A 142,041-nucleotide genomic window follows, 5' to 3' on the forward strand; every position below is an offset into this window, starting at 1 on the left:
AAAAAAGGGATTTGTCTTTTCTAACAAACAGTTTGCATGACATTCTGTATAACATTTTATAAATAATCCAGATCAATTGATGAAAATACAACAAGGGCAAAAATTAGATATTGATCAGAACAGATGTGATAAATAAGCCAAGCTACAATGTTTGTGCATTTTAGTTGGTGTTGTGATCAAAACAAAAATATGTGATCAATGCATCGTGTAGATGATAAACCGAGGAGATATTGCACTGCTGGAGCTGGCACTAAAGTCACAACCAATTTTCCCATGATTTAGATCAAAACAGCAAACCTGCATCATTTGTTTGCTATTGAATGACCGGGCTAACTTGTATTAGCAATGCAAACAAAGAACAATGTATTTCTATGCATTATAAGTATTCCAATACCATAGCAACACTTCCACTAACAAGTTATACAGTACTATATGTGTGACTGATTAATTGAGTTACAAACTATAAGACAATTTACTTTGGCAGCAATCCCACATTTAGCAGCAATTCTGAATTTGAGCCAGGCTCTGAGCCGGTTTTCAGGTCTAGATGATGAAGGAGATCATATACAGTTAGTTGCAGTAAAAGCTCAACCAACAGCTACGTCTAGGATAGAAAAAGTATTAAACACTGACAGACAGGGCCAACTATATCATTTATAACATGAAGTTGTTGACAGCAGCAGCTCAGCCGATGCCGTATGATGGAGCTTGATTATTAAGGGCTTTATATGTGGGAAGGATCGTTTTAAATTCTATTCTGGATTTAATCATGGAGCCAATGAAGGGAAGCTAAAATCGGGGAAATATATTCTCTCTTTTTAATTTTCATCAGAACTCTTTAAATTGTATTTTGTGGACTTTCTGATAGTAAAGAATTATAATGGTCCAGCCTTGAAGAAAGAAATGCATGGACTGGTTTTTCAGCATCACTCCTGGACAGAATATTTCAAATCTTTGCCAATATACCTCTATTCATTCAGCCATCCATCTGCTGTGTATCCCTCTGTCCGTCCGTCCGTCCGTCCGTTCGTCCATCCATCCATCTGTTGTGTATCCATCTGTCCATCCGTTCATCCATCCATCCGGCCATCCATCCATCTGTTGTGTATCCCTCTGTCTGCCCGTCCGTCCGTCCGTCCATCCATCCATCCATCCATCCATCTGTTGTTTATCCATCTGTCCATCCGTTCATCCATCCATCCGTCCATCCATCCATCTGTTGTGTATCCATCTGTCCATCCGTTCATCCATCCATCCGTCCGTCCATCCATCCATCCATCCATCCGTCCGTTCGTCCATCCATCCATCCGTCCGTTCGTCCATCCGTCTATCATTCCATCCATCCATCTGCTGTGTATACATCTGCTGTGTATCCCTCTGTCTGTCCGTCCATCCATCCATCCATCCATCCATCCATCCATCCATCCATCCATCCATCCTTCCATCTGTTGTGTATCCATCTGTCCATTCTTTCATCCATCCATCCGTCCATCCATCCATCTGTTGTGTATCCATCTGTCCATCCGTTCATCCATCCATCCGTCCGTCCATCCATCCATCCATCCATCCGTCCGTTCGTCCATCCATCCATCCGTCCGTTCGTCCATCCGTCTATCATTCCATCCATCCATCCATTCATCCTTCCATCTGTTGTGTATCCATCTGTCCATTCTTTCATCCATCCATCCGTCCATCCATCCATCTGTTCTGTATCCATCTGTCCATCCGTTCATCCATCCATCCGTCCATCCATCCATCCATCCATCCATCCATCCATCCATCCATCCGTCCGTTCGTCCATCCATCCATCCGTCCGTTCGTCCATCCGTCCATCATTCCATCCATCCATCCATCCATCCGTCCATCCATCCATCCAGGGAGTTGGGTTTACAAACTCTGTCCTTGTGTCTGAGACAAGAAACAGGACAGCAAAAAGGGGTAATATTTACTGCTCAGGCCTGGAACATCTACAGTGTCCACGGAAAAATCTGATGAGGTTGTTTGTATCAACCCTAAAACCTATACTATTAAGCAATTTTTAAATTTACCGTGTAAAATTGAAAAGTTGCCAAGAACACATATTTCCATTTTCCATTTAGTGAAACAAAACAAAGCAGGCAATGCAGCTGTTGTGACGGTATTCAACAAATGGTAATTAGGTAGATAATAGTTGAAATCACCACAATGATGCTGCTAATGATCATAATAGAGCTAACAGGAGGTAAAGTCCACACCTGCACGCGAACATATAGGGTTGAGGAAATGTGTATCAGTGTATTTGTCTACACAAACACCTGGATGTCTTGGCAACCCTCCGAGGAAGAGTCTCGGTCATCGGACATCCCTGCTGTGTGGCCAACTCCCTGTAGCACACCCGCTAATCAGTGGGAACAAAGGAGCAAGGGTGTGTAACAGCTCCAAAATAGCAGGAGGAGGAGGAGGAGGAGGAGGAGGAGGATGAGGAGGAGGAGGAGGAGGAGGAGGATGTAAAGCTTCTGATGCAATACTTCTTTTTGCATGTTTAGGACACAGTTCACTCAAGAAAAAAAGGATTTATTAATATATGTTAGGCAAAGGTTTCATTTTCAGGAAGCCACCAGTCTAAATAAGTTTAGTGAGTGAAAAAAAAAACAAGAGAGCGCAAAGTTTCATACATTTTTTACAGTGTGCATTCAGTTTTGCAAATCTGGTTTTGTGGATTTGTATGCGAAACATGGTCAAAGCAAAGCCACGGTGTGGAAATAATGTCTAAAATACTTGGATTGGAGTCTGTGTAAGACCTAGGGTCAGTACGAAATTGTGCGATGTTCTAAACATAGACTTAAACAAATCTAAGAGCAATCTCCTCTGAAGGGATGGGGAAAAAGCTCCCTGTGTGGACAAGACTGTGTTTTTGTGTGTGTTTGTGTACTTCCTCAGCTGTTAGTTATAAAGTGACAGCCTGACAAACTGTGGCTCTCGTGGTAGAATTGACTTCCTGACCTCACAAGCCACAATGTTTTCCCTGATTGACTTTACCTTGACACCATACAAGACGGGAGAAGTATGTACACGCAACATGAATGAAATATGTTGTCTGTGTTCAGTTTTATAGATCCATGAATATAAACAAATGCATTTTAAAACGCCTGTCCTTCCAACATCTATCATTCTTGATTATATGAGAGGCAGCTTGCCATTCGCTTTAAGCAGAATGCATTTTCATGATAAGTACTTGTCTTTAGAGAAAAGTCCATCTAAAGCAGGAGGTGATAAAGTGGACAATAAGCGGGGGCCAACAGGTCCCTCTCCTCTGGGGGCCACAGATTACGCCTCATGCACTTCCTTTGGAAAACAGGCACCAGACCCAGAGGAAGCTCCTGTCATCTGTGCTCCCTCACCTCTCTGGTCTCTTTTGGTCCGACTGCTGGCTCTCCTGCTCCACCACTGTCTATCTGCTCTCTGTCTCGCTCTTTCTCCTATTCCTTCTGTCTCAGAGATGAAATACAGGCCTCCCCGTGCACAACTTGCCACCTCACTCCACCCAGATACCAGAAGCCAACCCTCATCACGCTACTGTAGGAGATCACACATATATTTATTTTTCTCTGAGACCAAATCTCTAATCGGATTCTTGATGATGGTGACTGTGGGTCCATTGAACTCACTGTCATGTTCTCAAAGCAATTTTAAGGTGAGGTAAGCCATGTGACATGGTACACTATTTTTCTTAGTGTAGCCATTATACATGGCTAGTACCAAAACACAGGTGGACAGTAGCAATTCTCCAGTCCTCAATTGGTATTAAGGGGCCAAATCTGTGCCAAAAAGAGACCCCCCCCCCCCCCCCCAACATCAGGACACCATCGGCACAAGACTGAACCTCTGGTGCAAGATGGGAATATTGTAAAACATTTACCTAATTTGTTTCAAGACAATATTCAAAACTTTGAAAGGACTGTTGCAAGTAAGTAAACTAGCATTAATTATAACCACTGATAATTGTAGAACATTCATCAAAGATTATTTTTTGAGTGTTGCTCGTAATATTTCAAAAGGCTATTTTTTAAAATAAAGCTATTCTTTTTTTATTTGGTTGTCATTAGACGTGATCATCAAATCATTGTTACCTGAAATGTGAGAAAAAAATATTGAGATTTTATTTGTTTATTTTGTCAATATCAAATAGCCCTAAATTTGACAAGTGGTAAGAATCCCGTTCTGAAACAAGTCTGCCTACGCTTCTCTGACCTCTGAAATCAATAATGTGTTTTACTTTACACTTGCATAAATATTTTCTCTTTTTCAAAGTATTCTCTGTAAACATTGGGCAGATATTGCATTTTCTATTTAAAAACTATTATCATGTTTCTGTAAAATTAGTCATAATCTACTAGTGAGACTTGCTTCATCTTTGACCCACTTAAACGTGTGTGGCATAACCACAGGTGTTTATCTTTTGCAATGGCAATACTGTAGTGTGGTCTTGGCATTGCCATCTTACAGTGAGGAGAATTTCCAGTATAAATCTTAGATGTGAAGACCTTTCAGTGCAAGTTTTTTGAGATACACAAGTTTTTCTGTAATAGTCCTGCATTGGTCTCATAACTTTTCAGGGGTGTGCTTGACCTCTCACTAGATGACAGCTGCTGGAATAGGCTCCACTCTGCCACGAGTAGATTGGAGCCTGGATAAAGCACACACTTTTTTTTGTCTTCCAGTCTTAAAGATCACAAAAAAAATTTAATGGACTACAATTTCCCAGTTCCCTGCAGCATGTTTCCTGACGTTTCCTGCTGAATATTTGCATCCACATAATCTCTTCAAGAAGAACAATTTAATCATTAGCCAACAGAACAGAATGCTTGGGCTGAATAAAGAAAGCTAATTTTCTTTTTCTATTATTACGTAAGATTGTCACAAATGTTATTGTTGTTTAAGTGACTGTGCATTCATCTCTGCATATGAATTATTATTGAATTGTTAAGTTTCACACCTTTGCCAGATCTAATGTCCTAGTCACAGATCCTAAAGACCATCATATTGGGTACTTATTATTGTGTCCTAAGGCTGCATTCTGGTCTTTAAAAAAAAACAGCAGACATTTCAAACACCCAGCAGGACTCTGGACTCTATTTCCAGCAGAACAGTCACAGGCAATTGGGATCTCCTGCTGCTAAAGTCGTGTGCCCAGTGTGGGCAAACGTGAAATGCTCAAGCAGGTAACTCTGTCAGGCCTCACTGCAGAATCAGTGACCATTGGAGGTTGGCAATCAGTACTTTCTTAGCCACAAACATTGCCACAGGTAATGTTTTCCTGAATCTATGCCAGGGTTTTAAGAATTTCCATGCATTGAGGTAAAAAAAAAAAACACCTAGGCTTTACTCATGAAATACAAGCAGCCTTTTCAGCCTCGACCAGCGCTAATGTAGTCTGGCTTCACAGGCAGCCAGACTACAGCTCTCTTGTCCTGGAACTAAAGAAGTGAAAGGATTAGGGTTTGCCACGACATTTAATGAAACAGAACCTTGTTTCACTCAATCAAGGATGGTAAAAAGCAGGCACAGAAAACTCAGACTTAAACCTCCTGTTTCTGACCCGGCCACACGTTGCATGTCTGTGGTTAAACGTATGGGTCCCTGCAAGCGCATGCGTGTGCTTTCATGCATACACGCCTGTAGAGTGAAAGAAATATGGCATCTTGCTGAACCATTTGACGCAACCGATTGGTCCTAAAGCTTTTTCCTTGGAAATGTTTTCCCTGACAAATGTGACAAATTTGCAAGGAGAACGTGACATTTTTAGTAATGCACTTCCCATGAGATTGAAGGTGAGAAAGTCTGGTGCATTTAGAGGGGGAAAAAGCCATGTTTTTCAAAACATTACACCGTACCAGAAACTCTTAATTAGGTCCCAAAGGATTTAAATTCATACCAATTTATATATATATATATATATATATATATATATATATATATATATATATATATATATATATATATATATATATATATATATTGTCTTTGTATCCATCACTTGTTAGTCAAAAGCCAGACCTCAGCAACTGTAGACATCAGTGCACCTTGTTACCCTGGAGACTGGTTCAGTGATTTGACAGGGTCTGGGACTCAATCTGGTCAGGCCAGAATATAGTGACCCAAAGAGGAACAACTGCGATAAATGGGTCTTATCTGGAGGTGGTGGCGTTGGGAAGCTGACTCTGTTTCCCTCCGATTACATTAGCAGCCAGGAAAATGGGACTCAACGGGAATGGCTGAAATTCCATAGAACGACAAGCAGATATTTTTGTTCACTTATTGTCGCTTGATAAAGACACAAGAAGACAAAGAAAGGGAGTAGACTGGGTATGATTACACATTCACCAAACCTCAATATATACTGGTAAATTTATAGGAGTCAAATTAAATTACTTCCAACAGAGTTATTTTTTTATTTTTAAAGAACGATAGGGACTGTGCTGTATCTACTGCTATCTCCTGACCTTCTGCTGTGGACAAACACCAACAAGTCAATATTCTGGTGGGTTCATACTGAGTGATTTATTGCAAGGGACACCGCTCGACTGTACTTGACCAGATTGTGTTCCTCTGATGGACTTCCACATTGGTGAATGATTTGATTTAGAATGGGATTCACAAAGTGATGTAAGAACAACATGCTACGAGGATACGGAAAGTGCAAATATATATACTATTTGAGGATGCCCTTAAAGTAACAAGTTGTTTTGGTTGCAGCAATATCATGCAGTACAAACATATTTTCTTATCATATATATATATATATATATATATATATATATATATATATATATATATATATATATGAGAGAGAGGGGGAGATTTGCTTGCAGAATGTACACATTAAAAAGTACCCACTGTTCACTTTAGAGATGCATATTCCACAACAATTCCAAAATAATCATTATATCCTACGTTTCTGTAACAAGAGAACAGCTCTTGTTGTGAAATGTAACTACCATGTGGAAAAAAGAAACAAGAGTTCATACCACGGCTACAACCAATAGCTAAAGCACAAACTAAACAGGCTTAGCCCCAAGGTTACCTCAGGTTTTGTTTGTGAGCGTGGAATTTATCAGGTAGGAAAATAATTTTTTTCCAGTAGTTTTTGTGTGTTTTCTGTCAATATAAAATGTCTTATTTCTACCTATTGAGAGCTGATTATGTGGAGAAAAGTGAGACTTGCACAACCACTGTGTGGCTCTCTAGTACATGAAAGGTTATTCTGGTGGAAAATGTTTAGAAGTGTACTATCTAAATCTATAATACACTTTTGATGACAGTGTCCATCTCAAGTGTACATTTGCCACTGTACCAAATTACAGGTGGACTGTGGATAGAGCTTTTAAATCACTCCTTAGGTTTGATAGCTATCCAAGCTGATCACCCTATATAACATTTCTCCGTACCTCTTCTCCAATATTTCCCCCAACTTTCTCCTCCTCACTGGATAAATCACTAGATAAATGTTTACTTAATGAAATAATTTGAGCAACAGTTTTCACTTTAACTAATATTCTGTCTTGGGTGTGAATTGCGTTATGCATTGATGGTTATCCAAACAAAAGATCGTCACTCTTCTGCAAACTTCATTGGTATTCTTGGCTAACTTTTCTTTCTTTTCAGGGGTTTTCATATTCATTGATGACAAATGGAGGTCAAAAGCTCCAAAGGATAAAACAGAACAACTTTGCCGTACTCCATTTCACCTTCCTGTCAGTGACTGAAACGCTTGCTCTCCTTTCATCTGCTTCAATGAACAATCAATATGTCCCTGTAGAAAAGAAAGTTTCCTTTTAATGTTAATGTCTTTGTTTTTGGAGAGCAAATACAGAGAATAATTTTTGTTTTGCCGCTGAAAGAATATAACACGTACAAATTTTAAACTTTTTTTTTTTTATCGGAAGCAGCAATGTTTGAAGAATTTTGTTTTCAGGAAATATTGACATTTGATATGATGTTAATGGAGAAAAAGGAACAGAAACAGTTGTAATAAGAAGTAGGCTGCAGTCCAGACAAACATGGCGTGGCCCTTCCTTACTGACATCCTGAGCAGGAAACTCCACAGCTTTGGCCCCTGTGTCACAAATCCTTAGAGACGAGCTCCTCAGGCAACACTTATTAACACTTTACCGTCTGCTTTCTCTTCCTAAATGTTTACCCCATTCATTCAAATTTCCTCTGCTGTCTACATCTTCCTGGCTCCCCCTTTTTTTTTTTTTTTTTGCTTCTACTATTGTCTCTTTTTCCATAATTCCAACTTCCCATCATTGCCTTTCTTTCCATGCACTCCATCACTTATTTCCCACACCTGCCTGTCATGGTTCCAAATGTAAATCATACACCAAATACTTGCAGGTATCCACCAGACATGCAGGAGAGCAGGCAGGGGGGAAAACCCCACCCCTGCCTCCATAAATCACAATTCACTAGACTGCTGCTCAAATAGCTCTTAGCAAATGTTCTAATTGAATAGGGTTGCTGGTGCATTTAAGGAGCAGTAAGATGAAAGTGTGGAATAGACATTTTAGGGAGAGAATGTGCGTGCTGGTACCAGACACAGTGGTGAGCAGCTCAGTTTAGCATTACAGTGGTGGCTCCCTGAGGGCTTTCCCCTCGCTCTTGCAGCAACCTGAGGAATTGCAGGCACTCGAAGAAATCACTGGAAAAAGATGAGTGAGACCAGAAAAGAACCAGGCCGTGACACTAAAATATGCACATTGCCAACAGCGAAGAGTAATTTACATGCAAATTTTGGGATTTTTTTTCCTGTAAAAGTATACATTTTCTATGGGTCATGCTTTTATAGTGATATATAAATCTTTATATATTCTATTGTATTACTGGTTTTACATCCATGTTGTAAAAAGTTGTTTGGCCATCAAAAATTGTGAGAAAACAGGCATAAATTGTTATTCTGTGGGTTTTTTGTGTATGTGTGTTTTTTTGCTTTTTCTCACATCTATTCCTCCTCTGCCCTCGTTATCTCCCCTCTGCATGCCTGTTTAGCACAGCAGGACTCCTCTGGGAGAACAAACCCTCACCGGAGGGTATGGAGCAGTCCCCTCCTCTTCCCCCACTTTGTCTGCCCACTCCTGTCCCAGAGCATTCCTGCCTCTGTGTGCCCCATCAGTCTGCCATATGACCTGGTGGCTGATAAGACCAGAGGCCCCCGCAGTGCCCACTGCCTGGTGCCAGCACTTCCCATGCATACAAAGTCAGTTATGTTGTGTTTCACAGATGGGAAAGGTGATCAAAAACAGCTGCCTTGCTTAAAAACAAAAAGTAAAAACAGAGACAATGGGTTTTCCCGGCAGCATTGCCCCTTGTGACTTTCTTATGGTGAGATTTCTTTTTGATATGCAGACTTAAGCCAAATTAATGCAAAACTTGACATTAAAATTAAAATGCCTCTACGGTTTAAAAATGTTACTTCACAATAACGTAACATTTACATTATGATTTCAACATGATTTTGTTGCAACATTGAGAATTGGTCAAATAAGTAGCATCAGATAAATGTTCACAAATCAAATAACCAGAAGTTTATTGTATTATTATTATTATTATTATTATTGTTATTATTATTATTATTATTATTATTATTATCATTATTATTATTATTTTTTTTTTAAGGCCTGAGAATGAGATTATCTAAATCTGAAAATGTAACTTTCCAAACTTGGTAATACAAAAAAAGGATATATAAAGAAAAACTCTAAACTTTATATGGAAAAGGCTAGGTTCATACCAAAACTGTTAAGACTTAAAGTTGTTTGTAAGCCTGTGTTAGTTAGTTAGTTAGTTAGTTAGTTAGTTAGTTAGTTAGTTAGTTAGTTTCTGCATTGTTGTCATGCAACCATGGACTTTTTTTCATATTCTGCCTAACACTTGTGAAAAACAAAAGGAAACCCCTTTAATGGTGTTATAGCATTCAAACTCTTCTTTTAATTGTGAATTAGCTTCTTTGTATGTTTTCATTGTATTTTTACAGTTTATCCTGGGTGTTGAGCTCCAAGGTTTTGGGGTTGTAAATGCCTCTTTTCCATCCTCCTAATACTTAGTTTACTGAGATTCAAGTTGGGACTCTGGTTGGCACACTCTAAACCTTTAATATTTCTGCCGGTCAGAAAAAGGTTTTTGGTAAAATTAAAAGATTTCTTTAAACCTTAACCTGCCAGAAGTAAGAATAATTTTGGCTCGATTTTATTTCTACATCTCAATATTTAAACACATATTATCCTTGAAAGCATAAGTTCATGAATAGACAAAGAATAGACTATATTGCATTCTGTCAGCCACAATGTAAAATTGTGACTGGAAGATATGTGTTTTGATTGTGTTTGAAATGTTTTTTAGTGTAAACTGACTTAAACCTGGCTTTCATTCTTTCTGTTAAGGCTAAATTTTAGTTTAAAAGTCCTGTTTATGCATTCAAGGGCTAGACACAGATAATTCAACCTGGAGAAACGTACACAGACAAAGGAGGCAATTAGAAAGATTTATTGACATAAATCAGAAAATTTGGCGATGGACCCCGACTGAAGACATGAAAGCTGTGAATGTCTATGAGCATGGATGTTCATTTTAGGATTAGGATTAGTGAAATCTTCGCCCTGGGGTCCGGACACTGGTGGTGGAGGCCAGCGGAGGTAAGGAAGCCAGGTAGAGTCTGCGAGTGCAAAGGAGGAGTTGGGTTGGAGGTGGGTCGAAGCCCAGCTGAAGATCAGGAGAATCCATGGATGTAGAGCTTCATAAGCAAAGTCTTGCAGGATGATTGGCTGAAGAAGGATGAAGACTTGATGCAGATTGGCTGGAGCACGGGCACATAACGAGACAATCAAGGGTTTATGGAGCACCTGGGGTGAGTCTTCCAGTTTGAATTTACATCTAAACTTCATGACCAGCGGTACATCGCTGTGAAAAAACAACAATAAATCCAGAGTTAGAAAGCATTTAATCATAAATTTCTACCAGCAATGACTAGCTATATATGGGCAAATTTATACCTAACCTCAACTGCAGGAGGGGATTTGTACTGATTCCAACATGCTGTTTTTAACAGACATGTTGTTTTTAATATAACACCTATTGGTAATTTAACAGCTGCAGCAGCTGTGTAAAAATATCAGTAATTTATTAATTTATTTTCTTACTACATTTTGGTGTAGGATTTAACAACTGGTTGTTTGTACATTTAAATAAAACATATTCTCCTCAATTTTCCATCTTATACACATTTGCATGCAACTTATTTTATGCACCTAATGATTAACTCAAACATCACCCCTGTCATTGGAGTCCATGTGCTGTCTGGCACAGCTGAGAATATTCCTTGTTACCATTTGTCTGGACACATATAACAAGGTTCATCAATCTTCTTTAGGGACTGCTCAGTGTTCGTATTAAAACCAGCTGGGCTTTGCCAGGCTGACTCACAGGGTGGAAACACACTTTTGTGCTGTCAGAAAAGTTACATGTGGTCAGTCCAACCCAACCTCGCAGAGACAGAAGAGACACAGTCAGGTTCATCCAGAGGGGCTCTGATAAGCTGTCTGAAATACTTAGAATAAGAGACCACTGCTGCAACGTCAAGAAGGAGCAATCAAGTCTGGCACAAAAGTCCATTCCTAACAACCCATGAAAACATTTTTTTCAGAATTCATTAGATATTTCAAGCTTTATTTGTGTGCCAGCAGCAAATATGTACAGTGTAGACGATAAGCTCGTGACTCACTACACAATCCATCTCTTAGAGGGCAAATACTGAAGAAGAATATTAAAAAGTTTCAGCACCAAGAAGCACTGGTCTACCCTCCTTTTATTCTTGACTCTGGAAAATGATTAGGTCAGCTACTATAACAAGAAAAGGTGAGACCTTAGTTGGACTTAAAAGTGCACCCATGTTGAAATGTTGGTTTAATCCTCAAGGGGAAGGAAGAACACGCATTATATGACGGTGTTTTATAAACACATTCCAGGGCAAAGCCAGAGAAGCGAGGCAAGTTAATTTTTCCGTGAAACATTTTCAGGCAGTCCCGCCAAAGGAAAGGTGATGGACAGTGTGTGCATCTGAGTGTAACGGAGAATCATAAGTCTGTGCACACGAAATTACTTGTGTTTGTGTGTGGTTGAGAGAGGTGCTATGACCCCGGTCAAGTCACTTGACATCTCGGCATCTCTGCCTCCCCCAGCTGTATCAACACATTCCCCCTCTCTAGCTGCACAGGCGGGCGGTGGGCCGGCAGCGTGTCAGGAGCCTGGCTTCAGGCCATCGCACAGAAACTGACTGGGTGTTTGTGTGAGTTGTAGGTGGAGGCAATAGTAGGGTGGCTGCACCCTTCACCACATCTCCACTCTGCGGAATTCAGATTATTCCTCTCCACCCTCCTGCCCCCCACTGGCAACAGTGCCCTGGGTAAACAAACAGCCGGGGTCAGGGCCAAAGCAATCAGCACCATTGGGTTGCTCCTAATGGATAGCTCTGTTTGCTGACAGGTGGTTTATTTGCACCTAGAAGTTGATGTGGAATCGGTGGAAATACTTTTTATGAATTGCAGCCTTGCATTTCTTCTACCCATGATTTCCTTTGATGTAACATGTTATGTGGTTTACGAAAAGTGTCACATAAGCAAGAAGAGCAATTATTATGTTCGACTTTTATACATAGTTCTCTGGATCAACTAGTTGGTGAAGACAGGAACACAGAAGCTAAACAAGTTTTTTTGTTTTTTTTGTTTTTTGTTTTCAATTTGACCATTCGAGATCCAAACGTTTCAGGCACAACTTCACCAACTTCCAAGGTGCATGAATAAGGTAGGAGATCAGGTGAGGTGAAAACTTCAGCAAAGCTTCAATTACTGAGGCTAAGCTTTCCCTAGCCTCGTGAGACCATCCTGATCTCGCGAGCTTTCAAGGTTTCACTCGCAGATCAGTCTGGCTACTCTCCGTTGAAGAAAATTTGGAGCCGTTCACCAAACGAACGTCCAATCAGCGTTGGCTTTGAGGCGGGTTGAGGTGTGACGCAACGAGAAGCGCGACAGTTCAGTCTAAAGAACATGGCGGCTTCAGCCGATGAAACTAGCGTTAGCGTGGCTATCGAGCAAGTTTTATCGGAATTACAGAGTATTTCTTTGCTGAGCTAACGAGCCTTTACCTGCAGCAGCAAGAGTAGCTTGGCTTGTGGTTGTGTTTTCGTCGTCGCTCGTAACAGAGCAACGACGAAGCATGTTGACGAGTACGTCATATGCTTCGTTGATCTGATTGGTTTATTTGGCTTGTCTATCACCAACATAGGCCAATCAGCTAACCAGTGTTTTCGCCCCTTCCCAAAATTACTTCAACGGAAGGTTTCCAGATGGATATGCGAAGCAAATCTATCTGGCGGCGTCAGGTTAAGCTTTCCCCTCACATTACTGGAAAAACCTGAATCAAGCGTGTCTTAAAGTTTGGGTCGGCACTTTTTCCGGAAGTTTCCCAAAGCTCCTTTTTGAATAACCTTTTGAATAATGGGTGGAGATGGACAGCATGGAAAAAGTACAATCTGAGAGATAGTGGTAGTCTAAAAAAATTTAATAATAATAATAATAATAATACATGTTATGTGTAATGCATTTGATAACCTCAAAGTTCTGCAGTGGGAGACAGAGTAAAACAACAAAAATCAATAAAACCGTTGTTAAAAACATAAAAGAATAAAAATGTACATAGAGTTTAAACATAGTGCAGAGAGGGACATATCAGTTTTTGATTACAATATGAAAACACATTGAATATAATACATTAAAAGATTAAACATAAAAATGCAAGAATGTTGCATTTTATTTTTATATTTTTTTATAATTTCTTGCTGTATTTAACTCTTCTAAGTGTAATAGATATGAGGAGCACTTTAAAACCTTCATGTTTGACAAATGTTTACACATGGCTCTTTTTAAGTAATTGTTAAGCACGCTGCAAGCCTCATTTCTTTCCACTGGGTGGTATTTTGAGTGGACTTAAAGATGCAGGATGCCCTTCAATGTGATATTCAAAAGAAAAAGCTATTTTGCTAATCCTCGCTGGATTGGTAATATCATTACAGCAGTAAATACATCTTGGAAAGGGAAGAATGAATGGCCCCCTTTGTTTTATTGTTATTGTTTCTGGTGCAGGGAAGCACACATCTGTGCTGCACTGACCGAAGGTCTATACCCAGATGGCAATAGTGCTGCAACATATTGTACAACAAACAGTTTTCATGCTTACTATCCAGCAGCAGCCTCAATGTGGCTTGGGATTTGGGCCAAACAATGCATTACCTCTCATTGAATAACTTCTACTGCTTCCATCCCTTCTTATTTAGCCCTAATCTGAACTGGGGCGTCCCATTGCTTCGGCCGATTTACTGTTTGGAGGACACTTTAAGCTTACTGTCAGAGAGTACACGAAAGTGACACTAGGTTGCAGCACAGACCGATGTTCGTTATCATAACAAGGTGTATGTCAAAGAAAAGCTAAAATAAAAAGCTTATCATACATTATGTGCTTGCAATTGAAAGATACATTTCTAAAGGTGAAAGCCTGGGGGCCCCCGATTGGCATTTCATGCTGTACAGTTTGTCTTCTGACAGCTGGCAGAAGGAAAAAAAATAACCTGGCAGAGGTCTGCTCTCCGCAGACAAAAAAGCAGTCAATAACAGGAACTCAATCAAACTGCACTGGTTTCCGGTAAGCTATGCACTCTGGACTGACTGGTCTGACAGATTCTGGCTCGCTGAAATACTTTTGGCAGCAGCTCGCACCCCCACCACAGCATGGAGAACTTTCAATTGACTCTGTCATGCCACACTCATTTGTACCTCATCTGACTGTGGTTTACGTGTTATATCCAGAAAGGTTAAACAACGTACCTACTGCGACGATTTCTGCTGAGGCCGACACTTAAGACAGGTAAAAGGAGCCTTACCATTTTAAAATGCATATATCATCATTTACACAACATTTACACTGTTTGGGCAAAATGGTTATATTCATTTTCATGTTCAAAATAAGTGAAAACTCCTGAACGAAGTACAAGGCACCCCAGAATGCAGCCAAGGGTTGCCAAAGAGTAATGATGTTAAGTGTGGAAAGCCGAAATCGGGCATTAATACAAAACACAATGTATATCGAAGATAAATGTGATAGTAAAGTCTCCAGATGGAATTTAGCCTTAGAGTTAAGACTTGTTGTGCAGCAATAGGTTTGTTTTGGCTATGAATAACTATTAATAAGTGTCTAGGGCAATAATTAATAAAGTTAGGAATTCTAATCAAAATGACCAAGTCTGGTTACCACCTGATTATCACGAAATAACAGCCAAACAGCTTTCAGTCTCCAGTAATTACTGTTAAATGAATACAGGAAGGAGAGAATTTGTCCTCTGGCATTCCAAATCAATAAGATCCACACAAATATAAAGAATAAATAGAACCGATTTCTCTCCAAAATACAATAATTTATCAAAATACTTCAACTTCCAGATAAAATACTTTAGTCAAGAAACTCTAACTAGGCTAGCAACATTAAAAAAATACTAAGTCAAATTGAAAAGAATAAAGAAAATAAATAAACTTCGTAGAGAAAATAGCATAGAATTTTTTTTTTTTAAATAAAGCCAAAAAGGGCTGTACAGTGGCGCAGTGGGTAGTGCTGTTGCCTTGCAGCAAGAAGGTCCTGGGTTCAAGTCAGCCCTGGGTCTTTCTGCATGGAGTTAGCAAGGTCTCCCTGTGCATGCGTGGGTTCTCTCTGGGCACTCTGGCTTCCTCCCACAGTCTAAAAACATGACAGTTAGATTAATTAGCTTCTCTAAATTGTCTGTGTGTGTGAATGGTTGTTTGTCCTGTTTGTCTCTGTGTTGCCCTGCAACAGACTGGCAACCTCTCCAGGGTGTACCCCGCCTCTAGTGAACACTGGAGATAGGCACCCGTGACCCCATGAGGGATTAAGTGGATCAGAAAATGGATGGATAAAACCAATAAGACAATGTGTTGATATCACAGAACCAATGTTATAATTTTTTTGTTTAAAATTGGGAATTAAGTCTAAATTAACTTTAAAAGCTAATAGAGAATCATGGCTACTATATTTTTCAAACAACCATCTCACAATGCAAACCACAAGGGAAAACAAAATTATTTTCAATAAAATATTGGCTGACAAACTGGTGGATTGCTGGTTCGAACCCCCAAACCATCTCAGTCCTTCTCTCCTTGGGCAAGACACTTCACCTGCTTTGCCTGCTGCTGGTGATCAGAGGCCCGGTGGCACTGATTGTCTTGTAGCCCTTCTGTTAGTCTGCCCCTGGCCAGCTGTGGCTACAATGTAGCTCACCACCACCAGAGTGTGAATGTGTGAGTGACTGGGGGAATAACTGATATGGGTTCCTCAGGACTTGATATGGTGCTATACAAGTACAGGCCGTTTAAGGTAATGTTTGAAAACCCATCTGCCGAATTAGAAAGCAACAGTTCGGACTACTGATTCCTAATCTTTGTGTTGACTAGCCATCACAGTGCTGGTGGAATGGTGTGATGGACTACAAAGACGGCAGAGAAAAATATTTATGGACTCACAATGTGCGACTTGACAGACGGCGGCATGCATGATGATGTTACATTAGGGACTAGCGACTAAGCTAACAGCAAAGAAAATAGTGGCTGCATGCTAATTAGCAACCCCTCTAAGTCCTTTAGGCATCGTTAAGTACCAATATTACAATATTAATCTGTGCTTGCGCTTTTGGACATGCTAAGGCGGATCACTGCGCCAACAGCACAAGCTATGTTGTAAACACTTTTTTTCTACATCATTACAAAATCATTCTCCATTATGCCGATTCTCAGGTGCAGAACTAATGACGGCAATTTGTAGTTTTAGCTGTTCTTAGTGTCTGGGGCGATCTTGTACTCGGACCAGTGCCGGAACACGTCGATGAAGTTTTAATGTTGTCTTCTTTAGGGTAGTGGAAAGGAAACCCCTTCATCCAATAATGAATAATAATAATATTAATAATATAATAATAATAATAATAAAGAACACTGTCACTTCTTGTGGAATCTATGATCAGATTATTTCTGCTGGAGCTCAGATAGCTATATTTTAGGCAGATATTTTTATTTTTTTTAATTATTATTTAACCTTTATTTATACAGGCAGTCTCATGGAGACCTGCTGTTCAGCCAGGGTACGTTCACCAGATACACAAACACCAGACCATACTTTTCTTTGGATCCGAGTAAAAGACTGCCTCTTCGAAGAAGCAGTCTTTTACTCGGCCAACAAGATCAAGACGTTCATGCCCTTATTCTCGCCAATCCTGTGGAGAGCTGCTTCTTATAGTTCTATACCTTTATAAAATCACAGGGATTTCAGATGTGGGAGAAATCCATCTTCCTGGAAGCTGTCAGGAAAATGGGATAATGCTGTGAGTTCTCAGATACAGAGTTTTTACCAGTCTCGTTTTTACTCCATGTGTCCATCCATCTATGACTGGACCCGTCTCTGTGAAAAGTAGCGAGGATAAAACTTTGTCTGAGGGCAGTAGCTTGAAGAGATAACTAACCAGCACCATACCCAGAAATTTAAATGTGACCTTTTGTACATGTTAGCTAACTAATTCACCACAGTGGTGAATAAACCCTCATGACAAAAGCTATAAGTTTAAACACAATAATTGTTGCAGCTTTCAAATATGCAGAATTTCATTTAGAAATGGTCAACCAATGATCCTTTCCATTATAAGTCTAGCTACACTTTCCTGCAATGCTACTAGTGTGTAAAAAAATACAGAGATGCATGAATCCAAATATGCATCATTCTGCCACAGTAGTTCATCACTTTATAGTAAACTGAATCATAAAAAAGATTTCCTGAACAGAACTAGATTTTATTTGCATACATTTTAAAGAATATCTGATGCTATTCTGCCTAAAGTTACTCTAATATCATTCATCTTACAACTATGAGTTACAACTCAAACATTTTTGCTGCACAGTGGAGAGTCTTCAAGGTCTAAAAAAGCAACATGAATGCTGTATTTAGCAGTGGCATGGAATGAAATGCTTTTTTATCTGTCTGGTGGCAAATTATCAAAATTTTACAAAGTGAAACCTCATCCAGTTACATTAATGTTGGTTGTCAGAGAAGGGCTTTAGTTGCATTTTCAGTTGCCCATGGCAACTAATGCCACAGTCTGTAAACCTCCAGAGTGGCGAGCAATGTTGGTTTTCCATGCTTGGATTCCAAAGAGCTTGTCATCATCTCCACCTTGTTTAGTCTATGTGTCACTGTCTATCAGTTCACTGTAACACCTAAATATCCCGTTTTTTCCACACATGCCCTTCAAAAACTGTGTTGTAAAATCAGATGGAGCTTGTATGAGTGTTTCTAGGTGATACAGAGATGCAGTAAGGCAACTTAAAATTATTTTGTTTCGTGTTTGGCATCTGTCAGGTGCCATCTGGTGGTCATAACCTAATTCAACTATTTATTTTCCTTTTTTAAACATACTATATTTACAAAAAAATACAATTTATTTTTGTTTACCTTCTTAAGTTTAAATCTAAACTGCCTTCATTGACAGTAAAGTGGAGCCGAAGTCAAATTCCTTGTTAATGTACACAAATGAAGCTCGTTCTGATTCTCGTGTTAGATGTAGTTGACATTTTAGTAAATGCAACACAAATTATAGGTAGGATTGAAAATGTGTTTTATGTTAATATTTCTTAAGGCTCTGCCTTTATTTGGCATTTTACTGAGAAGGAATAACATGTCATTAAACAGATGTAGTCAAGTTCTTTCTGTGTTTTGGATGTAGCGCAGCTTTCCCTGTGTCTGTTTTGGAGAACTCACCTCAGGACTCCCTCTGTAGATCTCCTCACCGCTCCTCTGGCTTTTATCCTGGAACCAACTAACTGGATATCCCATCACTCACTCACCTGCCTGACAGCCCTCCAACATTCACCAATCTACAACTCCGACCTGGAAATGGGACAAGGAGAAAATCACCAACAAACCCACTAACCAATCCCCTGCCAATCTCAGTTTTTGTGGATATACTCACCTCCTCCTGGTACACAACCTCCTCATCTGCCAGCAAGACACTTTCTTTCCTACTTCATTACAAAATCATTCCCCATCTCAGTTATCAGACTTACAATCTGTCTCACAACCTCTCCTTTTTTTGACCTGGACCACTGGCGGGTGTCCAGACAAAGATAAACAGAAGCTCGGATCAGCAGAAAAAGCACGACTACACAAACACCACACACCAACCCTACATATAAAAGTCAGATAAACATCACCACATTAAACGTTCATACCCTGTTTTATATTTCTTTTGTTCACAACAATCATTGCAGGTTAACTATGGTGTGAAATGCCAATCATAACATTTACATTCACAATTCACTTTTTTTTCATCTGACCTGATTGAGGAGCATTAAAACACCATTCTTTCCAATACAGGACATGAACTTGTGCTAAGGGTCCTATTCACTCTGCACATATTTTTTTAAAACATGAGCTGGACATATTACAGCTGCAAATATGCTCATGTAAAGCAGTTTTTTCATTCAATCATGAAATCTGGTCACAGCGGGTTTTGCCAGTCAACAGTTGGCTCATACACTCATATTCAATAAATTAGAATATTGCTGAAAAGCTCATTTATTTTAGAGACTTGATTAACAGAGTGAAACACATGGTATTTATTAATTACACACAGACAGTTGTTTTATATTTGCTAATTGTGATTTTTGTACAAGCACAAAATCTTTTTTAACCTTAATATTACATTTGACCAACAAAAAACATTGTTAATACTGTAATGTGGGCTTAATGAAAAATATGTTTAAGTTGCTGAAGGGCTTTATTGTCTCCTGAATTTATAATATATATATATATATATATATATATATATATATATATATATATATATATATATATATATATATATATATATATATATATATATATATATATATATATATATATAATATTGAGATATTAGTATTGATATATTAGTATTGATACAACCCTTGGGCTCTGACTTCTGATTTAGTAGAATCAAGGTTTCTGGCACAATGCTGTCTCTCTTAAGAGGTTTAAGAAAGTTAATTACATCTACTCATGGGATGCTATGTAGGCGCCATCCTCTGGCAGAGAAACTAATCTGCACTTAGCAACAGTTTATTATCACCAAATATTTTCCAGCTACTCTCCCTCTGATTCCCACTTTTTCCTTCCAACGCGATAAAAGAAATATAATCAGAGCCGAGCAGAAGAGATGAAGACGGGATGAAGCTTTCACAACTGCCCCACCGCATCACCTCCAACATACACAGACATGTGGACCACCACCCTCTCTCTGTACACTTTCTCACACTCTTTCTCGCCCTACCGTGTTTACAGCCTTGGCTTCAGACTAATTGAATAAGCAGCGACCCAGTGGACGGCCTCTCCAAGGGATTAGGATATGATCTCAAAAGAGTGCTCCTCTGAGGGCAAACACAGCCAATCTAGAGCCATTTCATGCTCCGTGCTTCAGCACACAAATGGCCTGCACAAACACACACACACACACACACACACACACACACAGAGACAGAGAGAGAGAGGGAGAAAGAGTAACAGGGAAAAGTAATTCATGCATTAAATTCTGGTCTGTCTTTTATGAAACACAGCTGTTTTTCCTCGATGTCCCCCATTTGCCTCCCAAAAGTGCTACACAATACTTCTGAATACTAAAGTATGCACGACATCCAGATTCAATAGATGGTAAAAATTATATACCTACATATTTTTAATTTTCTGCTTAATAATTACTAGTAATGATTGGTTGTATTGGAGTTTTTAGAGCAACCACAGACTGGTTTTAAAAGGTCAAACACCCTAAAATGAATCATTGTGTTCCAAAATCTTGTGTACTCGGAACATGGACCCAGTTATTAGACCATAGCTGTGTATAATTAAGAACAAATTCTAAAGTATTTGGCCATTCAGAGTTTTAATCCTAAAAGGAGTTGCATTGAAAACAATTTAGCAACGGTAATTTTTTACATCTCTGTTCAACTTTTTTGTCTCTGTCGCTCCAGAATAAATTAAACATGAAGTTACCCTTAAAACAATTTCTACCAACTTTAAAGCTTGAGGAAGTAAGTCCAACAATGTGGGTTTCATTACATATGGGAGCAAATGTTATCATTAAATATTTGCAAATTTAGATTTGTGTAAATGTATTACTGTTCTTCTGTTTTACATCTTAGATAAAGTGAAGTGTATAGAAGTCTATTGTTATGATTTTTGAGGTTCTCTTTGGGAGTCTACATCCGAGGCCACACTGGGATGGCTTGGACACGTTCAGAGGATGGATAGTGAGAACATCGTTAGAAGGATCCGGAAGCTGGAGCTGCCAGGCAGGAGGCCTAGGGGAAGATCAAACAGATTTAAGGATGGAGTTATACTTCACATGAAGGTAGTTGGTGTGAGAGAAGAAGATGCAGAAGATAGGGTTAGACTGAGACAATGACTTTCTGTTCCCATAAAAGGGAAAAGGTGAAAGAAAAAGATAGCATAATGGAGTAAACAAGGTTTGTTAACTCGCTTGCCCTCTTTAAACTGAACTTTAACTTTGCTCACTCTTATTAAACATGGAGTTCCACATGGTTCTGTTCTTAGAATTACAACTTGATATATCTTATATTTGTGTCTTTTAAGTTACCTTTTTTTATTCTTTGGGTTTGAAGCACCTTGAATTTTTTTTTTTTATATATCTTTTATTACGTGCTACATAAAAATAAGATTATTCACTGGCTTCCTCTCTTTGCCTTCCTGGAGCAGCCAGTGCAGTAGTTTATGTCTGCCTTTCTTATTTCCAGCTGCCTGTTAGGGTTGTGGCTTCCCGAGCAGTGGTGAATTCCTCCCCCCTGGCAGGGAGAGAAGCATGCCATTAGTCCACCAGAACTACGGCTGCTGTCAAAATGTGAGAAGGGAGTACATCTATTAGATAGATATATTTCCTGGAGGACCGGACTTAATCTCTGCTCTCTGTTTGGGCACATTAAATAGAGACAAAACCCAGATGACCAGTTCTGGATCTAAGAAAACAACGTCTAAGTATGCTGCATTGGATGTGGATTCTATAAGAAAATAATGAAAAAAAGCCACCGGTGGAAAGAATTGCTGCTCAAAGCGCAATTGAATTGAAAAGACAGCATTTGCTAGCTATTGTTAGCTAGAACTGCAATCCATTTATTTTTTTATTCATTTTGACTGCTGAGTTTATTTGTCTCAAAATGCTTTCTACTTTGACCAGCTGCTCCAATTAGTTATTTTTCTGAAGCCGTCGGATTGTTTTCCCCCTATAAATAAAACACATTTTGGAGAGTCAGTTACAAATACTTCTTGTTACTTCACCTCATTTATCTTTTTCACGAGTGTTCGTTGGAAGCTCTTTAGCAGCGGGGTTTCTGTTCCCCGCAGAAAGGCCAGTCTGATTCCTTTAAGTAGCAGAGGGAACGGTGCAGGAAAGATTTGTAATAAAAGCCTACTCAGGTAAATCACTTTTCAACCTGTCATCACCCACAGGGGTAATATTATTGGAAACAGGTGCCGTGTATAACATGTGCATATTTGGCTGCTCAGTCCCCTAAGACTCGCATGCTGATGAATTCAGCACTTCTTTGTGAATCATATTCCAACTTCCCTTTGGCAGACACTTTGATGTTTTTTTTTTTTCGGCTTTATTTATTTGATAGCTCAATTTTCATGTTAGAAATTCCTCTTTAAACCATGTCATTTTTTTCCAGATAATCTTTTTAGAGATATTTCAGCTAAATGATCAACACTTTACTAGTAAATCTTTCAATTAGATTTACATAAAAAAGGATATACGCGCCTAATTTCAGGTAATTAAAAATTGTAGGTATAGTATGAGCTTCATGCGTTCCAAGTGGATGCACAGTGCTGTGAATAAGTATGTGCCTCGGTTTTATGGATCTGCTTTTTTTTAATACTTTTGTTTCACATTATTTTAATATCTTACAAAGAAAACCTGAGAAATTGCAAAGTACAGTTTTTCAGTCATGATTTTATTCATCAAGTGAAAAATGCTTTTCAAAACTTGGCCCCGTGTGAAATTGTAAGTTCACGTCTTGTTTCGTTTGCAACAGCCAGGTCTGATTATTGCCAGACATGTAGAAAGAATAAATCATTTCAATGACAGTCTGACAACATGAAGTAGGCTACAAGATCTTTGAAAGCAATATATCATGGTCTAAATTAAAAAAAAAAAAAAGTCAAGAACAGATGAGAAGCAAAGTTAAGGACAGAACAATTAGGGTGATGGCAAGGAGGCCTCCCAATCTCACATACTTGAAGCTCATCACCAAAGATGCAGCACATCTTCAAAATACCAGTGGAAATGTGCAAATAGCTGGTTATAGATTATAAGAAGGGTTGGATTGCTGTAATATCAATGAACAGCAGCTCAAGAAGGGTGTGCATAATTTTCAACATGCAATTCTTTTTTCCCCAAATTGATACTCCTTTAACAATGTTTTGTTGCATTTGAGAATGCCTGTTGTATTTCCTTAGGGAAACAAATTTACTGGTTGAATAAAGACATTTTTTTTATCTAAATCTGACAGGGGAATGAACCATGTTGGGGTTAATTTGTAAGGAGGTTGTCATACCACACTGTAGAACTACTATGTTAAGAGTAGGCATCCTGCGTTGATATTACTGCTTGAATAGATCAACCAATGAAGTCCTTACATGTTAAGCAGAGGGATTATTGATGTTTTCCATTTTTCTTGCTCTCAACAAATGAAAGCTGATTTTAAATAATTTGATTTCTGAATACTATAATCCTGAAATCTGTATAACTCATTTGTGGTTTTGTTTTTTTTGTTTTTTTTGTTATTTTTAAAAGTCCTTGTAAGAAATTGTATCATTGTAGTTACATCAGGAAAACTCTAGTTACCACTGTTTCAAACAGACCTTTCATAAAGAGAATTAAAGTCACGTTCCATTGTTTATCTTTAAATGAATAATGTTTTAAATTTCCAAGTGTTTCATTAGAAATTGTTCACCCTTCTAATATAATAATTGAGCAAATTAAGAGTAGATTTCTATGACACAACTTTGTTCCATACTATGATGAAACATCTGCCTACCTCTATAGGACATTTGCTTCATTAAGTTGGTGCCTAAAGAAGGCTTTAGAGGAAAGTAAATAAAAAGCATTTTGTGTTAAAAGTCAATGAAAAGAAATTCAGCTTCCATTGAAAAAAACCCAAGTTTGTGGCTTCAGCAATAGTAATTCAGAAGATATTTGAGTAACTCCTATGTCTGGCCGAAGCCTAACTCGCTAAGCTGCGTCTCTGGCCGGTCTATTGTTTGTGTGCGCTCTGAATCTGCAGGCTTTACCGGCTTTCCTTTCTTCCCTAGGCGGTTCAGAGAGGCTGCTAGCTTCACATTCTCATCTCTCGAGCCCTTTTCCTCCATCCCCCTGTGTCCTGTTTACTCTCTGCAGGCCTGCGGCCGTACCACCTCAGAGAATCTCCAGACCACCAAGGTCCTGATGGCTGCCTCGGTTTGGTCAGTGATGGCCCTTGCCATGCAAACAACAGGGAGAGGTGCTGCATCTGATGGAGGAGTGGTGCTGTTGGTGGCTTTGTGGTGTATTTTATAAGACATAACTGAATAAATACATCGCTGATATATGTCATTCCGCTTTGGGGTAATGGACCTCTTGCACTTCTTCTGTGCTGCCCTGGAATTTGAGATTTGAGGCTTCGTGGCGGCTGATAACCATCTCAGAACCATGGAACCATTATGAGAAATAAATGGGATTTTACAGGGATGTTGGGGAAATCTAAAGAAGATGTTTCTCGCTTCAGTCTCACAGGCATCGAATGGAGAAAACCTTCTAGCGGATTCTACTGTTACATCTAGTCTTAGCTCTCGTTGGCGGGAGGTTTTCATACCAACCTTCTTAAATTCCCCTTATACCCATGAAAGTAATGGGAGATGTTATTTTTGACACTCTGAGAACGCTGGAGGGAGAGTTCATGTGGGCCTGGAAATATCCTGGGAGTCTTTCCAGGGTATGGGTTGCCCTCTGCTGGTCGGGGACCACTGTTCCCCTTTTCTCTGTCAGCAATGATGTGGTCAGTTTGCACCGCAAAAGCAAGCACAGCAAGCGCCATCATGGCATTTATTTTGCATGGGTGGTCCCCCTTTACATTGTTGAACCCAGTAACAGCAAGCTTTTCTTTTTTTTTTTCAAATATGTAAAGAAAGCGCTGGCCCAAATTTGGGCAATAAAACGATAGCTGTTGGGGTTAGTCTGCCTTTGACCCGTTAAAGCAAACAGCTCTGGCTAAGCAGGACAGGCCGTTTGTGCTCTGAGGGTTTTCTTAAAGAGAGCATTGGCAGGAGATTGTTTTCCCTCCAAAAGATCTGCCATTGTGGAGAGCTGAAGGGAGATGTTTTGGGCTCTTTTAAGGAGTCGCGATGACTATGAGTAAATTAAATTCTTGGAAAACAAGGCATGGAATATGAGTATGTATGTCTCAGCCACAAGGATAAAAACTGCTTGACTAATTTTCTCCTGAGTTTTGCAAAAGCGAGATCCTGTTTAAGGCAGTCAGCACAGCAGGGTGTTTTCCCGATGCTGGATTGTGCTGATGTGGACTCCAGTTATACCTTTCTGACTGTGGGAAGGATTGCTTGCTGAGGCACTGTGTGCATTGTAAGTCATAGATTTAAAGGGACAATTCAAAGCTTTTGGAGTGAGGTTCTGTTAAAAGGTCATGAGCAGTTAATGTCTCATCTGCTGTAGACAGCTGTGTTTACGTCTTCATCGGGAGTAACTAATAAATCTAGATTAGCTGGTCCTGGAGGGTGATGCCGACAGCAAATCTAAACTGGACTATTACAAACTTGTAATATGTTTCCTTGATGTATAAATATCAAAGAATTTTTTTTTGGAAAGTTGATTCTTGAATTGTATACTCTATCTTTATTCACAATATGGCTTGTTTATGGTCCTTTCACGCACACCGTAAATTATTTTATCTTCTAAATGTTGATTTTCATATTTCTACCTATGAGCTAATGTGAACAGAAACATATTTTTTACATACCGGTTTATTTTATATTCTTGTTAATGATTTTTGTGCACTTTTTGACAATTAGATGTGTTCGCACAGAGTTGGACCCAATTCCTAATTAAAGGAGTTTCTAATCATTTGAACATGTTTTGTTGATGATCTGACATAGAAATAATGCATAATAAGTTTTTATTCAAGTTTAATAGGGTGTGAGAGTTTTGTATTTTCAATTCTAGCATCCTAAAACAAATCCATTCTCAAAAACATTACGGTAGTTTATGCAAACTGTCGTAATGTTTTATCAACCTTCTAACTGTCATAATGTTTGTATACGGCACTTATTTAAAGCAAAGCCAATGGTTTTTCCCAAGAAATGAAGTTAGGAGGTGGTGCCGCAGCGATCCATTTCCTGTGTTAAAAACATTCTAAGAATGGGGCTTGTGAGATATTTCCAGTCAGAGTGACTGTCTAATATGAAAGTAAAGTGGTGATGGGAAGCAAAAATGTCTATGCAGTTTTACATTTTCTTTCTAGTTGGAAACGGTTTTCATATTCCGTTGTCACGGCCTGATTCACACACAAAGATCATTCATGGTGCACTGCCCCAACCCCCATTTCCTGTACATACAATATTTACTTTCTGTATAAGTATCCAACCCAATCCAACTGTGACAATGGCTTAGAGTTTCATAAAGAAGCTTTTATATAAAGCATTTTTGAGATTGGAGTTGTTTTAAAACTGTAGAAGTCCAGTTTGACCCACTTTGGACTCAGGTTTTGCCTCAGCCATCTGGGTTCATATCAAATGAAGACACCAAGAAGTGTAGGTACTGCAGTAAAAAATGGTAACTCCTCATATGCTTTTAACAGAACAACATACACACACACACACACACACACACACACACAAAAACTTTGGACCATACTTGTAATGTATTTGCTTGTATTTCATCGGAGATAAAAAAAAAAAAAAAAAAAAAACACGAAACTGTGTTCAGCATAAAATCAATCAATCTAATCTAAAATGTCATGTGTCTACCCTCCAAAAAAACAGGGTAAAATGTTATTTTGATGTAGGATTTTGTGTCTCCACCAATAGAAGGAAACACAAAGTAAAAGGCAAGAATCTATAAATGGTCTTTCCAGTTGAAAGATGGCTGAGTACTGCTTTTAAGTCTCAACAAACACAAAAAAAAGCCTGTTTTAGCTGAAACAAAACCTGGAACAGTGAGGGCAAAAAGGGTGGATTTGTGGCTCCTGACTTTAAAGTGTTTGTGTGAAGTCTTGAAGAGTCTGACAGGCACAGGATATGCATGGGCCATTGTTAGGTAGTTCAAGTGCTACCTCAGTGGTTTTAGCAACGACCACCCCCAACTCCTTCCCATCAGAGTAACACAAGTCAGAGGGGCTAACAAGACCAAAGCTTTTTGACTGCACTTTGTTTTAATGGTCACCTCTGCTTTTCTTTTTATGTGTAATTACATGAATACTCCCCATATGCTGTTAATTTATCAAATTGTAATTATTACTTTCTGTAAGTATTTACCAAATGAATAAATATCAGTCAAAAGCATAAAATAAACCCTTGTTACATTACCCTGAACTTTCATTAATTTTTTTATAGACCAAAAAAAATTGCACATAACTGTAACGTGAAAGAAAATTATACTTGTTTTTTAATCGCCATGCTTTTGTATTTAGTTCCTTCATTTGATACTTCTAATTAAAACCCAGTGCAACCAGTTGCCCTCGTAAGTCACATAGATGATAAATAAATTACTTTGATCCCTGTAATAATCGAGTTGTTCTGTGAAGGGCTCAGAGGTTTGCAAGAGGATGTTAGTGAACAAACAGCATGATGAAGACCAAGGAAAACATCAGACGGCTCGGGTTAGAGACGGGGAGCATTAAAATGCAGGTTTATGCTGTAAAATAGTTTCCCAAGCTTTAAACATTGTATAAAGCGGCGTGAACAATTAATCGAATCTGGCTTTGAGAGCAGCAAGAAGAAAGGCGTTTTTGAAAGGAAGCCATAAAAAGTCAGTTTTACATTTTGTCACATGCTTCATACACCAACAGGTTGGATTTTCTTGTCAGAAGGTTTCATATCATTGACTTATGTCAACAAAAAGCATAAGGCTGATCAAATTTTAGATGCTTATACTAAACTGCACCTTCATGATACAACTAGTCACAGTCATGTCAAGCAGACAGATATATGATCGCTATATTTGATTACTTATTTATTTTTATTTTTTTTTACATTTAAAGCCTAAATACTTATGTATTATTTCTAAATAACACATTATGTTACTTCAACTAAAACAAATGGCATTCTCCTGTTTTGCATTGTTTGATCTAAATTCAATTTTTCTTACCAAGGTGGCTTCATTTAAATTTGTCTGCAGGTTCCAGTTTTTTTTTTTGTTTGTTTGTTTTTTAGCAGTTCCCATCCAGGTCAGTGTGTACCGCAAACGTTGTGTTGCTCTATCACATCCAATCCCAGTTAAATACAGAGGCTTGTGCCTCTAATGTGAGAAATTTATGAAAACGATCCAGCTTGATGTTTTTGCAAGGCATTTCAAGTCTTCTCACAAATTCAGACTATATTTTCTCTTACATGATATTAGTATAATATTGATTTTATTAAAAAAATAGGTTTATTACAAATCTAACAAGTTTATTTATAGTGTTTTTTAGTTTAACAACAATCCTTTAAAAGTGCAATGGTAAGAGGGTGAATCATCGTCCAAAACTCCCCTGAATAGACACAGGCACAGTAAATCTTTTTGCTTGCACCGCCTGCCACACAACACATAAAACTTCTGCCTGAAAATGGGCTCTTTGTGTGGTCAAGTGAATATGGCCTGAAGAATGAACCGCAGCACTGTGCCTCTTTTCCTGTTTCCCTCTTCTAAAAGCAGACTGGCCTCAAACGAAGGCAGCCTCTGAAATGCCAAAACCAAGAGCAAACCAATGAGGAATTTTTAGCTCGGATCAGGTATCAGTTATCTAAAAAAGCAACTTACAAATTGACATTTTCCTCAGAATTAAAGTAGCTAGACAGTGAAATAAAGGCATATGCCTTGTAGTTCCATAATTCTTTTGCACATCATGTCTTTGTCAACGTTCCAACAAAGCTTCAGATAATCTCATCTTTCGCCTCACCTCGTTCTGACCCTCATCTCTTGATTTTCAGAGTTGTGTCTTTTATCTGCTCCTGTTTCCAGCTCCGTTGTGGGAAACATTTAACACTACAAAAGCAGCGGTCTTATGAGTTGCCATTTTGGTGCCTTCTTCTTTTTTCTGTGTTTTTGTTGGCTTGACTCCCAAAAACTTGCTGTTTTTGGGAGCCAAGCAGAAAGCAGACCAAGGGTCTTTTATCCCCCTCAGCACAGCCCCTGTTGTGGAGAGTCGGCAGCTCAGCCCACCGATGACCGTGCAATGGGAGGGAGGGAAAAACTCTGTGGGTGGGATGGGAGAACATAACTGAGACATGTAGGATGTGGATGTCAGAAGCGTAAGAATGCCTAGAATGTTCTATAATGTATGTGTGTGTGTGTGTGTGTGTGTTGGGGGGTGCTGTCTTCACCACAGTGGACGAGGCAAGACAAAGGTGCACCAATGAAACATGACAGGAGCAGAATAAGTAGATGTCTGCATGGGTACAAAGTCAAGAAGGAGTTCATTGGTCTGGCTCGAGAGATTTGCCCAGATAAGCACACAGGCAGCCTGTTCTTACACTCGCTCAGACACACAAGTGTCATATTCACCCAAAGCACGCATTTATTTTGCTTGAACAAAAGCTCGGCTCCTTTTATTGCCTTCAGCAAAGTCTGGTCTGTATGAGTTATTCTATGAAGGAGTGAAGGTAATACACACAGAAAGAGGTGAAGCATCGAGCCTCTCCGGACAACAGAGGCCTCTCAGTGGGGCTGGCAGAATGAACTGAGACCCCATGCAGGTCTAGGGATGAGCCAGAGGGATGAATTAAAAACAACATGCGATGGAAATGGCTCCACTGTAGGACCGCCTGTCCAGTAGTAGGGCCCAACCCGGAGGTGATATGGAGCCGAGCAGATGACCCAGCAGCAGGGGGACCTCTGAGATCATTGAAGGCTTCAAGCATGGCTATTTGATCAGAGTGGAAACCACTGAATGAAAACATTGGATAAAGCAAGCTGCTGTGTTTTCCCTCCTTGTCTGGGAATCAATCTGCAGGTGGGTGGGAGCTCTTTTCATTTTGAAGCTTCACTGTTATTGGGTAATAATACAAACCCCACAGAGGCTGTGTGAAACTGTACTAATCTTGACAGGCATTGTGTCTCATAAAGTTGCAATATAAAGAAATTTTGACCATTTCACACACAAATATTTTGTCATTAAGGAAAATGTATATCTTCTGACATTTCATCAGGTAGGAGCAGTGAGAGACAACCTGAGACTCTTTTGGATCCTCTGCTATCTATTTTTATAAACATATTTTTTGGCAACAAAATGTTCTGACATTTCATCAGGTAGGGGCAGTGAGAGGCAACCCGAGTGTTCGTTCCCGTGAACCTCAATCTTAGTGTGACCACAGCACACAGTTTAATTTAAAGTCCTATACAATTTTATGAACTCCACATGTTTACATTTGTGCTAGTAGGTCAGAAAAGTTTTTTTTCACTCCCAAACAAGGTGTTGGAATGTAATTTAACCTTGTCTGCAAGGTGAATTTCCACGTTACTTCCACGTTACGTTCAAAAGCACAAAAATCCATCTAAAATAAAATACAAAATGAAATGTTTTTTTCTATGTCATGTTGTGACATAGAAAAGAGCTTGGGAGCTGCATGATGAGATGAATGATAATTAAATAAATCAAATAACAAACTGACAGGCAGGGTTGGTAAAGACAAAGACCAGGAAAGCACACTAGGCTGACCAGAACAGGAGGTAGCATAATGGAGGACCTGACAATAACTACAGGATGTTTACATTCACAAAATTTCACGATCAGATTGAAAAAATTTTCTAAATAATAATCAGTTTGTATTGTGTATGTGGGCACACAGTCAATTAATCCGATCGTAATTAGCGTTTATATGGTTTTATTCTGACATGCACAGTTATCAAATTTCCCTAAAAAAAACACAGAAGAAGAACTTCTGTCTTTGCTGAACGACAACAAATATCAAAGAAAGCACTAATATACAATTTAATTTGTCTTCCAAGCACCCAGGCTGGACTTGACCGGTACAGGAGGAAAACAGGACCTAACAAGAATACAAAACCATAATGAATGAACATACTATGACAAGATAAAGTAACAGAACTAAAGACAGTCAGGGTGGGAAGATAAGGATTTAACTGGAACAATAGTAACTAACTAAATCATAAAGAGCAGCATACTAAATGAGGACTGGAAGTTAACCGAATCAAACTAACCAACAATACTAAAAGTTGGAAAAACAGAAAGATGCTCGATCCCCAGGAGCTCAAACTATCAATCAGCAAAACCTGGGGATCTATTTTTTTCAGTGTGAGATTATGCTCCAATCAGAGATGAATTTATTTAAAAATATTTACCAGGGCTGTCAATAAATGTGACCACCACTGTGTATTACTGTAGTAAGTTGGAGAACAAAGAAAGGTAAAGATTGGGGTAATTATTCTTTATTTTGGCCAATTGTCTCAGAGGAAATTTTGTTCTGTGTAAAAAGGAATCAGTTATTAGTCTATGAAAATCAAGTTGCTCATCAGTTGTCATTTTCATTGTTCCCAATCGTTTCTATAAACCCATTTTATGGAGGCCAAAAGCCTATTTTTAAGGACAACAACCCAGAGCTTAAATACTTTACCAGTGAACAATAAACGTGTATCCTGATTGCCTGACTAAAAACAATATATATATATATATATATATATATATATATATATATATATACATAAAGGGTATAAAAGGTTTCCAATATATAGATTGTCAAACCTTCTTTTGCTTTTACATATGTACTTGATAGGGTGACCTGAGTTTGATGTTTATGCTCTACAAATGTTGCAAACCATATCAAAATATATCATACAGTTGAAATTATTAACTGTTGTGTTCATGAGTAGTTTTATTTTTTTTTCTTTATATCTGCTCATTGTGACACATCAACCTCACAAACCAAGTAGCAGCAGTTTTAAGCTGTCTATGACTATTGATATTGATATCAGTGATGGTCATGTGTGAATCCTCTGGGGAAAGCTGTGAGAGGATAATTGGACGTTTTTATTGGAGGCAGGCCACAGTGGTGTAAAAAACAGATCAGTCACTCAGCGTGTTTCCACCACTGGACTCGACGACACGTGTAGCGCTATTAACTGAACATAAACGTGGTCTGGTCCCTACCCCACCCTCCCTTCTCATGCACAAATCAGAACCACCTGCCCAGGGCCCTGAGAACTGCCTGGTCCTCTCCACGGAGCTCCGGTGAAAGAGAGCATGGCTTGTTTGGACAAACGTCAGGGACAGCTACAGGGGCTCTCAGATGAAACGAAGAGCACAGAGAGGGAATCTCGCCCTTCACGTAGCCTCTTTCAACCCCGAGCCTCATCTCTCCCCTTTTGAGCTGGACCCAATGTTTTTTAATTACATCCAGGAAACTCCTGTTACAAAGGACACTTTCTTAGCCAGTGTGGTGGGAGGTTGTGTGAAGTTCGGGGGGGGGGGGGGGGGGGGGGTCACCCTCTGCTTTTTTCTGAGTCGGTGTGGGTGGTAGGCGTATCAGCTAACAAACTGAGAAGGTTTCCACCTGGAGATCCAGGTTAACACTGAGAACCTTCTTTCCCATACCCAGGATGGCACCAGGTTTTGAAAAAATTGAAAAAAATACAATAAATAATCAACAGCACACAATTGCTGTAGCTGTTTCTCCATATCTAGTTTATCCACACTCTGTTCTAATACTTGTCTAAAAAAAGTATTGCATTATAGACATTCAGAAATATTTCCAAACTTTTTTGTTCACTTCCCTGGTCTTTGCTCTGGTGGTCTCTAACTGACAGGAACTCAGGCACTGTTTGTTATCTTTTGGTCCAATAAGTCCATCTGGTTTTGATTTGGCTCCTTGCAATCACCCCCAGAGATGTGGATGGAGGGGACTTACGGGTGAGGTAGAGTGGTGGAGGGGCAGCTCTTTTTCTCTCTCTCTCTCTCTCTCTCTTCTTAAATTGGATTTCTCACCATTCCAATATGGGCCTTGGGATGGAGCAATAGCACGCAGTTAGCTTCGAACCCTCAGGCTTAAGAGAAAGACAGGAATGGGAACAAAAAGGGGAGGGGAAATTCCTCAGGGGAAATTAGTATCACCTGTTTTGCTCCACAATCGGCATGTTCTCAATCAGATTCTCTCTGCTGTTATTTGTTTAAAAGAGGAATGTGTGAACTCCGTCTGAACCATCCCAAACATAAAACCTTTGGTGTCTGATGAATTAAATGATGTGTGAAACAGACAAATCCTAGACTAAACAAACAGTTAGAGATTGGAAATGTTTGTGGAAATTTTTGGAAATTCATGCTCCCAATGTTATATTTAACATTTTGCCTAAACTGTTTATTTGAAATACCCATTCACAACAGCAAGAGTCATAGATTTTGCAAGGGATAATACACTGTGCTAGGATTTGAAATTCATATTGTATGTAAATGCTTACAATTATCTATAAACATGCTGAAGCTGTTTGTAAGAGTGTGGAACCGGTAATATGCCATAATCTTTGATTTGTTTTTAATATTGGTTATTTTTTTCTATTTCACTACATTGCTGTTTGCAAATATGTCTGTTTGTTTTATCTCAAATGTGTGTATCAGACCACTAATTAACTTTGAAACATAATAAAACTTCTAGAAACTATTTCACTTTATTTCTTTAAGCTGTAATAGAACATAACAACCAAGAAGCAGGACATCAACAGATTCCTATCTAAGAAAGAAATTACTTCTTTGAAGAACAAATACTTCCAACACACACGATTGGTAACCCCGGATTTTAAACCTTTTTAAAAGGTTAGTTGGGGGAAATGCCTCCAAGCTGGGGACTTTGAAGACAATCTAGCTGCCAAAGATCTCCGGGTCAAGCCACTGAAAACAAAAGCTACTTTGGTGATCATAACATCATAAAACAAGGCAAGACTTTGTACCCTATACCTTAGGTATATTTTATGCTCTACTAAACATCATTGGGAACATCTAGGATTTAGAGTCAATAACGTTATGAAAGTAGATGAAGTGGTTTGGGGCAAATATAATGGATATTTATGGTTTTCAGAAGAGAAAGTAGAAAATCTAATGGTTAAAATATACTAGTAGTCGGTTATGAAGGTGGTCTCATGCTGTGGTGTATCATATCAGACATTAACTACTGAAACTTTCCAGAATAAAAACTAAAATAAATTCTTGCTTATGGGCAATGCATAAGACTAATTTATAGGCATGGGTCATACATTAAACTGCAAGTACATTTCTTTACCATAATCATTTTAATGTGCGTGAATAAAAGTGTTTAACTTTATCTTTGGGTGGAACAGTTTGCTTTTGTGGTACTTCTGTCCAAGGAATACCACAAATCTTTTGGTACTCACAAGAAAGTCTGCAACAACTAACCCTGTGCCCCTTTCCTTTTCAGAATAAGATTGTCTAGTCTTTTAAAGAATAAAACAGGCTTAATGTAAAAAGAAAATAGTAAATTTAGGTTTTACACATCTTGCTTAATATACATAAATAACTTTGTCCCTCCATATATACATTTTCCCAACATCATCACCAGCCCACACATTCAGTTTATTTTTTTCAAGTCACACTGGTTTTTAAATCTGTTTTCATGTCACTTTATTCGGCTTTAGCAGTCAGTTCTGCTCCAATCCGAGGACAGATGGTGCACAGTCAAAGACTGTCTATAATTATTGGGAAACTTGCTCAGTATAACTTGTTTTCCTTTTAGACGTCAGGTTAGGTGAAGTTGTGATATATTGTGATATATTGTCCAAATATGTAATATAGATTAAGTAATATCTATATTACATTATATAATGCCATTCTTCAGAAAATATAAGAAGCACAAAAAAACTGTTTAAAGTGGTTTGTTTAATCAAATGTGCACACTTTACAATTACATGCTGAATTTGTTAACACTCAGTGAACACAACTTCAATTTACAAGCTCATAGCATTTTGTCAGTCAACAAAATATTCATCATTAAGCTAAACTAAAACTACATAATGGCTGTCTGGTTAGGCAGTGGATTCTTTTTTAGTTTGCAAACCTTCACAGAAGGAAATCTAAAGGTTTTTTATGCATAAAAAGAGTCTACAAAAGCATCTGAGCAACCAGAAAGACTCAAGCGACATGACAGCTAAAATCTACAGAACTGTAAAAAAAGTAAAAGTAAAAAAAAAAAAAAAAAAAGAAATTACAATGGTGTGGGTCACATTTTAGCTTTGAAATGGGCTTACACAAATATATGCAACACAAACTAAACAACTATTTTTGGTTGGTAAGACATAAACTGTGTATCTGAACATACTTTTAACCTTTCTTAAGTTAAATATATGTTCTGAAAACAGACGCGGAAGACATGAAGAGACTCGACCATACAATCTGCCCACCAAACTAGATTAGTGAATTATCTTTGTTTGAATAAATAACATTATAAAGTGCAGTTACTATATATTCTAACAGCAGACATAAAAACTTTCAATTTCGCAATATTCACAACATTAACAGTGGGCCTACATCAATTAATTACTTTATTCTAAATCATTTACACACTGACTAAAAGGAATAGCCTATGTATGTATTAGATAAGTTAATTGCCGCAGGTTACTTTCACACACAGCACATTCCACATTTGTTAATAACCTTGAACTAAAATTCATCTTTTAATGCTTTAGCATAATCACACAGTAAACTATTTGGGTTTTTCTATCACCATGTTCTGACTTTATTATAATGGAATGCTCACTTGTCCATTTTGAATTTTGGCTCAGAAAAAAGGGACCCCATGTCGCATTATATTGTTTGGGGCACATGAAATCAGCAATTACTTATTTAAAAAAGTTCCTCAACAGTCTTCTATCACCCAACTGGAAAATGTTTGGTAGAAACTTAAGAAATGCAGTAGATGCATTTGATTTCTTTGAATTGTTGCATCTACCAATGACTGTGCTGAAACCTTTTATTAATAGTAAATCTTTTCCCCCACTGAACAAATGTTCTCAAACTAAAGGTTGGAATTTTCTAAAACATTCAACGTGATAAACACACATCTGCCTTACTTCAACGGTATGTGCTTCTGTCTTTCCCATTTTGATGAGCAGCTGCAAGAAATGGCCTTCACTGTGTCACGTCATATCCATGCCACAGGAAACAGGATGTGGTACACTGCTTATTAAAATTGCTTTCACTGATCAACTTAAAAAATAAATACATTTAGAAATGTAAATGTAACTGAAGTGTAACGTATACATAAGTCCTTCAGTTACATGTATTCCTTATAAATTGCGAGCCTGGCCAATAATTATGAGTGGACTTTGATAAAAACAACCATTTCCACATATAGGTTTTTGTGTTCACATAATTAATGTAGTTTTACTAATGCAAGATTTTCCTAACAATTGCAAAGTGAGATTATGCTACAGCAATAAAAAATTGTTTGTTTTAGATGCATTATTCAGAGTCTTGAGAAATATTGAGGACTTAGTTAAAATAGTTATTTGCTTCTATGCAATAACAGCAGAAGACCTTTTCTTAGCATGTCTAAGTCTTTTGCAAGGAACAAAGAAAGCTCCACAACACATCCTTTTTAGTTAGCTATAAACGAAAGGAAGCAATGTTTGAGAGTGATGCCTAAAGCCAAACGTCCAATTCTAAGGAAAGCAAAGATGGCACACAAATCAGCCTCAAGTATTAGATACATAAGGATTTCTCATATACTCGTAGCACCGGGTTTTTTTTTATTCTCAGAGACAGAAAATAATAAAACTAATAAAGTACAACTCAATGGCAGATCCATGACATAAAGTTTTAGAAGCAAATAAACATTATGAATTCCGCAAAAGCTGAATAACAGGAGCATTTCCAAAAAATAGATATTTGAAAACTAAAAAAAAGGATAATGCATGGCTTTACAAACTGGCAACAAATTAGAATAAACTAAGCCAGGTGAGAGTATTATGCACATTGTTAGAACATAGGGATCACATGACAGCAGAACATTTGTGGGGTAACCAGAATATCAGTCAAAATCTCAGGTTCTTAAATTGGATGTTGAGGAGTCTGGGAGATATTCATAGACAAAGAGGGTTGGTCCAAGTTGCCACAGCAGAAGCCATCTCGTTGGTGTCCAGGTCTGCAAAGAGGCATCGAAAAGGCTTTTTACAGGAGGTCTAAAAATGTCGTTTCTCAAAATAAAAATATAAAAATGATTCCATGGATGGATGGATGGATGGATGGATGGATGGATGGATGGATGGATGGATGGATGGATGGACATGCTCCCCATTACCTTAAATATCAATCAAGGGCACACATGATGATCGCCGTGATCTGCACATAGTTTTCTGTCAAAAAATGCAGAACATTGTGTAAACATTTATTTTACATATATTAGGTGAAGTCAAAAGACAATCGCTTCTTATCGAAGCCATATATTTATGTAAATATATATACATACATATGTATGTATGTATGTATGTATGTATGTATGTATGTATGTATGTATGTGTGTATATATATATATATATATATATATATATATATATATATATACATACATACATATGTGTATGTATATAGATTTATATATGTGTGTGTGTAACTTCCACTGTTTAAAATCTTGTTTCCTTGCCTGCTACAGTATGTACTATGATATAATGTAAGTAAATATTTACACCTAAATGACAAAACCTCCACTTCTGATTCAGAATTCCACTTAGCTCTGAAAATGAAGGATAATTCACTACGAGGAGCCAAAAATAGTTTTTCAGTCTTGTTCATCTACCTTTGTATACAGATGATGATGAAGAACAGGGTCGGACAACCAAGGATGCCTCAAGGCCTCACAAGCCCCCATCCTCCAGCTGATGAGAAACATGTTTTATCTTCATTAGATTTGAAAAAGCTCAGATCATACAGAGACACAACGCACTTACGTTTTATTTACAACAAGGAGTCTAGTGATAAAGTCTTTGGCTTCCTCTGATGTATCGCCAAACTCCTGCTCGTCAAAGTTCCACTGACAAGCCAAAATGTTGTTCAGAGTCTGATTGTCATCATCGCCAAGGAAGGGACACAGACCGCTCAGGCTGGCATTTGAAGAGAAGGGCTTTTTAGCAGGGATTCGAGCACAGCTGCGCGTGAATTTGTGTGTTTACCCACAGCATGTAAGTGATGACACCGAGGCTCCACATGTCTGTGTTGAACGACACAAAGTCGTAGTTGATGACCTCAGGGGCTAGAAACTCTGGAGTTCCAAAATTCACCTTTAATTTGTCCTGTGGTTTGTATCTGAAACAGGAGGTGATTGTTGCTCAAGCCGGGGAAATTTGACGTTTTTAAAATAACAGTGAAGCAATCAATAGATGAGAATCAGAATGCCAAACTTACATCCTTGCGAGGCCAAAATCAATGATCTTAATCTTGTTGGTCACTCTGCTCACACACAAAATGTTTTCTGGCTGGAAAGATCAGAAACATGAAACACGACCTTTCAATTATTCTCAGTAAATTAAATAATGAAGACTACTGGAAATGTTTTTCAACAACTACAATACCGATTAGTATTATTAACGAAGCATCAGATTTTAAACATCATCTGAAATAAAAGTAAATAAATTACATACTTATTTTATAAATTCAGATAAAGTGTTGGTTGCGCAATCCTACAGCAACAATGAAAGTGTCTCCCAAAGTTATCCTAGAAGGTTTCTGGTATGTGTAGCTAGTATTATTGCTTCATCCTCAGTAAGTGAGGCAGCATTGGAGCATTCACCTCAGGGGGAATGAATGCAGCAATCAGTGACTCAATGCAACCAGTTGGGTCTCCTTAGATAAAACAAATAATATGTCTGCCTGATTTGATAGAATTGACTTTGTAAAGTGCCTTAGAATGACGTGTTGTGAGCTAGAGCTGTATAGATAAACTGAATTGAATTGAAAACCTTTTAATATTATCTATAACGACCTGTCACTGACTAGCTAAAACAATATTTATATTTAGACTGTGAGTCCCCATAAACCTTGTCTGACTCTGGAAAACAAGCCAACTTTTGATTAATCTATCATAATTTTTTATATATAATAATTAAGATCAAAACAGAAAATCAGAAAGCAGTCCCACATCATGATGCAGCTTGCACAATATTCTGGTAGGACCTTTGGTAAGACGTTCTTTTCGCTATCACTTGATTTGTGTTCTTGTGTTTGTCCAGTGTGTCACAGGGTGGGTGGGAGACATTGTCCAAGATGGAGTGCAGCTTTGGCAGCACCCACCTCAGTGGATCCAGTTCGACTCCCACCACGTCATTGGTCTTACGGATGAGTTTGAGTCAGTTGGCATCCGTCACCCTCAGCCTTCTGCCCTAGTATCCACGGCAATGGATGACACTAGCCACCACAGACCCCAGCAGATGTTGCATGACCCCAGGAATTTCAGACAATAAAGACGACTCTGGCTCTTCCTCTAGAGGGAGTCAGTGTTCTTTGCCCAGTGCAGTTTATTATCAGTGTTCTCCCAGGTATCTGTGGTCCTGCACAACATCCACACTGTCCCTCTGGATGGACACAAAGGTACCGGTGCCTTGTTCCTTTGTCTGTGCCAAGTTGAGCTGCTCCCCCCCGTGTGACAAAGTTGACCACATCAGCCCTGTACTCATCCTCACCCTTGCTGATACATCTAACTGTGGCAGAGACTTCAGAAAACTTTTGAAGGTGGCAGATCTCTGTCCAAAAGTGGAGGTCCGTGGTGTAAACGGTGAAGAGGAAGGGGGAGAGAACAGCTCCCTGTGGGGCGCCAGTGTTGCTGTCCACTCTGTCTGTGGTGCAGGTGCAAATACTATGGTCTGCCACATACAGCCCAAAAAGTCTCATACATATTTAAATTCTATTTATTTTCACTTGTATCATTATTTCAATAAATATCAATATTTTGAAGAAATTCTGAAAGGTCCATAGCCTCCATCCCTGTTGATATCTTATGTTCTTTATTGGTTCTGTTATGTTTTTAGAAATTTTAATAAAATTATAAACTGCATTCCAAAGACCCTTTTTTAGAGACAAACTTTGAGGGAGACAATTTTTTTTTTTTTTTGTGGTATGGTTTTGCACAACACACAATTTTCTTTCAAAGCCACAAGCGACTAAATGTCTTGACAGTTTCACAAGTGTGAGAATTGGCAGAATTTGGTAATGTCATTAATATTATTCCTTCCACAGTTTGTGCTCTTTCAATTTAAGAGTGTATATTTTTTTTTCGGATACTCTACATTCTGATGTCACAGTTCAACCAGACCAGTGTTATGCTTGGATGTGTATTTATCTGCGTTACCTTTAAGTCCAGATGCAGTATGGACATTTTGTGCATGTACTGAAGGCCATCACAGATCTGCCTGATGAACACCACAGCATCCAGCTCCATTAAAGTGTAGTTTTCATCAATAATCCTGTCAAACAGCTCCCCTCCACCAACACTGATGTTAGAGACAAATACAAAAAATAAGAAAACAATTACATATACAACAAAATGTGTAGGTATTAAAACAAAAACACCAATACAAAAATAAAATCATTTCAGGAATTAAAATACTGAGCTAGTTCATGCTCTTAATTTATACATATTAGACTTATGTAGTGGGAATTAAAAAAAAAACTGTTCATACTATTCAAGCACAAGGATGATGTCATTCCTTGACTCATAAGCTGCATAGAGCTGGATCAGGTTGGCATGGTCCAGATTATTCATGACCTGGATCTCATTCTTCACCACGTCCTAGCAAAAACACAGGCACAGAAAGATGCAGAGGCAAATGAGAAGACACGGCCACGGGGACATGGACAGACAAGCACACAAAATGAGAGCTCTCAGCTGTTCTCTGTGAATGGAGACTGTGCATCTACTGGTCTAGGTCAGCTATTTCTCACCTCGGTGAGATGTATTCCCTTTGCGTCTGTTCCAGGAGTGGCCTAACAACATTCTAGTAAGCACTAAAAAACTCTAACGGGCCCCCGGGTTTTTTTTATATATATCGCAAGTGGCTAAGTTCTCATGGTAGGAGTAAAAATAGACCAGTTCAGCGTCATGGCAATGTGTCTCAGGTGTCGTACCTTTTCTTTCTGGCTTCGAGCTTTAATGACCTTCGCTGCCAAAGTGAGGCCTGAGGAGTTCTCAACACATTTGTGCACCTGACCGAAACGCCCCCTACGGAAGAGACAGGGAGAGAGAACAATGGGCTTCCTGCTCCTGCGCAGACAGTCAGCTGCTCTGTGGCGTGCAATGTATGCACCACTGCAGAAAAGAATCAGTTAATGATAAGACGGCGACAGTGTAGCGCATCTTTCCCATGAGAAATCAAGAAGTGATCCCTCCTTCTGGAAAGTACCACGACTGGTCTGTTATTTTATTCAACCTAAGCCGGCCTGCGTCTCTTCTTTGAAGACCCGGATTAACACTTAGTGATTAGCTACCAGCTGGCACTGCGGATCCAGTTTCACATACCAGCCGGTCTTGGTGTAAAAATAACTGCCGTGACTCTGAAGTTATGAACCATTGAGGAAAGGAAAAGAAAAGGGGGAGGGAGGGGAGGACAATTACACAATCAGGCCATAGTGGGGAATTGCCAACATCTTATTCGTGATTTTTGATCAGCAAATGAGCAATGTGAGTTTTTGCTTTTAACTTTTCGATAAGCAGGAAAAGAGGAAAAGCACTCACCCGCCCAGAACCTCTTGCCAGTTGATCGTGTAAAAGGTTCGGATCTGGTTGGGCTTAGCAGACACAATGCGATGATTAAAAGGAGCTGCCGGAGGAGGGGTGGTGTCTAAAGAAGGATGGGGATACAAGAGTAAAGATACTATCTGTTTTCACCAGTTATAAATAAGCCGTTAACATCCTTGTCTCTCTAATAATCAGCTGCTGTTGGCCTTTTACGAGTGCACATGCATCCATGGTTGTATTGGCATACCATGTACTAGCATGTTGTAATAAATATCAATTACCGATATGGTTGTTGTCTGTGTATTAAAGAGGAGTGGGTCAAGGGGCAGTTCAGTTGGTCATTCTGGCGCCCCGTGCATTAAGCCCAGAGGTCAGAAAAGCAGTTTGCTTGAGTTCAAGTCTCAAGTTCAAGACCCTGCTTCTCTCTGAGCTTCATTGTGTTGTCGAATCCAGATTAAGCATGCTGGGGATTCATTTTTGCATACACATCCTCTGAATTTTTTAACAAATAAATAATAATGATAATAATAACCACATGCTCACGAAGTAATACATTTTAATACATATTAATAAAATATTAAAAATAAAAGAGAAGAGAAGAGAAGATAATGCTACTATTATGTATTAGGGACGGGCATATATGCATAATAAATCCTAGACACTTACTATAAACCTTCAGTGATATTTGCTTCCTGAACCTTTACAGATGCATGTCTAAATGTTTTTGTGTGGAAGCTCTTTCCTCTTATTTGGTTGTAAATTATTTTTAATCTGTTCGTTTTGTAAAGCTATCAACAGTTACATAAAGTCTGAAATAGCACTTTGCATTTTTCTCAGAGGTCAATAATAAAGTATAAGTCTGTCTAATAGTCTCTCTCTCTCTAATGCTCCCAATCATTTTTGTTTCTTTCCATTATTTCATTAATGTGAGAATCACATCTTTGTCATCGTGCAATACCTTTTCACCTGAGCTCCACCTAACTCTCTGGGTGGTTTGTTTTACTATATTTTAGGTAGATGTTCCTTTTTTACATAAATCTTCAATGTCAAAACAGGCAACATCACCTTCAGCGTGACAGTCTGCATCCGCTTCAAGAGCTGGTTACACTTCCTCGAAAGGCACAATTTTTCGTTGCAAGTAGACTGCCACACCAGACAGTGACGTAACATGATTGTAAATATATAAATAAATTAAGTATAAAATCATATAAATCTTGCATATAAAGAATGTGTCCTTTTGTTTTGAAATTGTTTCAATTAAACCTAAAGCATCCATAACTAAGCACCACCGATTTTATCAAATCAAGTACACCCCAAAAGCCCTGTACATACAGAAATTTAAAGGGGGGATCTGTTGTCTTTATGAAAGTTTTTTCTGATCTGACCAGGCTGAAATTGTGGTTTCAGATGAATTCAGATCCTTTTCTAGATGTCATGTGAGATGCTCCCCCATTTCAATTACAACATCCTGAGTGAAACAACTTCAAATTTTACTGGTCATAACATTAGAAAATGAGCTACATTTGGAAATGTGTCATTTTCCAGTAGCATCACGCTTCACTGGCGTTGCCCTGCCTTAATGACGAAGGGTGTGACTCACCGATGAAGAAGCGCTCGGCATGATCATCTTCAGGCTTTTTTCCATCAGCATTTTCCTGTCTTTCCTTCTCCAGCTTTTCTTTAAGGTTTAACTGGATTTCAACCCCATCCGCCTTAAACATAGCCCAGTCTTCATGCTGTGACCCTTGATCATCCTCCTCGTCCTCTTTCTGCTGCTCTTCCCTTTCCTCCTCCTTGTCCTCTTGTGCCACGGTCATCTGGTCCTTCTCAGTCTCTGCGCATGGAATCGTGTCTGTGTGGTCGTCGCTGTGGATAAAAGACGATGGGGTTTGTGGGGTTGTTAGGTTTTGTCTCAATGCATGTCCTGTAGCTTTAGATACTGAAATTTAGGTGCAGTTTTGTCTTAACATAAAACAAGCACAAAAAACTCAAACGACCCAGCATGGCCTTTACAGCACAAATTTGAATGGAGACATATCTGTAGAGTTTATATGGCAGGTCATGGTTAACTGCGAATTTAAGATGTTGCAAACAAAAGGTTTTTTTTATTATTAATTCAAACTTTCATCCATGATATTAGGGTCATTATAAACTATTAGAGGAAAAACAAAATAGCAAGAGATATCTGATCAATTTGAATTCTTATCACAAAAAAAATCAAAAGAGAACATTCAAGTGATAAATGTCTTGTTCTTGCAGAAAATTCACCAAAATCTAACATCTTGTTTTGAAATAATCACATGTAAACATACTGATTGCTACATCTGTAGTCAAATTGAAATATCATACCTGGTAGCAATCTCTTCTTTTTTATCTTCGTTGGAAGCTGGCACCTCTGGGACTTCTATTTCTCCTTCAGCAGCAGAAATATCCTCCTTCTGAGGTTCCTCGGGAACTGCAAGCTTATCTTCTTCTTCTTCTTCTGCTTTCTTTTGCACTGCGTCGTCCACAGCTGTCTCTGTTAATGCAGCTTTGTCCTCAGGCTCCTCGTCAACTACTTGCTCCTCAGTAACATCTGTAACCTCGGGTTTCTCAGCCACAGCGGTTGGGGAATCTTCATGCACATAGTCCACCAGGTTGCAAGCGGGAGCCTCCGGTTGCTCTTCTTTATAGTTCACCCCGGCCTCCAGATCCAGCGGTGGGAACAAGTGACCTGACTTTTCTGTGTTTTCTCGGTTCAGTTTCTGCACTTCTTCAAGAAGCAAAGCTTGCTTCTTTGGCGAGATATTATCTACAAGAAATCCATACAGATTTCAAATTAATTCTCTAGGCGACTATATATAATGTACACCTCTCTTATATATGAATAAGTTCAAAATAATTTTTAATTAGTATTGTACTGATACTAATTTTTGTGGTAGGTTTTACAATCTAGATTTTTTGTATTTTATGCTTTGACTTTGCTTAAAGAGACACAACATATCAACATATAAGAACAGCATTAGGAATATTCCTTCTTAACCTTCCTATTGTGAGTAATCAGTAATTGTATCATATTTGGAGCAGAAATGAGGTCACTCTCTGTGTGGAGGAAGACTAAAACAGGAAGAATAAAACAGAATTTAGCAATTTTGTAATTGACATATAAACTGCCTTTTCACATCTTTCTTTAACAATTAACAAGCTCTGTGTCTACTCCCCAGAGAATGTAAACCCTCTGAGATTTCCAAAAAGACTGCCAACATTTCCAAATCCAGAATGTACCGTGACAGGCCAAGGCTGAATGCTCAAAAGGATAAAACACATCACTTTTGCTACACTCTGTTTGGCCTTCTTGTTATCTGTAGAAAGCCTTTGAATCGGCTTGTTACTGAAAGGTGCAGACCATTAAACTTGCCTTGCCCTGCTCTATTTGCAGCCTGAGAGAGTACCAAACAGGTCTCAACATGGTGTAGAACATACAGCGTCACTTGAAATTACTTGTTACATCTCTGTGCTTCCTCTGACTCTGTGATTGTTACTGAAGAAAACTAACTTCCAGTCTTCCCTTAGTAACATTACACAACCTGAAACGTGTTGATACAGTAATCTACTGTCTATTATCACGGCTAATAAAGCTGAAAATCAACCATTTCTGGTCACCAGCCAGTCGTTGAGTACATCACTGTTTCAGAGTTTGAAGTAATTGAATGTTCTCCCTCCTGGAAAAGTTGCAAACTGCATGGAAAGAAGCCATTATAGTTCGTAATATATAAATATTTGGTTCATCTCACAACCTGCAACATCTGGAGGCTTCATCTTCTTTTGAACTTTCAGGCCCTTCTGGCTTAAACATGGCTTATCAGCCCCATCTCTGCCTCTGTGATCTTTTACCTGGGGAAACAAAGTACATGGTAAGTCCTGTAACCTGGATAATATCTGCAGATCATCGATGTCAATGATTATCACTTTATCCCTTATTGTATGTTAGGTGTATTCATGTCCAAAAAAAGCAAGTTTGCCCTGAAATGCTTGTTTCTCTTTTTTTTTTTATACTTTTTTTTGTTGCTTTTTTAAAAAACATCAAAACAACAATATGCAGATATTTTGGTTACATGCCTCATAACATGAAGAACAATACACCATGTAGCCACAATTGCAAAAGCGTATAGACGAAAACAAAAAAAAATGAAACAAGTTCTAGTGTGTGTACAGTTTGAAAGCACAAAAAACCTACAACGTTTCCACATTTACGTGATGCGAGGAAATGCTTTGGTCCGCGGAGCTTTATCTTGTGATAGGGCGGCAGAGAACTGGGCGGACATGCAGGAGTTATCTCTTGCTTCCCTTTATTGGCTTTGTTAGAAGTAGTTTTCTAGTAAAAAGACAAGATGGAAATGCTTGGTAGGGTTATAGCAATATACACAAAAGGGGGGCATTATTATTTTTTGTATAGTTAGAAATAGAAAAGGCAGATTTAAATGAAGCTAGTGGGTTGTGAAAAAGTATTTGTTCCCACAGTTTTTTTATTATTATTTGTCATGCTTAAATATTTCAGATCATCAAACTAAACTTAATATCAAACAAATACAACCTTAGACTTGTACAATGAAGAAATTCCCTATATGTCAACATGAAGTGGGTATAACAATTCTCAAAAGTATTATATCAAGTCCCAATCTAAAGAAATAGAAAAACAAACAAGAAATGGTTACAAAGCCATCCCTGAGTGGCAAACCTTCCCAGAAGTGATTGATCGGTCTATCAAAATCACTCTAAGAGCCTAACGCCGACTCATCCAAGAGGTCACAAAAGAAACCAGAACAACATCTACAGCAGTGCAGGCCTCGCTTGCCTTGATTAATGGTCACGCAATAACAAAGAGGCAGGGCAAAATTAAAATTAAAAAGGTGAGTGTGATGGTTTGGGGCTGCTTTGCTGATTTGGCCACTTTGTAAATTGATAGAGCTGCAAATTCTCCTCAGTGCCTGAAGGAGAATGTCCTTGCCTTCCGTTTGGTATTATAAACCTATATACGTGTGTGTTATGCAGCAAGACAATGATCCAGAACCCAAAACACACCCTCAAGTCCACCTGTGAATGACTTAAAAATAAAGAATAAATTGAAAAAAATTAAGGTTTCTTAAATCCTACTGAGATGTTGTAGCATAATGCTTAAAAATCCTTCAGTGAGGCTGAATTATTATAATCCTGGAAAGAAGAGCGGGCCAAAATTCCTCTACAGGAAGACTCACTGCCAGTTATCACAAACGTGTCATGGCAGCTGCTGCCACCAAGGGTGGTGCAACCAGTTAAGTTTAGAGGGCCATTACATTTTCACCTGGTAGGTTGCAGTTGTTTTTTTGTTTTGTTTTCTTCTATTAAATGAAGTTGTCATTTGCAAACTGCGATTTGTATTTATTCAGGATATCATTGTCTAATTTCAAAATTTGTTTGATCTGAAACGTGACAAAAATGCAGAAAGAAATCTGTATATATAATGTTTATCCAGCACTGTAGAATCCAATAAAATGAAGGTAACTGTATAGGTAAATAACAAAAACTAACAGACTGTTTTAAATAGTAAATGAAAGTTCACATAAAGTGCTGAAATTCGCAGAAATATGAAGTCAGACTTTCAATAAAAGACGTTGGAACACATGGGAGCACGTAGGAAAAATGCAAAGGACAGCCCTGACTAGCTGCCACAGTTATTGGACGTCAGCATGCACACACTGGCTTACATGATGGCAAGCCTCTGCTTACTCATGGCTGATGGATAGGTAGCAGCAGGACAGTGAATTTATAGCTTATCGCTTGTCGCACTCAGCAGTGGAATGTGATGCCGACCCTGTGTGGAAAATATTACAAGCGACTGCAGGTTGTTCTCCAAAAACTCCCAGCTGAATTGACAATATTAAACAGTCTTGAGATCAGGTTAGGATGGAACAACTTGTCTTAAACTTGAGGTGTCCTATATTTGATTTCCAATGTAGTGAGGTAAACAGAGAAGAGGGGTATGTTTCTTGCATTCGTGCTTACCTAGAGACAGTTGTGGGCTACAGAAATGGAAGATAAGAGAGTGTGTGCGGAGACCAAAGCAACACGGAATAAATGTCAAATATTTCACACCTCTGGCCGAGAAGATCGAGCATGCCCCCAGAGAAGCGCTCTGACGGCAATGGAAATTCATTTAAACACAGACCAATCATTCAGATCAGTTAGCGGTCTTAAAATGTTCCACAAAAAACTACATAACTTTTTTTTACTGCTTCTGCTTTTCTGTCTTTACTCAAAAGAAACCTCTGCAGCTATATCAGCGATAGCCGCACGCTAGTCTCTGAGTCTCAGCTGCTGCCAGGTAGCACTTAGTGACCTTTTAATAGAGTAATCACAGGCCGCCTAATTATAAAGACAGAAAGCTGAAGTCAGCTCTGGATGTAACTTCAGTGCCATGGGAAGATGTTTTAGCTTAAAGGGTGTAGAGTTTCTTTTTTTTTATGAAAATGTTTACCATGCTTACGTATCTCCACAAAACTGTAGACTGCAAGCAATCTCTTGGCATAGACATCAGATACTGTATGTTAGATTTGTGGGTCCGGACTCCAGATGGTTTGTGTGGAGTCTTTAAGAATTTGACAGGTACTGGATGTGTGGTTAGCTTTGTAAGGCACTTTAGGTGCAACCTCAGTAGTACAGCACAGACCACCAGTTTCTATGTTGGAGAACCCCTTTTTGCTGAGAGTGCAGTGGGGTTTGTCTCAACTCGCGTCACATGTCTAGAAACTGAGGTTTTTGCAGATTCTTTGCAAAACTACTCAGTCTCGGTCAAGTTGGACCTGTAAGCACAGATTCATACGCCTTGACATGAACAAGTTTATTGTAGCTCTGAAGGTGAACCACCAAACCAATCTGTTGAGGCTCCTTACGAGTTTTCTCCAAACATTGCCCTGCATTTATCGCCATCTATCCTCCCATCAACTCTGCCCAGCTTCCCTGTCCCCAAAACATTATGATGCCACCTATGTATCTTACCATGAGGATAGCGTGTTCAGGGAGAGGTCATGTTGGTTTTCTTGCCACATACGTGCAAAACTGTCTTCCACATTTTAGTTTTAATTTTTGGTTTTGGTTTCTTTCAACCGTGGCATCACTGTTCGATCAAGGCTGGCGTGCACGGCGGATAGTCAACACATTTTCCAGGCACTGGTATAGCTATTTTCTAACTCAGTTGTAGCCGTTTTGCAGTGTTGGTTAGGACAAGATGGAGGGCTAAGACTAAGAGTGCAAGAACAACATGTACAAAGAAATCTGAGTGGTGAGAGAAACCGATGACCAAAAGAGAGAAGCTGAGAAATCTGAATCAATATGAATTGTTGACGCATGGTAAGCTGAGGGGGGTTAAAAAAAAAAACAACTGTCCCAATAAAAAAAAAAATGTGCAAACCAGGCTACTCGTATTTATTTCTATCCAGGCTTCATACTTGGACTTACTCCTCATTCAGGCTGCCCCCCTCTGTGCCTCATGCAAAGGAAGCCACACTGCACAGAGCACAGGGAGGGAGCTAGCAGCAATAAACCTGAGTTAAATAAGGACTTTATACATGTATCATATTCAATGTGCAGTAGGAAATAAGTTGGGGGTTAATAAACTATATTCATTTCCCTTTGAATATATCTTGGAAGTTGTTACATGTAACAGCCCAGAGGCGACCTGTTTACCCCAGCTTATTATACACGGGGGAAAGACACACAAAAGGCAATCCATTAATGAGCAACAACACAGCTGGTAATTTCTAGTGCTGAGATTATTTTCACTTGCTTTACTACAGAAAAACACACGCTACCGACACATAACTTTAAACAGAGCTTTAAGCAATGTTCTGCGTCCAATACGGCGACGAATCCTCGAGCAAAATACACAAATGAGCAGATCGCACCCCTTGAAACATAAAAAAACCCTTATAGGCTTACTTCAGACTTTACAAAGACTGAAGTTGCCCAGAATGTGACGATACACAGCAATGAGCTACATTAAACATCCATTTAGGTTTGCCCACCTTTTCAGGCCTCTTTGTTATCGTCTCTGGGGAGGCCTTCCTTTTAGCTGCTTGCTTCCCTTTACTGTCTTTATGCCTGGAGGCCTTTCGAGTTGCTGGACCTTTGAACATCATCTCCATCACCTTCGAGCGCTTCACCGTCTCGCCGATAAAGCTGATCACCTGCTGCATGCTAAGGACCAGCTTCTCCATCCCCTCCAGCTTCTGAGCCTGCTGCTCAGACCGCTGGTTGACGACCGACATGATGGTGCTCATCTCTTGGCAGATCTCCCGCACCTCCCGTCCCATCACCTGGGTCTGGTTCACCATTCTCGGGGAAAGATGGATCTCCTCTTTGTCCACCTTGATCTGCTCCATATCCTGTTCAATGTCATCGATTTCTTGAGACATCCCATCCAGTCGACTGAGGACTTTTTCTTGAATGTTGATGAGCTTGTCCATCTTGCCGCTGAGGGATTCAATGCGGTTTTGGATGATGTCGAACCCTGCATTACCGGAGTCTCCCACTGCTTTCATGACCAAGGAACTCATGGCTTCCCGTGATACAAAAGTCACCTCAACACATCGACTTGGTAGAACAATCGTTTAAGCAAGGTCCTTGAAACAGATAAAAATACTTTCGGTAAAATTGCTGCCAGTTCCACAGCAAAAGGGGGGGGGGAGAAAAACTAGAAGAAATCCCCAAAATATTCCAGGTACAATAACTAGCAACCTATAAAACAACAAACAAACAAACAAAAAAAGATTTTTAACTAAAAGATATCTCAATCAGGTAAATAAAAAGTCACCCCTCTGCCCTTCTCCTCTTGATATGGTATTAAGGATAGAATGAGTTTGGGGGGGGGCCTAAATGCAAATAGTCAGCCTACGTCAGCAGGCTTCAAGTTTTGAGGGAGGGGGCTTGGCAGTGGTTGGGTTATGAGACATTTGAGAGGCTTTAAGTGCTAACCCCACCTCTGTGCACTTGCTTGGGTAGGTGACAAAATGATCAGTGTACACAGTACTTGTTGTGCTGAACAAGTAAATGCTTAGTGATCCCCCCCCCCCCCTACCTCAGTCAGGTGAACTGCTGATAGATCTAAACAGTTTCACTTTTCTGCAAAAAAAGAAAAAAAGACAACTGTTTGTGATGTTAGACCTGAACAGCAGCGACAGGTTTTCTGTAGGGACACACTGCATGTCAAGTGTGTGAGCAATGCTGTAATTTATATTCCCTCCTTATCTCTGGATTGCCTCTAATATCTACCCACTGTCAAGGGAAACGAGAGGAATCCTGACCTACAGTAGGACCTGTCGCCTTCGGGCTGAAAGAAGAGACGGGTGACACAGATGATTTATGCTGTGCTCACTCTGTGACAAAAACATCCTCTGATAACCTCGCTCAGGAGAGTAAGGGGTCAATTTTAACTGAGCTTGTGTAATATAATCGTAATCCATGTCCCATATAGATCAAAATAGGCCATCCATGATTTATCCAGACAACGCTAATGTCATCGGCATAAACAGACATGGGCATTTGGTTTGTGAAAACTCCCCTTTTCTCCGTATGTTCCCACGAACCCATGGCAAACAGAATGAAACAGGATGCTTCGGGAGATTGTAACGATTCTGAGAACACGAGCACAGACCGTAAATTGGGACGAGATGACCCGAGCCAAACTCAGCTCATGCCAGTTGCTCACACCCGAGTCTTGGCTCGTGAGCGCTACGAGAAATGAAGAGGGGTAAGGTGAGGAGAAAAGGAAGGAGACGAGATTCAGATTTGCCACAAGATGGCACTCTAATCTTTTTCCTGTGGCGACAAGAAGAGACTTTGGGTGTCCAAGCAGTTAAATAAATCATCACACACCAGTGTTTTTTTTTTTTGTTTTTTTCTAACTCTGAAATACACTCTCTCTAGGAAGACAGCGGCCTTAGAGACAACAAGTTCCTATGACAAGGCAGAAACAGATGGTACAGAAACCAGTCATCAATCACTCGGGGAGAGACATTCTCACACCTGTCTTTGGATGCCTGCAGATGACAGAAAGCGTAGGTCATCTGCAGTGGGCTGAAGCAGGGGACATGGACTGTGAGTCTGAAACATCCACTTAAAAAAAAAAAAAAAAAAAAGAAAGAAAGAAAGAAAGCTTCCAAGTATTTCAAAAAGGAATTTCAATAAACCATGCACCACTTTAATGGTAAAGGCTGACATTAAAATTTAATGGCAGTACACATTTATTAGATAAAGGTAGTGGAGGCCCCAAGACTGCTTAAACATGCAGGCAAAATAAACAACACCTTAAATCTCTGAAGCTCATGACAGAAAGCAAATGTTTACGTCACTACAATGAAAGTGAAGCCAAAGCATCTTCACTGCTTGCCAAAGCCTTGCTTCCGCCTTTCCGCCACAAAAAGTGGGACCTGGAATAGCTTTGCTTCCTCAATTTGTGCATGACATGATGTTGTTTGGTTAAGGTGAAAGCAAAAAAAATATATTAGAATTCGACATGCAATACATAAAATTGTCAAAAAGCCTACTTAGTATGCATATAATTCTTTTTTGTTTATGTGTGCTGCATAAGGTGCTATAATAACAAAGTTTGAACCCAATAAAATCAAGACTAGATTAAAAGGTATATATACTGCAATTTAATATACAGCCCAAAGGGAAAAAATAGTAGCATTGTTGCAAATATTTAAACCTCTATAAGGACCACTTTCCTTTTGGGGCCTGATGACTGGCAAATCTTTGTATTTTATTTGTTTGTATACCCTTTGTATACCCACTGCGCCACTGTTTTAGTGCAGTGGGTAGCGCTACACAGTGGCGTTACCCACTCAGTTCTCTTTTTGTTCTAGATACACAAACCATATTCGTGTTATATGTTTTTTAAATTTTGGGTAACCTTTATTTGTGCTTGTAAAAGTCTAGGGTCAGGAAAGGGACAGACAACATCTTTGCAGATCCCACACATCCTGCACACAAACTGTTTAGACTTGTACCTTCAGGTCGGCACTACAGAGCACTATTTACAAAAAGCTGCCACAGAGAATGTTTGTTTTCCCAGGCTGTCTCTCTGGAATGAATGAATGAATGAATGAATGAATGAATGAATCAATCAATCAATCAATCAATTAATCAATCAATCAATCAATAATTAATTTATGTGACAGTCCAGTGAAATTATAAATTGAACTATATATATATATATATATATATATATATATATATATATATATATATATATAAAACATTTTGTGACTATGTCTGAAAAGGAGGTATGAAGAAGTACAACTTATTTAATCATATCCCATCTCCTTCCTATAGTCAACCTCAACAATCTTCCCTATTCCTACTTTACCTATGAGTCCATGCTACTCCAAAGTCAATTAAGTAAACAGATAAATCATTGCATTGTACATACAACGTCCTAACACTTATTACCTACAGACCATAGCCCGCAGGACCATGACCATTGCACAAGTATGTTTACACCCATGTAAAATTGACTGTTTGCAAGGATCCGCTGCCTTGAAAACGGTCGATTTGCCTTGCAAACAGGGTGCCCAGATCGATTTGCACCAATCAAACTATGTCTTGTTCTTTTGTAAAAACACTTCATATAGGCATTTATTTATATATATATATATATATATATATATATATATATATATATATATATATATATATCCATCCATCCATCCATTTTCCGAACCGCTTTATCCCTCATATATATATATATATATATATATATTTAAACAAATTAATTTTATTTCTTTTTGATATATTTATTTATAAAATGTCTTTGTTGAGAACAGAGAGGAACCAAAATCAAATTCCTTGTTTGTGTGTACAAGCTTGACAAATAAAGCTAATTCAGATTCCTTCGCAGATTCCTTAATCTCTTTAAATATCTTGTTTTTCAATTAATTTATCGTAAATTAGTGAAAGTTTGTGTGTTATCTTTATTTCTCTTATGGTTTAGGATTTAGATCTGCCTTTGACGTTTCCTCCCTAAAGGTATAATTGGTTTAGAATTTACATTTTCCATGACATCGTTTTCTAGTTATCTCAGACTTAATTTTTTGCGTCATTTAGTATCTTCTTGTGTGATTATTAATTCCTATGCTTGTTCATTTGGTTTTACCTGTAGAGCCTTTTCTTACATTTACTGTAATTGCATAAAATGTGTTCTGTAGCTAAAATCTGATCGATCGATTAACCGATTAATTGATCAATTCAAGTTTTTATTGTGGTGCTGACTGATAAATCTTTCCTTATTAGGAACAAACACTTAAATTCGAAATATTATGTTGATAATAGTAATATAATAATACACAATAACTGAAGCCCATTGTGACATTTGTGTACAGAAATATTTCCTTGAACCCTAAGCAGTAATGGATGGTATGCAAAAGCCTCACTTGAACATATACATATTTTATTTTTATTCACATTTCTATTACCGATATATATATATGGCTCTTGTCCAGGCATTTGTCTGGCAATGACACAAGGCAAGCTGTTAAAAATGGAGCACCACCTCCCTGGCAGAGAACACAATGTCCTGGGGAGTGCAGGGGGGGGGGACATGTGCGGTCTGGTTACTGTCCAGCCACCTCTGCTTATGCCTCCACTCACCCTTCTCTCTGCTCCCTGGCTCTAGATACACTTTACCTCGGAAAGTTCGGCGGCTGAAATGTTTGTGTGGCAGTTATGAAACTCAACCGCTTTGGCCTGAAATCCGACAAGCGTCCCCGGAGTTCTTTCCCTTTGATCTCGGGTTCACTCTTGGCTTCTGGACGCGCCGTTGTAGTCGAACTCTGACAGGTTACTTGGTTTTTTAATCATTCAATTAAACCATGTCAGACAATATCCTTCCATCAACTTTTGTCAAGGTTTTTTTTTTTTTTTTTTAAGAGCTGCTTAAACAAACACAAGCTGAAGCAAAAAAAAATCAGGGTGAGACACTGTGTGTGAAAACGACTCGTGTTGAAACGGGCCAAGCTTATTTATTTATTGGTCTGTCTGATAAACCTTTAAAAGGGTAAATATTTTTAATTTACTAGGATTCTGGGGCCAAATTAAGCCAAATTGACCCCACAATCTATTTGTACATACAAGAAAAGCCATAAATATTCATTAATACTATGAAAGTATATTCTTTGTCACAATTACAAAAGTAATTATGGCCTGGGACTTGAACCTGGCATGTCAAGGACTGAGGCCCCCAAACATGGGTCACACACGCTAACCCTGCGCCCCCACCACGCCCACCCAATTAAGAGTTTGAGAGGAATTCACAAGGTGTGGACTCCAGCTGAAGTCAGAGCTTTAAAAGCCACCACATACAGTTGTATCGCTGAAATTTTCAACTGTGTTTTTACTTCACTGAAATGCACTTGTAGATGTAGATGTAGGGAAATGTTTTGTGTATCGTGAGAAGGCCCACGTTTCTGGTTTAAAATCTGAAAAAGGTGAGACATAAATTCACACGTGGAGATTGAAAATGGTTTACTGCCATAAAACTTCAAACGGCAGCTCTGAAAGTCTTTACTATTGTGCATTTTGTATCAGCACTGGTCATTCTGAGATTACATGTATGCTTTTCCCTGGCTATTGCTAACAACCGTTAAAAGAGAGAGGTTGCAAAACTGAAGTTTCTTGTTTACCGACGGCTAATTCAGGCACAGCCTCTGCGTAACATTTTGCTAGATTGAATGTTACTGCCGGTAGGGGAAATGTAGGAGGAGCTTTATGCTGAAGATGCCACAAAGGGCGTCAAAGTCAGTGCGAAAAGGCAAAGAAAGCTTAGTTACATAGTTGTGGCTCTCCCACAGTAAATATCATTGGTGGATCTTCTGAATGCCAAAAGGGGAATGGAAATAGGAGAGGGTGATAGGGCTTCAATCAACCTCTGAGGTAAACCATCGCAGCATTAAAGAAAACTACACAGCGTGTGTATTTATAAGCAAGCTTGGATGCATAACGGGGTATATTTATTTACTTCCAGGAAGATGTCTCTGATTTATTGGGGTTTTAAACTACAGGTTGGTAAAAATCAATAGTAATATGTAGACTAATTAAAAATAATGTTAGGGGATGCTGACTTCAAAGATAATGTCTGACAGAAAGTGATGTGTGATTTGATCTTTGAAAGTATTGGGTTTGTTCATAATTGTGGTTAAAAAACATTGAACCTCAACATCCATTAGATGGCAGGAAAAAAAACAGTATCACCAGTGCCTGAAAAAGAAACACCACTAGAGGTCACTATGCATCTGCATAACAACAGCGAGATCATCACTTCTACGAACACGGCTCTCTCTGCCAAACGCCACCAAACATGTTCTGTTTTATCTGTTCTGTTCCTTTCCCTCACATGCCATAGGCACACAAACAATAATGCCCCCAGAGTAAGTGTTTCTCAAAGAATCACAACTGCTCAGAAAATAATCCATCATGTGTTGATTTAAAGTAATTTAATTAAATGTGAGATTTAGATGTGTCACATAAGACGAGGGTGTGTGAATGGAAAGAACTGACTGTAGAACACATTGCAGTGAATACAAATGAGCAGAGGTTCCCCAAGAAGATATTTGTTTGTTTTCAGATCAACAGCTCATCTGTAATTTTTTACACACACTAGAATGCAAGGTTTTGGGATGCAAGCAATCAGACTGTAATAACTCATTGGCAAATATATATATATATATATATATATATATATATATATATATATATATATATATATATATATATATAATGTGACATGTATTCTGTACAATTCTACTGAAAAACACCCATATCTGTTAGAAGAAGAAAAATGCAAATTAAAAATGTGCAGTTACCTAAGTTTGCACAACCTTTAACTAATACTTCATTGAAGCAGCTTTTGATTAATTTTCAGCAGTCAGTCGGTTTTGGTAGAAGTCTATCAACATCCAACATCTTGCACACAATATTTGTTCAATCTGCCTTGCAAACACTATCCACATCGAACAGATTATGACTTGGACTCATTGTGACGCTGAAAAATTAAAATCCCTCTTGATTTTTAGCTTCAGGTGAAACCCCTTAAACTTTGGGACCAAATTGCCTTAGTGCCATTCAAATTCATTTGACAAAAACCTCAGGTCCATCCGAACAAAAGTAACCGTAGAGCATCATGCTACTGCCTCAATCTTTTATGTGTATGCCATTCTTTTTTAAATGTCTGGTATGTTGTTTTTTATCCCAAACTTACTTTCTAGTCTAGAAATATGATGAACACAGGTGATTGTTGTAACGTAAGGAACACAATCAGCCCTTTACAAATTTCTTCGCCAATAGCTCAATCTGGTTGCAGATTTTCTGATGAAATTATTGCACCCTGTTGGCTATTCATATTTGATTTCTGTGTTTTACACTTTCTTTTTGCTCTACTTGTTAGTAAACACAGAGCTTTCGTGTATGTTCACCATAACAAGACCACGTGACTGGAGGTACCATATTGTGCATGTGATCAGTGAGTGAACAAGTAGAAGCAATGGAGCAGAGCAAGGCAGCAATGTCTATCAGAGGTGACAAAAGAGAAAGGTTAAGTAACCCTAACCCACATGTAGTTGGTCTTTGTGCCCGGTACCACCGGCATATGGCACAACAATGCTAATATCTGCTGATCACGTCCAGCACAAACGTACTTGCATTCTATGATATATTGCCCCATATTACTTATTGTTTGCTATAATCTTGTCTCATCTATGTGTTTATTAACTTTGTCTGACACTTTTCTGATAGTTGTGCTGTATGTTTCAAATGTAAATTTTTAATTATAGTACTTTGACTAAATGTATTGTAATTTTTCTATTGTTGATATAAATATGTAGTTTTGCACAATTGATGTTGACTTTCAACATCTTTTTACCATTTATCACTTAACATCTGTCTAGGGACTGCAGGTGAAAATTAGCCTTTTGCCAATCAATAAACAATATAAACCGTCATCATTGCTCATGAAATAGAAACATCTGATTATTTAACTTGCATAGAGGGCCAGCTGCAAACTAGTCTCCCACTCTGGCCCCACCCAATTACTTTCATGAGTAAGACTGATAGATAAAACGAAAACATGATAATGAAGTAATCATGTGAAAGAACTTCTTAACTAATATATGCTTTAAGGGTTAGGGTGAAATCCTCCTGAATTATTTCCCCATTTATAAATTTCAGAAATGATTAAACTTTTAAATAATTATCAGTACATGTATTTATTTAGTATATGCATGTCTAGTGTCTTTTAAATACTCACATAAATAGAGATTGAACAACGCATGGATGCAATGAACTGGGGAGCTTTTGGCCCTAAATTGACACAGATATGTTTTCTCTAAACTGTTGTTTTAGTTATATTGTTTTGCATCATAAAAGTCACCCGAGGCAGTTGCTTTTAGATCAAAAGAGGTCACATAAAAGATTTTAATCAGTTCTCTTCAAGACTTGTGAGCACAGCAAATACTGAGGATGTTCAGCGATGCAGCAATGAACACAAAACTAGATGTATGGTCCTAAAAAACATAAACACAGCTAACAAGACATTTAAATCCACAGAGAGGAAATTGCAACATATTATCGATACTAACATCACTCATGCTTGGTTAATGTTCTAGTTACATTAGATGTGAAAAAAAAAAATGTGTAAGATTTTATTTTTCTGAATGTCAAAGAGAGCTGTACGTACCTGGATGGCCAATGCTCTGTGCCTCCTCCTGTAGCAGAGCAAATCACAAAGCCTGCCCCAGAGGTAGGAAACAACCAGACACATGCTGTTCACTAGCCAAATGTTCCCCACTGACACCAAATTCTCCACGACATTCAGTCTCCCTCTCATCCTATCTCAACAGCCTTGCTTTACCTTCTATCCTTATATTAAAAGGGTCCCTTGGAGTTTAGGAAGAGGAGCCTCGAGAGCAGCAGATGTCAGTAACTCCTCAGGGTAAGGAACACCCAAACATTAGGACAAGATTATCCTCCTCAGCCTCTGTTAATTCAGCCAACCAGCCACTTCCATTGACATTTTCCAGCCAAAGGACGGTCAGCGTGTCCTTGTTACAAAAAAAAGTGACAGGTGCCAGCAAAGAGTGTCGGAGAACCAAGCTGTTTCTCTCACTGTCCTCAGTCATGTTAGCGTGTAAATGTTATAATCTGCCTGCTCTTAGACGCTGTGTGAACTGAAATCCTGAAGCAACTTAGCACTGCATGCAAGAATTTAAAGAATTTTATTTGTTGTCAACATAGACAGTCAAAGATCCCGTGAATAATTAGATTGCGCCTTGTCAATAGTGCTGCAAATGTCGAGTTAGCCATCATGAGGCCTCCATGCTCTAACAGTAATGCTATGAACAATTTCTTGCAGAACAGTGCATCTGAGTATTTAGTGACTATGAAATGCAATCCAAAGGTATTCCCACGTAAAATGCGAAAGTACTGCTCAGGACTTACCAGGGTAACACTTAACAAAGACTCCTTTCAGGAATGCATATTATCACTGAGTGGCAGAGACTTCACTGGATTCACCGCCAGCTCTGTTAAATTAAAACAACGAGAAATGAAAGAGAAACCAAACCAACCATTAGAAAGATTAAATGCAAGTATAAACAGCATGGGAACCTACAGCTGTTATTAGTGTTCAGGAATCAGACAGGTCCAATGAATGTGTTTTGCTGCTAAATGTGTATATCAACCCCAGAACAATATCAAGAGGCTTTGTGAAGATATTAACTGAAGCAGACACATAGACCTTCATTTTTGTAGACATATCCTGTTGTCTAATGAAACTAAAATGTAAACGATTGGGGGTTGCAAGTTTTATAAATCTTTTGAAGGCTACATATCGTTTTAAAAATTAGTTGCATCAATTTAATAAAAAATGTGATATGTGACATTTATATTGAGTTGCTAGTATAGTCCAATTCATGACAACAACATTTTAGATGAATTCCAATGTGTTACAACACCATATTCAACCAGGTATGGTTACTATAACATCTGGAGTCTTTATTTTAATCAGCGACAACTTTTCTATAATTTATGTCATTTTTATGAAGAGTGTTTTTATAGATTGGACAAATACAAATATCCATCCATCCATTGCCTATAATCCATCCATTGTATTTTTATCTGTCCAGGGTCACAGGTGCCTATCTCCAGACCAGCAGTCAATGGAGGAGAGGTTAAAAACAAAGATTGTACGTAACTATCACTACAATGCGCTTTGCATACATAAAACACACTTGGATACCAAAACGGCCTTTAATCCACAGGGTCACATCCTTCTGGTCCTTGATAGTACATGTCAGCGTGCCGAAGCTTCTCCCATGTGCACCACGCACTGCGCGTAGGGCACCAAGTGCTCAGGGGGTCACTAAGCAAAGCCGTGAGTAGATTAAGGGAAAACCGTCCATACTTTTTGTATCTTGTCTGCACTGTAGTTTGAACCATAGTTTGTTTTCTGTTTCAGCAGTTTATCCAGTTTCTTAAACATTCAGGGAGATGGTCCTTTGTCCTTCCTGTTCACCTCTCCAATTCAGTGCGCTCAGAGGAGCTGTAGATGCCCCTCAGTAGCAGCTGACAGGGAGAGAAACAGAAAGAACCAATTTGCATTCTTTGTTGTTATTTCAACTTTTAACTTTTTGTTCATTTGTTGTCATTTTTCTCTTCGTAGTAGGTACACCTGGTCTGTTAGATGTGAAATCATCCAGGGGAGGCAGATCATCCACTATTACCATATAACATAGAAAGGATTCCTGGATCAATGTGTGGTTCTCTGCTTTTTTGTGTCTCTGTTCTGTCTTCTCTAACCCCTATTCGGTTAAGGTAGATGGCCATTCACACTGAGCCTGGTTCTGCTGGAGGCTTTCCTCCCTGTTAAAGAGGAGTTTTCCTCTCCACTGTCACTTCATGCATGCTCAGTATGAGGAATTGCTGCAAAGCCATTGGCAATGACCGTCCCTGTGGCTCTACGCTCTTTTAGGAGGAGTGAATGTTGCTTGTCAAGACTTGATGCAATCTTTCCTTAAATAGGAAACGTTTTGAACAATCGGAATGATTTGATTGAATTTGACTTTGTAAAGTGCCTTAAGATGACATGTTTTCTGAATTGGCGCTATATAAATAAAATGGAATTGAATTGAATAGTGGACTACAGGAGGTCCAGGAAGACTGCACAAACTCCTCTCTGCATACAGGGGAACAAAGTGGAGCATATGGACAGCATAAAGTTCCTGGGTATTCACATCTCCCCGACCTCTCCTGGACAGTGAACACCTCCAACCTGGTTAAGAAGGCCCAACAACAACGGAAAGGTCTGGGCTTTCCATTAAACTGAAAAAAAACTTCTACAGGGCTACCATAGAAAGCATTTTGTGTCTCAGCAAAGGGCTGGACGATAATTCAAAAGCAATATATAGATCAATAGACGTGTGGTGCGACAGAAAAATAGGGTCAGTAAAAAGTTCAATAGAAGAACAGTTTTCCTTCCTTTTGCATTCTAGCCTATCATGTAGGTTAATACTACAGTTATTACATACCAACCAATCACAAACGCAGACTCAGAAACGCTCCGTCATCAAACTCAGCCCCCTTCAGAGAGCACATGTTCTTTTTTCTTTTACAAAAAACTTGCAGTTATGATACAATGTTAGTTGAATAAAGGTTGAATTTGAATTCAGTGGGTTTTTTTTATCTAAAATTAGTTGTCATGCAAAACAACATAAAATGGCCATGGCTGCACTTAAATATATGTTTTGCATTTTTTTTATTATTATTATCAATACTGATCAATATGATTTTTGTTGTATCACTTTATTTATTGTGTCGCCCTGCCCTATCTTACCAGACGTATTACCACAGATCCCATCCACCCGGGCAAGTCACTGTTTGTCCAACTTTCAGGAACATTTAATCAAAAACTAACAGACTCAAAAACAGCTTCTTTCACAAAGCTGTGAGGACCATTGACCCATGCTGAAAATCAACAAACCATCAACCCAGTTCATAATATGTTACATACCACAAACAAACTACTGGTTACCCAGGTTTCTGATATGATGGAAATCATACTGTCTCTCACTTGCAAATGTGTATTCACATACTTCAATCTCTCAGGGACTGTCTATTCAGACATCCATGCAAATTACACAATTTTGCAGCTAAATCTATTGAACATTAATGTAGACAGCTTTCTTTTTGACTCGAAAATATGTCCATTAGTTGCTAGTGTTATATACATGCTTAAGCTCCTCAGAATGTTGTTGTTGGCCAGTACAATCAAGAGTTTAAAAAAGGAATGAGTATGTCATGTTGTGTCTGCATGTTATGTGTAATTATGTGCATTCTGGCCCAGTGTCTGCCTGGTCAAAGTTGCACATATAATGACACTAAAGCTTCATGATTCTTGAAAGACTACTTCTAAATCAGTGCAATTTGGGTCTGTTGATTGAAAATATCAAACTGTCAACACGATGCTTTAAAAATTCTCATTTTATTTCAGCCCTCTAGGTTGCTCCCACTGAAACTCACACTGAAGACCCTATCTAAAAGGTGTTTTACACTTATATTTGAAATGTTTATTATCTTATGGTCACGTTTTCAAACAACTTTTCAGCCCAGGAACTTAACAGCGCCCTCTGGCGCCACAAGATATGATGCTCGTAGTGCAACACGGAATCCAAAAAGGACTACGCACAATTCTGTTAAATTCGTTAAAACTTTATTACACATTCGTTATAGTGGCATGAAAGTTTACTCTGGAGTAACACAGATCTGGTGCTTACAGAATATGTTATTTCTCAGTCCCGAGGACTTAGATGTTTCCTCTCTTTTATTTTATAGGTAAGTCCGGAAACTTATCACCATCAATAGCATTTGTAAAGTTTAAGGCATCCGCACTGAACGCAAAACAATAACCCCAAAACGTACACAAAGTCTTAAAAAAGGACAGTTGTTTAAATCAACATCAGATTTCTCATTAACCACTGTGTTTGCCATAAAACTGACTCAGGTGTATTTAGCGAATAAAATAGAGCACACCATTCGTCACTCGGGGTAAATTTACCTCGACTGCGGGCAGCAACACAATAAACGCGGTTCGGCTGTGACCTCGGTCTGCCGCTAAAAGCGTTGCTCTCCATTCAAGAGATGAATCTCCTCCCACGCCGCCTCACCATCACCCCCTCTTCCTGGCCAACCCTCCCACCGGCTGACGCTAAAGGAGTGCACCCGCAGGGGGGCTTGTTTTGGTCACGTGACTCAGGGTCGACTAAAAAATTCGCGGGAACCAACATGGCGGAGTTGATGTCAACCGTTTCGGACTCCGTCCAATGTCCCGTTTGTTTCAAAGACTTCACGCCCGAGGCGATAAACGGACACCTGGACGCGTGCCTGCTGAGCAGCGCTGCGGAGAGCGGCCCTCCCGGGAAGAAAGCGCGCATTTCGGAGCCTGCCGACGTTTCCTCCTCCCCCATGGCCGGGACGCAGTCTTCTTCTTCGGCGGTGTTCGCTCTGTTTCAGGCCAACAAGGGGAAACCTGACGGCCAGCCCGAGCGAAGCGCCAGTAAAGCGAGTCCCGTCCGTGCTCTCGGTACCAAGCGTGCAGCGACGGAGGCTGGTCCGGGATCAGCAGGGACAGAGAGTCCATGTGCGTCAAACGGGGAGTCCGCTCAGAGCAGCGGCTCCGCATCTGCGCGGACCTTGCTTTCGTTAAACAAACCTCTGGCGGACGTCCTGAGACCGAACACGCTGGAGGATTACTTTGGCCAGAACAAGGTCATAGGCCAGCAAACTCTCATCCGGTCGCTTCTGGAAACTCAGGAGATCCCCTCTCTGATCCTCTGGGGTCCGCCGGGATGCGGAAAGGTGTGCAGGTGACAGCAGCAGAGAGGACGCGTGCAAACCGGTGCTCCACTCAGGGACTCGTTCAGTCCTCCGCTTTTTGTGCTTTATAAAAAGATGAAAAATGCTGCATCATCCCACCTGACAATCGAGTCATTAAATGGGCGAGAGTCACTAAATCCTTTATTAAATCAAATCAACATGCAATGTCATCGCATAATCCATATGTCGGTCTCCATTACGGAAGGCTGCTTGGATGCAATTCTTAGTGTGCTACTAAGTGTCCCACAATCATCCTTTGCGTGTTACTATGCATTTGCATGGATTCTCAATACACTTGATTGGCCACTCTGGATACAGATCATGAATGGAAAGAGCTGGCAATACCATGATGGCAGAAAGAGAAGAGTTAAGGCAATGTTGTTGTTGTTGTTTTTTTTTCTCGAATGATAAGCAGCAACGTTATCGAAATCCAATATTTTCTTAATATTGCGAATCCCTAATGTCTAATCGCGTGCACCAAAACCAAGACAGGGTTTTTTTTTTTAGATCTTTCAACAGATTAGTGAGAAAATTTAGATAAAACATAGAAAGAAGCGCCTATAAGCTAAAGGGTATAATCATTTATACCCTCATATAATTCAACATATTTAACAGCCTGAGGCAGAAAGCTGTGTAGCAGTCTTGTGCTCCTACGACTTTCCTCTGACACCACGCTTCTCTGCAATAAAATAAATTATATATATATATATATATTTAGCATTCTAATCAATACGATGAGCCCATTCTTACCCTAAATGGAGGAGACCGAAGCCTAACAATTGTATTTTTAGTGTTCAGGCATTTTTGTAAATACTTCCAATTCGTCTCCCTGCATATAAAAACAGTGTCCTGCTTTTTAATTAAGAAGCAATAGCAAGCATCCTTTGTCCTTTTGCTTCTATAATTGATTCTATATCACATTTTTACTCATTATTTATACATTTACTCTGAATGCAAATGGAAGCAAATATTTAAATAGGAAAAACACAATATATAATGAGGTATATGATGTATACATTTTACAAATAAACCAGTAAAATAAGTACCTTTCTACTACACAATATCATACCAAAGCTTTCCTGTCCTGTGTTTTTGTCTTCACTCGCTTCGTTTATTTTTCTCTTTTCAGACGACCCTGGCCCACATCATCGCCAGCACGAGTAAAATCAAAGGATCGGCTCGTTTCGTCACGCTGTCGGCAACCAGTGCGTCCACCAACGAAGTCCGGGAGGTGATTAAGCAGGCGCGGAATGAGCTCCGGCTCTGCAAGAGGAAAACAATCCTGTTTATTGATGAGATTCACCGCTTCAACAAGTCCCAACAGGTAGAGTATTGGGGCAGACGAAGGTGGGCTTCTTCTGCACAGTTCGGTTTGAGTTCACTCGTTTCAGTTTATGCAAACGTATTTCTTGCATTGACATTATGTAAGATTCTTGTTGCCCTTTCCCGTAAAACAAAGGTTTAGTGTTGGTAACATAAATGCAGCTCCAGATTCTGTGCAGGAACTCAAACCTGAAAGAGCAAAGCAAAAATGCAAAATATGAAATCCTTTTGAATGCAAAACTTTGTAGTTTCATTTAAAATTGTGATGCTTTTACATAATTTGCATTTTATGCATTATATGATAAACCTAATTACATGTATTATATATTTTATAATATTATATATATTCGAATTATCCTTTTTTTTTCAGTTATCAAAAATTATAAATTGTATTTTGAAAAATCTTGAACTTCTTTCTGTGTTAAACCATTTCATCAGCATTATTTTCTTTATTAACTTTGAAGTCATCCCCAAAACCAAAAAAAAAAAAAAAAAACTCTTTTTCAAACAAAATTAGTTTTCTTTTTCTAGATACTTCACAAATCTCATTAAAATATTGAACAATTTGAGTCCAAACATTAAACCTTGCGGGACTCCACATTAAAACTATTTAATCTGTGATATTTAATTTTTAAGTTATTCAACCGAACATCTGCTCTAACCACTTCAGAACGATTTCTTATCCCATAAGCCTGCACTTTGAAAGTAATAAATTGTGATCCATGTCAAATGTCTTTTAAAATTTCTGAACAAATAAATTCATAAATGTATTTGTTTTTCTATAAAACACCTTTTTTTTTCTACAATTTGTTTTAAACACTTCAGCAGTCTTAAACTTTATCTGTGTAATTTTGTCCTACTGAGCAGTAACCAAGCCGTGTGGCTAGGTTTCCGTCGGCATTTCTGTGTCGGTACACTTGATCATGTCTTGTAAAGCGCTGTTTAATGTTAGAAGATTTTAACGGTTAAATATAATTCAATTCAGTTTATTTATATAGCACCAATTCACAACTCATGTCATCTCATGGCACTTTACAAAGTCGGTTCGACTGAATCACCCAGACAGGTTGGTTAAAAGGTTTTCTATGTAAGGAAACCCTCCAGATTGCATCAAGTCATTGACATGCAGCATGCACTCCTCCCGGATGAGCAGACAGCAACAGTGGACAGTGGCTTGCATGCTTGATATGAGGAATTGCTGCAAAAGTCAACAACACAATGCATGTAGCGACAGTGGAGACGAAAACTCTCCTTTTAACAGGAAAAAACCTCCAGCAGAACCGGGCTCAGCGTGAACGGCCTTTTGTCACAACCTGCTGGGGGTTTGAGGAGACAGAGCTCTATAGTTATCGAGTAACTTTATTTTTAATTGATCCAGACTTGTATATAACATTTCAGGAATGTTGAGGACCGGTATTTTCATCTGTTACCTTGTTCTTTCTCCCTTTTTTTTGTTTGCGTCACCAGGACACCTTCCTGCCCCATGTGGAGTGCGGGGCAGTCACTCTGATTGGAGCAACCACTGAGAACCCGTCCTTCCAGGTGAACGCGGCTTTGCTGAGCAGGTGCAGGGTGCTGGTACTGGAGAAGCTGTCAGTCGAGGCAATGGGCTTGATCCTGAACAGGGCTGTGGCCGCACTTGGGATCCAAGTCCGGGGAGAAGGTCCAACAAATTCCTCTAATCGAAACCAGACCAATGGCAATGAGTGAGTGCTCTCCTGCCCTCACTGCTTGCAGTGTTGCATATCTTTTAAATCTGTTGTTAAGAGGAATCATTTGTCTTTTTTTTATATATATTTCTGTGTATTATCAAAATGTGTTATTCAGTATTCTGTATCCAGTACTGATGAGGTTCCAACTGAACATCCAAGTCAAGAGATTAGGAGAAATGTCATTGTTTATGTTAATGTCATTTGAAAAATTCAATATTTATATCCTGAAACTTTATATTTTCTGTCTTCTTATTCTAGACCAAATATATCCATCGAACAGAAAGCCTTGGACACCATAGCCTACCTCTGTGATGGCGACGCAAGAACAGGACTCAACAGTCTCCAGCTGGCAGTTCAGGCGCAGATGAAATCCCCGCGATCGAACCGGTCGACGGCAGATGGACTTCCTCCACAGGTCGTGGTGACAGAGGAGCACATCAAGGAGGGTCTCCAGAGGTCCCACATCCTCTACGATAAAGCTGGTGAGCTCCTATCTGCTCACTTTCAGCGTTACACCTTTTACTCCGACTATCAAACTTTTTTTTGTTAATAGTTCTTGCTATAAGAAAGGTACGCTCTAAATTAACAGTTCATAGCTATTCACAGTGGACCTGATAACAAATATTTTTGTAGTTAAAGTTTTTCTTGATTTTTTCAGAACATTAGAACGACAAAAGAAAACAAAAAACATAACGTAAAGGCTGGTGCACACTCCTCCCCCACCCATTTACAGTCCCCCGGGGGCGCATTACAAGTTCCAGTGACAAAGATATCTCTGATTTACCGGGATTCAGAAATCCAAAAACAACTAAATAAGAAAATAAATCAAATAATAATAATAAAATAATAATGACATAATACTGTTATCAATTTGGGTTATATATTACTTTATATAAGTCTATTTAAGGAGTTCCATAAACTGTCCCTCTCAAGTTGCAGAGCATGGCCTCACAAGACGCTGTGTCCACCATTAACTTTATCCAGTTGTTTAACTCGGGACACTTGAGGGTCTTCCAATGTCTTAGGACAGTCCTGGATGCTGTCACAAGACCACCTATAACAACTGAAAAGACTCCCTTTTGACGTGTTCGCCGTCTGGGAGCTATCTCTCCCAATAAACACAGTCCTGGTGTCTGACGGACTTCCAAACCGCTCCAGGCACTCAAAACCTCCAAGACTTTGGTCCAAAGGGTCATAATCAGACAACACTCCCTAAAAACAGTGCAAATATGTCCCTATGTCTTTTTTACATTTCCAACATCAATTATTCTTCATTAGTTTCGTTATGTGCAGTCTGGTAAGGGTATGATAATATCTATGCATTACATTTATATCTATGCATACATTTATCTACGGCCTCCATCACACATTTGCCACTCTCTGAGAGGACATCTGACCATTTTTCATTCGTATAGTCTATTCTCAAATCCCTTTTCCACAAAAGTTTAATATGTGTTGAATTCACGACTCAGACTACGAGATAAGTTGGGGATAATGTCCGATGAGGTGTTCATTATCAGAAATGAATGGATGAGGCGTGAACCGTCTAATGCCAAGCTAAGCTTATACCACGGTCACTTACTTTGCAGAAGCAACCGACGGTTCACCCCTCTGCGTCATCCATTCATTTCTGATAATGAACACTTGGTGGGGCATTATTCCTTACATAAAACTGTGAAGCAGTGGGATGGTCCCGTGGCATCCTAATGGAATCTAAAACATTATTGTTTACGGTATCTTTAAATTTAGAGGCCACACAATGTCTTATCTCTAAATATCTCCAAAAATGTGATCTCCCTTCCATTTCAAATGGACCAATTAAATCCACTTAGGACATAAATACTCCATCTGTTACAAATCACCAATAGTGCGTCTGCCGCATGAATGCCACAGATGCCATAACACAGTTTTTTTTTGTTTTTTGTTTTTTTATCAATACGTATAGCAGGGTTATTCTAAGGAGATACTTCTGTAATTGATGTGAGAGCTTTAACGATCTACGTACGTTTGATAATAACAAATAATAAATTGAACATAAATTGTTGAATTAATTTTATTTTCTGTCAACCTTTACGAAATTAAACTTTGATTTAAAATACTTTTTAAGATTTAGAAATGAATTTATTAATAATTGCATAAATAATCTTTAACATTTTTAATGTGAATGAAATGAATTCAACATTGATTTAAGTCAAAGCTTTAAAAAAAAAATTAACTGTTGCTTAAAAAACACACAGGACTTTTATCGTGATTCATGTAACATTAGTTGTTTTTTTGTTTGTTTGTTGTTTTTTGGTGAAGGCGCTCAATCGTGTTAAAGTAATCTTTTAATTTTACCAACAAGTTTCCTTTGATTGAAACTAATTTTATTGTTTTGGTGTGGTCCATCCAGAGTGTGGAGGGAGACAAAGATTAGGGTGATGATGCCATATTTGAATACAATATGAATTTTTTATTTTTTTTTACTTCAAAATGGATACACCTACATTATCTTTTGACAGATGCTCTCTCCTTTCGGGGAAATTTGCCGTTTTGAATCCCAAATTGGTCACCTACGTGAATCGTCATAGATCCTATGGGGGGGGCATTGTCCATCAGAGAGTTTCATTACAACTACACCAGAGCGGCACGCGGCTGATCAGAGCAGGAGTCAGGAGCCGACCCGAGAGTAGACAACAGATAAGTTAAGAGGATTTGGATGCTTGGACTTTGTCAGATGTTGAAGGGTCGGTTTGAGAGGCTTTAAGGTAACGTTGACTGACTCAAGCTAACATTAGCTTTTAGTGGCTGCACTAGCTGGCTTCATGAGATCTAACTCAAGAAATGAACGTTAACGTTAACGATTTTTTTTTAGTTTCCCTGTCATGTGTCACAAGATGCGGTGCATATAGCGAAGCCGTAATGTTAGTCTGTGGAAAGTAGGAAATTGGTGTGAATGCTCAGCGTTCACATCCATCCATCCATCCATCCATCCATGCATGAAAAGAGTAATGAAGAAAATAAACCAAACTGTCCCAAACAAACTATCGCGCTTTGCTAATGAGCAGTGGACCAAAATACCTGACAGCAGCCGCTGCGTCTTCCTGAAACTCGTCTGTAGTCAGATCAGAGTGTAAAGAGGAGAGCCTCTCTGTTCCCTCATTGCAAATGTATCCCACCCTGATATACAAAGCTGAATACGATCTAATATTTTTAATGTAGTTGTTTTCTTCTCGTCTGAAACGGTTGCACTAAAACAATTCGCTGAATTTTATTCACACAACAGCTTCAATCCCGCGTGCAGCTCGTTCACTCTGTGCCTCTGATGATCGTCCTTTTATGTGCTGTGGATTCAGGCAGTGTATTAAAATTCAGTAATTTAATGAGATTAATCTCTAGATCCAAACAAGTTTATATATTAAGAAATAAATATGTTAAATTAAAGAATTTAGAGATTTTATTAATAAACTAGCATTTACTGCATAAACACATTAAAGTACTGAAAATGGGTACCGTTAAGTAAGCAATGTCGATTCCCAGGTATCAGTACCATGACGGTTTAAATGTGAAAGGTACCGATCCCTGCTGTCCTGTAACTTAGATTATGATTATTATATCAAAGTGCTCTAGATTGGTTCTTTTAAATGAAATTGTACAACATTGCCTTCCGGGGGAGCATGCCCCTGGACCCCCCTACATGGGTTTAATCCTTCTCACCTTTCTCCACCCTGACCCGTTTTCACGCCTGTGCTCTCATTTCATATCAGGAACAAACATCTGAAATGAATTAAAATCCGCGTCAGCCAGGGGTGTGAATAATTTTGAGTTCAACTGTGATACCTGTGTCGTCGTTGAGCTTTTTCTAGAAATGTATCGAGTTGCTGGAGGTAAAGCTCTCTGCATGAATTTGTTGCTCACAAGCAAATCAAGCTGTGAGGCTATGTAGGGCTTTTTGTTGTCGTTTTTCTATACCTAATAATTGAAATGATTATTCACATTTATGAGCACCTCAATCCCCTTTACAAATCTATTTATATAACAGTTGCCGAGGCTAGATTTCGCTGTGCAGTGTAATCTTGTACCTTCATAGCTGTGGCAGCTAGCTAAAGCGGAGATTAGTTGTTCCCTCGTCCTTAATCGCCTTAAACATCCATCGCGCCGTTTATTAATAAATGAGGTTTTGGGAATCCCCAGAATGTAGACGTTGCCGCTCCAGACATTCCCGGGCCTCCTCTCGCCTCGCTCTTGTCCTCCGTGTTGACCTTTCACGTTCAGCTGTTTAAAAGACTCGCCGTTCCCCGGGGGTGAGGAAGCGTGTGTTAATGCGTTGACATTCGAGTGTGTTGTTTCCTTCCTTCAAAGGTGAGGAGCATTACAACTGCATCTCTGCGTTGCACAAGTCCATGAGAGGCTCCCATGAGAACGCCTCCCTCTACTGGCTGGGCCGCATGCTGGAGGGCGGCGAGGACCCGCTCTACGTGGCCCGCAGGCTGGTCCGCTTCGCCAGCGAGGACGTAGGTGGGTCAGGTTGATTTATTTTTTTATTATCTTTGGTTTAATTTCTGATCCTTCCCACGATAACAGTTTATGTTGCTTCATCTAAGCCAAGGGTTTTGTTGTCTGGACAGGAACCTTATGTGAAAGTTTTTTTTGTTTTTCACCAAGTTTGTGTCATTTCGCCTGTTACTTGACGAGGAGTTCCTTTTTATGAGCCGCGCTACCTGCTAATGAAAAAGTAATAAAGTTGTAGCTCTTCTTTCATTTTTGTTTGCGTATGTTTCTGCTATAACGTCTCTTTTTGTTTCGTGATTGCTTAATAAACCAAAACTGGACCCTTCTTTACTAAGGAGCTCCTGGCTGATGCATCGTTGCGGTGAATCTTTTTGGACCGTGCAGGCTCTAGTTTTGAACGCACCTGCGGGACTCAAATTCACAGCGGGTGTTTATTTAAAGGACGCTCTGTTCAGCATTCTCACACCGTCCTAAGGAAAAATTTCGTTTTTATTTATTTTATTTTTTGGTCTGGCTAAGTGTTGAAAAAGAAAACTTGGAGTATGGAAGAACATTTTGTCTTTCCAGACTATATTTTCTAGCCTGTTGTTTAAAAAGTTTATCTATCCATCCATCCTTTCATACTATATTGGTTTGGCCATCATCCATCTTTCCATCCCTCTTTTCTTCATCATCTGTCTATCGATCTACCCATCCATCTGTCCTACCTTCATTTTATCCATCCATCAAACCACCTGTTGTGTCTTTCCTACTTTTCTTTAACGCGGTTTTGTTTATCCATCTGTCCGTCCGCTGGTCTGTCTGCGTGATTTTGCTGATCCCATATTCAAAGCTCGACCTCTTTAGATGTAGATCACCATAAAGGTTTCTTTTTAAATGCATAACAGCTCAAAAGGGTGACAGGTCTGGAAATCTGAGTTTGTAGAAGAATAGAAATGTGTCTTGAAAACGTGTCGGAATCCCAGAATGGTGTTTTCCACAGTTCCTTATCCAGAAAACTTGATTTATTTGTCTCTTTTAAATCTTAATGGTCTTATTATCAATATTCTTGTTCGTTTCATCTTTCTGTTTAGTTAGACCAGTTCAATGTGTGTCTCTAGCGGTTTATACCTGTGTTTCAGTGTCTGACCTCTGTAAAGCACTTTGGGTTAGACTTGACTGCGAATAAAGTTTGATGGATTTATGTCAGCCCGCTTCTTATCTCCCAGGTTTAGCAGACCCCGCCGCTCTCACTCAGGCTGTGTCGGCCTTCCAAGCCTGTCACTTCATCGGCATGCCTGAATGTGAGGTGGGCACATTTAACCAGTCATTTTATTTTTGTTTTTTTTAGTACTTTTCCACCATTCTTACAAAGATGTTGTTTATCTTTTTTCCTGTCAGGTGATTCTGGCTCAGTGTGCCATCTACCTTGCCCGGGCACCCAAGTCTGTGGAGATCTACAAGGCCTACAGCAATGTTAAGGCCTGTCTGAGAAACCACAAAGGCCCCCTTCCTCCTGTCCCCTTGCACCTCCGCAACGCACCCACCAGGCTGATGAAACAGCTGGACTATGGCAAAGGCTACAAATACAACCCGGCGTTTCACAACCCTGTGGAACAGGAGTACCTGCCTGAGGAGCTGCGAGACGTTGACTTCTTCACCTGGACACCGTCAGACTCTTGATTTAGTCTGCAGGTTGTGGAGCTAGAATCCAAATCTACAGAAGGAAAGCAGGCTTTTGTCTTCTAACGGCTTGTTTCCAGCTGTTAATAACATGCCCAGCTGGTGCAAGCATGTGTTGTCCAACCAGATTTATTTATGTTTATTATTTTTTTTTGAGAGAAAAGGTTAATCAATTGGGCAGATTATTCTCAAATTAAACCGGTTTCTTGTCATTACTCCACTTCTTTACACAGATACAGATTTAATTTTAATTAACACTGTTAAAGCGTGTACAAGTTCAGACCTTCATGCTTTCTTTTTTTAGTTGTTCATCACTAATAAAAATGTTAATACTGTAATGTATTGGATATTATATATCTTGTTAATATGTCTAATTTTTCAAGGACAAACACAATAAAATAATATGAAAAGTTCATCAAAGGGTTTATTGATTTGTATTGTCATATTCGAGGGTGTCTTCAGTTTTGAGCCATGGTCTGCAAAGAAAATACAAAAAACACACTTAAGCACATTGTCATGAAAACGTTTTTTGCCTTCCGTATATATTACTTATGTCTGGGCTTTGTGTTACACAAGAATGTCCAAAGAAAATGTCAATATCAGACAAAAAGGATAGCTTTTTTTCCCCCCTCAATGAAAGAATGTTATCTTTTAAAAACTGTATTCTTTATTCAGGTTGTCCTTGATATCAACACGTGTTTCATGATTTAAAACGTGTGATGGGGAGGAAAAAAACTGCAGACATCTTCAACTTTGCATGTACCAAGATGTAATATAATAGCTTTTAGTGGATTCCCTCACCTCACTGATCCAGGGGATAAAAGAGGCCACCCGGGTGAAAACGGTGGGCCTTTTAGGCGTATTGCATCCACGGCCATCGACAAAGCTCGTCACTCCCTCCACGTACCATCTGTTGTCCTGGCCCTTACAGTTTAGAGGGCCCCCAGAGTCACCCTGCGGGTTTCAGGCAGATCGTTACTCAAGCTCTAAGCATTGCGCGTCTCTTAAATGCAACCCAATTTTCCGGGTGTTTCTCACGTGGCATGCCGACTTGCTCTCTCCTCCTGCACAAACCATCGTGGTCTTGGCTGAGCTACCCCACCAGTCACTTTGGCTGCAGACGCTGTGACCCACCACAGGAAGCAGCGCCTGCTGTAGCCGTGTCGCCCGGGGACCACCGGCTGCGGAGAAAAGGACTCGTAAGCATTAACAACAGCCCCCGTTTTGCCGTTAACCGCGGAGCTTACAGTAAAGACGCCCCCAGCCTGTGATGTAGCAGGGCTGGCCGTGGGCCAGAGAGGAAGCGGGCGCTGGCAGGCAGGCCGGCTGAACCTTGTCACCGAGGTCGGCGCTTCTTTCCAGTTTGAGCAGGGCAATATCATTTCTACAGAACAGAGCAAAAACAATTAATCATGTCTACAAGTTATGTTCCAATTTAGCGGGTTTAGTTATATTTGTACATGATTTAAGAATCGCTTTTGTGAATTAAAGCTGATGAATTATTTTGTTGATCATTGCTCAGATATCCTCATCGTCGTTTATTCCCGTGGCCGGGTAGGGCCGACACGCCCATACAAAGTCTGAAACAGTTTTACAAAGTCTGAAACAAACTCAGAAGACAATTTAACAACGCATAAAACACTTTTAAAAGTTCCGTAACAAGCATAATTTTGGAAAACTAATTGACATTTCAGAAAACAAATTTACAACGTGAAACATTTTTACATGTCCTGCATGCATTTAACTCACTGTATGATGACTAAATAGATTAAACTTTTCCTTTTTTTCTTAGTTAGAACAACCTTTTTTTTCCTATTCTAGTATTTTAAAATGCCAAACGCAACATAAAAAGATAAATTAGATATTAAATTTGCGCTCAAGGACAAAGTCCTTGATTTTTAGAGATGTTGTCCTGTGGTTTGGTGTAATTGGGAAGTTTGTAAGCCAGGGAACACCTTCTCATTTTTTTTAAATATGGAGGTGGCAACGTATAACTGTGTGGGTGTTTTGGAGCAGGAAGGACTGGTGCAATTCCCAAAATGGATGCCATAGTGAAAAAAAGAATATCACATAGTAATATTGAAACAACATCTCAGGAGATCAGCCACTTGGACACAAACCAATCTTTTGGATATAAAATGACTTCAAGCATATGAAAAAAAATAGGTTGCTTTGTTTTTGGCTGTTTTTGGTTTTGGGATGGCCATTGAAATAAAATCCTGATCTTGGTTCTGTAGAAACGTGTGTGGGCAAGGTGGTTGAAACCAGGCTCACATACTGCAGCTCTGTCAGGACAAATTGGCCGACATTCCAGCAAATTATTGTGTCAAACCTTTTGGATTTCCCTAAGTCATATAGTTTAAAAGTTAATTTTGTCAAATGCTAAGGAAATGTGTGAGAACGTCTGACTCTGAAGCATGATAGGAAATCATCTAAAACTATTTATGCCGGTCATTATTCTGGCATGTAGCCCATAAAAAATATTTTTGTGATCCAAACTGACTTAAAACTGGAATGGTTTTGTTTGATTTAAAATTGTACAGCGAAAAAGCGTATGTATCTTTTGTTATAGCGTATGTAAATATTGGGTACAAACTCTGAATAGTTGCAACATCTAAAGGTTCGGGTTCTAAGCTAGGGTGAGGGTTTGAAAGTGAACTAATTATATATAATAATAATTGTCCCTACAAACTTTCTATAGTCGAACATACCCACAAGACGCACAGTTATCGTTCCATTTGGGATGGATGAACATTTTTGCCACCATGATGGACTGTTCAGGTCCCTCTTCTTTGTCCATATCATGTTCAGCAAGCACCACTCTGTATGTGTGGAATCTGGATTAAAAAAACAAACAAAAAAACTTCTAATTTACAAATCAGCTCTTTAGGGGTTGTTAAATCTGTATTTACATAATCAACAGCATATTTTACTTATCTCATTGTTTGGAAAACAAAAACAGTCAGGATATGGGCACCGTATTTCAAAATAACCAGTAAGTTCTGGCAAACGCCACAAAATAAACTCACGTAATACAGTGTGCAGCTGTCAAGACCCAGTTCGGAGCAACAAGTGTTCCTCCACAAGTGGGGTAAAACGACTCCAAGGAAACCTGCAGAGTTAAATATAATGGAAGCAATGAGACTGATGTATGCTATGAGTTTTTCTGTTATAGTTTTTGCTGAGAAATTTTTAGTTTAGTTTCAGATGCCTGTAAGTACATTTACCATGAGGATGCACACAAGAACATTCTAATAAAACAGCAAGTTTGTCTGAACAGATGGTGGGTCTATGACTATGAAGTATAATAAGTACAATATATATAATTGTATCAATGATTAGGAAGAAGAACTAATTCCTTTTTGTACAATACTTTTGTGTATGTTATGAGTTTTTTTCCCCCCCTCTGCATTAACTTACCTGCCATGGCCAGCTGTACGGACGAGCCTCTTCCCCATTTACCACTCGACTGGTGCTGGACCAGTAATTGGACAAGCCACAGCCAGACACTCCAACACAGAGAGAAAATAAGGCAAAGAAGTGTAAAATAGTCCCCTTAGTGAAGGTAATATTACATTTCAACCGATTCAAGGTAAAGAGTTTGCTTTACACAGATGTTTGGAATCAGAATGAATACATTTTAACTTTGAACTCACCAGATGTGACAGCCAGCAAGAAAAAAAACAACAACTCCATCTCAGTTTTTTTGTTGTTTTTTTTCCGGTCCAAAAAAATAAAAGTGACTTATAAAACGCCACTATTTATGGGAATGAGTCCAAACTAGACCAGAGAAGCCCTGGGAGCTTTCTTTCTATTCAGCAGGTGGCTGAACTGATAGTTGGTATCAGGCCAGCTGACAGCCATTCCAGGGCTCTGGGACAAGATAATCTCAGGTGAGCCCCAACCCAACTAGTAGAAAATTAACTAATATGTACCATTTAAAAAAACATGGTTGATAAAATATTAGATCTCCTTTTGTCTTCTTCCATCTTCTCACTTACTCTCCTCTTCCCTCCCCCCCTGTTTCTTCATTGTATGTATGTATGTATGGTAAAAATTCTAAATTCATTTAAAGTTTTTCTAATTTTATTTTATTTATTTTTGTTTACTGTGCTAAAGTACAACGTGAAACTTAAACTGCTATGTTTCACTGAAGAAAATCCAAAATAGGTTCCCAAGAAATGCAACTGAGCTGCAGGCCAATCTCTTTTACTATAGTAGTGTTAGCCTTGTTGAGTGAGTAGATTTGTAAGGTGGAGAGAAGAAATAGATTCATGATGTTCTGCAGCACATGAACCCGAAGTAAAAATTACTGAATAATATTTTTTATAAGTTTATTAATTATTTACAACAAAGATAGATTGAGATTGATTAAGAGTTTTGTTTTTTGTTTTTTTGTTTTTTTCTACATGTATAAATAAATAATTTTCTGGACTTTTTTTTTTTTTTTTTTTTAATGTGGCACTTGGTTTTCCATACCTGGGTGTCTCGGAAGTATAAATCGAATTGAAAGTAATAGAGGTGTTTTCACAATCTGGATACATTTTGTTAGACATCCCATAATATGTTCGTCAGTGTGAAAAAAAGTCTTTTATTAATAATTTCCAACAGTTCGTGAGGCTCGAAGATGGGCTTTCTGCTTTTTTCTTCCCATTTTCTGGGGTGTGACGAAATCAAGCGAAACAAAATAGTTCATCGCCAAGCCAGAAGAGGGCGCCATGGGGCCGTTTTTGGTTTCCCTCCTTACGTCATCCCAAAGAACCAGAAGAAGTCGTTGTTTAAAGATGGCGCTACCCGGTGCGTTACTCGTGAGGCTAAGAGGGCTTTGCAAACTGGCCAAATGTGTTCATGCAGGCGGAGGAACGGCATCTAACTGGGGCGGAGAAATGCGGTGGTACGGGACGAAAGCTCAAAAGTTTGCCGAGCACAGCGCGTCATGTTTCCACAGTGAACGGGGTGAGTGAAAGTTGCCGGTTAGCTCATGCTAGCGTACTGTTGACAGTTCGCAGCTGCGCAGAACCTCAAGGGCACCCAGCATTTATAAAATATGTTTTAAAAAAAAAAATCACCGTATATCAATGTGCATTTGGGTAGGCTAAAGTTTGCCTGAAGTAGAAAAAAAACAGATAACCTTTCAACGTGTTTCGCCATTGTTTTGTAATTATTAGGTAACGGTGATCCCAACCTTCTGAAGGAGTTTCCAGATCCTAAAAGCCTTCTAAACAACACCATCTCCCGGTCGTTAGGCGTGAACGACCTGACCCAGCTCATCCAGTACAGCTGCATAGAACATGCAGGCGTCAAGGTCAGCGCAGTCGTCTCCACATGACATCGCTTCCCCCAATATGTGGTGGTATTGCTCTGTAAAAGTAATGGCATTTTGCAACCATGCTCTTGCAGAAGGCCACTGTCACGCTGTTGTGGCCCTGCAAGATTGAAGAGGAGGGTTATGCATCGAGGAAGATTGATGCAGAGCGGTTCGCTGCTGCCGCAGCCTGTCTCAAGCTCAGGGTAAATATTCATACCACTAGAACTTTGTCACGTTTTCTCTCAACTCTCAAACAGACTCTCAACTTCGATGGGTCTAATTGGGGTCTTTATGGATAGACCGACAGAGTAGAGTATAACTGCGAAGTGCAAGTAAAATGATACAGGGTGTTGAGCTCTTTAAAGTTTTGCATGGTGGATTGAATAGTTTTTGTTGAAAATTCATTTGGATATTGTTTCATAACCCAATCAGAAGTTAAACTCTCATAAAAGCTGTATGACTGCAAATATGACGTCACACACAGAAGGATGCTTCTTTATATATATATATATATATATATATATATATATATATATATATATATATATATATATATATATATATATATATATATATATATATATATATATATATACTTTTTTTTTTTTTTTTTCATTATACTTCACAACAATGAGATACTTTTTCGTTTATCACATAAAATCCTCACAATAGACATTGAAGTTTGTAGTTGTAGCATGGGGAAAAAGTGAAAATGATCTGGGGCTTTAAAAACCTTTGAAAGTCACTGTAGTTAACAAAAATGTTGTCTCATATCTCATTTCTTCATATTCTGCCTCTCAAAGTGCCAGACATTAAATCTTCCTTTTGTACCAAAAAAAAAAAAAAAAAACATGCACATGCTGAGCTGCAAATGCATTGTCAGTTATGAAACTGGAAGGAAAATGTATTTTATTTAAAAAGCAGGCTAAGAGGAACATTTCACTAGCCCTTTATAAAGTGTGGCGAGCAGCCACAAGAAGGTCTGGCACCATGACGGCACATTGTAGAGGAAACGGGGATGTTTTAAATCTCCCGCATGGTGCACGGTATTTGTTTGATCCTGCCAGTTTGAGATGATGGTACCTAATTTCTAATTAATTTCCTAATTTTGTACGAAGGAACTGGGCGTGATTGGTCCCAACAATCAGCTCCCCAAGAGGAGAGCTGGCCGGGCGAGAGGAGGGCTGCATTCCCATCTTTATGAGAATGAAGACAACCGTTGGACAAATAATGGTTCCACCTCCAGAGCAGAGGACTTGTCCTCTCCTGTGGAAGACGTCTCCAATGTCTCCGAAGCCCTTTCTCTCTTTCCACACCCTAAATCTCTTCTGACCAGGGTGGTCCAGGTGGCCACTTCATCCAGCAGAGTCCGGGTTGGTAGATGTCTTTCACTTTAGTAAATTCACAGCTTATCTATCTTTTTTTTTTTTTTTTTTTCATATTCACATCTGAACTTTTTTTTTTTTTTCTGCAGGAGCTAATGCATTTCAGAACAATAGGCGGAAAGCTTAAAAGGTGCGAGCTGACTCTGCTTTGGCCGGAGGAGATGACGTTCAAAGCGACGGCGAGCAGCCGAGTGATGGCGGAGAAAAGAGCCGCAGCGCTGGCCTGCATGAAGCTGAAGGTGTGAGGAGCTCTGGTGAACCGCCGTGACGTTACCTGCATGTCAGAACTACGTTAAAATACTCATCGCGCTTTTTTGGTGCAGGAGCTTGAGCTTCTGGATAAAGACAACAACCCTCTTACGCACGCAAAGTACCATCGAGAGAAAGTAAAGGAGGCGGGAGAGAGGGAGAGGCGTCCATTCCCACTAGAGATTCCTGAACATCTGGAGCAACACATGAGGGACTACCTAACGCAGGTCGGTTCTTTATCCATATGTCGGCGTGCTTAGATTCATGCATTATTTATGTTCAATGCGTGGGCTCCACTGAGCTATATAATACACTGGAGTGCTGATTTTGCCGAAAAACTGAAGTCACTGGCCGCCATCTTGCTACTCCCTACTCTCACAGAATCCCATAGGATTTGCTTGCAACAACAAGCGGTTTTCTGGCTGTGTGAAAACTTTTCACAGGTAATTCTACAGTCAGTGGATGTACTAACACCATCAACTACTAGGAAATTAGGTGCTAAAATATTTTACATGTTATTCATATTAAATATATATATGTGTGTGTGTGTGTGTGTGTGTGTATATATAAGTATATGTATACATATGTATACACATATGTGAATGTATGTTTTTGTCTATTGTTGTTTATATATTTAGAAATGTTAAATATATATATATTTAAATTAATAAATGCAAAATATTTCAGCACATGACTTTCTCAGTACTTGATAGTTTTAGAACATAACATAAAAGTATATGGCATTTGACATTTTAAAAGTCTTAACCCCCCCCCCCCTGAACATGAGAAAATCCTCGTTATTCGATGCCCTAGTTACTGGAGGAAAATGGGGAGTACCAATATGGCGGCTGGTGGCTTCAACGCGACTCGTTCAAACAGCGGGCGATTAGCACTCCAGTGTATAATATAGCTCAGTGGTTGGCTCATGTTTGCAGTGCTTCTTTGAAAGTGGTTATACCTTCTTGCTCCCCCTTTAGCCCTTCAAAATAAATCATAACGCTGCACAATTTTGGAGAGGAATATCAAATGTCTTTTGTTTTGAGGTCATATTCATCATCGTCATCATCTTCTTCTTCACAGTACCCAGTTGCAACAGAAGTACAGAAACTATGGGAGGACGAGGAGGCAGAAGGACAACAGACAGTGGAGGAAGAGGATGAAGAGGACTACGTTTCGGACGCCATCACCGGCAAGCCGTATAAGCCCGTGTCCAAGCATCAGGCTGAGTGGCTCAACCGCCGCCTGCAGGAAGAATGGGAAACTGCGAACCCAGGACTGAGCGTGGAGCTGCCCGTCGACGCCCACCGGCAGCGGGTCGTCTCAGCCGTGCGCTCCTCCAGGGCGGTCGTGATCGCCGGCGAAACGGGGTGTGGCAAGACGACGCGGATCCCACGCTTCCTGCTGGAGGAGCAGGCGAGGGGCGGGGAGGGAGCCGAGTGCAACGTCCTGGTGACCCAGCCTCGTCGCATCAGCGCCGTGTCAGTGGCTCATCGAGTCGCCCACGAGATGGGGCCACATCTCAAACGCCATGTCGGATATCAGGTATTTACGCTTACTCATTTACAGGGCTGTTTTCTTCATTTCTCGCTGTTTATATTCTGATTTTAGAAAGTTATTTACAGGAAGTTCCAAGTGATTAGTTTGCAGAGAAAATAAACGTCTTGATTTTTGATGAAGAGGTATGGTATTGTCTGCTAGAAATATTTTCCAAATCTAGTCTGGACCCAGTAATATTCAGGGTTCTTTCATTACTGTGGCTTACTAAAGATGTCATGCCTCTTCATACTTATTCCATTTGAAAATCATGCATTTTGTTTTGGTCTGTCACAAATGATAAAAACAACATTTTGGAGTTGAAACATACAATGTGAATAAAGTTCAATGAAGGCAAGGCAAGGCAAATTTATTTATATAGCACAATTCAGTACAGAGACAATGCAAAGTGCTTTACATGGTTAAAATATAGGAATAAAAGCAAGTAGGGATAGAATGTAGAACCAAAAAAGAACATTTAAAACAGTTTAACTAGAACATTCAAAGGCAATTTCAAACAAATGTGTTTTTAATCTCGATTTAAAAGAACTCAGGCTTTCTGCACTTTTACAGTTTTCTGGAAGTTTGTTCCAGATAAGTGGAGCATAGGAACTAAATGCTGCTTCTCCTTGTTTAGTTCTGGTTCTAGGTATGCAGAGCAGGCTGGAGCCAGAAGACCTTAGTGGTCTGGATGGTTTATACACTGATAACAAGTCGTATTTAGGTGCTAAGCCATTCAGGGATTTATAGACTAACAGAAGTATTTTAAAGTCTATTCTCTGAGATAAAGGGAGCCAGTGTAAGGACTTTAGAACTGGGGTAATGTGCTCTACTTTCTTGGTCTTAGTGAGGACGTGGGTGTGAGGACAATGAAGGGTATAGAATGTGGAAAAGTCTGTGGAGGGAGAAAAACCCTAAAAGTAGTTGTGTATTTATATAAAACCGGTGCAATAATTCCTCTGTGTGCGTAGGTGAGACTAGAGAGCCGACCTCCGGACTCCAGCGGCGGGTCCATGCTCTTCCTCACAGTGGGCGTCCTGTTGAAGAAGCTGCAGTCGAACCCGACCCTGAAAGGAATCAGTCACGTCGTCGTGGACGAGGTCCACGAGAGAGACGTAAACACAGACCTGCTGCTGGCGTTGCTGCGCTCTAGTCTGGACAAGAACCCTGACCTGCGGGTTGTGCTTATGAGCGCCACCGGGGACAACCAGAGGCTGGCGGAGTACTTTGGAGGCTGCCCCGTCATAAAGGTGCCGGGATTCATGCACCCGGTGAGGGACCGGTACCTGGAGGACGTGATGAGGGAGATGGGACGCTCGGCTCACGTCCACGACAAGGTTAGTGTAGAAAAGGTGAAATTTGCAACCTTTTAGATCTGTTGGCCTTTCCCTTACATTTTCACATATTTTCTCTAATTGAAATAGTATTTTAACCACATTTTTTCTTCTTCTTTTTTTCATTTTTTTTTTTTTTTTGACCTGCAATCTGATCTGGTTTGTGGAGGGGTTGGACGAGGCAGCACCAGATCTAGACTTAGTGGCTGATGTTATTGAGCACATTGACAGACATGGAGCGCCAGGTAACAATTGTATCTCGTGCAATATTTGTCTTTTTTTTTTTTTTTATGTTTAGGTGTATTTCTTTATATTGTTTCCCTTCATTCTTCAGGTGCGGTTCTCTGTTTCCTTCCTGGGTGGCAGGACATCAAAGCTGTTCAACAAAAACTGCAGGATAAGCCACACTTTTCATCAGCAGCACACATGATCGTCCCATGTAAGACTGAATGTTTATAGACATATTTAGTTGTTGTTGGGGTTTTGATATCCAACTTTAAGGCAGCTTTTCTGATTTCTTCTTTTTTTTGTTTTTTTTATTCTAGTGCACTCAAGCTTATCTGTAGCTGACCAGCAGGTGGTGTTCCAGCGGCCCCAAGCCGGCCAGAGGAAGATTGTACTCACCACTAATATAGCTGAGACCTCCATTACAATAGATGATATAGTTCATGTGGTGGATACAGGAACTCACAAGGAACAGAATTATGACCAACGGACAAAGGTGTTTCTTGCATTTAACTTCTGTTTCATGTCAGAGTCTAAGAGACATTAAAACACCTTGTTTTTTTTTTCTTCTTAATTAGATAAAACTAATCCATGTGTTTTTTTTTTTTTTTTTTTTTTTTCAGGTCTCTTGTCTGGACACAGTTTGGATATCTCGTTCTAATGTTACACAGAGAAAAGGAAGAGCAGGGCGTTGCCAGCCGGGACAGTCGTACCACCTGTTTCCAAGGAAATGGCTGGAAGCCATGCCGCTCTTCCCTGTTCCTGAAATCCTGCGCACGCCATTGGAGAGTTTAGTGTTGCAGGCTAAAATCCACAGTCCCAACTGCAAGGTACTTTAGATGTGGGATGTTTTTTTTTTTTTTTTTTTGCTGCTACCCTTTTACCATTTCTGTTTTTGTGATGTAATTTATAAAAAAAAAAAAAAACATGTGTACAAACAGGCTGTCGACTTCCTGTCCCAAGTGTTAGACAGTCCAGAGCCACAGGCCGTGAGAGATGCTGTTCAAATCCTCCAGGATATTGGTGAGAGACTCAGATCCACCTAAACGTCTGATGAGAAGTTAGCATTTAAATGAATTTCTAAACTTCATAGTTGCATTAAATTTACATCATCTTCAATTTGGCAGGAGTCCTGGACAAGACTGAAACCCTGACTCCTCTAGGAGAGCGTGTAGCCTGTATGTCATGTGACCCACGGCTGGGCAAAGTCCTCGTCCTGAGCGCCATGTTCAGGTGTGTTCTGCCCATGTTGTCTGTAGCTGCCTGTCTCACCAGAGACCCGTTCCACAACAGCCTGCAGAACAGAGCACTTGTGCATAAGGTAAGATGGCAGCAGGCCCCTTCAAGCTTACAACTTGGCTAATTCTTCCTAATTTATAGTCTTTGGTGTAAAAATAGCAATGAATGTCTTAATGTGTTAAACCTAAGATTATTATATTGAGGACAATAAAGTTTTTTTTTTTATAATGAAGCCATATCAAAATAAAGAATTTGGGACCTAAAATTGAGCCTTGGGGAACTCCACATTTCAATTTTAGCATGTTTGCAAAAGTTTATCAGATAGTTTGAATCCCTTAAGAACTGTTCTGAAGAAGCCCCTCATAAAAGTTTAGGCATAACATTGTGGTCAACTGTGTTACGGGCTTTACTTGGGTCTAATAAGTATTGATGGGTGGTTTAGACACCTAAGGTCTTAACTAATGCTATCTCTGAATTATCGCTGGATCTGAATCCCAATGGGAATTTGTCTAGCCTGTTGATATTCAGAAAATGGTCTATTCAAAAGTAAAACAAGGTTTTATTAAAACTTTGCTTATATATCAAGCAAAGATTTTTCAAAAATGCCTAAAAAGGTTCTTTAAAATGATGCAGATATTGGATTTAAAGGCAGTTTATTACTTTGACTGTGACAACTTATTCCATTATTCTTGTCTAGGCCAAGGAGAAGCTGAGTGGCTCCAGCCATAGTGACTACCTGGTGTTCAGTCGAGCCGTTCTGGGCTGGAGGAAAGTCCAGCACGAGGGGGACAGGGAGGACCGAGATGACTATTTAGACAGATACACTCTGTCTAAAGGCAGTCTGCGATTCATCAACGGTTTGTCTAACCTAAACGCAGATCGGTCTTTTTCTGCATTTTTTTGGCATGAAGTGTCCCTTTGTTCACACTTGACACAATTCCTGGTCTCGTTTTATGCCGTGGCAGGTCTTATCTCGCAGTTTAGCGACAACCTGCAGGAGGCAGGGTTGGTTTCTCGTGGCAGTGAGTGCCAACGTCAAACATCTCTCTACAATGAGCACAGCAACCAGGATGAGCTGCTCAAGGCTGTGCTGCTGGCTGGGTTGTATCCCAACCTCATTCAGGTACGCAGCTTTGCAGTCTGTGTGTGGCTACCCACTTTGTTTCAGTGGGTAGCCACACACAGACTGCAGTTATGAACAGTTTTGGGTTTGATTCCAGCTCTCTGTCACATGTCAATGTGCCTTTGGACACAAAGCATTAAAACCACTACCGATCCGTGTGCAGATGTGTTTACATCTAAAACTCTTAGTGTAAGAGAACCTTTTAATGGTCAATGTGATTAGTAAAGCACCATGTAAGTTTTGTCCATTCACCATCTTTCATGTGTGCTTGCCCAATGATCTCTAACTAAAGATATTTAAAGTAGGGCTGGGCGATAAATCGATTTTAATCGATTAATTCGAATTTACAATTCTTTAAGATTTCATTTTTGGAAAATCTGGATTTTATTTTGCCAATACACTCACTGGGTTTCCATGAAGAGAACAGCATGTGATGCTGGATATATGTTTAGGCAAATATATTGTCAAAATATTGTCAAGTGGAAATTTTTTTTTTTTTACCATAATACGAGGTACTTCGTTTACTTATTTACTTTTTTTTTTTTTAACTTAGTTTGAAGTTCACAAGTGCAGTTAAGCCTGTTCTTAGCTCAATGTGTAATACCACTAGCAGCAAATGTTTTGTTATATTTTCATTGTTTATAATGGCACGGCTACCATCTTGTTTTACAAGCATGTTTCACAGCTTGTTTTTAGTTGCACTTTGAATTCAGGTCAACTCCCTGATGAAATGCTTGACATAAATGCAAGGTTTTAAAATAATTTCTTTAATTTCTTTTTATGAAACAAAAAGGAGGAAAAAATCGATTAATCAGATTTGGTATGATAAAATCTGAGATTTATTTTTTAATCCATATCGCCCAGCCCTAATTTAAGTATAAATGACCTCTGCTCTCAATGAACATCATGTAACAGGTGTTAGTTTTTTTTTACCTAAACCAAGCTGAGACGCATTGCAGCGTAACACAATTTCACCTGCAAGTTTTTGTTTTGTTGTTTTTTTTTTTTTTGTTGTTTTTTTTTTTTTAGGTAAAGAAAGGCGTTATTACCAAAGGGGGGCGCTTTCGTCCCAACAATATAGCCCTGCGTACGCTCAGCGGTCCGGTGCTGCTTCATCGCTCCTCAGTGAACAGGTAGGATCATGTTCAGACCTTTCCCCGCACAGCAGGACACTGACTTCATGATGTTCGTGTTCACTTTCTGTCTCCTCTTTCTGTTGCAGAGGAAAAGAAAACCTCCCCAGCCGCTGGCTGACCTTTTTCGGTGCGGTCAAGTCTAACGGGAATGTTTTCATCAGGGATTCTTCTGCAGTTCACCCCCTTGCCCTGCTGCTGCTCACAGACTGTGACATTTCAGAGACAGGTACTGTTTGTAGCCGACTGTCTGCGGGATATTTTACTGCACAGCAATCTTTGTTTCCCATAAATACGTGTCAGGGTTAAGGTCTAAGACAGCGGATTATTTTCTGTGAAAGGGATCGTCTTCTGATCGTATCAACTAGGAAAAAATAAACCTACATGTGTTCCTCAAAGTGGCAATTTTTTTTTATTATCTTTTTTGTGAAGGACATGAGAGGTTGACTATAGAAGCAGCTGTTGGGGATGTAAGCCAGGGCAGTTTCTCTAAAGGGAGATTTACTTGTAACAGTGTTTAAATGAGACTTTTGGCACACTGAGATAATGTACATCTTATTGAATTTCTCTGCCTTTGGTTCTGTAAATGGAAGAAGATCATATATTTTCTTTATGTACTCTACTAACTTCTCTTTAATACCAACTTCATCTGTTTAGCTTAAATTCATCCTCTTCAAAAAACAAAAATCTAAAACTTTTGCTCTTTTTAATAATTGGCTTGAAATCTTGAATAGTGTTTCTGCTTCAGTTAAGCGTCGTCAGCAGATCAACTGTGTGAAGTTTACAGCTTTTGTTTTTCTGGTTGCAAATTAACGTTGGTCAACATCCACTGATAAAATGTTTTTTTTTTTTTTTTATGCTCACCTTTTTAAATTGGCAAGAACATTTTAAGAAATTTGTAAGTTGCATATATAGCTGCTTCTGAATACATTTCAATACTGTTAAAGTTAATTATTATTTTAGTAATTCGATTCACCAAGTGACACACGTTAGATTAATTACACACAGTTTTTTAATCCTTTATTTCTGATAAGTTAGGTGATCTCCACTTTCACCTAATAAAAACATGACATTTAACAAGAATATTACATTAGATCCACTAAAAGCTGTTCTAATACAGAAATGCGGGGTTAATGAAAAGTAATACCTTTTTTAAAGGTTATTTCTACAACGGGATTTTAATCTGACATGCTGCCTTTTTTTGCAAATCTGTGAATTTATGAATGTTTTTTAGATTTGTAGATTAAAAACGTTACAGATATTACGGGTGCTTTTTCTCAAGTATGAAAAAAAAAATCTCCTTGTTTGTATCCTTAAGCTAAAGTTGTATCTTTTTTTTTTTTCTTCTGTTTTTAGTAAATGGCGACAAAGTGGAGGTATCTTTTCCTGGCCGTTCTCTGGTGCGCTGCGAGCTGCCAGCTGAGACGTGGGAGCTGCTCTGGGAGCTACGCACTTCTATTCAGACCATGCTGTACCGAAACCTCAACAATCCCAGCAACGCTCACATTTCTCAAGACGGAAGCTTAATATCATTACTTGTAGAGCTGCTTAACAACACAAAGTCAAACCCTTTTGTCAATATGTCAGGTACAGAAAGTGAGGTAGATTAAAAAAAACAGTTTTCTGCACATTAACTTTGCCTCGCTACCTGATTTACATATTTTTGAAGCATATTTTATTTTTAAAAGCACTTTAGTGAAATGTGTTCTAAACAACTCAAGAATGGTCATGGTTCTAAATCATCGTTGGAGTTGATGTGCCGCTGCTTCTCTGTAAATAAACTCCATCAGTAGATCGAGTTAGGAAAATCCAGCATATGGGTTTGGGACCTTTTTCGTTATTCCGACTGTTTCATTGCTTTCTGAAAAGCAGATTTGGGTTTTACTCTGAATAAAAACAGAGGTCTGTGAAATTAATTGTAAATATTGTAATGTTTATTAAAATATTAAATGGACTTCTTAGGCCATGAATTTTTGTTGTTGTTGTTTGCAATCTGTAATACCAGGAGAAGGCTTTTCCTTTGTGATTTTATGAAAACTCCTTCATAAACCTTTTGTGAAAGCCGCTCAAACGTCTCAGTAGTTCTTCCATGACGTCTAAAGGGATCATGATGCAAAATCTGCAAAGACAAGTGGAAGTGTTGACGATATTTGCTGTGTAAAGTGAACATTTAAAGCCTTTTTATATTCAATCAAAACAAAGAAAATAATTTTGTGAAAACACTGGTATAGTTTGAGTCTCACCTGATGTGGTAGGTGCCCTCCTTTTGTCCATAATCATTGCCAGGACTAAACAACAATCCCGCCTCCTCCAGCAGTCTCAAACAGTAAAACGTGTCTGGTTTCATTCCAACCTCCTGAAATATCCAAATGCCTCTGCTTTTATAACAAGCCTCACGAGTGATTTAAGCATTATATTCTGAATTGCAACATATTGATCGACATTTTTCTTTTTTTTTTTTTTTCTTTTTTTTTTATGTTTTATTCTGAAACCTTGGCTCTCTTGATGGCTTTGGGTGGAAGAAACACTGTGGGGAACGCAAACGCTCCTCCTTCCACTGGTTGGCAGCTGAAACCTGGCAAGCTGTTGACGACTTCTTCCACCCTCCTCACATTTTCAGCCAGTGAGGTCCTGATGTGCTGCGTCTCCTGCAGAAGGAAGGTCAGGCCATGAGCTCACACTACAGTAAACCTAGGGTTATGGCAAATAAAAATAACAAAATGTCTTGCCTTCATATAAAGAGGGTATGAGGGGTCTCCTGGTTGCGGGGGATTTGTCATCACGTCCAGGGCGATCTGTCCCAACACTGGTGCGCAGGAGTTGGTGGAGAATAGACTGTTGATGTGTTTCATTACGGCAGGGTCGAGGTTAACAAGCTCGACGTACCCGGCACGTAGACCACACCTAATCCAAGAGACATCTTTAACATGTCTTCAACACCACAGTTCAGTCTCTACCACTTCAAAATCTTTGTTTGTTTTTTCATATGATCTTCTGCGATATGTGCAGTGGTTTGGGTATCTGTTGTCAGAACTATGTGTTCAATTTGTTCGAGGAGCAGCACTCTGTCATACAAAAGGAAATGTCAAACTACTGAAATTGTCACACTGACATAAGAGGCCACTGAAAGCATCACTAAATCAAATTTTTTTTTTTTTTTTTTGTTGCCTACATGCCAAATGTGTTCCTTATCCCAACATTCAGGTATTTTTGTTCAGTATAATGTCTGTAAACTGAGTATTGCTGCTTACTGATAGTTACATCATTCATACTTAAGCTCAGTGTCCTTGTAACATGCACGCAAACAACTATGGATGAAAATATGCCGTTGTTGAAGGTACCATGAGAAAAGTTTTAGGTCTTGGCTTTTTTTTCATGAATGATAAATGACTTCCTGGTTAATGTCTGAACCCTAAAGAATCATCATGCTCCTAAAATGAAGTAGATTGGTTCAGATGACTGCAAATATGGTCTAACCAGTCTAAAACAAGTGCCATCACAAGCTATTAGCTGCATAATCTTAGCTGGGCTTTGTGTGGCTCCAGGTCTTTTGCCCCTTCAATTAATATCCCATCTCAAGCCTACACGTTATACTTAATTTCCTTAACTATAGCTTTGTGGCTAATTGCATTTTTGTAGTTTATTTCTATGAATTGTGGAGATAAATAGGGTAAAATAATAGATTTTTACCCAGTATTAAACCAACATTTCTTGAAGTGACTTCCTGCTACACACATTATTTATTGGAATCATATAACTTCATTTTCTTACAGTGGACAATGAAAACCAGAACAACCTTTTGCGTCTTTGGTCGACGATGGTAAGAAACCTTACCCCGGCGGGTGGAAACTGACGCCTGGTCCCTTCGTCTCAAGTATGAAGCTTTACAAAAATTGCAATGATCTGAAATAGTGGAGCGGAATCTCGAGTTGTGAATATTCCAACTTTATACTGTGATACTTTAAAGCAACCCATTCTTGGTTGCCCATCAAAAAGTGTGTAATTTTACTCTGCATTTATTGATTGCAGACTTTCATATTCAGGTATAGTTGCAATAATAATTTCAAGACACATAATTTCGGATACATAATGTTTCACTAATGCATTAGTTCATGAGTAACCTGTTTGACTGAATTATAAAAACCTTTCCAGGTCTTCCTGAATGCTGTTATGATTAAAGCAATGCTATGACTTATTTACAAAGCATGTCTTGGGTTGTCAATGACAACTAGCAGCAAAGGAGGGGAAATGGGTTCTGCCCTGAAGTTTGTAACTCGGTCACAAAAAGAGGAGTTACAAGTTAAAATGTAAGAAAGGTTTAAATTTCTTTGTTGTTTCTGTCTCACTGGCACTCGTGTTTTTTCAGCTCTTTCATTTCTCTTAAGTGGAGGTGGGTTTGTGTTGAGTGAAAGACACGCGCCTTGTAGAAAGCAGATGCCGTGGTTGAATACTCACTCTCCCATGAGGCCTTTGGATGCCGTGTGGAAGGATGCCAGCTCTACTGTTTCTGAAAGAGGAGGCCCCATCTCAGCCAGAGCTCTTTTATAGGAGACAAATTCGGTTTTCCCGTAAACACAGTCCTGATACACCTGAGGAGGAAGAAGTCGCCTTACATACAGTGGGTCCAGTGTCTGACTGATGAACCGGTGAAACTCTTGACTCACCAACCTCATCGGCCAGAAGAAAAAGCCTCTTCTCTGCAGCAAACCTGATCACCTCTTGCATGGATTTTCTGTTTTGAACATAGCCTGCAGGCATAAAAAAAAAATAAAAAAAAAAGATGTTGGCTTCAAACACAATGACAGCCTACTCAGATGTTCTTCACGTCGCCTTGGATTTTTGCTACCTGCCGGGTTTCCAGGGTTGATGACATACAGAGCGACCGGGCTGCACACGCCCTTTGCAGAGTCCAAAGCCTGCTGCAGCTCCTCCACCTCCAGCGCCCAGCCCCGCTCCTCTGTGAGGTGGTAGGGGACCGCCGCCGCTCCCAGCGCCGTCAGGGATAAAATGGTGGTGGAGTGGCACGGCACCGGGGTCAGCACTCCAGTTCTGGGTGAGGCCTCAGAATTCACCAAGACCTTTAAAATGTTCTGCAGAGGCCACATTGCAACGGCACATTGTTGCACCAACCAGGCAACCAACGGGAGGAAGAGGCTGTGTGAATTGCGTGAGTGTCGTTTACCGCGAGCGCCCACTGTGAGCCGGAGCTGATGAAGATGTTTTCACGGCGGCACGGGACCCCACCGTCCCGTCTGGTGATGAATTCAGAGACTCTCTGAACTATTTCTGGTATTCCAGCTGTGTTGGAGTATGAACCTGGAGACAAAACAGACGTTCTTTGAATCCAAAGAAAACACATATATAAACAATATGTTGTTCTTGTCATAAGGTTGGCCAAATGTTGATACCTATATAGCGCCCTCCACGTTTATTGTTCTTACTGCCACTTTAAATCCATAAATCATCTCCTTATTTGATTGGGTATGCTATGATTTACTGTCTCCTTTGTTCCTTTCGTGGAGATATTCACGAGTCTTACCTATACTCCCTCCCGCACATTCTTTCAGCAGTCTCCGAGCCCTCTGCCTGACATCCACCATCAGTCTGTCTCCTTCCATGAGCTTAGGGTAGAGACACGCCGCGAGAACCTATGAGAGAGAGAGCGAGCAGCTAAAAGTAGTTTTGGACAAAGCAAAGGTAAGAAATGGTCAAACTCTTGTTTTTAGGTGTCTCATATTACCTGTCTTACAAACGAAAGCGGTTTCACACCAGCCCTGTGTGGGTCACCCCAGGAGACATCGATCACGTCCCTGTAGGGTTTTCTAACTCCCTGGGAATTGGGACAGAAGGAAACACTTAAAAAGATAAATAAAATGGCAGTTTTAAATGGTTTTTATTTTCTCACAGGTGTACAAATGTCTCTTTTTACCTTTCTGAGCTCCTCCTGGATCTGGTTGGTCCGCCTGGCCAAGACAGGATACTCCATCGACTTCATGTTTCTCACATTTGCGCTGATCTCCTGCAGGACAGACATGTCTGGGATTCGTTGTTTTTTTTTGTTTTTTTGCCTTGTCTCTGATCGGATGCTGACCAACACGGTCTGAGCAGGACAGCTTCTGATGTTCTTAGCGGCTTAATACAAGTGGAGCGTGTTTTCTAGTTAGAGATATACATGAAGAAATGTTGCAACAGGTGAAACATTAACATGATGACCTGCTTTTTGATGTGGCTCTTTGGACCTCTACCTTTATCAAGTAATCTGCAAAACCATCAACTGATGTGTGACACATTATTCTTTTTTGTTGTTTGCTGGCTTTAGGTTCTGATAGGACAAGACTCAATAGAAACATTTTTTTTTCTTTTGAAACATCCATGGCTTTGGGGGTTGCACAGTAGTTGCTCGCAGTGTTGACTTGGAGCAAGAAGGTCCTGGGTTCCAATCCTTGTCTGGGGTCTTGCTGCAGGGAGTTTGCATGTTCTCCCTGTGCATGAGTGGGTTTCTGTGGGTGCTCTGGCTTCTTCCCACAGTCCAAATCCACGACTGTTAGGTTAACTGGTTTCTCCTAATTCACCACTGAGTGAGATAAGCAAAAGCCCTCACCCGCACGATGCTGCACGGATAAGCGGGTATAGATGAACATCGGATTTATTCATTTGATCTTTCAGTAGTGCTTAAAAGAATTATGGAAAACCACATTTTGAAACGATAAGAACTGAATATGCATGTCGAGTTTCTGACGCCTATTTAATGCCTGATCTTACGCAACTTCATGTAAAATACAACTCTGTCAATCAGTTCTAGCAATGGCTTAAACATAACAGCATGCTGGAAGACTTGTACAGTTTGGTTCTGTCAGTCATTTATAAATCCTCAAAAGACAATGAATGACATCTAAGAACTTGCGGTATATGCACACTTTTATGTATAAAAGATAAGAAATACCTTTATTTTCCCACTATGGTGAAAATTCAGGCGTGACAGGTGTAAAGACATGGACAGAGCTACACATAATTTTTAGTAATGAAAAAAAAAATCTAATCTAATGTAAAGTTAGTTCTAAAGCAACAGAGAATAAGCTTTATGAGGAAAACCGATATAAAGGTACAAATAATTACCATAGTAAGTATTCCAAAGTTATTACTGAAGATAATATGGCATACTCAAGAAATATTCAAGATAAACAATTGAAAAACACCAGACTATTCATAGAACAATATGAGATAATACTAGCTTGGCATGTGCAAGTGTAACTTAGCATCTGAGAGACTGTAACCATGATCGGATCAGAACCTGTGCAATCATTTGCATGTTTTAAACAGTTATTTAGTCTGTTGAGGTTATAAAGTCTGACAACAGCCGGGGGTGGGGTTATATTATGTGGATTATATGGCACCAGTTCAATAAATGTCACTAAGAAGTTAAACTATTTCAGTAATTTGATACAAAAGTGGAACACATTTCATATAATAGTATAGATTCACTTCGAGTAATGCATTTTAAAACCCTGTTCTGTTTAATTTGATTGAACTCAAAAATGCTCCGTTGATCCCAAAGGCACATTCAATGTTGTTGTAACTTACTATTCAAGACTCTGTGGTGTCATTGGGTTATTCCTACAAGGTGATTTAAATCTGACAAGCTGTTTGTGCAAACGTGGTTTTTATTTCAAGAATATGACAAACCTTTTGTGCTTCCAGCTGTTAATGTGAAATTTGTATTACATTAAAATGAATCTGTATTTTCCTATGAATCAGTTACACCTTTAAGACATTTTATGAAGAGATCTTATCTGATAGACGTCAAAGCTTTGTCAAAGTCTACCTTTCTTTGCTGTTTGTTTGTATGTTTTACCCTTTACCTCAGTTAATGTAATTTCCAAGCTCACATTAATAGTGGCACCACAGAGAAGATGCTCTGACAAAAGAACAAACACAATATTCGTAGAAAGAGAGTGACATGTAATAAAGATTTATGATCTATGTATGACAACTGGATAATTTTAGTAGTGACTCATTAGCAAGGAATGCAACCAAAAGATATAAAATGAAAGATTTATTGAAGGAAGGGGTTGAGGAGATGGATAGATGGGAAGAAAGGATTGGATCATCTGGGGAGACTTGCTTGAAGGCTTGGCAGTCTTCATTTCCTGAAGAGTGCACTGTGGAGGTGCAGTCTTCAGATAATGGCTTATTCCCAAGCACACCTAGGACCTCCCTGAGATGGAACCTACAACAAAGAGAAGAGGATAAAAGATGAGGGAAAAGAGATGAGGGGGGATGAGAATGAGAGGATGAAGGGAAGGAAGAGGGATGAGGTGACAATGTGATTGGGGGTGATTGAGAGAGAGTGTGGCAGACTGAGAAGGTCAAGTGAACTGGGTATAAATAAACTGCTGGGTAATTAGAGGTGTGTTAGAGGTGCACCCTTGTTTCTGAACCCATATTAAAACATTAACTTTGTTTATTGTATTTAATCATTTTTGGCTTTGAGTTTTTAACGCTACTACTGCTCTGCTATTACTACTTAATAACAATAATAATAATAATAATAATAATAATAATAATAATAATAATAATAATAATAATAATAATAATGTTATAAAGAAAATAGTTATTTCAGTTATAAATGTAAGCTATAAAATTATAAAATATTAAATATAATCATGTAAAAAGGTAATAGGTTTAATGAGCCCATGTCTTGTTTGAAAAAAAAAAGAGTTGGGTAAAGCAAATGCACAGAAATCCTGTAAATTCTACCCCTAATAAAATGGGAGACTAGATTTGATGGAAACTATTTTAACCTGGGGAGGGAAATAACTTTCTCAAAGTAGCATATGACATCAACTATAATGTGCATCGGCACAACAACATATACTTTTAAATTTCCCATTTTAGTCATATACATATACACATACACATTTTACATAGTCATTTGAAATACCATTGAGCAAATAACTTGCTAAAAAGAAAGTCCTTAGCGATCCTTCGAGCCTTGGAGGATCCTAGGATCTGGGGGAACCGTTTCTGCCCGGACGTAAATAACAGACGTGCCGTTCCTCTTCCTGTTTTGTTTCTTTTCCTTCGCCCCTCATCATCTGCTCGGTTCGACAGAGATGGAAGAATCTGCGAGGCAGATGCACCACCACAGTCTCCCCATGAACATACCAAGTCCCTTTAAACAGGGCCGAACCGTGTAGACCCGACGGCAGAAGCAGCGACCCTCCCTCCGCCCCCTCCAGGTGTCCGAAACATGGCACTCAGCTCGGGCAGCTGGGCTCTCCCAGCCCCGGTGCCCGCCTCGTCCCAGCAGCCTGCGTGCAGCGGGCCCGGGCCGACGGCGTGCTGCAGCACGGTCCTGATGTCCGTCCGCGTCTCGGTGTCCCACTCCGGGATCAGACCCCTCTGCCTACCCGGAGCGGGCAGCGACTCTCTGCGGCTGCAGCTCAGCATGGACCCGAACCTGGCCGGAGAGTTCCGACTGGCTCTGCGAGACACGAGCGGAAACCGCAGCGTGGTGAGGTCTCGTCCGCATTCCGGGCTGTTTACCTGCTGGCAGGACGCAGAGAGGCGCCGTGTTCCTGCACATTTCGAGCCCGTCATAGCAATGTTATGGGCAGCGAGGGCCATCTTAACGGAGCAGTCCAGATGTGCTTTATGTTGTTTACAAAACCAAACCTAGAAACCTGCGCTCAGACCCATGACATCAGGCAAATAAAACCATACAGCTTAGAGGTAGTCTCTCTCCACCCACCACCCCTCATTATTAGCTTTTCAGACAGGGGGATTCAGACTCTCCCAAGCCATGTTGAAATCTAAAATCATACATAAAAACATAGTTTCAGGCATTTATTTAGCTATGTGTGTGTTTGTGTGTGTGTATATATATATATATATATATATATATATATATATATATATATATATATATATAGAGAGAGAGAGACAGAGAGAGAGAGACAGAGAGAGAGAGCGAGAAGGGCTGGACGATAATTCAAAACCGATATATATCGGTCGATAGGCGTATATCGATGATAGAAGAAAAGTTAAATAAAAAATAAAATATAACAGTTTTAATTCCTTTTGCATTGTACCCATGTAGGTTACTTTTATCATTATTACATCCTCACAACTAATCAGAAACGCAGACCCAGGAACTAAGCTCCGCTCCCTTCAAAGAGTTCATTCTTTTCTCTTTTTTTAAAAAAAAATGCAGTTTTGGTAAAAGGTTGGTTGAATAAAGGGTTGCGTTTGAATTCAGTGTTTGTGTGTATCTGTATCTAAAAATGGGTCGTTAAGCAACAGCATAAAATGGCCAGGGCTGCACTTAAAACATATGTTTTGAATTTGTTATCTAGCAATATGATTTCTGTTTTATTGATAAGGTTTTTTTCTATTTTCTATATCGTCCAGCCCTAATAAATATATATATATATATATATATATATATATATATATATATATATATATATATATATATATATATATATATATATAACTGATACATTACTGATGTGACGCAAACACCTTAAGTATTGGGATGTTTACCCAGCAACTTGGGTACTAAGTTGATGAATCTTAAAGCGGCTCAATCCACCCAGATAGTATTGAGCTCAAAAGAACCTGATAGCGCTCATTTATTTTCTGTCTCCGTTTTGGTGACCGCAAGTATTTACAGTAGGACAAGTTTTTTTCTTCTTCTTGTAAGCAAAGGAAGAATGTAGCAGGTTTATTTCAGCCAGCTGGTCGGCAGTGTGGAGCAACATGGTGGCGAGGAGCAGCGCCGCATAACTGCATGCGCCGTATGTCCGGAGACAATTTGGGCCACTCCGGCACTTTCTCCAACCTGTCGTTAAAATGGCTTTAAGCCACAGAAAGGGTATAACTTTAGCTCTTTTGAATGCTTCATACCGCTAACCGGAGAGAGCCAAAGGCTGAACGTCTCAGGAGTCGATTAAGAGCCGGATAAATCCCTTGGAGTACACGGAGAATTGTTAAGATGTAACAATAGACCCCTTGCAACCACGTGACTCCGTTACCCAGAACCCCTTGCGTGGCGGCCATATTGGTTGGCACGCCATTTGACGAAATGACGAGTTCTCCAGGTATTTTTCTTCTTTAGATAACGTATCACAAGATCGTTTTAAGAGTAAGTTGATGGTTGATGGTATCAGATTGCCAGATCCACACAGCAAAAGCCTGAAGGGACGGAGAGAGTCTGTGAAATGTTGGCCAAGGGTTTCATACCGCGACACAGCTGCTTTATAAACACGCAGGCCAGTACGGACAAGAGAGCACGAAAGCCCCTGAAACCACTGGACGGCTGCAATTATTTTATATCAGGAAAAAGGCTCCAGCAACGCCCGCGACGCCATGAGGGATTAAGAGGGTCAGAAAATGGATGGATGTTCAAACATGTTTGTGTAACAGCAGAAAGCAGAGAGGAAGACCCGCCCGGTAGGTTAAAAAAACATCACTCACTACGGATTATTTTGGTGTTTTTGTCTTGTTAAAATGGGTGGGGGTGTCGGCGTAAACACAGAAGTACTAGCGGGCGGAGGGGAGGTGGTGATCGCTACACTGGCCGGAGAGCCGCCGCTGTCTGGAGCGGCAGGAAGCGGGTGCTGCTCCAGACAGCGGCGGCTATAGCAGCAACAGCGGCTCTCCGGCCCGTGTAGCGATCGTTACGCTGGCCGCTACACAGATCGCTACACGGGCCGTGTAGCGATCTGTGTAGCGATCTGTGTAGCGGCCAGCGTAACGATCGCTACACGGGCCGGAGAGCCGCCGCTGTCTGCTGCTTCAGACAGCGGCGGAGGGGAGGTAGCTATCGCTATACGGCCGCTTCTCCGGCCCGTGTAGCCGGCCCGTGTACCCGTGTAGCTATCGCTACACAGGCCGGAGAAGCCGCCCGTGTAGCTTCAGACAGCGGCGGCTGTCTGAAGCTACACGGGCGGCTTCTCGATCGCTACACGGGCCGGAGAAGCCGCTGTTGCTGCTACAGACAGCGGCGGAGGGGAGGTAGCTATCGCTACATGGGGCGCCTCTCCGGCCCGTGTAGCGATAGCTACCTCCCCTCCGCCGCTATTTAAGTAGAACAATGACTAGAGCAGAATTAAGTTGTATTTACCGGAGATGAAGTGTAGACTGCACATTCTCTCGTAGAATGATCGCTCCCCCAGTCCATTGTGAGTGTCTGCCTGCGCTCTTTTCATTGAAAATATCCAATTCTTTCTTCTTTCCTCATCCTTCGGTAAACGACAGAAACGTACATCCAACGATTTGGAATGCCTCTGTGTGCAACCGGGAGCACAACAAGTGGTAGGCATTGTTTAGATTCCAAAAATAAACTAACTAAAAGTACGCTCTAAATCACCCGTTTTGTCATGTAGTAGACGGGCTGTGAGGCTAGCCTGCCCACCAAGATGGAGGCGCGCACCCCCGATCACGTGACTGTGACGTCAGATGCAAGGGGTCTATTATTTGAGTCACTGTCAGTGAGCATCCAGTGAACGATGGAAGGGGAAAGCTGCGCTTCTTCTGGACCCACCCCTTAGAGTGGTGGGTCCATTTGGGGTGGGCTGCACCACCTGACAGAGGAAACATTAAAAATGTTTAAATAAAATAATTAAACCTTTTTCTTTTTATAGATCTGTAAAATCGATAGGAAACTTTTTGACCAATCTGTATAATCTCACTGAATTTGACTTTGGAAAGTGCCCTGGGATGACACGTATCATGAATTTCCGCTATATATAAACAGAATTGAATTGAAGTGTGTTGATTAAAAAAACAACAATAGATGACACATCAAAGTTTGCCCTCTTTTTTTGGCTTTTCTCATCTGTCAGTGTAAAGGAATTTTAAATGCTTTTAAGTGTAGTAAATTGTTCTGATATGGTTTTCCACCCAGCCCCAGAATGTAGCCTTCCCTTAGCTCACCGCATCCAAACTCAACTCCCACCCTGCTCCCGTGTTTGCCGAGCTCGCCACATGACGTCCTCCTAAAATCTCGCGAGCTCCAAACCTGCTTTTCATCTCAGAGTAAGAAGTCTCCCCCAATGACAATTAAGTCGCTTTCTGATTTGCATGGGTTCATTCTAATCCTAGCTTTTTTAGATCATTTAAAAAAAGTTTCTTTTTAACTTTCAGTTTTCCTTTCTAAAGCATTCTAGCCTATCATGTAGGTTAATATCACAGTCATTACATACCAACCAATCACAAACGCAGACCCAGGAACCAAGCTCCGCCCCCTTCAAAGAGTTCAGGGAGCTCATGTTCTTTTCTCCTTTTTAAAAACTTGCAGTTTTGGTAAAAAGTTGGTTGAATAAAAGGTTGAGTTTGAATTCAGTGTTTTTGTGTATCTGTAACTAAAAATAGGTCGCTAAGCAACAATATAAAATGATCAGGGCCACACTTAAAATACATGTTTTGTTTTTGTTGATAATTATCAATATCGATCAATACGATTTCTATTTTATCAATATGCTTCTTTTTTTTTATATATATGGTCCAGCCCTACTTTGTGGCCCTATGTTCCCTAAAGTAAACAGAGAACGTAAAAGAATAATCCTACTGGCAGATTCTAAGATCCTAACTCGTGCAAAGTGTACACTCTCCATAGATAGGTTGAACTTCCTGTTTTTTTTATGAAGTTCATGTTAACTCTTGTACAAATACGAGATTGTTGGATAAACGGCGAGCAACGCACATTCATCTGCTAATTTTATCCAGACTAGAATCCTGTCTTTCATCCCCTCTGGCGTTCGTCCAACGAGAATCTGAGCGGTCAAGACGAGCGTTCCGCTTGGTGCTGGTTCGTCTTCCGTCCGACGCTCGCTCGTTTGTAAGGCGCTGTCTTCTCACCCCTCAGTTCATCGCGGAGTTCGACCTGCGCTCGGTGCAGTACGAGGTCAAATCGTCCCGCTGCCACGAGATGCGCCTCGCTGCTTCGCCCCACGACTGCATCCGCTTCAACTTCCGCTGCGACCGCGAGGCCGAGGCCTGGTCCACCGTGGTGATATCGTCACTCAGGGAGGCGCACAGAGGTCAGTCTGACACAACTCCCAACTTTCCTTTCTGTTGGAGATGTGAGACGACGACTATCGAGTGCCTTGCAAAAATGATTTGTGCCCCATGAACTTTTATCACATTATGTTACAACTGCAGACTTGAATGTGTTTTGGGGGGGGGGGGGGGTATATTACAGCTCTGTGAATTGGAATATCATTGAAAAGTTAATTTATTGGACTGGTGGCTTGGAAAGTAATCTCTTCGCTTGGATTACTGACTTCAGAGGAGCCTTCAGTGAGTTGCTCTTATTTTGTTTATGGAAATGATCCATTTTTGAGTGAAAGTGGAGCACGAAATTAAAATGGGTCACTCAGCCGAACATATGTTGCTAAACAATAAGACTTTTATTTTCTGTTTCATTTTGTTTTTAGGACAACACACGAGAAAGCGGAAAAAGTCCAGACCCTGAATGTCACCCTTTCCAGAGCCTTGTGCATACCACAGCGACGCTTGTTGTAAATTACATTTATGTTTATCGGACCTGTTTGGAGTTATAGGAACTCTGGGTCAAATTTAAACGTAATCATTCTTTAAATTCATCGCCGTCATTTGCTGTATGACCATTCCACGCTGGGAAAAAAAAAAGTTTAAATGTAGCACTGAAAGCCTCAGCATAGTGTTACATTCATGCTGATGATGAGTGTCTAAACCTCTCACCAGCACTGTAGGCATAGCTGCCTCAACAATCTGCTGTCTTGCTGTTACGTTCCTAATGTAACGGATGAGGATGTTCGTCACTTATTATCAATACAGTTTAAGGATGGGTGAAAAGGCTTAAAAATAAAATCTCTGATTTGATTATACTGAAGCCAATTCAGCGATTGTTTTTTCCCCCCTCCAAAAAGAAAAACTATTTTTAAAAACTTTCTTTTATGAGTTGATCTGAATTCGAAGTGCAACTAAATCCAAGCTGTGAAACATGCTTGTAAAACAAGATGGCGTTGTAAACAATGAAAATATAACTAAATGTTTACTGCTAGTGGTATTACACAATGAGCTAAGAACTGGCCTCACTTTACTCGTGTAACTTCAAACTAATTTAAAGAAAAGTAATGAATAAATTAAAGTGTCTCATATTATGGTAACAAAAAGGTTTCCTCTTTACAATGATGACCATATATTTTCTTAAACATATATTCAGCATTACATGCTATTCTCTTCATGAAACCCAACGACTACACTGGCGAAATAAAATCCCGATTTTCCAAAAATGTAATCTTAAAACTTTTCAAATTTGAATTAATCGAGTAAATTAATTTATCGCACAGCCCTAATACAATTAAACTCAAAAAATGTAAAATTGTATACTTTTTTTTTTTTTTACCAAACTGTCTCTTCTGACTGGACGTACTGGAGCCCAGTCAGAGCCCTGCTTTGATTCTGACAGAATTAGGATGAAAACCCAGAGGTCTTCCACACTCAAAGACATGAAGCTCATCACCAACGATAAATCTTCCAAGTCCCGGTGGAAACGTGCACAAAGCTGCTCAGTTATTACAATAAAAAGAGCCAATTCAACTCAATCATACAGCCAGGTTCAAAGGCAATTGTGTACATTACAAGTTGAGCCTAGCAATCAGGCAATTCAGTTGAGTTCAGTTTCTTACTATTCAGATTAGGGTTTTTCTACCTAAGGAGACCAGCAGAGTTATTGACTTGCAGCATTTACTCCTCCTGGATAACAACGTAGCCACAGTGGACAGTTGCTGGCATCGAGCTGTTGACTTTGCAGCGATCCCTCATACTGAGCATGCATGTAGCGACAGTGGAGAGGAAAACTTCCCTTCAACAGGAAGAAACCTCCAGCAGAACTGGGCTCAGAGTGAACGGTCATCTGCGGGTTAGAGCAAACAGAGCAGATACACAGCGCAGAAGCCCTGACCCAGGAATCTTTTCAATGTGAAAGAACAGTGAAATGGGGATGGCAGTACCAGCTCCTTCAGCGGCCGTGTCCTATGATGATGAATCTGTTAAAAATGCCTTTTTTTTTTTGATAAAACGTAAACATTTTAGTTTTGAAATCTTTTGATTTTCGGACACAAACATTTTGGCTGAACGAAAATAAACCAGAATCTGCCGGCGGTGTGAATGCTCTGCATGTGGCGGGACCTGTATGTTACCCACCGCATGCAGACACGTCAGCTTTCTAACTCGCAAACCCTGGTTTATCCGACAGTGGCAAACCTGATCGCCTGTGAGTCAGACGGCAAACACAACTCCGACGCTGCGGGGGATCAGAGGAGCTCGGCCTCTCTGCCGCTCTGTGGTGAGCATACCGACACGCAGCCATGGCCTCCCAGCGTGCTCTGAAATCACCTTTTTACCGCCCCTTTGTTCCTTTTTTTCCTCCCCCCAGAAGAGCTGTGCTCGGAGCTGTCCAGGGCGATCGAAGCAGGCGACATCCAGGCTGCCTCCCAGCACGCGTCCACGCTGGCTCGACAGAAGGCGGTTCTGACCATACAGCCGTCCCAGAAGAACTACACAGATGGAGAAATCAGGTCCGCCTCGCAGTGGGTAGGCTTTTGACCCGAGCTCACTGAGACTTATGCGTGACCTGTGCTGTGGCGCGTGTGTTCCAGTTTATCCGTGGTGGTGGAGGACGCCTCCTCTTCCTGCTGCGTCACAGTCATCGTTTTCCCCTACATGTCCGTGGCCACGCTCAAGCAGCAGGTGAGAAAACGGCGACTCGGTTGAAAAGCAAAAGCCCTCGGCGGCTTTCGGCCACTGACGTCCGTAGCTGCTGTCCTCCAGGTCTTCCTTGAGTACGGTTTCCATCCGCGCGTGCAGCGCTGGGTGATCGGCCAGTGCCTGTGCGCCGATCCGAGGTCGCTGGCCTCGTACGGGGTTCAGAAAGACGGCGACACGGCGTACCTTTACCTGATCTCTGCCAGGCAAGCCCGCGTCACACGGCAGCTGTTCCAGCAGGACCTGGAGAACTCCCTGGTGGCTTCGCCGCTGCCGCCAGGAAGCAGCCTCACCTCCCAGGTGTGGAGGGCCTACAGCACCCTGCCGTCGAAGCTGCCCCACAACAACCAGGGTGAGCACAATACAAGTCTGGCTCCGCTTTGGCCAGCTGGAGCCAAACTGTGGTATGTTTCCTACATTTAGTCAGTCAACCTTTTTTCCCTAATACAAGATGTATTAGAGAAATTGATTCTGAGACACAGTAAACACTCATTTGGGTAAAGGGCCTATATCATGCAAAAATCAACTTTTTGTGTGCTCTGAACTGTGCAATAACACAATCAAAATCATGCAAAGTGGTGCTTTGCTTGATTCATGCATGTCTGAGTAATCCCTTCCAGGAAGTACCTACCAGGACCGCGCCGCCTCTGCCCAGTAAACACGGCCAACTAGTGCTGATGGCAGACCACAATAGACCAGGCTCCAGACTTCAGGCAGTCATTGCCTTCAAAGGATTCTCAACAAAATATTGAAAAGTAACATTTCTTACTTAGGGTTATGTTTATTTTTTCCCAATTCCTTTTGAGCCCCTGAAATGAGGAGCGGTTGTATAAAAATAGCTATAATTCTTACATGTTTAATCATATTTTTGTTTAACCCCTTAAACCTTAAAGTCTGCATTTCAATTACATGACATTGTAGTTGTTTCATTTCCAATCCAATGTGGTGGCATACAGAGCCCAAATCATGACAATTGGGTCCAAATATTTCTGGGCCTAAAATATATATATATATATATATATATATATATATATATATATATATATATATATATATATATATACATAAAGTTATTTAAAGTTCTTCCAGCAACGAATATGACAGAAACAAGTTAGTTGTAACCACTGCCAAGTTAAACTTTCTTATCACCGGAGCACCTTGAGCTTAACATATCACTTAAATGCCAAACACACTTTAAACATCACCAAGAAATTCAATGACTCAGAGAAGCTAACCAATGTAATGGCGAAGTGGATAGCTACTGTAGACCTTTTTTGTGCTTCACACTTTGGTATTGAACATAAAATGGTAATGCTGCTCCCTGCTTTTACCTCAGAAATTGCCTGTTTTTGGTAGATTTTTCCCCATAAAGAGAATTTCCTGTCAGTGGCAATAAGCTTTAATTTATTATTATTGCTATTTTTTGTTTTACATGTCTAAGTTGAGCTTTACACTAAATATGTGTTACTGATAAGTGCTACAAATGTTACCACTCTTTTGTTCAGATGGCAGCAGAACATTAAAATAAAAGTGCTCTTTACACTACTTTTAAATTAATTCTTGGAGTTTGCGCATACAATGCGAATAATCATGATTAATCAGGCAAATTATACGATTAATCGCGATTAAAGATTTTAATCGTTGCCCAGCCCTAATATATATATATATATATATATATATATATATATATATATATATAGGGAGAGAGAGAGATCTATATAGATAGATAGATCAAATATTCAAATCCTCCTGTTACTTAAAGTTGTAGGAGACTGAAGACTCTTCTCAGTCCTGATTCTAATTTCTATTCCAGTTCTCTGTTATCTTTCACCATTAACTTGGTGCAGACATCTTCAAGCATCCAACATTGTTATATAATGTTTTTATCAGGACATTCTAGGGGCTTTCTTCAGGCAGCCATCTTTTATCTTCTCAAGTTCTGAAGAGCAGAACCGGCTGTTATTTCTACGTCTTCAATCTATTATTTTTCTTTTTTTACCAGAAACGGGAGGAGCCAACAATAAAGCAGGTGACATCAAAGACGTCCTTGATTTTGAGAAGCTGCAGCTGAGCGATCACGCCAACAAAGCCAGCAAGACACAGGTACCTGAGCCATTTCGCCGCCTGACTATCCTGTAGATAGAGTGACCTAAAGCGGTCGGTTTTCATGTTGGAAGAATCTAAATTCATTTAACCAGTTTATCCCCCAAAAATCTTTCAGCAGACGGACTGGGCCTGTCCCTCGTGCACTTTCATCAACAAGCCATCTCGCCCGGGATGCGAGATCTGTGCCACCGCCAGACCGGACGTGCAGAGCTGCATCAAGCAGGTCCTCCCAGACACCTTTAAGTCCAGTTGAAAACGGTCCGTCCGTCCGAACGCCCGCCCTCACCCGCTCACCTGTTTTTCCACCTCTCGCCTAGGAGAAAGGACGGAGAGAGGATCGCAGAGAACCTGGTTCGAGCAGCAGCTGACTGCCCGTCATCGCCCTCTGGATTCTGTTTCCCGCTCACTCCAACACACACACATGCACACGCACGTACACAGAAAGAGTGAGAAGCTTAGATCTGCGACACACTTGGTGGCAAAACACTCAGAGAGAGAGAGAGAGAAAAGTACACTGATGGCCATTTGACAAGCCATGACATGACCGTGACGTACATCTCATGTGGTTAGACCTCGTTGCTATTTATTTTAGAATGAACGTGTGTGTGTGTGTTTGTGTGTGTGTGTGGCGAAAAAAAGACAACAAAGATGAGGGAATGCCACTCGTAGCGTCCGCCAACTGTGAAGAGGTTGAGAGGCGATGCCCTGTGCGACGTCCTGTTCGGTCTGGTAACCCGCCGCGTGCAGCGCTGGTGCCAAAAACGTTGGTTAGAAACGAGAGGAAAAGGCACGGGTCGTGTACAGGGTTGTATTTAGTGTAATATTTTTACCCAGATGCATTAAATATGATGTGATGTAAATTTCAAAGCATAGTTTAATTGTTTAACTGATTTCCTCCGAGCTGTGAAAGCGAGGACGGATTCACTTTCACGGCGTAATCTATATATATATATATATATATATATAAAGGAAGGAATCTGCCTGCGTGTCTGTCTTGTTTGTTTGGCTTCCTCCAGACTCCTGCGAGCTTCCTCACCGCTGCGTTGATCCAAATAAATGCTGTTTTAAAGATCCAAGCTTTTTGCCTTGCGGCTTAATGCTCTCTGTGAATAAAGCTGGTGTTTAAGTTCATTTTCACTGTCAAATTGCTATAAAAACGTTAATTGCCCTGGCTCGTAGCATGGTGCCATCTTGTTCAGTCTTAAAAGAGGTAAACTGCATAGGTGCGTTTCATAGGAAGGTTGGCTAAGTTTGTTGTACAGCTGCACCGACTTTGGTCTTGATCAAACAACGTGGACCAAGAGCAACAGATGACATGCCTCTAAGTTTGTATGAAATTCAAAACTGGCTTTTATTCATTAATTAATTTAGACTTTATTAAGAACACTAGGCACCGGGTCCATAGCAAGGACTTTTATCTAAAAAAGGGAGAGAGTGACGCTGAGCAACAGTCCAGGTCCTTTTCTCAGTGTATCTCTTGTTCAGGAACTCAAAAGCTGTTGCTCTTTTTTTTTTTCTGCCAAACTTTTTCCTTCCACTGAACTTTCAATTAATATGCATGGATGCAACAGTTATTGTTCAGTCCTTGTTGGGTGTCTTTGGCCGTGTTTGTTGGCGAGCTTAAAAGTCACCAGTCTTCACCATGAGTCTGTAGGTCCTCCCGTTTCTGCATTATAAAAATCAGAAGGCTTTTATTGGGTAAAAGTAAAACTAATTGTTCTGCTTTACTTATCTGTAAGCCATAAAAGGAAGAAAAAAAAAACAATTTGAAATGTATTGCATGGTTTAAGGAATTTGTTTCTTTTTTGCTTTGAATCCTTAAACTAGGCTCTTCCCATTCATTACAAAGAGTTTGCTTTTAGATAGGTCGGCGCTTTGGCTGCTCTGATCAATTACAGCTGCGTCAAAAAAGAAAACAAAGTTCTTAATTTACTGACCCCTTACACGTGGTCATGACCGAAAGAATGCGGTACTGGACACCGCCTTTCAGACGGGGTGAGGATCTCCATCGCCTCCTGGAGCTTTGGAGCTGAGCTACTGCTGCTCTGCATCAAAAGGAACCAGCTGATCAGGGTGAAGGTGCATCCCTTGGAAAGAGACGAATGTCCAGGATGGATGGACATTTTATCCTCTCAGTGCTTTATAAAAGCTCGAAAGTAATCAGAATGAAAACATCAACAGTCACAACACCTGTTCAGTTTCAAACATCTTTAAAGGTTGGGTATTATAAATATGAAATAAACAAATCTCACACAAAAAAAAAATTGACCAAAACAAGTATAAAAATGTCATGTTAATAAGGAGCAGGCCATTAACTGTTATCCTTAATCACAATCCTGCCTCTTGGACATAGTTTTTTTTTTTAAACAGTGCAGTGTTCTTTTCTTTACATACCACAAACCAAACGGTTTAGAAAGAAATCCAGAAAGCAACCCAGAAAGTAAATCCTGTCCTCACAGAAGAAACATCGTATTTACAGTATCTCACAAAAAAAGCCCCTCACATTTTTTATATATATCTTCTCATGAAACGACACTAATGTGACACAAGCTGTCCACGGACTACTTTACGTTGTATCAATGTAAAACCCGCTGCCCCTTCAGAATAACACAGCCGTTAACGTCTAAATCACTGGAAACAAATGTGAGTACACCCCTAAGTGAAAATGTCCAAACTGTGCCTTAAGTGTCAATATGTTGTGCGGCTTCCATTATATTCCAGCACCGCTTTAACCTTTGGCCGTGGAGTTCACATGTTGCCAGCGGATTCTTCTTCTTCTTCTCCACAACGGCATCGTGGAGCTGCTGGATGTTGGAGAAGATGTCAAACAGATGTTCACTTGAGTTTAGGTCTGGAGACATGCTTGGACAGTCCAGCAGCTTTTAACTTCAGCTTCTTCAGCAAGGCAGTGGTCGTCTCAGAGTTGCGTTTTGGGTGGCTATCATCTTTGAATACTGTCCCATGACCCAGTTGTCAAAGGGAAGGGATCATGATGTGCTTCAGTGCGTCACAGTACATGTTGGCATTCATGCTTCTTGTCAATGAATTGAAGCTCCCAGCAGCACTGATGCAGCCCTTAAACCATGACACTCCCACCACCGTGCTTGGCGCACTTGTCTTTGCACCCCTTACCTGATTGCCACTACACACGCCTGACACCATCTGAACCAAATTAGGTCATTTTGATCTCATCAGACCAAAAGGTTCCAGTGCTCCGTCCATGTCCTTAGTCAGCTTGTCTCCAGAAAACTGTTTGCAGGCGTTCTTGTGCATCATCCTTAGAAGATCCTTCCATCTAGGATGACAGCCGTACAGACCGATTTAAAGCAGCGTGTGGCGTATGGGCTGAGCACTGACTCTGGGTCCCTTCAGCAATGCTAACAGCATCCATTCTACTTTCAAAAGACAACTTCTGGATATAAACGCCGAACATGAACCCTACACTTCTTTGGTCAACCATGGTGAGGCCCGCTCTTAGTGGAACCTGGTTTATCAAGCCACCGTGTGGGCTTGGTCCACCGAGCTGCAGCCCAGTTTCAGGGGCTTGGCAGTCTTCTTACAGCCTTGGCCATCTTTATGTAGAGCAACAATTCTTCATATCCTCAGAGAGCGCTTTGCAATGAGAGGGTTAGAGCCATAACAACTTTCACACACCTGCTCCCCATTCATACCTGAGACCTTGTAACACTAACCAGTCACATGACACCAGGGAGGGGAAATGGCTAATTGGGCACATTTTGGACATTTTCACTTTGGGGTGTACTCACTTTTGTTGCCAGTGGGTTTAGACCTTAATGGCTCTGTGGCGTGGAATTTTGGAGGGACAGCAAATGTATAAGCTGCACACCGACTGCGTTACATTGCATTAAAATCTCATCTTCAGTCTTGTCTCGTGAAAAGATATGTTAAAAGTTTTTAAAAATGTGAGGGGTGTACTCACTTTTGTGAAATACCGTCCACTTTTACATTTCAGTGATTTTGCAGGGAAACCTGCGAAATACTAACCTGACAACAGCCAGCTGCATGTCTCGCTCCGCCTAGGTTAGCGAAATACCCCCTCCCCCACAACCATTTGTTAATCTAAAAGTACAATGTGAAGTACAAACGCCTTTATTTGTTCTGTTTTATCGCTGCAACCTTTGAATGATCAAATACGTACTCTGAGTAAAAACTCCAAACCAACATAAAAAACACACAAAGGGAGGCGGTTTCTCTCTCGTAAGAGAAATGTTCTTGATTTACCCTCCAGTGGATCTAGCTGTGTGTTTCTCCCATTTGCCAAGTAAAAAAAAAAAAAAAAAAAAAAAAAAAAAAGAAAAGGAAAGGAAACCTGAGATCGTCTACTTCCAGAAGAGGATGTTCCAGAAAAGTAGCCAACATGGATAAACCATCAAGGCAATGAGTGGGTAGACCAGAGAGCCGTACAAGTGATGGTCCAGGATTCCCTGCGAAATCACTGACAGGTACATCAGCCAGCCGTCTTGGAAGCTGACAGGCATTTCCTGCAGCTCTTGGAAGAAAAACACAGAGAGGAGGAGTGTGCAGGCGGGGCTGAGGATCACCAAGACGACAGCCGACAAAGTTCTGAAGAGGGAGGGGGGGTGAAAAAAAGGATCACGGTTAACTTTTATCTCGGCATGACTGAAATATTGATCAGAGAATGTCTGTAGGTGAATTACTTGGGCACATGGGGTGTGACAAAAGCAGCCACAGGCACCAGGGTGAGAGCCAGGATGAAGCCCAGGGAGAAGTTAATGAGGGCAGTGCAGCCCAGCAGGATAGCCAGGTAGAGAACGGCGACGAGCTTCAGCACCCTCCAGCCCTGCTCTGTCCCCTCACCCGACAGCAGCCTGCAACACATTATGAAAACATTTTATGTCCCTGTTGTCTATACGGCTCTTAAATAATGTAGATGTCTCATCTTGGCGTGAAACCTACTTTTACCTGAAGCCTGATTTTCAGAAATCACCTCAACGTTTCTAGCTAAGCATGTAAAGCAGTGTGCAGCTATGGTCGGAGTCTTAGAAGAAGTTGAATATTTCTTAATGGGAATTTGTTTTTTTGTTGCAGTTTTGAATTTGTCAAGTTAAAACAGGTTGTTCCAAAAACAAATATGGATTTGGTAAACGTGAAGTTGAAAACGAATAAGCCAAGTGTCAAAAAAATAATTAAATGCATGTACCTGTGTGTGTTATGAGGCAGAGCCAGGCCTGCCGTGTAAACGGCTATGGCTGTGAGGACGACGGCCTCGGTCTCAGACACCGGGAAGTGCTCGACGGCGATCTCCTGGAAACGGGTTGGCAGAATGTACAAAGCTGCTCCAGTCAGGTGGCTGATCACCAGAGGAGTCAACACTGACAGGGCCCCCGGGCTGGACTGCTGCAGGCGAGAAGGTTTTTAAGAGACGCATAAACAGGAACAAACATTTTCATTTGGAATCAGTTTATCAGTGTTTGGGTCCAACCTGCTCTACATCGCCAACTCCATCCGCTGTCACGGCAGGTGGACTCACAAACTGCACCCACAGGTCTAAGGCCTGATTTTAGAGTCAAGGAGGTAAAATAAAAAGATTTTACAGCTAGAAATACCAGATCACATGTTTTAAGATGGCTTACATTTTGTTCAACTTAAAAAAACAAAAAAAAAAAACTGAAATTATGGTGTGAGGATACACGGAGCAGCAGGATGACCGCAAGGAGGCCGAATGCTGGCATGTAGTATCCAATAGAGACAAAGTGGGACAATGATGGCATGAGGTAGAAGAAGTAGGACTGATGAAGACGTTCCAGAAGATTATTCAGCTTCCGAAACATTCCTTCCAGCAGTCTAAAAGGGAAAAGAAAAGGAATCACATATTTTCAGGCGCACCTAAATAAAAATTTAATTTAATCAAAAAGTTTTAAAATAATAAACATTTAACCAATAAAAATTCTTTCTAAATACAGAAATGTTATGGTTTACATGCAACCATGTTGGTGATAGTTACTCTTCGTCGGGAGGGTAAGCAACAAAAGGATCATTGCTACAAAAGCTGGTTGCTCAGAGTGCTGTATCCAAGCATACTAATGGAAAATGTTGTGGAAGGAAAAAGTTTGGCAGAACAAGGTTTTCCAAAATATACATTTCTTTTGGATGACATGATGATTTATTGACATGAACATATAGTAAAGTAATAAGAAGTAAATTGAACAAAGAAACATGAAACAAAAATTAAAAACTGCAAAGTGAGACACGAAGCTGATTTTATTCCAGACTTGTCTTTACTCAAAACATTACCCATTTATTTGTTTGTCTTGTAAGCATAATTCCATTTGTCAAAATTCAACGTTTAAGGCCTTGCAGAAAAAAAAAAGAAAGAAAAATCCTGCTGCGCTATATTGCAAACAACCTTCAATCAATAACTAATAAAACAGATTTACAAGGAATTACTTGGTGAATCCTAACCAAAGCACAACAAAATGTAACTTAAATCTTCTCAGTTTAAAAAGTAAGCCCTATGCTTACGTTGTCCATATGTTTAAAAGAAGGGTCAGTAGAAGGGTTACGGGGTACTGGACTGGCATATATCTGGTACTATATTTTTGCTAATAGTTAAATATCTAGTGATTTTGAAATGATGTTCTGAACACCACCACCAAACTATTCCACAGTTTAAGAAACTACATGAAATGTTTGCATTCTCAATGCCTAAAACATCAGTACTGAGGGGCACTGACCTGCCGACGGTGGTGATGTCCGTCTTGTACTGGCGGAAGCTGTTGATGCCCTTGATGGAGGCCGCCTCTATGTGGTAGCGCAGGAACAGCCCGTGGTCTCCCCAAGGCCGACCGCTGGCCTGCTTCATCACCATCAGCATCATGGTCTGCACCGCGTGGCTGTAGCCTGACACGCTGTCCCAGTCGTTCCTCTGCAGCTACACATCGCATCCACAAGCGGACATTAGAATCCTACATCGCTGCAGACCGAATAACACCGCAAGTGTTTGCACGCCTTTACCCTGCCCTGGATGGTGCAGAGGACCCCGATCTTTTGGCAGAAGGCATAGAAGAGGTTTGCTAGATCCAGGTTCGGTAACTGGCCATTGAGGCCTTCCAGTACTATGTCCAAACTGGTGATGACGTCGCTGCTGAGCTCCAGGGACAGAGCTGCCTGGATGGAACCGCCGCGGCCTTGTAACGGAGACCAGTCCATCCCTAGAATAAAAAGCACGCTTAGTGAGTACTGAGTTTTACATTTTTTTGACAACATAAAGTACCAGCAACTTTTGACAGGATCGACTCAGGCGGTCACCTGTAGTGTTGGTGTGGTGGTAGCTCTCCAGCCAGGCCTGCATGCCAATCAGATCGTGCTCGTTCACGAGAAAAATTATGTCCTTGGCCCAGAAAATCTGACCTGGTAACCACAGAGTTACTTGGTTCATTGGCACTGAATCATCTTGAGGTTCTTAGATTGTAGCTGCAGCCGTCAGAAGGTGAGGTACTCACCGCGGAAGTAATGAGCCAGGCCTAGTAGCAGCCCCACAGCCTGGTTGTTGTTATCGCCTGGGCTGCAAGGAGCACTGAGCACTAGGGCTTCAGTTCTTGCAGCTCGAGGGGCCCGAAGGATCCCGTAAACATTTGTACCTTTCACAATCTATCAGAAAAGGTACAGTCTGTCACTATTTGAGTGAAAAAAAAGAGAGACGAGCGCAGACTTAGGACAAGAAGTTATAAACTTGCATATCTCTCTTTATCTTCATCCGGGAAGGGAAGCGTGCGAGAGAAGCTCTGCGTGAACACCTCCAGCCCTCGGGCCTGCATCGTTTTCACTAGCCAATCCACCGGCATCCCGCTGCAAATAAATCAAACATCAAACCAAGCTTCAGAGTATTACCAGGTTTAGGTTAATTTGATTTTCACTGAAATCAAAAGATAAGCTAAAGCATCAAAAAAGAAAAAAAAAAAAGAAACATACCCAACTTTCTTCTTGTGAGCTGCAAACTCTCTGCCTGTGGCCAGAGCTCGTTCTCCTGAAGGGAAGCGCTCCTCCACCATGGTGGAGCCCATGGCGTTCTCCGACATATATGTCCGCAACGTGAACGGCTCAAATGCCAACCCCATAAACCAGCATACGCCGGCAAAGTAGCACAGTACACTGGTATGCAGAAAGAGAAGAGAAATCATCTGCAACGTCTTAAACTGGTAGAAATTATCTCAACACACTCGTATTTAAGAACTACAGACTTATTACTCATTTGAAATAGTTAAGCTACAGTTTAGAGGAGCTGATTTTGTAATAAATGAAACAAATTGGAATTTTGTGAGTTAGGGGATCCAGCCTCTACTTACCCGCAAGACAGTACTCAACAATTGCTATTCAAAAAAAATATGGACCCAAACAAACCACCTGTATGCAAAATGCCCAAACTAGCTGATTGGTTTATTACACTTGACATGAACCTCAATATAAAAGCCTTTTGGACCATATTAAAAAGACAAAAGATCACAAGAATGCCTGGATACTATAAAAAAAAATTGCACAACCTGGTATTATAATGGTGAATCATGGAACAAAACTGAATGGGATCCTGCTGCAAATGATACTCACCAGATTGGAGCATTGAGACGGGTCAACAGGTTGATCAAAGCCCGTCTCCTGTTGGGATCGGACAGCAGTCCCATCTTGCCGTCTGCTCTAATGCTTCCTAGATGCCTGCATACACCGGGTCCTGCAGGAAGCACACACACACACACACACACACACACACACACACACACACACACACACACACACACACACACACACACACACGAACAAATTGACTTTAATACTATTAATCTGAAGTTATAAAGCGGAATATAATCAGACTCGTCATTGTCAAGCGCGTCCACATCCACATACATTTTAAAAGCTGGCTTTTCATTCAATTCGAGCAGCTTCCATGACAGCCGTGATATACTTAGCTTAATGCTAGCCAGTTACCAGGCAGGTTGTCTGTTTTGGTAAATTCGCCGAACCCCGTATTCGTCCCTAAGAAAAAATATGTCTGCACGGTTGTAAAGGTCGTTTTAAAAATATATACGAAAACGTACCGTATAGTGGTCACATCCACCTGCACAGGTGCTTGTTTCATCAGAGCAGCAACAGCCTGAAAGACGTTGCGATTTCCTTGTTTCGGTGGGAACGTTTTGTACCGCGGACCAACTTCCGCTTAAAGGGAAATGAACAGAAAAAATAAAACGTATTTATAAAAAAAAAAAAAAAAGTCAAAAATATAAAACGAAATGTGAAAAAAAAAAAGTTTTTATTGGCAGTATTTTTAGTTCTCATTACTCATCCACCGTTTAATGCTTATCCAAAATCAGGATCCAGGTGACATGTTCGTCTCAAGGTGTCACTGGACCGGAAGTGAAATGAATAGTCTCTCTAGTGACTTTTGAGAGGACAACCCTGGGTTGTCCTCTCAATGGAAGTTCTTTTAGTCATATATCTTATAACCATAGCTGAGGCTTTAGAATATAGTCCTATTGACTTAGTTAATAAACTACTGTGAAAAGAAACCCTAAAACTCATGGAATACAAGTTTTAAAATTTCTAATTTGTGCCCAAGCTGATGTAATCTGTATCCACAACATTGCCACTTGTATATCATATACTTAAAATGAAGTATGAATAGAATCAGTCCCTGAAGGACAGTAACCATTTAAAAACTGCTTGCAGACATGTGCATGTATCATTTAGAGAATAATTTTAAAGGATATTGAAAAATCATATTCCATTTATCTCCTCAAATGTTCACTCAGTTTAGTGGTGTTTAATAAACTGTGTAACATTCATCTGTCAGCACAAGCAGGTTCAAGGTTTCAAGTTTTAAATTATCCTATTAGAAACATGGCAGCATGTTTTTTTATAGGAAACTTACTAAAATTACTGAAACTTACTAAAATTAGATCAAGGTTACTTACCTTGATCTAATTTTGTATATTGTCTAAGTACATATGTATGGACATACAAAAATATATCCAATATACAAAAACATTGTATATAGTCTATGTAAAAAAAAAAAAAAAAAAAAAAAAAAAAAAACTTGACATTTAAAATTTTAACATAACTTCAAATTCAGCAAGGGTGTATGTAAAACAAATTTAATCACTGTTTTCCTGCAACTTCATCAACAGCACAGTACAAAAAAAAAAGATTTCTGAAAAACAGAAGCAATAAAGTACTTATAAATTAACCTTCTTGGCTCTATAAATTGGAAGTGGTGGTTGGGCTGCTTATGATGAAGAGCAAATCCTCAACTTTCACAAAATATTAACACTACTAAACATATTTTTTGTACACAGATCTGATTTAGACTGTGTTTTTTCTTAGCCATTCTCTTATATGTTTGTGGTCTATTTAGCTGCTGTCCATCTCAACAATCCCATAAAACAAACGCATTTATTCATAAGATTACTTGCAAGATGCACACTTACATATTTATTGTTGGGCCCGTTTATGTACAGAAGTAGAAAGAAACACTCTAAACGACATGAATGAAAACAAAAGAGTTTCTTTCGGAAACCCCAGTCCAGCTGTCACTCTCTGGAGTGCACCGACGCCTCGTGGAGATGCTGCCTCACCACCCCGTCCAGCACCTTGCTCACACCTTTACAGGCGGTCATCGCGGCTTCGATCAGAGTTTCCAGGTGGTCCTGGTGCAGCCGCGCGTCCATCTGAACGAGAGCGATCTGTCCTCCCCGGGGCAGCAGCGCCAGAGCCAGAGAGCTCACTCCCCCGCCCTCCTCGGCGTGGCAAAGGTCCGCGAGAGGAGTCTCGTCGACGAAACCAACGGTGCAGGCGCAGACGTAATCTCTCATAGGGATGCCTGCGTCGATGACCGCCAGGGTGGCTGCGTTCACGCACACGCTGTAGTTCCCTCCATCTGACTGGAGAATCTGGAAGGGAAAGAGTCTTTTATATAAAAAAACAAACAAAAAAAAGAGATGTCGGGATTTAGCTATGCGTCAGTGTCAGCTCTACCTTCACATAGATGTCTATCTGAGAGCGCGGGAAGAGCTGGGTCATCACAGCCGCTTCGAACGTCTGCTTCAGGTGGAGACTCATCTCGGTGGACTTGCGATCTCCGTGCGGTCGCCTCTTCCTCTCGGCGGTGCTGAACGTGGCCATGCTGTACTGGCAGTTGATAACAGCTCGATCGTGAAGGGCCCGACTCCTCGATCCCCGCATCTGAAGCGGACAGAGACGGTATAGCATCAGAGGATTAAAGCCCCGCCGCTGAGACTGCGGCCGATCCGACTGGGGATGGACGACGCGTCTCTATGCGCAACGATTTGGTTCGAATACTCTGGGACATTCACAGAAACAAGAAGGTCCCAGCAGTTCATAAACTCAAAGATGCCGGAACAGCAGATTCACTGTCCACAGAGTGAAACAAAGTTTACATCCAAATGGACTGACGCCTGGTGACATTTGCAAGCATTACTCCAATTTGCATTACCTTGAGAGAAAAATGTAGTCAGACCTATACCAAGACTGAGCTGTTTGGCCACGTACGCTTGGAGGAGTCAAGGTACGGCTTTAAATCTAAGACCATAGTACCAAGTGCCAAGCACGGTGGTGGCAGCATCATGACGACTGTAGAGAAATACTCAAAATGGAGGACTGTCTCTAAATTCTCAACACCGATTTAAAATCAGCTGCCAGATTTTTTAAATTTAAGATTTTTTTTCCATCTTAAATGTATATTTTGGATCCTGTGTGGATTAAAACATAAAACCCTATTAAATTCATAAATACTAACTTATTTCCTAAAATTAAATAAAGTTCTGGCTAGTGTTGTAACTTTTCTTATGAACCAGAAATATGACTGGATTCTTATATATATATATATATTCTTATATATATATATATATATTCTTATATATATATAGTATATATTCTTATATATATATATATATATATATATTCTTATATATATATATTCTTATATATATATATATTCCTTATATATATATATATTCTTATATATATATATATATATATATAGATATATATATATATATATATATATATATATATATATATATATATATATATATATACATATACATGTGAATACAATTTTTCTAAACCTTAATCTTCATAATAGCAACCCAGGAGCAGGAGGCTGTTTCTTTAACAACCTGGACGATTTATTTAATCTGTCTGCACTGTTACAGTCATAAAGGTTTCCTCCAGACATGCGCCCTACTTACTTCGTGTGGACCGTAGACCACAGCCAGAGCCTTGGTGTTTCCTTGCTCTAGATAAGCAGAACCGTCGGCCTGGGCAAAAACTCCCATTCGAGCCTGAACTTTGCGCAGTTCGGTGGCTTTTCTTCCATCCAGGCGGTAACCCTGATCAGTGAGCAGCTCCAGGCCCGCCATGTTTCTGTAAACTTCCGCAGCAACGCGACGACGCCACCACGTGTTCTTAGCTGCTACACTACATTACCCATCCACCACCTGGGAGGACGGCTACGACAAGGCCAAAAAAGCTTAAATCGCAAACCATAGATATAAAAGATATAGATTATAAAGATATACGGCACATGGGTCGGCGTCACTGAGCTATATAATACACTGGAGTGCTGATTTTGCCGAAAAACTGAAGTCACTGGCCGCCATCTTGCTCCTCCCTACTCTCATAGAATCTCACAGGATTTGGTTGCAACAACAAGCGGTTTTCTGGCTGAGTGAAAACGTTTCACAGGTAATTATACAGTCAGTGGATGTACTAACACTATCAACTACTAGGAAATTATGTGCTGAAATATTTTACATGTTATTCATATTATATATATATAAATGTATATATAAGTACGTGTATATGTATATATGTATATATATGTATACACATATGTAAATATATGTTTTTGTATATTGTTATTTACATATTTATAAATTTTAAACATATATATTTAAATGAATAAAATGCAAAATATTTCAGCACATGACTTTCTCAGTACTTGATATTTTTAGAACATAACATAAAAGTATATGGCATTTGACATTTTAAAAGTCTTAAGCCCCCCCTGAACATGAGAAAATCCTCGTTATTCGATCCTGTAGCGCACATATTCCATAGTTACTGGGGGGAAATAGGGAGTACCAATATGGCGGCTGGTGGCTTCAAAGCGACTCGTTCAAACAGACGGTGATTAGCACTGTATTATATAGCTCAGTGGTCGGCGTTGCCTACTGTAGCTGACGTTTCAGCGTGGCTGCCATCTTGAATGGGTTTCTCACGCGACCGCAGAGCATTTATTTGTACCGCGGAAGCTGTTTGCCCAACCAAAATAAATCATTACTCCCTGGATTTTTACCCGACTTTCACACGGTTTGGTTTGTTACAAACTACAGAGATGTGATTATGATACAGGAAAAAAACTTGTTTTAATGCTGAAATACGTTGTTTAAACAACATATTTATAATGTATGCTTTTTAACAGACAGATGGCATATTAATGTATAAATATGTGATTTAATACTGAAAAACTTTGTTTCATGCTGTTTAACAAAGACAGACACGTGGCATGGCATATTGTTAAATATATAAATAAATATGTGCTTTCATGCTGAAATACTTTATTCTATGCATTTAAAGAAAGAGACATAGGTATTACAAAAATACATATATAAATTAATACATTTTATATTTTAGGAAAGAAACAAGTTGGATTGTTCATTTAATGTTTTTTACTCTGTTTCTTGTAGCTTCAAGCCACAGTCTTCGCTACACACCGACAATAATGTATTCATATTTATGCATGCTGTGCATGCACACATGTACTGTATACACAGTTTTTTAAAGGCCTGGAAAAGTGTTCTTAAAAATGTCCAGGTCATTTCAACGTCTTACACCCTGCTTGCAACAAGGGCTGGAGCTTAAGAGCTTAAGACCCTTGAAATAGAAATGTTTTGCACAGCTTCTTGCATGTTTGGACTCTGTAACTCAAGGGTACTTCATTCAGCCTTATTTTGTGAAATACAACAATAAATTATCCATCCATTTTCTGACCCGCTTAATCCCTCATGGGGTCACAGGTGCCTATCTCCAATGTTCACTGGGTGAGAGGCAGGGTACACCCTGGACAGATCGCCAGTCTGTCAACCATTCACACACACTCACACCTAAGGACAATTTTGAGAAGCCAATTAACCTAACAGTCATGTTTGTTGACAGTGAGAGGAAGCTGTAGTACCCAGAGTTGAAGAGAACACACGCATGCACAGGGAGAACATGCAAACCATGCTGAAAGACCCAGGGTTGTATTTGAACCTAGAACCTTCTTGCTGTAAGGCAACAATGCTACCCACTGCACCACTATCATGACCCACCTGTAGGGTTTCTGCATAATTCTCACCAAGTAAAAACTTATCTTCAGAACCAATTTCAGCCCAAAATGATGATCTGCACCACATAATCTACTTTGAATAGTTATATCCTGTTATCGCAGCCATAAACTGCAGAATATACGGGTAAAGTTGTTCCCTTTGCGTTCATGCCTGTCGGCTCCTATGCCAGCCTTGAGCAGGAGAGACCCATCCAATATGGCGGTGACGCAGAATGCGCTCCAGCGAGTAAGGAAGCGTCTACGTATATAATGTCTATGATCCCAGACACACAATCTTTTTTTTTTTTTTTAAATGTACTTTATTTTAACTATGTGTTGCCACCGTTACTTTTCGTTGGACTAATTTCATTGAATAAAACTCAAGATAGTTTTTACAATTGATATGATATAAAATTACACTTTTTAATAATAAAAGGTTTAGACACAACAGTTCATTCAGACAAGACCAATGCCTCCAGAGATAAATAAGGAAAACAAGTCTTAAAATTGTTTGTTGTTGTTTTCTTTGGTCATTTTCCAAGTCTGGGAAAATGTGGAAAACATTTACCTTTCCAGAGATTTTCTCATCTTTAATATTCTAAAAGGAAAACATTTTTGATGTTTATTAAATGTAGTAATGTTACCAAATAGATTTTTTTTTCCCGTATGACAAAATGTTGTTCTTTCACCAAAAGAATACATCTGGTGTGGAGTTTAATCGTTTTATGTGCAACTTCAATAGCAGCTGTGAAGTAGTTGTGATTTTTATATACAACGATACACTTATGAGTGTTTGTATACAGCTAAAAGAAAATTCAAGGAACACTATTTAATCCAACTATACTATTAATTCATATAGACCTTGATTTGGCCAGTTCAGTAGTAGAGGGGGTTGTTAAACAGTGTTGGTTGTTCTGGTGGTAATTAAATTAATACAAAGTGCACTAAAGGGGCAAAAAAGAGAAGACCACAAAAAAGGACTTTTTGCAGGTAGAAGCCACAGACATTTCCCCCCCACTTATATTTTTTGACTGTTTTCAGTGGTTTTGCAAACGACCAGGATCAGCGTCACTACTGGTATCATGAGGTGATACCTGAACCCTAGAGGTTGCACAAGTTCTCCAACATTGACTCCCCTCTCAGGAGCATAGAGGAGTTCCCAGGAGACAGGCACTTACTCTAGGAGAGCTGGACACAGGTACAATGGTGCCTGGGTTCCTCCTGGTGCATAATGACTGGCCTCATGTGGCAGGAGTATGTAGGCAGTTCTTGGAGGATGAATCAATTGATACCCTTGACTGGCCTCCAAGGCGAAATCCTACAGAACATCATGTTTAGGTCCATCTGACGCCAAATCCCGAGACTGTCCAGGAGCTCAGTGGTACACAAGGATACAGTCTCATCATCTCATAAGGAGCATGCCCCAAGGATGCATGGCATGAATGCAAACGACTGGATAGCACTTTGAGCTGCTGCCATTGCAGCAAATTGAACTAGCCTGTTGCATCAGTTTTTCAGCTTCACCATCTCTGGGACTGTAGGTCAAGCCTTCTGTGGGTTAATGATTTTCAATTTCATTAAATGACATGTCCTCCTTTGGACATCCAGCTGGATTTTTTTCCTGTTGGAATCTGGTGTTTTCCAAGTGTTGCTTTAATATTTTTTTGAGCAGCATATTTGGGATTTATTTCATATGGACATGTCTAATTTTAATTTTAATCAAAAAGGGAAATTCTGAATCTATCCATTAATTTACCAGTAAAATGTCGGCCCTCTCAATTAGTCTTTAAAGTTGTCTAATACATATATATATATTGGTAACTTTATTCTAGTCCCACACAAATTCTATACGGTAATCATTTTTCCTTCTTGTATGCACAGAATGTATTAAAGTTGATTTATAAAAAAAAAAAACTATTTTATACAGTAAAAGTATTCTTTGGATTTATTTCTGACTTCCCAGTAAAAGAAAAAAACAACAACCCCCTTCCTCCCGACACTTCCCATAATGTGAATAACATCTTGAACTCACCGGGCGTCCATCTTCCAAAAACTTTCATCAGGAGCCTGGATGACCAAAGCTGAAATAAGATAAGTTGTCCGACTGCCAACACTTTTAAAAATAAAATTTATTAGCATCTCTAATGTGTATAAATAAAAACATATATATGGAACAATGCATATACGCATAATGTTATGAGCTTAACAGGAGGAGGGTTACATGTGATACAAAGGAGCAGTCGTCAGTGTAGCCAGTGTTCTGTGAGACAAATGTAGAAATCAAGCTTTCAAAACACACAGACCTAGAAGTTGCAAACCTACATTCGGTCTCAAGAATAAAAATAAAAATGGTTGGGGTGATTTTTTATATATATATATATATTTCCTTTTCTGTCTCATCAAATTTTAAAACTTCAACACAAAAAATAATGTTTAGGCGCAAATCGCCAACACTTTTCACACTGACCTTTTTGACTTAAAAACAATCCTAATCCTTAAAAAGGATTGTATTCAATTACTTCCCTTTACTGAATTAGCATTTTTCCATGATGATGGTCCAGAGAAGACCCAAAATTGAGGGACAATGACTAACCTTAAACACAAGGACAAAAAAACAAACAAACAAACAAAAAAACAAACAACCAACAGAAAGATGGCAGAGTATAACTTTCAAATGTAACTATCAGAACCAAACACATTAAACAAATAAGTAGACTTGCATTTTATTTAACGCAAGGTTAGTCATTTTCTGCAATGTGGCCTGCTGTGTCTGGGTCAGAATACCCCCAAAATAAAAAAAAAGAGTGAATTCTGTTGAGAGGGTGCGGAGGACGCGATCTGAGGACTTGGCTTTCTAAGGCAAAAAGCAAAGAAAGGAAAGGACTTCTCTTCTTGAGTCAGCCAGATATTTTCTATTTGGTCATGCTTTAAAAAAAAAAAAAAAAAACACCCACTGTGTTTCTTTGTCGTACAAACCCACATATGCACATAGGACCAAATGCTGCAGGGTAAGCTGGCTCAACTTAATCCGTCGCACCCCCGATGATGACAAAAAGAGAACACAACCCACTCGACTTTGTGTCAAATGGCCACGGAGAAGTCAGCCGGGGCGTGGACTGTTGCTGGCCGCAGTCTCCGTTCTTCTCCGCACACTTAGAAAAGAAAAACAATCACATTTCAGGTGGGAGTAAAAACATCCAAAATTAACTGCCTTCAAAGTGATAAAAAAAAAAAAGCAAAAAAAAAAGTGATGTGTCTGCTTTAATACGCAGGTGTTTCTGACGGTGAGAGCTTTTCAACACTGAAGGATCACGGCAACCTCTTTCAGCCTTGTGGAATGAAGGGACTACGTAGATCTGAAAAATAAAGATGGTCCTCGTTCCATCCAGAGTCTGTTAGAAGAGTGCAAAGGTCCCCTTTATTTTTCCCTGATATAGCCATGTTCTTCTGTCTTAAAACTCTGCAAACTCCTTTGCGCATTTTTCCGTTACAGAAACGCGGATCTCCTCCTCCTCGTAATCGTCGAAGTTGCTGGTGTCGCCGGGGCCTCTGCACTTTGGTATGAATGGAGCTTCAACCTGGAAGAGCAAAAGGAGGAGTTTTAGAGGCAGGAAAAGATCCCTGTCCCCCCCGACCCGCCTGTAAGGACACAGTCTAACTGGGAAGTTGTGAAATACAAAGGCTCTGTGTAAACACAGGTTAATATTTTAGATAATATACTTGTCACACTGTCAGTACTGGACACGTCTACACGTGATCCCATATGCAAACATTTCAAGCAGGAAATCCTCAAAAGTGAGTGGAAGGACAACAGTATGAAGTTGAACCTGCAGCTTGATTTCCATCATTTTGCTTGTCGTTAGCAAACTTTTATTGCCCAGATAGAACCTCATGGAGACATAAGTAAATGTCTCCATGCCCTTCACTAAGAATCCCATAAAATGTTCTAGTAAAACCAATTAATTTCACATAAAGTCACATAAATAGAGAAATTAAGTACACCTGTGTGCAGTCTAAGGCTACGTTCACACTGCAGCCTGAAGTGACCCAATTCCCATTTCTTTTTGCCCATATGCGACCTGGATCTGATCTTTTCATGACAGTCTGAACAACACAGATCGGATTTTTTCCACATGTGACCCAGGTCACTTGGATATGTGGTCCTGAATCCGATGCGTATCTGATCTTTTCAAATGTGACCTGTGTCTGTACGGCCGGGTCGCATTCATCCGACCTGTACGTCACCGATACTCGACAAACGTCACTATTCTGCATCCTGCTATGCAGAAGCGGGAAGAAAGACGACACCCATAGCGGACTACAATAAGAAGAGCAGTCAATGGAGAGAAAGCTCCGTTTAGAAAGGAAATTAAAGATCGCAAAATGCGCGCCAGCATTATAAACCATGTTTACTTCCACAAACACTGAGCACGCTTGCTACGTGTGACGTAATCGCGTCCTCTACTGCGCATGCGGGACACTTAAGTTGTATGAATTCAGTTCACACAGGAGATCACATACTGGTCGCATATATTTGGAAATGTGAAAAAAAATAAATAATCAGATTTCACAACAACAACAAAAATCGGAATTGAGCATTAAGGCCTGCAGTGTGAACGTAGCCCAAGTGTCACGTGATCTGTTAGGATAAACACAAATAAAAATTTAAACTCACTCCACGGACCTGGGCTTTATAGCCTGAGTAGCGAGAGAAAAAAAGCCCCTTGTGTTTAAAATTAGAAGGCACGTTTTAAGTTTGCCAAACAGCTTGAGAGCAACTCATCAAAAGTATGGAGGAAGCTGTTCTGGTCAGAGGACACTGAAATTCAACTTCTCGGCCCCCAAAGAAAACGCAATGTATCACCTCAAGAACACCATCCCCACAGTGAAACATGGTGGTGGCAGCCTCATGCTGTGGGGATGTTTTTCTGTAGCAGGGAAACTGGTATGAATCAAGGAAAAAGATGGACGGTGATAAATGCAGACTGGGACAGAGGTCCACCCTCCAGCAGGACAATGACCTGAAACATGCTGCTAAAGCAACACCCAAGTGGTTTAAGAGGAAACATTTAAACATGTTGGAATGGCCTAGTCAAAGTCCAGACCACAATCCAATTGAGAATCCATGGTCAGACTTGAAGATCTCTGTTCACAAGTGAAAACCACCAACTGGAAGGAGCCGTTATTCCTTGAGGAATGGGCAAAAATCCCAGCGGCCAGACGTGGGGTGAAGTTTTCTGTTATTTTGTTCTATTATGTTGCTTGTTTACTGTAAAAAATAAATAAAAGTAAAATAAAAAACATTCATCATCATGCAGAGGGCCTGTTGCGCCATGGGGGTGAAACAGTGAAGAAGGAACTAGGATCCAACAAGGACAATTATCGTCAGCACACAAAAAACTGGTTTTTGGAACGGACCAAACTTCAAATCAAGTAAAATTATACGGCCTGTGCCTGATTTATGGACGGCTACGGTTTTATTTCTTTGCATGCGTGGGCTGGATGATTTGTTACAGACATCTGGTGGAAATATCACGTCAACTGCACCTTTACCAACGTATATTTACTAAGAAGATTGGCGCCGTCTTCAATACTAATCTCACCTGCTACATAGCCTTGAGACAGAATGTATGATTTTAATGTGGTTTGGATAAAAAAAAAAATCCAAACGAGTGCACCAAATAGTTCAATGAAGTTCTTTGTCATGTAGGTGATGCGCCTCAAGAAGACTCAAAGAAACGACGGTGATGTCGACGTCCATGAGTAAACCTCTGACTGGCACTGTCCACAATAGGGGGAGCTCTGCCTCCTGTTTCAGCAGCACATTTAATCGTCCCTTTTAGACATTTTATATAAGAGCATAACAAAAATAAGACGAGCCCAAATCTCCTTAAAAACCCCACTTATTAACGTCTTCTGGGGGGATTATCTGCTATTAAGAGGCATCAAACTTACTCTGTTTATTTCCCCGAGTGAATGAGTAGTCCGCTGGGCTCGACTCAACTGTATAAACACTTGTATCACGCGTTCAAATTAACCAAAACGTTTAAGAGTATTAACGGAAATGGGGCGACAAATTAATCGAACCGTAGAAACAAATCTTATCTCATGCTCAGGCAATAGCATTTCATGCACGCCATGTGGTGAAGCAAAGCCTCCAAAAACATGATATGCTTCTGTATGCATGTGATGATGTTAATCTGCAAAAAAAAACCTACAAAAAAAACACTTCTGGAGACATTTTACGCAACTGTGGCGTTCTCCCCCACCAAATTATCTCCTAAACCGACCGGTTAAACCCATTTCAGCTCTCGCTGTATCCTGACTTGTCTGCTGCTCCATTCTTTTTCTCTCTCCTGCTCAATTCAAGGCAGCTCGTACGTTCTTGAAACGGGCAGAAGCAGAAATGTCAAGTTCACATTTCTTGCCACGAAGTGAAACGCCGTGTGTGTGCAGTCTTTACCAGACTTGTTAACACGCCCCCGTCAGCTCCGTATTTACTAAATATTAGGCGTGTTGGCCGTCAGAGGCACACATACACAGAAGCATATGGCATGTTTGTGTGCAAACGAAGAAACTGGAACAGTGAACCCCAAATGCTGGCTGGAATTGGGAGTTTTGCAAACGATTAAATAATATCTGATTAACAAACTACTTTCATCCCCGTCTTCCGTGGATGGATACTTCTAAACAATTTCTGAATATTTTACACTCTTAATGCAAAATATATCTTGCATTATTGTGGAACTGTAAAAAAAAACTAAATAAAAAAAGATGGAATAACCTGGCTGGGTGCCTCTTTATGCATATGATTCAACTAAAAACACAATGTCAATCACATTACAAAGGATAGATAAAAAGATTTGTAGTCTTACTTTTATGTTGAGAAATCCGTTTTATAACATGGCTTTGTAGAAATTCTATATCCATTATGTACATATGTATTCTACCTGCCTTTATTTTAAATTTTTTTAATTGACCGAGAAAAACAAAAAAAATCACGAGATCATCTGGAACACCAAAAAACGTAACTGGGAGTTGACCATGCACAAACTAGAAGTATTTGAATATGAAACTAACCAATAACGCAGAAACAAACACTCTGAGCAATGGTTTTCAAGCCCTAATTAACTAAACCAATTCAACAAACCCAAAATACAACATTATTACTGAAATCTGCACTAAATACCATAGTACCTGTTGTTAACCAAGTGTCATTTAAATCCCATATTAAACAGGTTTCCAGAGTTTCCTTTTTTCACCTCCGGAATATCGCCAAAATTAGAAACATTCTGTCCAGGAGTGATGCTGAAAAACTAGTCCATGCATTTGTTACTTCAAGGCTGGACTATTGTAATTCTTTACTATCAGGAAGTCCACAAAATGCAGTTCGAAGTCTTCAGCTGATTCAAAATGCTGCGGCAAGAGTTCTGATGAAAATCAACAAGAGGGATCATATTTCTCCAATTTTAGCTTCCCTTCATTGGCTTCCTGTTAAATCAAGAATAGAATTTAAAATTCTCCTTCTAACGTATAAAGCCCTTAATAATCAAGCTCCACCATATATCAGAGCTCTGATTACCCCGTATGTTCCTAACAGAGCACTTCGCTCTCAGACTGCAGGTCTGCTGCTGGTTCCTAGAGTCTCTAAAAGTAGAATGGGAGGCAGATCCTTTAGCTATCAGGCTCCTCTCCTGTGGAACCAACTCCCAGTTTTGGTCCGTGAGGCAGACACCCTATCTATTTTTAAGACTAATGTTAAAACTTTCCTTTTTGACAAAGCTTATAGTTAGAGTGGCTCATACCCTGAGCTATCTCTATAGTTGTGCTGTGATAGGCCTAGGCTGCTGGAGGACATCAGGGTCTAATTTTCTCACTCTACTGATTTCTACTGTTCTTCAGTCTACTGTTCTCCAGTTTTGCATTGTATTACATTGAAATGACTGTCGTCATTTCAGCTTTTAACTTTTTGCTCTCTCTCTTTTTCTTCATAGTAGGTACACCTGGTCTGGCGTTCTGTTAACTGTGACATCATCCAGAGAAGACGGCTCACCCGCTACTACCATCTAATGTAGAACAGATTACTAGATCAATGTGTGCTTCTGTGCTTGTTTGTCTGTCTTGTTGTGTCTCTGTTCTGTCTTCTGTAACCCCAGTCGGTCGAGGCAGATGACCGTTCATACTGAGCCCGGTTCTGCCGGAGGTTTTTCCTTCCCGTTAATGGGTGGTTTTTCTTCCCACTGTCGCTTCATGCTTGCTCAGTATGAGGGATTGCAGCAAAGCCATGTACAATGCAGACGACTCTCCCTGTGGCTCTACGGTTCCCCAGGAGTGAATGCTGCTTGTCGGGACTTTGATGCAATCAACTGGTTTCCTTATATAGGACATTTTTGACCAATCTGTATAATCTGACCCAATCTGTATAATATGATTGAACTTGACTTTGTAAAGTGCCTTGAGATGACATGTTTCATGATTTGGCGCTATATAAATAAAATTGAATTGAATTGAATTGAATTGAATACCAAATAGTTAACCGTCGTTACCAGGATCAGAGGAGAAAACTGTTCCACTTTTCTAGAAACACAACATAAATAAAACCCGGACATTTTTACGAGCAAAACCGCAAAAATATAAATATATAAAACAAACAGGAGAAAAAAAAACGTGCATAAATCAATAAGCAGTTAACATGGGTTGTAAAAGGCCCCGCAGAGTTTGGAGTCGTTATAAAATGTGGCTGTTTTCTTGCCTTTCGCTCGTAGATTGCGATCCAGTCTGTTGTGGCAAACCATTTGTGGCCTTTGATGTCGTTGACTCCGTTTTTCAGGTTGCCGTAGCGTTTGGTCAGGTCCACCTGTAGCAGGTTTCTTAACAGGTCCTTTAAATCGGAGCTGAAGTGCGACGGGAATCGTACCTGACGGGAAGAGGAGAACGTTTTAGGTGCTTAAACTGGGGGCCTGTTTGATTTTTTTTAAGATGCATTACTTACAAAAAAACAAAAACAAAGTTTCTTTGAACATTTCCTATTTAAAATACTTTTAGAAACTATGAAGGACCATTTTGTAAAATTATGATATGATCTAAGACAGAGTTTTGTAGTCTTATTTAAATCCAAATCAGTTGTTGGACTCTTGAAGACAAATATTGTGAATCATGTGTTGAAAGTAAATAAATATATAAAATAAAAGGTATAACAGTGCATCTGCCATGTAATGTTCTGCTTAGTGATTCCTTCTTTTATAAATCAATGTTTTTTTTCCCCAGATGCAGATTTTCTCTTGGAAATGAAAAAGGGAAAGTCTGAACAAAAAAAAAAAAAAAAAAAGTTCTATACTCCATTTTCTTTTTGTCCGTACTTATCCAGACGTGGAATGTATTAAAACCAAATTCTGTGGCAACCCTGGACTATTTAAAATCATCTGAAGGTAAACTCCTCCTTACCTTTCCAGACACGATCTTTTCATAGATCTGAATCGGCTGGTCTGCGAAGAACGGAGGGTAACCAGCTGCCATTTCATAGATGAGAACTCCGAGGGCCCACCAGTCCACAGCTTTGTTATAGCCCTAAAACAGACCAGGAAAATAAAATAAACACTACCAAAAGACGTAATCTTTCAGGCATTTACTGTTTAGGCCCTTTTGTACACTTGATCTATTTAAACAGTTCTATCCCAAACAAAGATTTGCACGTTTACAGACACGTTTTAAAAAGGTTGTTTGCAGACCTTCCACATTTGATTGGCAAGTCTTCCTTTTTTAGTTAGATCTAAATTTGAAAAGGTGCTGAACAGCCCATGTGGAATAACAACCAAAGCTTGACCTGCGAACAAAGATGTGGATTCCGATCTGATTGTGTCCAAGCAGATCTAAATACAAGAGCGAACCCAGTCGCAACATTCTGAGGACAGTTCTACTCAGACCCCTTTTAGAGGTGTTTATTTCACTTCCACAACATCACTTTAAAGTAATTCTACAAAAAGGTAAGCCAGCTCCTCTAAGTCCAAAGGCCCTCGACTGGAAAAAAGTGGACTGCTCCCTCTGGGTCTGGGGTCAGTCTCTACCTCAAGCACCTTGGCGTCTTGTTCACAAGTGGTGGTGGGAAAGGAAAGGCAGATTAGACAAACAGATTAGGTCTTGTTGTGGCGGAGAGAGCGCCGAGCCAAAAAGCAAAGCTCCAGATATACCGGTCCGTCTACGTTCCGCCCCTCACCTATGGTCATGAGTTATGGACCGAAAGAACGAGATCCCAGATACAAGCGGCCGCAACGAGCTTCTTCTGGAGGGTAGCCTAACTCGGCCTTAGAGATGGGCTGAGGAGCTCTGTTATCCAGGGGGGAGCTCAAAGGAAAGGCGCTGCTTCTCAGCATTGAAAGGAATCAGTTGAGGTGGTTTGGACATGTAGATGTCAGGATGCCCCCAGGGCGCCACCCTCTGGATGCCTGGGTTCCCCTCCTGGACCCGTTGCACCCGAGACCCGATTTCAGATAAGCGGAAGAGAATTGGAGAAGGCTCTGCTTAGCCCACCTCTTACAAAACCATCTGACAGTATTCCTATACTGATCCAAGAAGACTTTGAAATGTGAGGAAAGGGGTTGTTTAGAAAAGTATTGGATGGAGACTTTTTGCAAGTTTAAAACACTGTTGAGGACTGAAAATGGTTTCTCCACTGAACCCACTGGTGATGATGGTCTCGCCCGGCAGAACAAAGTCTCTTAGCTGCATCGAATGAAGCTCCGGCTATCCGCATTTTATCAACCTTCATTCTTTTTAAGGTTCCTCTGTTTGGACTATTTTGTGCTTTGGTTTTTGCTTTTGTGTGTGCGCACAAGTGCTCTGGAACTAAGACTTTTTGTAAAGCGAAAGATTTTAATGCCAGGCGCTTAGCGAGGTCCGCATTTGCCTAAATCAGCCATGAAGACGGATGTTAACACCAGGTATGAACAGGGCCCGTGGTTCAGCTAGTTAAACATTGATGGGAGGGGCTGGATGGGAATGTGCTCTCACAACATAATTCATAAGTCAATAAATTAAAACCTTCTTTACTCTCGACAGCAAACACTAAAGCAAATGGGAACGGGTCCTGGTAATTGCACAGTAATATAATTTTATTGACCATTTATACATCAGTCTATTTTAGGCCTGGAACCATTTCCACTGTGTGTGAATATGTGACTGCAGCAGAGGAAAGAATCCCTGCTATCATGCAGAAGAAGAACTGGACAGTGTAATAAAAAAATTATAATTACAATGAGGTTTTTAAGTCCTTTAGCGTCAAAAACTATAATGTAATCTGCCTGCTTAAAACACAAAGATTAAAAATCCGTACTTTGCTTAGAATGATCTCCGGCGCCAGGTACTCCGGCGTCCCACACAACGTCCAGGTTCTGCCTTTTACTCGCTTGGCAAATCCGAAGTCTGTCACCTAAAAAAAAAAAAAAATCGTTGCGGAAACGCTGCATTACTGACGTCGGCACTGGGACAAAAAAAAAAAAACAACGAAATAAACAAAAGAAATCCTGCTCACCTGAATGTAGCCGTGGTGGTCGATGAGGAGATTCTCGGGTTTTAGGTCTCTGTAAATGAGGTCTAACGAATGCAGGTACTCAAACGTCAGCACTATCTGGGCAGCGTAAAATCGGGCGTGTGGTTCACTGGAAACCCGAGAGATGTAGGTTTAGTGTGAAAAAATAAAATAAAATGTAGAAAGACTTTAATCTACAACACCCCTGCACGGCAAAAAAGACTCACCTGAATCTTCCGATTCGTCTTAAGTGAGAGAACATCTCTCCTCCGGGAACGTACTCCATTACCATGTACAAATTGGAGTTGTCCTGCAAACGAAAGAGACCACCTCAATGTCCCAGACGATCAAACAAAGGTAGATATTTCCAGATGTTTCCGGATGAGCCGAGCATACCTTAAACGCGTACTCGAGTTTGACGAGGAAAGGAAAGCTCACTGCTTGTAATATCCTCTTCTCGTTTAGCGTGTGTTCTATTTGCTTGAGTTTCACCACCTGCCAGACGCACAGATAAGATCGGTCAGTCGGATCCCTCCAACAGAGTTAAGAGGAAACAGGAAGGCAGGATCTAGTTTACCCGGGTCACCCAAATAACCCAGGAATTCAACATGGAAAAGGTTAAGAAAGGCCGTTTTTAAGTAGATAATCCACTATTTTTGTGAGTGGCATAAAGGCTGACTGACTCTGAACGTTTTATTGCGCCGGACTATATTGGTCTTAATAAAGTTGCCACCGACCTTCTGCTTGTCCAGGATTTTCATGGCGTAGTACTGCTCTGTCCCTTTGTGTTTGACCAGCATGACTCTCCCAAAGGAGCCCGTACCCAGAGTCTTTATCCTGTCAAAGTCATCTAGGCACGTCGTGCACTGGGGAGAACAACCACAGGTTATTGCTGCATGTGAAAGACGGTAAGGTTTAAAGAAAACCAAACAAAATCAGACCGACCTGTGGCGGGCATTCCCATTTCCGTAAGAAATCTTCTTTGGCTTTGGCTAGAAACTCTTTCACTGGAAGAAAAAGAAAAAAAAGAAGTAAATAAAAAATACGCCGCAGGCAGAGCGAGCTGGCATACCTTTTAGTTTGTGGAAAAACTAAGCTTGCATACAGGTTTGAAAAACACATTCGGGGTTTCACTGGATTTGGCAAACAGACCGAGGAGAAGAGGAGGAGAAGGGAAGACAAGTTGGAAATTTGGGAGGGGAGGACATTGTAAGTCGAGGAAGAGGAACACGAGCAGAGTTAACTCTCATCTGGATATGAAATCAAAAGGAAACAGACACAAGACGACGACATCCACGACAGGACAGGCGGACGGACGGACGGGTGATGCATGCCAAGAAACTCAGGCGCAATTTCTGTCTTTTGGTAGCAAAAAGGATTAATATGAAGAAAAAAAAAAAAAAACACATTCCTCAGAAATTACAGGATAAGTTTCTCTGGGCATCACGTTTGGTGAAAGAGTTTTCAGGAGAGTGCTGGTCGTTTCGCCCCCTTCGCCGTTTCGTAGTTTCGGGGTTTTGTGAAAACGAGCCGTCTGCCACACCATGCGTCGATTCCGACCCGCCCTGGGAATGTTTCTTAACCAGTGGCTGATTTTTGGGTCATTCTCTATTTTCTGTTCGTAAGCCACGAGTAAATGTGATTACATGACTCGTTATTCATATCTAACAGCAGGAGGTAGCTCATTCATCTGATAAGGGCTCTACAATATAAGGAAAACAAGAAATTTCAATTTCACTCACTAAATATTCCAAATCGATTTTGAGTCGCCTGCATTTGTCTTTACTTTTCCATCACCGTGATTACCCCACCTCTCTTCCTACAGCTTCAGCCCTTTGTTGACCAAGATCTTAATCAGGTGTGTGAGCATAAAGGGCACTAAAAGTCCATCCACCTGCCCAAACATTCGACCGGCAAGCAGAGTGTGAATGCACGGCACCTGAAATGTATTAGCCTACCGGATATCGCATGCAAGCGAGTCCTCTGAAATATTACTCACCATCGAAACCACGATGATTATTACCACTGATATGTTACGACGGCCTATTTTTGGTTTGCTCGGGGTCCTAATCTGTCATATTTCACAAGAGCTTTTTGGCCAAAACGGTGATCAGAGGAATCAGCAGGAAATAAGTTGTAAGATTAAGCAATGCACTGATAAGGTTTCTCCTGGCCTGCGGTTTGTTTTTTGGTTTGGTGGGGCCGGGGTGGGGGGTGTGGGGGGCTAGAAAGATGCAAATTTAGATTACTTTTTTCAAGGACTGCAATTCACAAGAGTCCAGTTCTTGGACAGAGACGCTGGTTCTGATCTCAACAGAAAACGACGTAATTACAACATTAGCCCTATTTATGAATCGAAGCAAATGTCCCTACTTCATTTTCTTGAGTGCGTCACAGTGCATGCTGTCGGATGATGCATTCGTAGATCTAAAAATAGTGGGGAGCCCTCACTAGGGGTGAGCAATACATCGAGATTTTTTTTTTTTTTAAAACAGACGAAAGAAGAGACCACCTTGACTATGTTGCATTATAATTATACTTGTATGCATTCCAGTAGGTTATTTTCCAGCTGTTTCTAATATTTATCTCCAGCTGTTTGTTAAAAAAAAAAGTGTGCCTGAGAGACATTTGGAATAAAGCTTTGATTCAGAGATGCCTTTTAGAATTACTTTATAAAAAAAGAAAAACATACCGTACCGAGAGATAAAGATCGTATATCGGCATTCAGCCTAAGAATATCAAGATGTTTTTGTTTTTTTTTCCCCCGGTCCATATCGCCCAGGCCTAGCCTTCACTAAAATGTACCCGTTCGACCCGCTGATCACTAATCAGAGCGAAGAGAACGACGGCCGATTCAGATCTCATCTAGCGATCTGAACCAGAGTCCGTTTTAATCGGCAGGCTTGTGACACAAACTGGACTTCAGCTTCACTTTTCTCTCAGCGAAGACGTTTTAACTATTAGTATTCAAGACACGATTTGAGCTTTTTTTTTAATCATTTAACTTTCTAATTAATAAATACAAGCGATTAAGTCGATACATCACGGTTAGGCATGTAGCTCCAGTTAAAAAACGGAATTGTTTAAGGGGTGGAAGCATGTAGGGACGAGACGGCAGACAGCTGGGCCAGAGACAGAGGTACGACTCGGCAAAGGGGAGAACTGACCCGGGGCATTTTTTTTTTTTTAGGAATCTCATTAAACAAGCTTAAAAGTAGAGCAAAAACAAACCAATGTATAGGAAACGCAGCAGGCCGTAGATATCCAGATTGAGAGTGCAAATAACCACAACAACAACAAAAAAACAAAAAAAAAAATTAGCAAATCACATCAAAAACAAGCATGGCTAGCAGGTTTCTACAAAAAAAACAAAACAAAAAAAAAACCTCTGCTATTTTTTTTTTTTTTGATCATACCAAATGTCTCTATAGATCACCACGGTTTTGCAGGAACAAATCACCCACATGGATGGGATGACAGAGAAGAGAAGACAGACAGAGAGAGAGAGAGCGAGAGATCAAGTACACAACGACAAGTAAAGGAACGACTTCTACAAATGAGACGCACTCGTCGCGGAGGAAAAGCAACAGGAATGAGGACAAACTTGACGATCATTTGAGGAATGTGGACAGAGACCAACTGTCTACCGATGCAGTCGAAGAACAGGTGTACCAAAAAGGCATGTGGCAGAAAAAAATAAATAAACAGATCAGTCATGCACATTAGGCCAGATGAAAAAAGGATAACACTCAGAAAACACGTTGTGCTTCCAAAGCATTTGAGTTCCAGAAAGCTGTCGCAGTGAGTTATGCCGGGCCTATCCTGTTACACTGCAGCGTGAACATGGTACAGACGCAGCCGCCGACATCTCTATGTGCAGTAAACATACGGCGCCGTAGGTAACCAGGTCCTCTATCGAGAGCGGCCGCACGCCAGAAGGATCTGCAGCTCAGGGCACCGGGTCAGCGTAAACAGGTTTAAGAGTTAGGGACCGTAGCTGGATTCAAAAGGGAGCGGCTGCCAGTTTAGATGCTCTCACTGACCTGATCATCCTCTTTCTCTGTGAGTGTGTGTGTGTGTGTGTGTGTGTGTGTGTGTGTGTGTGTGTGTTCTTGTACGTGCCGCTGAGCAAGAACATTTTTCTTTACACATTTTACCTGTAAATTGAAGATTTTGATCTAAAGTCAGGAACTTTTTTTTTCCTGGGCTAATGGGTTAGCTTTAGCACTGAAGTGTTATTATAGTTTAGGCCATAAAAAGGCTTGAAAATGAATATAAGTGGATGGAAGTCAAGGCACGGTGCTCACTTTGTATTTTAAACAAGGGTGTGTGTGTGTGTGTGTGTGTGTGTTGCTGGTTGGCAGCGTTCACCATGCCCGCCTGGTGTCTCTCAACAGGTCAATAAATCTCAAGCAAACGTACTCGCTTGCATCCTAAAGTAGCTTTACCTTAAGCAGACCTGGGCCGTAACTGCACACAGATGACTTGTGTGCGTTGTTTTTTTTTTTGTTTTTTTTAAAGATCTCCAAAATAAAAAACTTTCCACAGACGGCCAATCGAAACATAAAACAGCCTCTTAAGAGTTTGTGTGTCTGCAGCCGGGGGTTTATGATTCACAACGTCAGCTCTTCAGCAACCATCGGCTGCACACATCAGGGCACGAGAGAGAGAGAGAGAGAGAGAGAGAAAGGGGGGGGGGGGTAAAGCAACGGCGGCCTAGGTCGAGTTACGTCAAACCGTTCAAAGCTTGTAATACCCCTTATCCTCTGACGAAGGTCCGATGACAAGCTGCTCCAGTCAATGACGAGCTGAGTGTGAGAAGTGAACCCTGACGGACTTTTTAACCACGGCAAGATTAGAGTAAGGAGGGGGGGGGGGGGGGGCTTTGAACGGACACAAGTGGCACGCTACAGAGAGGGTGTGTGTGTGTGTGTGTGTGGAGGGACAGACAGTAGCAAGGTCCCGGTTTTATGAATGGAAAGAGGGAATTTGTCATTTCTTCACCATATTTGGGCATGTTGCTGTACAGAGGGAGAAAGCTTTGTTTATGAAGCTAAGAATAAAAACGTGACAGCAGAGCCCTGGAGAGAGAGAGAGGGGGGGGGGGGGGGGGGGGGGGGGGGGGGTGTAGAAACAGCCCCACATCTGCCTTCAGATAAAATTGAACGCCTGTTTGGAACAATTATTCACGGCGCGGTGGTTTACTGCCGCAGACTGAAGATCCTCAGCGCAAAGTTTCTGTCTGCCACAGCTGGCTGTGTTGACAGGTAGCCTGAGGGCAGGCATTACTGGCAGACACAACCCTCCTCCTCCTCCTCCTCTTCCTCCTCCTCTTCCTCTTCCTCCTCCACAAGGGCTGCTGAGGCAACGATGGGCTAGGCTTTATTATTATTATTATTATTACTACTTTGTTTTATTATTAGCCCACTTCCAAGGATTTTAGACAGGAAACGACAGCACTGCTGCCATTGTAGAAGGCCTTGAATGCTAACGCCACTATCAGGAGGGACGGAGGGGCCTTCTGAGGGCTAATCCCCCCCACCACCACCCTCCCCTCCCCTCCCTCTCTCTCTCTCTCTCAGCCACCACCATAAAAGCTAAAGTTAGCGGGCTAGCAGGGTCCCAGTGAGCACAACAAACACCTCTTTTAAAATTAGCTAAATGTGAAACATACATCCAACAAATGCCACATGAACAGCCTCCTCATACGTTTCAACAGCATGTTCGCAATTTAATTTAATATTTTTATTATTTATGTTTACTACTGGACGTCAAGATACACGGCAAGCCGACCAGTCTGGGCTGCATTTATAAAATGCACGTGCCCCATACAGTAATATACAGTAATAAGGGGAAACATTTGTTTAGTCGTCTGTGCTGAATGAAAGGGGGGATAATGTGGGGGGAGAGATGTGCGACGACTCGGTCGGCCGGTTCGGAGCGTTCCAGGCGGGGTTTCTCTGCGGCTAGCCGCCTGCTACGCGCAGCGGAGCGGAGGCGCTCGGACGGGACTTGCCAACGAGCGCCGAGGCCGGAGCCGCTAGCTAGGACTCACCGCTCTCCAGCTCGTTGCCCTTCTTGGCGGTTGCAGCGTTCCCCATGGCGTGGAAGACACGGCGGTCGCTCCGACGGAGAGGAGGAGGAGGAGGAGGGGATGATGGCGGCGGCTTGCTAACCTTCCTGTCGCTGTGGGCTGCTTGTTTGTTTGTTTGTTTCTCAGATCTTTAAAACAGCTGAAACCGAATCGACGGAGACATTTACTCTGGTCGGATCCAATAATGTCCCGTATCCCTTCTTCTTCTTCTGTTTCTTCTTCTTCTTGCCCGTCCCCTCTCTGCTCTTCTTCCTTCTGCCTCCCCTCCCTCCTTCCCGCTGGAAGATTTCCGCTGCTGCTACTTCAGTGATGTCTGCGCGCCGCGGCTGGTATGAGGCTAGCGGTCACTTGCATGTCATGCTAAAAGCTTCTGCTGCTGCTGGTGCTGGTGCTGGTGGTGGTGCTGCTCCTCCAGCCCTCCCCGGCTGCTCAGCCGCATTCTGGGCGCTGTACTCTGGGCCCGGATTGGCCCGAGATGTCGGTGACAAGATACCGGTCCGTGTTGGCTTCCGCGTTTATTTTATTTTTAGTTTTAGGAGTAACAAGATTGTGTCCACAGATAAGGGATGACATGGTGTCAGTTCTTTGACTTGTAGGTTTGCTTCTAAGTATTTAAAGTATTATATATATATAAAAAAACAATAGTTTTAGCCAACTTAGCAGAAATAGAGGTTTTCATTTACGCTGGACAAATTGATAAACATTTTTTTTTTTTTTAAAGTTGGAAGGAGACAGGTGATTTCATAAAGAGTTGGTTTGTGATACATTTTGACATTTACGGCTTAAACAGTAACATATCTTAGTAGGGTAGAGACATTTTCGTTTTGTTAAACAAATTAAGAAAAACAAGAGTTAATACAAACATGTATTAACTGTTTACAGACTGCTATCCATATTACCAAAAAGTAGTATACTTGAAGCTAATTTGATTACGTATACTTAAGTATACTTAAGTATAAGGTTAAGTCTTAGTATTAATGTACTTAGTCTTAGACTTCTGTTATAAGTCAAGCATTCTTCATTATACTATTATTAAGTACATGAAATATAGTTTATAAAAAGTAAGCTTCAAGTACACTGCCTTATTTTAAGTATGAAATAAGTATACTCATAGTACACTTGAATAAAATACTTTTTTGCTAAGGGCAAACAACAGGGATATTTGCAGCATTGAGAGAATAGTGAAGAATATCCAATTCAAGAGGTTGGGTTACAGTGACAAGGTGACCCCTCACAGTCATAACCAGCATATGGGCTACAGCGGATGCATTGCTTGCGTTAAACCCTTCATGAACCAAAGACAATGTCCGAAGTGTCCAGCTGAAAACCGGTCATCAGTCTGTCACTGGGAGTCTGCTTTTCAGATAAATGTAATTCTAGCATTATGTTTGAAAGATCATAGAAAATAAAGGGGTGGAGGCTTGAGGTCCAGTGTGACGTATTTAGAGTCAGTGATGATTTCATTAACTATGTCATCAAAGGCGTGCATAATAATGGAGTATAAAGAAAAGTCCATCCATTTTCCCAACCGCTGAATCCCTCATGGGGTCGCGGGAGGTGCTGGTGCCTATCTCCAGCATTCACTGGGCGAGAGGCAGGGTTCACCTGGACAGGTCGCCAGTCTGTCGCAGGGCAACACAGAGAGACAAACAGTACAAACAACCTTTCACGCACACACTCACACCTAAGGACAGTTTGGAGAAGCTAATTAACCTAACAGTCATGTTTTTGGACTGTGGGAGGAAGCCGGAGTACCCAGAGGGAACCCACACATGCACAGGGAGAACATGCAAACTCCATGCAGAAAGACCCAGGGGTGTACTTGAACCCTGGACCTTCTTGCTGCAGGGCAACAGCGCTACCCACTGCGCCACTGTGCAGCCAAAAAAGAAAAGTCACGTTTTACTATTTTTTTTACAATGAAAAAGCTGAAATGTGTTGTATGCATTGCTCCAGCTAGAATGCTGAAGTGGTAAAAATGAGCAATAAATAACCAAAATGAACCTGTATACGATAAGAGGACATAGCACTATGCATGTAAACCCTGAGGTTTATCATGTAGATACACCGTGACAGTCTGGGCAATATGGCTAGAAAATAAAATCTCTGATTTAATATACCAAATCAGATTAATCGATTATTTTCCTCCTTTTTGTGTCACAAAAAGAAATAAAATAAATTATTTTTAAAACTTGCTTTTATTTCAAGCATTTCTTCTGAGAGTTGACCTGAATTCAAAGTGCAATTAAATCCAAGCTGTGAAACATGCTTGTAAAACAAGATGGCGGCCCTGCCATTGTAAGCAATGGAGGTACAACAAAATGTTTGCTGCTAGTGGTATTACACAGTGAGCTAAGAAGTGGCTTCACTTCACTTTGTGTAGCCTTAAACTAACTTAAAAAGGGTAAATAAATAAATTACAGCGTCTTGTCATAAGGTAAAAAAAAAAAAAAAAAATCCTCCTTACATTGTTTTGACAATAAGTTTTCCAAAACAGCATTGCATTTCTCTTCATGCCCAATGAGTGCATTTGCAAAATAAAATCCTGGTTTTCCAAACATCTAGAGGCACAGACTATGACAGGGTAAGCAACCTACGGCTCCAGAACCACAGGTGGCTCTTTGGCCCCTCCACTGTGGCTCCTATGAAGCAAGAAACATTTTTAATTACAACAGCAATAATTTTAGCAGTGTTTATGTAGATTATGTATTCAATGTCTGCACTAAATACTGTAACAATCTAAATATCCATTCCAATGTTGTTAAAGCGTCTAACTTTTTCTTTTATGTGTGTATCTATATTTTATGTGGGCTTCCTGTCTTTCTCTGTTTTCTATACTTATGGAAGGGGCTCACTCAGCTGGCACTATAAAAAATTCTTTTTTTTTTTCCTTTGTAAAAAATAGTGATTGCATTGATTTATTCCCAAAATTTGTAAATGGAAATGCATTTAAATTTTCTTAGCTTTAAAATATAACATTTATTTTCAGCATATTTAAAAATCTCCTTTGCTGTTAGACAGGGTTTTTTTTGGACATGCTTTGTCTAGCAGCAGGGGGAGCTGCAGTATCGCTCTGAATTGAAATGGTTGTTGACCCCAGAACTATCAGAATGGACTTGTTTCTCATTTGGAGTTTCTAAAGGTAAAAAATGTTTAAGGGCATATTAGACAGAAAAGATATGATATTTGTAGGCCATATATAAATTGAAGTTTACTACCCATTAACAAAAATAAAACAAATCCACAACACAACTTAATATATGTATGTAACATGCTCAATAGTTTCATACTCCCCACAGTGGTAACATTTCCTTTTATTATGCTTTTGTATTTTAAAAAGTGTATAAATAAGTCATGTATGTCTAAATTTTTGTCTCGTTAATAATCCATCATCCTTTTTACAACTTCTTCCAGTTCTCATTTCTCCTGCTGCCTTTTTGATCTCATAAAAAAACATCTTGCTTTTCCTCCCTGCTGTCACAGTTTCTGCAATTCTTTCTTGAGTTTTTAATTGATGATACTCCTTCTCTTTGATTTACTTACCTACGCCTAATGTAAAGTTCCTTCTCTAGTTTGGTAGATGGCAACTCTTTGTGTTGCATAGTATCAACCCCTTTATAGAAGTGACCTGTTGTTGTGACATTTCAATCATCTAGGGGGCACCTGGAGGGGCCAGTCAGATTTCAGAGGGGTCCAGTGCCACCACGGGCCCCCCTTTAGCTCCACCCCTGTCCTCATGGTGCAACACCTCCTGCTTAGTGGTGTTGCAGCACCTCGGCCTTTCAGAAAAGTTGTGTTTATACTAACAGCCCATGTGACATTTAGATTGCACACATGTGGACTTCATTTCACTATTTGACTTTTGAAAGTAACTGGCTTCACCTTTTAGGAGCTTCTTAGCAAAGGAGGTGAATACATATGCAGATGACAATTTGTGGTTTTGTTTTTTTTAAACCTCATATTCATATATATATATATATATATATATATATATATATATATATATATATATATATATATATATGCGTGTGTGTGTGTGTGAGAGAGTGTGTGCGTGTGTGTGTTTATATGTATATATATGTATATCATTACAGATTATGATATAACAGAGGCTGTGGCTGTGAAACGAACCCAATGCTGTGTGGCATACATAAACAAATAGAAAGTTATCTTCCCTGAAGCCAAGCTCACAGTCTAATGGTGACGTGAATCCCGGAAGACAACATGGGATAATCAATCAATCCTGAGCAGGATTTTCTCATCCATATAAATCTGCCTGTCTCGTGTTGTTTTTGTATGAGAGTTCTGTACTGAAGCTGTAAACATCCCTCTGCCTTTTAGATTAAATATATTAAAATATAGTTTCAAGAGTCTTTTTTATCACTACAGATGTCTACAATAGAAACACCACATCTTTGTTTTGAATCGTCATATAAAAAAAAAAA

The 142,041-nt window shown here is 40.1% G+C and overlaps 9 protein-coding genes and 1 long non-coding RNA gene across 19 annotated transcripts; 3 read left to right on the forward strand and 7 right to left on the reverse strand.

The window, feature by feature from the left end:
* Positions 1 to 35,244: 35,244 nt before the first annotated feature.
* On the reverse strand, positions 35,245 to 50,973 carry mylk4a (myosin light chain kinase family, member 4a). 2 transcript variants are annotated; one of them, XM_021323081.2, is made up of 15 exons: positions 50,148 to 50,973; positions 46,325 to 46,462; positions 45,885 to 45,981; positions 44,458 to 44,899; positions 43,709 to 43,974; positions 42,106 to 42,211; positions 41,499 to 41,592; positions 41,054 to 41,163; positions 40,723 to 40,864; positions 38,784 to 38,854; positions 38,556 to 38,684; positions 38,330 to 38,482; positions 38,179 to 38,257; positions 37,684 to 37,738; positions 35,245 to 37,527 (listed from the first exon to the last, which is right to left on the reverse strand). In XM_021323081.2, exons 1-14 carry the CDS (start codon positions 50,676 to 50,678, stop codon positions 37,685 to 37,687), a joined length of 2,412 nt encoding a protein of 803 aa, XP_021178756.2. In that variant the 5' UTR covers positions 50,679 to 50,973; the 3' UTR covers positions 35,245 to 37,527; position 37,684. The 2 variants fall into 2 exon arrangements, with proteins under 2 accessions (XP_021178756.2, XP_012731139.2); XM_012875685.3 differs by lacking the exon at positions 46,325 to 46,462 and having other exon boundaries at positions 50,148 to 50,972.
* A 12,406-nt stretch (positions 50,974 to 63,379) lies between these two features.
* On the forward strand, positions 63,380 to 73,642 carry wrnip1 (WRN helicase interacting protein 1). 2 transcript variants are annotated; one of them, XM_021323101.2, is made up of 7 exons: positions 63,380 to 64,023; positions 65,171 to 65,365; positions 66,832 to 67,070; positions 67,335 to 67,558; positions 71,418 to 71,573; positions 72,776 to 72,850; positions 72,948 to 73,153. In XM_021323101.2, exons 1-7 carry the CDS (start codon positions 63,451 to 63,453, stop codon positions 73,025 to 73,027), a joined length of 1,542 nt encoding a protein of 513 aa, XP_021178776.2. In that variant the 5' UTR covers positions 63,380 to 63,450; the 3' UTR covers positions 73,028 to 73,153. The 2 variants fall into 2 exon arrangements, with proteins under 2 accessions (XP_021178776.2, XP_012731174.3); XM_012875720.3 differs by having other exon boundaries at positions 63,381 to 64,023; positions 72,776 to 72,855; positions 72,948 to 73,642.
* A 51-nt stretch (positions 73,643 to 73,693) lies between these two features.
* LOC105935401 (proproteinase E) lies at positions 73,694 to 77,047 on the reverse strand. The gene is made up of 7 exons (XM_036138238.1): positions 76,886 to 77,047; positions 76,650 to 76,738; positions 76,259 to 76,341; positions 75,941 to 76,066; positions 74,477 to 74,613; positions 74,268 to 74,410; positions 73,694 to 74,183 (listed from the first exon to the last, which is right to left on the reverse strand). The coding sequence occupies exons 1-7, from the start codon at positions 76,923 to 76,925 to the stop codon at positions 73,977 to 73,979; spliced, it is 825 nt and encodes a 274-aa protein (XP_035994131.1). The 5' UTR covers positions 76,926 to 77,047; the 3' UTR covers positions 73,694 to 73,976.
* An 886-nt stretch (positions 77,048 to 77,933) lies between these two features.
* dhx30 (DEAH (Asp-Glu-Ala-His) box helicase 30) lies at positions 77,934 to 88,712 on the forward strand. 2 transcript variants are annotated; one of them, XM_036138239.1, is made up of 19 exons: positions 77,934 to 78,185; positions 78,398 to 78,534; positions 78,630 to 78,740; positions 79,656 to 79,910; positions 80,012 to 80,161; positions 80,246 to 80,398; positions 81,252 to 81,713; positions 82,676 to 83,056; positions 83,208 to 83,283; positions 83,373 to 83,477; positions 83,584 to 83,759; positions 83,887 to 84,093; positions 84,205 to 84,286; positions 84,391 to 84,584; positions 85,200 to 85,359; positions 85,468 to 85,625; positions 86,655 to 86,758; positions 86,848 to 86,987; positions 88,115 to 88,712. In XM_036138239.1, the coding sequence occupies exons 1-19, from the start codon at positions 77,948 to 77,950 to the stop codon at positions 88,366 to 88,368; spliced, it is 3,543 nt and encodes a 1,180-aa protein (XP_035994132.1). In that variant the 5' UTR covers positions 77,934 to 77,947; the 3' UTR covers positions 88,369 to 88,712. The 2 variants fall into 2 exon arrangements, with proteins under 2 accessions (XP_035994132.1, XP_035994133.1); XM_036138240.1 differs by having other exon boundaries at positions 77,935 to 78,185; positions 82,676 to 83,041.
* Positions 88,437 to 92,896, reverse strand: LOC105935391 (alanine aminotransferase 2). Its single transcript, XM_036138241.1, has 11 exons — positions 92,688 to 92,896; positions 92,499 to 92,588; positions 92,298 to 92,406; positions 91,941 to 92,074; positions 91,605 to 91,848; positions 91,427 to 91,506; positions 91,214 to 91,347; positions 89,488 to 89,662; positions 89,251 to 89,406; positions 89,002 to 89,114; positions 88,437 to 88,877 (listed from the first exon to the last, which is right to left on the reverse strand). Exons 1-11 carry the CDS (start codon positions 92,790 to 92,792, stop codon positions 88,787 to 88,789), a joined length of 1,431 nt encoding a protein of 476 aa, XP_035994134.1. The 5' UTR covers positions 92,793 to 92,896; the 3' UTR covers positions 88,437 to 88,786.
* A 1,900-nt stretch (positions 92,897 to 94,796) lies between these two features.
* Positions 94,797 to 95,819, reverse strand: LOC110369343. Its single transcript, XR_002428945.2, has 2 exons — positions 95,700 to 95,819; positions 94,797 to 94,985 (listed from the first exon to the last, which is right to left on the reverse strand). It is a non-coding gene; the product is annotated as an uncharacterized LOC110369343 (long non-coding RNA).
* Positions 95,820 to 95,823: 4 nt separating this feature from the next.
* On the forward strand, positions 95,824 to 106,748 carry LOC105935367 (ranBP-type and C3HC4-type zinc finger-containing protein 1). 3 transcript variants are annotated; one of them, XM_012875750.3, is made up of 9 exons: positions 95,824 to 96,272; positions 100,629 to 100,803; positions 103,005 to 103,094; positions 103,185 to 103,326; positions 103,408 to 103,498; positions 103,580 to 103,865; positions 105,516 to 105,616; positions 105,738 to 105,842; positions 105,937 to 106,748. In XM_012875750.3, exons 1-9 carry the CDS (start codon positions 96,009 to 96,011, stop codon positions 105,985 to 105,987), a joined length of 1,305 nt encoding a protein of 434 aa, XP_012731204.2. In that variant the 5' UTR covers positions 95,824 to 96,008; the 3' UTR covers positions 105,988 to 106,748. The 3 variants fall into 3 exon arrangements, with proteins under 3 accessions (XP_012731204.2, XP_035994135.1, XP_012731186.2); XM_036138242.1 differs by having other exon boundaries at positions 95,825 to 96,272; positions 103,188 to 103,326; positions 105,735 to 105,842; XM_012875732.3 differs by having other exon boundaries at positions 95,827 to 96,272; positions 105,735 to 105,842.
* Positions 106,749 to 109,713: 2,965 nt separating this feature from the next.
* Positions 109,714 to 114,801, reverse strand: gpaa1 (glycosylphosphatidylinositol anchor attachment 1). Of its 5 annotated transcripts, none has more exons than XM_036138247.1 (14): positions 114,691 to 114,801; positions 114,206 to 114,326; positions 113,573 to 113,752; positions 113,338 to 113,449; positions 113,104 to 113,251; positions 112,910 to 113,011; positions 112,616 to 112,812; positions 112,336 to 112,532; positions 111,292 to 111,445; positions 111,084 to 111,155; positions 110,802 to 110,998; positions 110,299 to 110,469; positions 109,950 to 110,203; positions 109,714 to 109,877 (listed from the first exon to the last, which is right to left on the reverse strand). In XM_036138247.1, exons 2-13 carry the CDS (start codon positions 114,277 to 114,279, stop codon positions 109,960 to 109,962), a joined length of 1,848 nt encoding a protein of 615 aa, XP_035994140.1. In that variant the 5' UTR covers positions 114,280 to 114,326; positions 114,691 to 114,801; the 3' UTR covers positions 109,714 to 109,877; positions 109,950 to 109,959. The 5 variants fall into 5 exon arrangements, with proteins under 5 accessions (XP_035994140.1, XP_035994139.1, XP_035994142.1 ...); XM_036138246.1 differs by having other exon boundaries at positions 109,714 to 109,913; positions 109,944 to 110,203; XM_036138249.1 differs by having other exon boundaries at positions 109,714 to 110,203; positions 110,802 to 110,995.
* Positions 114,802 to 115,727: 926 nt separating this feature from the next.
* On the reverse strand, positions 115,728 to 118,120 carry exosc4 (exosome component 4). Its single transcript, XM_012875800.3, has 3 exons — positions 117,859 to 118,120; positions 116,624 to 116,830; positions 115,728 to 116,538 (listed from the first exon to the last, which is right to left on the reverse strand). Exons 1-3 carry the CDS (start codon positions 118,027 to 118,029, stop codon positions 116,179 to 116,181), a joined length of 738 nt encoding a protein of 245 aa, XP_012731254.1. The 5' UTR covers positions 118,030 to 118,120; the 3' UTR covers positions 115,728 to 116,178.
* A 3,969-nt stretch (positions 118,121 to 122,089) lies between these two features.
* On the reverse strand, positions 122,090 to 137,994 carry prkacbb (protein kinase, cAMP-dependent, catalytic, beta b). Its single transcript, XM_012875811.3, is given in 12 exon segments — positions 122,090 to 123,448; positions 123,451 to 123,556; positions 128,731 to 128,895; positions 129,423 to 129,545; positions 131,308 to 131,403; positions 131,506 to 131,632; positions 131,730 to 131,812; positions 131,899 to 131,997; positions 132,240 to 132,368; positions 132,448 to 132,509; positions 134,919 to 134,927; positions 137,558 to 137,994. Coding segments are annotated over 12 exon segments (1,191 nt in total). The 5' UTR covers positions 137,604 to 137,994; the 3' UTR covers positions 122,090 to 123,302.
* Between the last annotated feature and the right edge of the window lie 4,047 nt (positions 137,995 to 142,041).

Source organism: Fundulus heteroclitus, chromosome 6 (assembly GCF_011125445.2).
Source record: "Fundulus heteroclitus isolate FHET01 chromosome 6, MU-UCD_Fhet_4.1, whole genome shotgun sequence".
In the NCBI taxonomy this organism is placed as follows: domain Eukaryota; kingdom Metazoa; phylum Chordata; class Actinopteri; order Cyprinodontiformes; family Fundulidae; genus Fundulus; species Fundulus heteroclitus.

Coding starts and splice junctions, on each gene's coding strand:
- wrnip1 (XM_012875720.3), top strand. CDS start 63,451: ATGGCGGAGTTGATGTCAACCGTTTCGGACTCCGTCCAATGTCCCGTT. Junction 67,559..71,417: donor CATCCTCTACGATAAAGCTG/GTGAGCTCCTAT, acceptor CTTCCTTCAAAG/GTGAGGAGCATTACAACTGC. Junction 72,856..72,947: donor TCGGCATGCCTGAATGTGAG/GTGGGCACATTT, acceptor TTTTCCTGTCAG/GTGATTCTGGCTCAGTGTGC.
- mylk4a (XM_021323081.2), bottom strand. CDS start 50,678: ATGAGTTCCTTGGTCATGAAAGCAGTGGGAGACTCCGGTAATGCAGGG. Junction 45,982..46,324: donor CACGTAAATGTGGAAACGTT/GTAGGTTTTTTG, acceptor TTGTTTCCCCAG/GTAAAAGATCACAGAGGCAG. Junction 43,975..44,457: donor AAAGAAGAGATTGCTACCAG/GTATGATATTTC, acceptor TTTTATCCACAG/CGACGACCACACAGACACGA.
- dhx30 (XM_036138239.1), top strand. CDS start 77,948: ATGGGGCCGTTTTTGGTTTCCCTCCTTACGTCATCCCAAAGAACCAGA. Junction 80,399..81,251: donor TGAGGGACTACCTAACGCAG/GTCGGTTCTTTA, acceptor TCTTCTTCACAG/TACCCAGTTGCAACAGAAGT. Junction 84,094..84,204: donor TCCACAGTCCCAACTGCAAG/GTACTTTAGATG, acceptor GTGTACAAACAG/GCTGTCGACTTCCTGTCCCA.
- LOC105935367 (XM_012875732.3), top strand. CDS start 96,009: ATGGCACTCAGCTCGGGCAGCTGGGCTCTCCCAGCCCCGGTGCCCGCC. Junction 103,499..103,579: donor TGGCCACGCTCAAGCAGCAG/GTGAGAAAACGG, acceptor GCTGTCCTCCAG/GTCTTCCTTGAGTACGGTTT. Junction 103,866..105,515: donor GCTGCCCCACAACAACCAGG/GTGAGCACAATA, acceptor TTTTTTTACCAG/AAACGGGAGGAGCCAACAAT.
- exosc4 (XM_012875800.3), bottom strand. CDS start 118,029: ATGGCGGGCCTGGAGCTGCTCACTGATCAGGGTTACCGCCTGGATGGA. Junction 116,831..117,858: donor TGGTCTACGGTCCACACGAA/GTAAGTAGGGCG, acceptor TGTCCGCTTCAG/ATGCGGGGATCGAGGAGTCG. Junction 116,539..116,623: donor AGATAGACATCTATGTGAAG/GTAGAGCTGACA, acceptor TTTCCCTTCCAG/ATTCTCCAGTCAGATGGAGG.
- LOC105935401 (XM_036138238.1), bottom strand. CDS start 76,925: ATGGAGTTGTTGTTTTTTTTCTTGCTGGCTGTCACATCTG. Junction 76,739..76,885: donor CTTGCTGGCTGTCACATCTG/GTGAGTTCAAAG, acceptor TCTGTGTTGGAG/TGTCTGGCTGTGGCTTGTCC. Junction 76,342..76,649: donor CGTACAGCTGGCCATGGCAG/GTAAGTTAATGC, acceptor TTAACTCTGCAG/GTTTCCTTGGAGTCGTTTTA.
- gpaa1 (XM_036138247.1), bottom strand. CDS start 114,279: ATGGGACTGCTGTCCGATCCCAACAGGAGACGGGCTTTGATCAACCTG. Junction 113,252..113,337: donor ATGAAGATAAAGAGAGATAT/GCAAGTTTATAA, acceptor CTTTTCTGATAG/ATTGTGAAAGGTACAAATGT. Junction 111,446..112,335: donor GACATCACCACCGTCGGCAG/GTCAGTGCCCCT, acceptor TTTCCCTTTTAG/ACTGCTGGAAGGAATGTTTC.
- LOC105935391 (XM_036138241.1), bottom strand. CDS start 92,792: ATGTCTGTCCTGCAGGAGATCAGCGCAAATGTGAGAAACATGAAGTCG. Junction 89,663..91,213: donor TCCAAAGGCCTCATGGGAGA/GTGAGTATTCAA, acceptor CTCTTGGATTAG/GTGTGGTCTACGTGCCGGGT. Junction 88,878..89,001: donor GAGGGCACCTACCACATCAG/GTGAGACTCAAA, acceptor TTGTCTTTGCAG/ATTTTGCATCATGATCCCTT.